Below are 142,995 nucleotides of genomic sequence, written 5' to 3' on the forward strand. Positions count from 1 at the left end.
CACCTACGTGGGTCATTAATATTACTGCAAGCACAACACAGCACCTACTCCCAGTGTACCCATTTGCCCCTCTTAAACCATTGCTGACATTTACAGCAAAAACAGAAAATGCTGGACAATCTCATCAGGTCTGACAGCCTCTGTGGACAGTGAAGGGAGCTGACGTTTCGAGTCTGGATGACTCTTTGTCAAAGCTTTGTCAAAGAGTCATCCAGACTCGAAACGTCAGCTCCCTTCACTGTCCACAGAGGCTGTCAGACCTGACGGGATTATCCAGCATTTTCTTTTCTTTTAATTTAGATTACCCAATTATTTTTTCTAATTAAGGGGCAATTTAGCATGGCCAATCCACCTACCCTGCACATCTTTGGGTTGTGGGGGTGAAACCCACGCAGACACGGGGAGAATGTGCAAACTCCACACGGACTGTGACCCAGGGCCGGGTTTTGAACCCGGGTCCTCAGCGCCGTGAGGCAGCAGTGCTAACCACTGCACCGCTGTGCTGCCCTTGTCCAGCATTTTCTGATTGTGTTTCAGATTCCAGCATCCATGGATAATCTGCTTTAATCCTAACATTTAGATTCAGTTTTCTCTTAGATTGTGACAGGGCTCCGTTAGGTTGTACACAGGGCGGGACGGTGGCTCGGTGGTTAGCACTGCTGCCTCACGGCGCCAAGGACCCGGGTTCGATCCCGGCCCCAGGTCACTGTCCGTGTGGAGTTTGCACATTCTCCCCGTGTCTGCGTGGGTTTCGCCCCCACAACCGAAAGATGTGCAGGGTAGATGGATTGGCCACGTGACTTCCTGCCATGCTCGTGTGGTGGAGTATTTTGAACTCTCCCGCACCCTACCCACCTCCCCCCTCCCCCCGACCCCCCCCCCCCCCCCACCTTCCTGCCATGCAGAACAACAAACGGCTGATGAATGAGGGAGCTCGAGGGATAACAGAATGAGAAAGGGTTTCCACAGGCCGCAGACAGATCAGAAATTCAAAAGGAAAGAGTTGCACGTATGCGCCACCTCACACAACCTCAGATGTCCCAAAGTGCCTCACTGCCCATGAATGCTTTCACGACTGTAGTCAAACCATTGTAGGAAACACAGCAGCCAATTCCCGCACAGAAAGATCAACTATTTTAAGGTGTTGGTTGAGGGGTAACCCTACGCTGTTGTTTGAGATAAAGGTAAACTCGCCATAGTCCCAGAGGACCACAGGTTGCTTCCCCCTTTGAGGGGGGGGGGGGGGGGAGCTGACTGGTGGTGAGATAACCTGACGGTCACCACACAGAGCGAGGGGCGAGGTTGAGCAGGCGGGGCCTTCGTCAATAAGCTCAGACGTGCCGTTGGCCTTGCTTTGCATCACCACCCATCTGTCTAGCCAAGAGAGTGAAACCAGCCCCCGATTTCTATCTTTTTTTTTAAATTTAGAATATCCAATTCATTTTTTCCAATTAAGGGGCAATTTAGCGTGGCCAATCCACCTAACCTGCACATCTTTGGGTTGTGGGGGTGAAACCCACGCAGACACAGGGAGAATGTGCAAACTCCTCACAGATAGTGACCCAGGGCCGGGATTCGAACCCGGGTCCTCAGCGCCGTAGGCAGCAATGCTAACCACTGTGCCACCGTGCCGCCCCCGATTTCTATCTTTGGCGGCGCGGTAGCACAGTGGTTAGCACGGTTGCTTCACAGCGCCAGGGTCTCGGGTTCAATTCTGGCCTTGGGTGTCTGTCTGTGTGGAGTCTGCACGTTCTCCCCGTGTCTGTGTGGGTTTCCTCCGGGTGCTCCGGTTTCCTCCCACAAGTCCCGAAAGACGTGCTGTTGGGTGAATTGGACATTCTGAATTCTCCCTCTGTGTACCCGAACAGGCGCCGGAATGTGGCGACTAGGGGCTTTTCACAGTAGCTTCATCGCAGTGTTAATGTAAGCCTACTTGTGACAATAATAAAGATTATTATTAAAGATAGAGCGCCATGGGGTCTCTTATGTCCATGTGACAAGACTTGGTTTAACGTTTCATTCAAAAGTCGCTGCGGCGCTCCCTCAGGTTTACGCTGGACAGTCAGCCTGGATTATGCATCGAGCCCCTGCTGAGAGTTTAAATTTACTCTTACCCACTTCACAGATGCAGTTAAGGGCGAGGCTGGTTGGGTACACGAGGAATGTACAGAGGGTTATGGCCGCTGGGGTTAGATGCAGAGAGGTGGAGTGGCCGAGAGCTCTTAGGGGAGGGAGATTCCAGAGATTATGGCCTAGACCTCGGAAAACATGATCACCAGCGCTTAAAAGCGGAATCGTGGGGCGGCACGGTGGCGCAGTGGTTAGCACTGGGACTGCCGCGCTGCGGACCCGAGTTCGAATCCTGGCCCTGGGTCACTGTCCGTGTGGAGTTTGCACATTCTCCCCGTGTCTGCGTGGGTCTCACCCCCACAACCCAAAGATGTGCAGGGTTAGGTGGACTGGCCGCGCTAAATTGGCCCTTAATTGGAAAAGGAAAAATAATTGGCGACTCTAAAATCGGAACTGTGCATGGGGCCAGAATTGGAGGAACGCAGAGATCTCAGAGGCTGGCGGAGATGGAGGAGGCTACAGAGGAAAGGGAGGATGAGAAAAGGGAGGTGACATTTAAAAATCGTTGTCCATAAGTCGGTGAGCAGAGGCTCTGGTGGGCCAATGGGATTTGGCGCGAGTCAGGATACAGAGTTTTGGTTACAAGTTCCATAGAATCCCTACAGTGCAGAAGGAGGCCATTCAGCCCATCGAGTCTGCTGACCTGTCACAAAAGGACCCTTCCTAGACCCACTCCACCGCCCTATCCCCGTAACCCCATCAAACCTGCACATCTTTGGACTCTAACGGGCAATTGATCATGGCCAATCTATCTAACCTGCTCATCTTTGGATTGTGGGAGGAAACCGGAGCACCCGGAGGAAACCCACGCAGAACGTGTAAACTCCAGTCATCCCGAGGCCAGAATTGAACCCGCGTCCCTGGCGCTGTGAGGCCGTGCCACCATTATGGAGGGAAAGGTGCTTGTACACTGGGCTAATGCGCTAGTGGCAGTGATGCTGTGTCACACACACCCTCATGTTCTGTTAAGTAAGTTGCGACAGTGATACGGGGATGCTCCGATCTCGCACAGCGAAGACACTCCTGGGAGTCCCATTCGGCGCTGCTGCGTGCTAGGGAATCGCTCTACGCGGCGATGCCCTCGCCAGTCGATCAGCTCGCCCTCCACGGGCGAGGGAATGGAAGGTGCCCCCCCCCCCCCAACCCCGGGATCCAAACGCCAGCGAGAAGGGGAGGAGGGAAAAGAGGAAAACAATTCAGAGCCCTGAAGGAACAGCCTGAGCTGATGCTACAGCTAGTGCATTTCCACAGCACAGCACCAATGTAAAGTTCCAAAACAAGATTTGGGGTTTGCTGGTTGCCAAGCGACACCTCGGCAGAGGGAGTTTCGTAGACCACAGGCTCAATAACAATTGACCGGAGTATTGCCCCATGGAAAGTCCCACGGTGGTGGTGGTGGGGGAGAGATTCCCTACAGCAACCGTTATCGAGGGAATCTTAGCGGTTTAAAAAAAAAACACACAACAGGCAAACCCTGACATCCAACGCACATTAACCCTTTGTGGCCGGCGGTTCCCGTACTCTCACTCAGCACAGTAATAAACCGACAAGAGCTTCGGAAACCTGTCAACAACTTGCATTTGTATAGCGCCTGTACAAACGGCCCGGGGTGCGACACAAGAGTGGCAATGAGCAGAATTCGATACTGAGCCACATCAGGGTGTCTTAGGACGGGTGACCCAAGAGCTTGATCAAAGAAGTAGGGTTTAAGCATTTTTTTAAAATTACTCGGTGGGATGTGAGTGTGTCTAACAAAGCCAACATTTATTGCCCATCCCTAATGTTCCCTAAGAAGCTGGTGGTGAGCTGTGATTGAGGGAAAGACAGCTACTTGACCCAACGATAGCTGAGAGAATGGCGATATCATTTTTAGAACATAGAGCATACAGTGCAGAAGGAGGCCATTCGGCCCATCGAGTCTGCACCGACCCACTTAAGCCCTTACTTCCACCCTATCCCCGTAACCCTCCTAACCTTTTTGGACACGAAGGGCAATTTATCACGGCCAATCCACCTAACCCGCACATCTTTGGGCTGTGGGAGGAAACCGGAGCACCCGGAGGGAACCCACGCAGACACGGGGAGAACGTGCAGACTCCGCACAGGCTGACCCAGCGGGGAATCGAACCTGGGACCCTGCCGCTGTGACGCCATAGTGCTAACCAGTGTGCTACCGTGCTGGAGAGACAGAGAGAGGCACGGGGCGGTAATTCCACAGGACAGCGTTAAGTCTCGAGGGCAGCAGGCGACCCCTCGCTCCAGCCTCTGCGTAACCTCCGTGTTCCTGCTGCCGCAGCAAGGAGACACACCTGAGGGGTGGAGCGGGCTCTCTAACCGAGACGGGGAAAGTCTGACCTCACCGGCGAAGATGAGCGAACCCCCCCCACCACTGTGCTGTGACGAAGAAATGTTTTGCTGGCTTTGTTTTGTTTTCAAACTCTTGATGTTAAAACCACAGCGGGGGAAGGGGGGGGGAGGGAGATTTCCTTTCTCAGTTTTTCCGTTACTTGCGGGCAACCTTGACTGAGGCAGGACGGCTCGGAACACGATCGTCACCTTCTGAACCCTCTCCCCAGCAGTTAACCCTTTCCCAGCATCCCCCCCCCCCCCCCCCACCCCCCCACCCAACAAAAAAGGATTTGTTGATCCAACCCGCCTCTTACAACCCCAGGGTGCCCCAAAGCGCTCTCCCGCCAATTAAGTACTTTAGAACGTACTAAAGTACGGGCGGCCAATTCCAGCACTGCAAGATCCCACAGACAGAAATGTGATCTGGACCCAGATGTCTGCATTTTGTTTTGTGATGTTGATCTTAGGATAAATATTAAGGAGGACACCAGGGACAACTCCACTGTCCTGTCCAATTCGCCCAACAAGCACGTCGTTCGGGAGTTGTGGGAGGAAACCGGAGCACCCGGAGGAAACCCGCGCAGACACGGGGAGAACGTGCAGACTCCAGACAGACAGTGACCCAAGCCGTGAATAGAACCCGGGTCCCTGGCGCTGTGAAGCAACAGTGCTAACCACTGTGCTACCGTGCCGCCCTCCACTCTGTCCAGCCACCCCCTCATGATCTCGAACACCTCGAACGTATCTCCTCTGAGCCCTCTCTTCCCTGAGGAAAACTGTCCCAACATCTTCAATCTGTCCACTTAAGGATGAGGGGTGATCTCCTTAAACATGTTGAGATCTTAAGGGGCTGACAGCGTGATGCACAATCAATGGACACGAAACGTAGATAAAGTCCGAACGATAGGCTTTAATACACAAGAAGTGGACCCGGCAGCAGACGTACAGAAGAATGGCAGACTGCCGGGGAACACGGGCTCTAATACCCCGCCTCGTAGGCGGAGCTATCTACCTCTCAGTTAATCGGCTGAGAGGCACATGACAAACCTGGGCCAATGAGCAGCGAGTCCTCTGCACCAATGGCAGCTCACACTTCCAGGTACCGTAATACCCCCTAGTCATACTACCACACAGGGTCAATGTTGAGAGGATGTTTCCTCTCCTGGGAGGGTCCCGGACCAGAGGGCAGAGTCTCAGAATAAAGGGGCCGCCAATGTAACACTGAGACGAGGAGGAACTTCTCCTCTCAGAGGGGTGCCAGTCTATGGAACTTTTTGCCACAGAGAGCTGTGGGGGCAAAGCCCATGTGGATACTTAAGGCTGGGATTGATTCTCGATCAGTCAGGGTATCAAGGATTACGGGGAAGGGCAGGAAAGTGGACGTGAGGAATGTCGGATCACTTTCGGAATTTCTCCACTTGGAGAAGATTAAATACCCCATCCGAGGGGTGGGAGGAAGGCTTCCTCACTGCAAGGGGGGGCAATTTGGCGGCCTGTTCCGAAACCTGTTCGAGGCCAACGACAGCCAATAGAGGGAGAACTGGAAGGATTAGAAAGGGAAGTGGGGGGGGGGGGAGACAAGGAAGAAGGTCAGGGACACCCAACCCAGGTTGGAGGGTGGGGAGGAGGAGGCAGAGAGCCGGAGAGGGACAAAGAGAGACAACATTGGAGCAACTGCCCCCGCACCCCCCCCCCCCCCCCCATCCACAAAAAGAATACGGCTGAAGCCGACGGAGGGAGAAAAGGAGGGGTGAGGGGAAGAGGGGGGGGTTGGAACAATGGGCGAAATTCTCCCCCACCCGGCGGGGCGAGGGGTCCCGGCGTAGCGGAGTGGCGCCAACCACTCCGGCGTCGGGCCTCCCCAAAGGTGAGGAATTCTCCGCACATTTAGGGCTAGGCCCGCGCCGGAGTGGCTCCCGCTCTGCCGGCCGCTGCAAACGGCCTTTCGATCGGCGTCAAGGCTGGCCGAAAGGCCTTCGCCGGTCGGCGTGAGTCCGCGCATGCGCCGGAGCGTCAGCACCCGCTGACGTCACCACCAGCGCATGTGCAGTGGAGGGGGTCTCTTCCGCCTCCGCCATGGTGGAGGCCGTGGAAGCGGCGGAAGAAAAAGAGTGCCCCCACGCCACAGGCCCGCCGGCCGATCGGTGGGCCCCGATCGCGGGCCAGGCCACCGTGGGGCCACCCCCCCGGGGTCAGATCGCCCCGCACCCCCCCCCCCCCAGGACCCCGGGGCGCCGCGGGGGGGGGGGGGGGGCCCTCCGATCGGCGCGGCGTGATTCCCGCCCCCGCTGATTCCCAGGCGAATTCCGGCCACGGCGTGGGCGGGATTTACCCCAGCCCCGGGCGATTCCACGACTCTGCGGGGGGTCGGAGAATTCCGCCCAATGAGAGGGGGAGGGGGATCGACCAAGGAGGACATCAGGGAGAGTGGGCGGGGGAGAGGGGGAGGGGTTACAGAAAGGGGGGCTGGGGGACAAGCCGAACTAGACAACAACAATTTGTAAATAAAGAAATGGAAGACAAAGCCTTTTTACACTGTGTAATGGTGTAAAATTTGCATAATTTTGAAAATGCCAGTTAAAAGATTTTAAAAAAAAATGTCAGATCAACCATGATCCTATTGAATGGCAGGACAGGCTCGAGGGGCCGAACTGCCTCCTCCTGTTCCTATTTCTTATGGTCTTATGGGAAATATAGTCCCTCATTAAGACCATAGCACAATTAGGCCACTCGGCCCATCGAGTCTGCTCTGCCATTCAATCATGGCTGATATGTTTCTCATCCCCATTCTCCTGCCTTCTCCCCATAACCCCTGATCCCCTTATTAATCAAGAACCTATCTATCTCGGTCTTAAAGACACTCAGTGATTCGGCCTCCGCAGCCTTCTGTGGCAAAGAGTTTCAAAGATTCACCACCCTCTGGCTGAAGAATTTTCTTCTCATCTCAGTTTTGAAAGGATCGTCCCTATAGTCTGAGATTGTGTCCTCTGCTTCTAGTTTTTGCGACAAGTCGAAACATCCTCTCCACTAGGGGCTTTTCACAGTAACTTCATTTGAAGCCTACTTGTGACAATAAGCGATTTACATTTAATTTCATTTCACGTCCACTCTATCCAGGCCTCGCAACATCTTGTGCGTTTCAATAAGATCCCCCCTCATCCTTCTAAACTCCAACGAGTACAGACCCAGAGTCCTCAACCGTTCCTCATATGACAAGACATTGCTGGAAGCATTCTCGTGAATCTCACTGGCTCCCCTGAAATAATTTTTAAAAAAAATCTTTTTATTAGCATTTCCCAACCCGTTGCGCAGTCTTTTGGTACCTCATCTGTCTTGGTGTTTTTAAAAAAATTCTTATTAGGTTACTCCTCGTTGCTGGCCTCGAACAGGTTTTGTAATAGACCGACAAACTGTCCCCAAGTATCCAGGAAGCCTTCCTCTGGCCCTCGGTTGACTTACTTAATCTTCTCCAGCTGGAGAAATTCCGAGAGGTCAGTGAGTCAGTCTGTAGCTTCGGGTGATGCTGTCGATCGCCAGCCGAGCAGGATTCTCCGGCGTGCGATTAGGGAAGCGAAAGCGAGGGCGTTAGCCGCCTTCCCCATGTGTAGCTCTGGCTGCTCCGATACCCCGAAGATTGCCACTATCGGGCATGGCTTCACCCTCACCCCCACAACCTTGGACAAAGCCTCGGAGAAGGCTGCCCAGAACCCAGCCAGCTTGGGGCAAGCACAGAACATGTGGGTGTGGTTGGCCGGGCCCCTCTGGCATCGCTCACATTTGTCCCCCACCTCCGGGAAGAACCTGCTCATTCGGGGAACATAGAACAGTACAGCACAGAACAGGCCCTTCGGCCCTCGATGTTGTGCCGAGCCATGATCACCCTACTCAAACCCACGTATCCACCCTATACCCGTAACCCAACAAACCCCCCCCCCCTTAACCTTACTTTTTAGGACACTACGGGCAATTTATCATGGCCAATCCACCTAACCCGCACATCTTTGGACTGTGGGAGGAAACCGGAGCACCCGGGGGAAACCCACGCACACACGGGGAGGATGTGCAGACTCCACACAGACAGTGACCCAGCCGGGAATCGAACCTGGGACCCTGGAGCTGTGAAGCACTTATGCTAACCACCATGCTACCGTTCTGGTCAGGTGCGCTCTGTGCACCACTTTGAGCTGCATTATGCTGAGCCTTGCGCAGGAGGAGGTGGAGTTAGCCCTGCTCAGTGCTTCGCCCCATCCCATCTCTGTCCCCAGTTCGTCCTCCCATTTTTGTCTGGTCTCGTCCAGTGGAGTCCAGGCTCTGTCTAGTAGCTGTCCGTATATTTTCCCACATAACTCCCCCCCCCCATTCTCATTGCTTGTGCCTATCAGGTCCTCTAGTACTGTGGTTTCTGGGGCCCCGGGGTATCCTACTGTCTCTTTGCGGAGGAAGTGCTTTATTTGGAGGTGTCTCATTTCCTGTCCTTTTGCTAGCCTCCACTTCCTCGTCAGTTCGTCTAGTGTCCCTCCCCTGAAATAATAAACGCAGGAACTGAGTAACAAAGTAGGCCTCAACCCGCATGAGAGTGAAAATCAATGGACCTGCGTCAGCTCGCGGCAGAGCAGAAGCAAACAGGCTTGAGGCTGTTCAAACCCACTGGAAGAGGGCTTCTCCCATTCTTCCACAATCTCAGCGGTCCTCTCGGGCAGAGGTGCACAGACCCATTCAAAGAAGGACAGGGTTAGTTAGTCTCCTTGACGTCCAACTTACCCCTCAATCAACATCGTCGGGTTACCCCAGAGAGAGGGGGATCCGAGGCCAACCGATTCACTGAAGGAACAGTAAGGTGTCGTAACGGGGGAGGAATGGAATCGAGGAGCCCATAAGGCCTTCACGGGGAAGTACAGCAAGAGTGAAGGAAATATGGCTCTGCTGTGTGTCTAAGTTTTGGCTCACGGTTGGATTTGGACTCCTGAGAATCGTGAGGCCTGTGTTCCGCAAAGTGTGGGCGCTGGGCCACGGCTGGTCCATGAGGGTCCTCCGGGTTCTCTGCAGGCTGGTCCAAAACGCAAGTCGCTGACGTGCAACGGGTCACAGGGAATATCCTCACCCCCCAAAACCCACGGGACGTCACATAACCAAACTGGCTCTCGTGTGCATGGCATGAATCGGCGTAACTGCGAGCAACAACCCTGTGGTTTTATCAGCGGGATTACCTTCCTGCCGATTTGCTGTTCGCTTAATATCGATGTAATTTAAGTATTAGATTCTCCCCTTGTTCCGCACTGCAACCAATCACTGTTTGTCGATGTACCATTTGTCAATGTTCTCTGTTCATTATTTTTTTGTCTACGATGTGCGTACTGTGTACGTTCCCTTGGCCGCAGAAAAATACTTTTCACTGTACGTCGGTACAAGTGACAATCAATCAAATCAAATCAGATGAAGAATATTGAGATAATTTTATAATATATTAGAATGTTTCAGATAAACGTGTTCTCTTGCAGTATTGATGTTTAAAAAAAATAAATTTAGAGTATCCAATTCGTTTTTTCCAATTAAGGGGTAATTTAGCGTGGCCAATCCACCTACCCTGCACACCTTTGGGTTGTGGGGGCGAAACCCACGCAGACACGGGGAGAATGTGCAAACTCCACACGGACGGTGACCCAGAGCCGGGATCGAACCCGGGACCTTGGCGCTGTGAGGCAGCAGTGCTAACCACTGTGCCGCCCCTTATCCTAAAACGATGACCTCTCGTTCTAGCTTCGACAAAGGGTCATCGGGACTCGAAGCGTGAGCTCTTTTCTCTCCCTACAGATGCTGCCAGACTTGCTGAGATTTTCCAGCATTTTCACTTTTCGTTTCAGATTCCAGCATCCACAGTAATTTTCTTTTATCTCGTTCTAGCTTGTCCCACAAGAGGAAGCATCCGCTCTACTTCTACTTTGCCAACACCTTTCATCATCTTACTTATCTCAATTAGATACATTCTGAGGGGTTTCTCTGGGGTAGTATTCGAAGCAGGTGGGGTAGGATTGTTAGGTGGTCCGTGTACTCTTTTGCCCTCAGGGTCTATAGACGAAAATATTTGAGGGCAACTGCACTAGAATATACTCCAAGTAATTGGAGACATGAAGTATTTGTTAAGTTACACAAGAAACCTAAAACCATGGAGTGAAATTGTTTTAGAACTATTAACTTAATGAATCACCCCAGTAAAATTATCTTGAAAATCATAACGGGAAAAAATACATTTGAAGCAGAAATTAGTAAAACGCAGTCTGGATTTATTCTGGAGTAGGAATGAGAGGGGGAATATTTAACTAAAGAAAAATTCTTGGTAAATATCTAGAAGTGAAGAAGTACATTTCCATGTGCTTCATAGACGCTGAAAAAGCAACCAATCATTTTTATCACCAAAAGTTCATAGGCATGTTGCCGAAATGTGAAATTGACAGTAAAGATGTGAGAATAATCCAGAGCCTATACTGGGACCAAATAGCGAGCGTCAGGCTGGAAGAGGGACAATCAGACATGTTTCAATCGAAGAGAGGATTGTATCGAGGCTGTGTACTGTCGTTCAAATCCATACACCGAGTAAATATTCAAAGAATTAGATGTACTCCCAAGGGGAAAAATTGGAGGCAGTAACATCAACGTGCGGTTCGCTGACAACACCATTATCCTTGCAGAATCGGAAGTCAGAAAATATTGTACAAAACATTGTAGATCAAGTAAAAACTAGAAGTTTCAAACATGGACTGAATATAAAAGACAAAACCAACGATAGTTAGCAGGAATACCTTAGAATAAAAAGAGTGAAGAGGATGATGCCACATTGGAACAAGTACATTGGTTTGTCTATTTGGGACCAATGGTAACAGGATATTGCAGAAGTTGGGACTGAGATAGCCAGAGGTAATTCTGTGAAGAAGAAGAATGTGTCAACAAGAAACCTCGAGATTGCAACGTGGAAATAAAACTCCCATGATGCTGCATTCTATACACTTTCCTGTCTGCCTCAAAGGTGGACAATAGGTAAAGATTTGTGGAACAGAGGCTGTTGCAATGAGGGCAGGAGAATTAGAGGGGGGGGGGGGTCAACGTAGGCGTAGTTGGATGACGGGCGTCACAGGGCACTTGCAGACGAGTTAGTGGATGTGCAAGGCTGGGGCAAGACAGATGAGCGTGGGCAGCAGGGTGGCGCAGTGGGTTAGCCCTGCTGCCTCACGGCGCCGAGGTCTCAGGTTCGGTCCTGGCTCTGTGTCACTGTCCGTGTGGTGTTTGCACATTCTCCCTGTGTCTGCATGGGATTCGCCCCCACAACCCAAAGATGTGCAGGGTAGGTGGATTGGCCAGGCTAAATTGCCCCTTAATTGGAAAAAATGAATTGGGTACTCTAAATTTATAAAAAGAAAGGAAAACAAAAGACGGACGAGCGTGACACGCCATGCCAGCAGGTCACCCGGGAGGAGTAGCTACAGAATCGAAGGAAAGGTGAATGCAGAGGGGAGGGAACAAGAGATTAGCAGTGCAATACAACGTCAAATATTTTCCTCACATCACTCATGTGCAAATCCAACTGGAATTTCCCTTCAGATGCACATTTGAGAAGTGAGAGACTGCCAAGGAACACTGCCTATTACAGAGGTCTGCGGCATTAAGGAGAGAGAATACAGATGTGCTGATTATTCTGCTCCCTCAGTGCCGCAGGCACTGGTTTCAGTGCGTGAGAGTTTAGCAGAATTGAGAGAGGGGATCATTTTGAGATGCGGACCGTCCGCTCGACAGGGTGAAGGGGGGCTGCTGAGAGGGTGTCTCCTCTGGTGGGGGAAATCTAGAACTCGGGGGCACTGGATAAGGGGGCTCCCATTGAAGACAGAGATGAGGAGGAATTCTTTCTTTCTAAGGCCATGACACTTTGGCATTCTCTACCCAGACTTTAGTGTATTCAAGGGTGAGATAGACAGGCGGCGGAGTCAAAGGGGATGGGGAACAGACAGGAAAGTGGGGTTGAGGCCAAGATCCAATCGGCCATGATTAATTGAATGGCGGAGCGGACTCGAGGGGCTGTTTGGTCCTCTTCAGCTCCTGGTCCCTGTGGTCCTGTCACTCGGTGGCTTAGTCGAACCGGGAGAGCTTTCATAAAATTCACTGAGCGTAGAACCCTCGCAGCCTCTTCACATCCATGAGCCAGTTGCCAGGATATTTTGGAACCATAAATAGCTCATGATCTCACCCACTCCCATTTGTTTCTGCTTGGCCTGCGTCCAGGGAAACTCCGCACAATCGACCTTCTGTCGTTAACATTCCAGCTCCCTTCAAGGCTGTGACACAGTTTCCAGTCAACCGAAGCACAGGCAGACAGTGATTCTGATGTAAGCGTTTCAGGACTTTGCAAAGCAATCTGACAAAGTGGCGTGGCCAGAAAGGAACTTCAAAGTACCGTGGAAGTTTGCAGCCGGCCAGAAGGCCATTCAGCCCATTGGGCCTACGCCAGCCCAACCCCAGCTCTTGGTCTGTAGCCAGGTAGAATGGTGACAGCGCAGAAGGAGGCCATTTGGCCCATTGTGTCCCTGCTAGCAGACTGCAAGCGCAATGCACCGCCTGCCTCTGTGCCTCGCCTTTTTCTCTGTAGCCACTTTTCTTCCTCCCTCTTCTGAAAGCCACGATTGGACCTGCCTCCACCACACTCTCTGGCAGTGCAGTGACTTAGGGGCTGTTTAGCACACTGGGCTACATTGCTGGCTTTGAAAGCAGAACAAGGCAGGCCAGCAGCACGGTTCGATTCCCGTAACAGCCTCCCCGAACAGGCGCCGGAATGTGGTGACTAGGGGCTTTTCACAGTAACTTCATTGAAGCCTACTTGTGACAATAAGCGATTTTCATTTTTTCATTTTATTCCAGATCCCAACCACTTGCTGCGTAGAGAAGTATTTCCTCCTTTTACGAGGGTTTTGGCCTCTACCACCTCTTCAGGCAGTGAATTCCAGACCCCCACCACCCTGGGGTGAAAGGTAATTCCTCCAAATCCCCTCTAAACCTCCAACCTCAACGCTAATCTATGCACCTCAATTACCAACCCTCAATCAAAAGGAATACATCCTTATTCAATGTTGCCAGACCCCATATAATTTCATACACCTCAATTTCATCTCCCTTCGGGCAGCAGGGTGGCGTAGTGAGTTAGCCCTGCTGCCTCACGGCGCTGAGGTCCCAGGTTCGATCCCGGCTCTGGGTCACTGTCCGTGTGGAGTTTGCACATTCTCCCCCGTGTCTGCGTGGGTTTCGTCCCCACAACCCAAAAGATGTGCAGGTTAGGTGGATTGGCCACGCTAAATTGCCCCTTAATTGGAAAAAATGAATTGGGTACTCTAAATTTCTTAAAAAATAAATAAAAATAGGGCAGCACGGTGGCCTAGTGGTTAGCACAACCGCCTCACGGCGCTGAGGTCCCAGGTTCGATCCCGGCTCTGGGTCACTGTCCGAGTGGAGTTTGCACATTCTCCCCGTGTCTGCGTGGGTTTCGCCCCCACAACCCAAAAATGTGCAGAGTAGGTGGATTGGCCACGCTAAATTGCCCCTTAATAGAAAAAATAATTGGGTAATCTAAATTTATAAAAAAGAACAAAACAAAAAAAAATAAATAAATAAATAAAAATGTAATCACCCCTCAGTTTACATTCCAAAGAAAACAATTCGAGCCTATCCAATTTTCCCTCATCGTTCAAATACTCTGATCCAGGCAACAGCCTTGTAAATCTCCCCCATACCCGCTCATGGCTGAGATCTATTGGCTGTGTCTGAATCTTGCGAGATGCTGTGATGTGGATCCCACCCACTGTGACGGGACCACTTTCTGACAATTCTGCATATTATTATATATTTTTTTAATTTAGAGTACCCAATTTTTTCCAATTAAGGGGCCATTATTTATTTTAGCGTGGCCAATCCCCCTACCCTGCACATCTTTGGGCTGTGGGGGCGAAACCCACGCTGACACGGGGAGAATGTGCAAACTCCACACGGACAGTGACCCAGAGCCGGGATTCGAACCCGGCTCCTCGGCGCTGTAGTCCCAGTGCTAACCACTGTGCCGCACGCCACCCTCAAATCGGCACAGTCCCACTCTAATATACACCCCCAAGGTGGAACCAAGGCGTGGGATTTAACCCTGTCACCTTGGCCGAGCGACATTCGGTGCCGTTCTCCTCTAACGGGCAGCAGGCGGAACGGCACTCGTGGGGGTCTCCCAGGGGATCGGTGGCCCCCCCAGGTGCTTTCCCTCTGGGTAGGGTGGCACCCTGGCACTGCCAACTGGGTGCCAAGCCTGGCGCTGCCAAGGTGGCATTTTCCACATGACAGGAATCAGGCCGAGGATGCCCTGCACTGCCGATGGGCAGGCCGAGAACCCCCTTATAGGTGTTTCCCAACCACTACACATGAGTAAACAAAACTGGTCATCGAGGTGCAAATGATGTTCGAGCGGTAAGTATAAACCTGGGTCCATCAGTTAGGTTAAAGTAGAATCTTGAAGGAGGTTTTGCGGGGGTGGAAATTCCAGAGCGGAGAGAGCAGGCGTTGGATCAAGGGTTGCGTGTGGGTGATGACACGGTAGCACAGTGGTTAGCACTGTTGCTTCACAGCGCCAGGGTCCCAGGTTCGATTCCCGGCTTGGGTCACTGTCTGTGCAGAGTCTGCACGTTCTCCCCGTGTCTGCGTGAGTCCGGTTTCCTCCCACAAGTCCTGAAAGGCATAGAACATACAGTTCAGAAGGAGGCCATTCAGCCCATAAAGTCTGCACCGACCCACTTAAGCCCTCACCTCCACCCTATCCCCGTAACCCAATAACCCCATCTAACCTTTTTTGGTCACTAAGTGCAATTTAGCATGGCCAATCCACCTAACCTGCATGTCTTTGGACTGTGGGAGGAAACCGGAGCACCCGGAGGAAACCCACGCAGACACGGGGAGAATGTGCAGACTCCGCACAGACGGTGACCCAGCCGGGAATCGAACCTGGGACCCTGGCGCTGTGAAGCCACAGTGCTGACCACTATGCTACCGTGCTGACGTGCTTGTTGGGTGAACTGGACATTCTGAATTCTCCCTCCGTGTACCCGAACAGGCGCCGGAGTGTGGCGACTAGGGGCTTTTCACAGTAACTTCATTGAAGTGTTAATGTAAGCCAACTTGTGACAATAATAAAGATTATTATTATTAAAAGAAAGAAGGCAGGGAATACGCAAGAGGGCAGAATTGGAGGAACGCTAACATGGAGGTGGACAAAGAACGAGGGGAGACCATGGAGTGGATTTGAACACAAGTTTGAGAATATTTGAAATTCAGGCCCAGCTGAATTGTTAGCCCACTCCGCGAGCACAGGGGTGACGGGAGAACAGGACTCAGTGCAAGTTAGAATACGACAGGAAAACCAGGCCCACCTCGTGTTTACAGGAGCGAGGAGGGGGCACAGTAGAGGAGAAGTGTAACAGCCACAAGGATCCCTTGGGCGACCTTGGAATTTACTGCACAAACCCGTGGGGGCCACAGTGATAGAATCTGGGCCTTTGCCGAGCTTGAACAGCCAAGGTCAAAGAGATTATAATTTTCATGTTGCTTTTCAAAACAACAGACGGTTCGGGATCCGAGGTCAGGAACAATACGACGAGTCGATGCAGAGGAAGGCTAGAATCCAAAATTATTTTTGTTTAAGATTAAAATTAGCCATGGGTTTTCTGGGACACAAACTTGGAACGTTACACTGGTCAACACTCAGCAAGCACTGAGTGGAGGGATTGTTACAGAGGACTCATCTATCAGGGTGTCACAGTGAGGGGTGTGGAGTGTACCAGTGTTACAGTGAGGGGTGTGGGGTATATCAGAGTGTCACAGTGAGGGGTGTGGAGTGTACCAGTGTTACAGTGAGGGGTGTGGAGTGTACCAGTGTTACAGTGAGGGGTGTGGGGTATATCAGAGTGTTACAGTGAGGGGGTGTGGGGTATATCAGAGTGTTACAGTGAGGGGGTGTGGGGTATATCAGTGTTACAGTGTGGGGGTGTGGGGTATATCAGTGTTACAGTGAGGGGTGTGGGGTATATCAGTGTTACAGTGAGGGGTGTGGGGTATATCAGAGTGTTACAGTGAGGGGTGTGGGGTATATCAGAGTGTTACAGTGAGGGGGTGTGGGGTATATCAGTGTGTTACGGTGAGGGGTGTGGGGTATATCAGTGTGTTACAGTGAGGGGTGTGGGGTATATCAGAGTGTTACAGTGAGGGGTGTGGGGTATATCAGTGTTACAGTGAGGGGTGTGGGGTATATCAGTGTTACAGTGAGGGGTGTGGGGTATATCAGAGTGTTACAGTGAGGGGGTGTGGGGTGTATCAGAGTGTTACAGTGAGGAGCGTGGTGTATATCAGAGTGTTACAGTGAGGGGGTGTGGGGTATATCTGAGTGTTACAATGCGGGGTGTGGGATATATCAGTGTTACAGTGAGGAGCGTGGTGTATATCAGAGTGTTACAGTGAGTGGGTGTAGGGTATATCGGAGTGTTACAGTGCGGGGTGTGGGATATATCAGTGTTACAGTGAGGGGGTGTGGGGTATATCATAGTGTTACAGTGAGGGGTGTGGGGTATATCATAGTGTTACGGTGAGGGGTGTGGGGTATATCAGTGTTACAGTGAGGGGTGTGGGGTATATCAGAGTGTTATAGTGAGGGGTGTGGGATATAGAACCATAGAACAGTGCAGCACAGCACAGAACAGGCCCTTCGGCCCTCAATGTTGTGCCGAGCCATGATCACCCTACTCAAACCCACGCATCCACCCTATACCCGTAACCCAACAACCCCCCCCTTAACCTTACTTTTTTTAGGACACTACGGGCAATTTAGCATGGCCAATCCACCTAACCCGCACATCTTTGGACTGTGGGAGGAAACCAGAGCACCCGGAGGAAACCCACGCACACAGGGGGAGGACGTGCAGACTCCACACAGACAGTGACCCAGCCGGGAATCGAACCTGGGACCCTGGAGCTGTGAAGCATGTATGCTAACCACCATGCTACCCTGCTGCCCCCTATATCAGAGTGTTACAGTGAGGGGTGTGGGGTATATCAGTGTTACAGTGAGGAGTGTGGGGTATATCAGTGTTACAGTGAGGGGTGTGGAATGATTAAGAGTGTTACAGTGAGGAGTGTGGTGTATATCAGAGTGTTACAGTGAGTGGGTGTGGGGTATATCAGTGTTACAGTGAGGGGTGTGGATTGTATCAGAGTGCTACAGTGTGGGGGTGTGGGGTATATCAGAGTGTTACAGTGAGGGGTACATAGAACATTTCAGCGCAGAACTGGCCCTTCGGCCCTCGATGTTGCGCCGACCCGTGAAACCATCTGAAGCCTATTTGACCTACACTATTCCATTTTCATCCATATGTCTATCCAGTGACCACTTAAATGCCCTTAAATTTGGCGAGTCTACTACTGTTGCAGGCAGGGTGTTCCACACCCCTACAACTCTCTGAGTAAAGAAACTGCCTCTGACATCTGTCCTATATCTATCACCCCTCAATTTAAAGCTATGTCCCCTCGTGTTGGTCATCACCATCCGAGGAAAAAGACTCTCACTGTCCACCCTATCTAACCGTCTGACTATCTTATATGTCTCTATTAAGTAACCTCTCAGCCTTCTCCTCTCTAACAAAAACAACCTCAAGTCCCTGAGCCTTTCCTCGTAAGACCTTCCCTCCATACCAGGCAACATCCTAGTAAATCTCCTCTGAACCCTTTCCAAAGCTTCCACATCCTTCCTATACATGTGTTGTATATCAGAGTGTTACAGTGAGGAGTGTGGGGTATATCAGAGTGTTACAGTGAGGGGTGTAGGGTATATCAGTGTTACAGTGAGGGGTGTGGGGTATATCAGTGTTACAGTGAGGGGATGGGGGATATATCAGAGTGTTACAGTGAGGGGTGTGAGGAATATCAGAGTGTTACAGTGACGTGTGGGATGTATAAGAGTGTTACAGTGAGGGGTTGTGGGGTATATCAGAGTGTTACAGTGAGGGGTGTGGGGTATATCAGTGTTACAGTGAGGTGTGTGGGATATATCAGTGTTACAGTGAGGGGTGTGGTGAATATCAGAGTGTTACAGTGAGGGGTTGTGGGGTATATCAGAGTGTTACAGTGAGGGGTTGTGGGGTATATCAGAGTGTTACAGTGTGGGGGTGTGGGGTATATCAGTGTTACAGTGAGGGGTGTGGGGTATATCAGAGTGTTACAGTGAGGGGTGTGGGGTATATCAGAGTGTTACAGTGTGGGGGTGTGGGGTATATCAGTGTTACAGTGAGGGGGTGTTGGGTATATCAGTGTTACAGTGAGGGGGTGTGGGGTGTATCAGAGTGTTACAGTGAGGGGTGTGGGGTATATCAGTGTTACAGTGAGGGGTGTGGGGTATATCAGAGTGTTACAGTGAGGGGGTGTGGGGTATAGCAGTGTTACAGTGAGGGGGTGTGGGGTATATCAGTGTTACAGTGAGGGGGTGTGGGGTATATCAGTGTTACAGTGAGGGGTGTGGGGTATATCAGTGTTACAGTGAGGGGGTGTGGGGTATATCAGAGTGTTACAGTGAGGGGGTGTGGGGTATATCAGAGTGTTACAGTGAGGGGGTGTGGGGTATATCAGAGTGTTACAGTGTGGGGGTGTGGGGTATATCAGAGTGTTACAGTGAGGGGGTGTGGGGTATATCAGAGTGTTACAGTGAGGGGGTGTGGGGTATATCAGAGTGTTACAGTGTGGGGGTGTGGGACACACTCCAATGTCCGAGAAAATGTTTTGTTGCCTTTGGCATGAATATGTCAATGTGGACCTAGTTCGCTGTATGTGTATAGCATGTGTAGAAAGTGTCCAGATTTACGAGGCTGTAGCAGCAGGGAATGATGTAACACTGGTTCAGTGAGAGGTTTCGTTATGGGGGAACTCCAGTACTCACATTGGCAAGTCTGAGAGTAACCAGGATTCACAGTAACACTGATATACCCCACACCCCTCACAGTAACACTGATATACCCCACACCCCTCACAGTAACACTGATATACCCAACACCCCTCACAGTAACACTGATATACCCCACACCCCTCACTGTAACACTGATATACCCCACACCCCTCACAGTAACACTGGTATACCCCACACTCCTCACAGTAACACTGATATACCCCACACCCCTCACTGTAACACTGATATACCCCACACCCCCTCACTGTAACACTGATATACTCCACGCCCCTCACTGTAACACTGATATATCCCACACCCCTCACAGTAACACTGATATACCCCACACCCCTCACAGTAACACTGATATACCCCACACCCCTCACAGTAACACTGGTATACCCCACACTCCTCACAGTAACACTGATATACCCCACACCCCTCACTGTAACACTGATATACCCCACACCCCTCACTGTAACACTCTGATATACCCCACACCCCCTCACTGTAACACTGATACCCCACACCCCTCACAGTAACACTGATATACCCCACACCCCTCACTGTAACACTGATATACCCCACACCCCCTCACTGTAACACTGTGATATACCCCACACCCCCTCACTGTAACACTGATATACCCCACACCCCTCACTGTAACACTGATATACCCCACACCCCTCACTGTAACACTAATATACCCCACACCCCTCACTGTAACACTCTGATATACCCCACACCCCTCACAGTAACACTGATATACCCCACACCCCTCACTGTAACACTCTGATATACCCCACACCCCTCACTGTAACACTCTGATATACCCCACACCCCTCACTGTAACACTGATATACCCCACACCCCTCACAGTAACACTGATATACCCCACACCCCTCACAGTAACACTGATATACCCCACACCCCTCACAGTAACACTGGTATACCCCACACTCCTCACAGTAACACTGATATACCCCACACCCCTCACAGTAACACTGGTATACCCCACAATCCTCACAGTAACACTGATATACCCCACACCCCTCACAGTAACACTGATATACCCCACACCCCTCACTGTAACACTCTGATATAACACACACCCCTCACTGTAACACTCTGATATACCCCACACCCCTCACTGTATCACTGATATACCCCACACCCCTCACTGTAACACGCTGATATACCCCACACCCCTCACTGTAACACTGATATACCCCACACCCCTCACAGTAACACTGATATATCCCACACCCCTCACAGTAACACTGATATACCCCACACCCCTCACAGTAACACAGGTATACCCCACACTCCTCACAGTAACACTGATATACCCCACACCCCTCACTGTAACACTGATATACCCCACACCCCTCACTGTAACACTAATATACCCCACACCCCTCACTGTAACACTCTGATATACCCCACACCCCTCACAGTAACACTGATATACCCCACACCCCTCACTGTAACACTGATATACCCCACACCCCTCACTGTAACACTGATATACCCCACACCCCTCACAGTAACACTGATATACCCCACACCCCTCACAGTAACACTGATATACCCCACACCCCTCACAGTAACACTGGTATACCCCACACTCCTCACAGTAACACTGATATACCCCACACCCCTCACAGAAACACTGATATACCCCACACCCCTCACTGTAACACTGATATACTCCACGCCCCTCACTGTAACACTGATATGTCCCACACCCCTCACTGTAACACTCTGATATACCCCACACCCCTCACAGTAACACTGATATACCCCACACCCCTCACAGTAACACTGATATACCCCACACCCCTCACTGTAACACTCTGATATAACACACACCCCTCACTGTAACACTCTGATATACCCCACACCCCTCACTGTATCACTGATATACCCCACACCCCTCACTGTAACACGCTGATATACCCCACACCCCTCACTGTAACACTGATATACCCCACACCCCTCACTGTAACACTGATATACCCCACAGCCCTCACTGTGACACTGATATACCCCTCACTGTAACACTGATATACCCCACACCCCTCACTGTAACACTGATATATCCCACACCCCCGCACTGTAATACTGATATACCCCACACCCCTCACTGTAACACTGATATATCCCACACCCCCACACTGATATACCCCACAACCATCACTGTAACACTCTGATATACCCCACAACCCTCACTGTAACACTGATATATCCCACACCCCTCACTGTAACACTCGGATATACCCCACACCCCTCACTGTAACACTCTGTTATATCCCACACCCCTCACTGTAACACACTGATATACCCCACACCTCTCACTGTAACACTCTGATATATCCCACACCCCTCACTGTAACACACTGATATACCCCACACACCCTCGCTGTAACACTGATATACCCCACACCCCTCACTGTAACACTGATATACCCCACACCCCCTCACTGTAACACTGATATACCCCACACCCCTCACTGTAACACTGATATACCCCACACCACTCACTGTAACACTGATATATCCCACACCCCCTCACAGTAACACTGATATACCCCACACCCCCTCACAGTAACACTGATATAACCCACACCCCTCACAGTAACACTCTGATATACCCCACAACCCTCACAGTAACACTGATATACCTCGCACCCCTCACTGTAACACTGATATACCCCACACCCCCACACTGTAACACTCTGATATACCCCACACCCCTCACTGTAACACTGATATACCCCACACCCCCTCACAGTAACACTGATATACCCCACACTGTATCACTGATATATTCCACACCCCTCACTGTAACACCCTGATATACCCCACACCCCTCACAGTAACACTCTGATATACCCCACACCCCTCACAGTAACACTGATATACCCCACACCCGTCACTGTAACACTGATATACCCCACGCCCCTTGCTGTAACACTGATATACCCCTCACTGTATCACTGATATATTCCACACCCCTCACTGTAACACTCTGATATACCCCACACCCCTCACAGTAACACTCTGATATACCCCACACCCCTCACAGTAACACTGATATACCCCACACCCCTCACTGTAACACTGATATACCCCACACCCCTCGCTGTAACACTCTGATATACCCCTCACTGTATCACTGATATATTGCACACCCCTCACTGTAACACTCTGATATCCCCCTCATTGTAAAACCCTAATATAGCCCACACCCCCTCACTGTAACACTGATATTTCTCACACCCCTCACTATAACACTGATATATCCCACACCCCTCACTGTAACAGTCTGATACACCCCACACTGTAACACTCTGATATACCCCACACCCCTCATTGTAACACTCTGATACACCCCACACTGTAACACTCTGATATACCCCACCCCTCACTGTAACGCTCTCCGATATACCCCACACCCCTCACTGTAACACTATGATATACCCCTTACCCTTCACTGTAACACTCCGATATACCCCACACCCCTCACTGTAAAGCTGTCCAATATACCCTACACCCCTCACTGTAACACTCTGATATACCCCATACCCCTCACTGTAACACTCTGATATACCCCATACCCCTCACTGTAACACTCTGATATACCCCACACCCCTCACTGTAACACTCTGATATACCCCACACCCCTCACTGTAACTCTGATATACCCCACACCCCTCACTGTAACACTCTGATATACCCCATACCCCTCACTGTAACACTCTGATATACCCCACACCCCTCACTGTAACACTCTGATATACCCCACACCCCTCACTGTAACACTGATATACCCCACACCCCTCACAGTAACACTCTGATATATCCCGCACCCCTCACTGTAACACTCTGATATACCCCATACCCCTCACTGTAACACTCTGATATACCCCACACCCCTCACTGTAACACTGATATACCCCACACCCCCACACTGTAACACTCTGATATACCCCACACCCCTCACTGTAACACTGATATACCCCACACCCCCTCACAGTAACACTGATATACCCCACACTGTATCACTGATATATTCCACACCCCTCACTGTAACACCCTGATATACCCCACACCCCTCACAGTAACACTCTGATATACCCCACACCCCTCACAGTAACACTGATATACCCCACACCCGTCACTGTAACACTGATATACCCCACACCCCTTGCTGTACCACTGATATACCCCTCACTGTATCACTGATATATTCCACACCCCTCACTGTAACACTCTGATATACCCCACACCCCTCACAGTAACACTCTGATATACCCCACACCCCTCACAGTAACACTGATATACCCCACACCCCTCACTGTAACACTGATATACCCCACACCCCTCGCTGTAACACTCTGATATACCCCTCACTCTATCACTGATATATTGCACACCCCTCACTGTAACACTCTGATATCCCCCTCATTGTAAAACCCTAATATAGCCCACACCCCCTCACTGTAACACTGATATTTCTCACACCCCTCACTATAACACTGATATATCCCACACCCCTCACTGTAACACTCTGATACACCCCACACTGTAACACTCTGATATACCCCACCCCTCACTGTAACGCTCTCCGATATACCCCACACCCCTCACTGTAACACTATGATATACCCCTTACCCTTCACTGTAACACTCCGATATACCCCACACCCCTCACTGTAAAGCTGTCCAATATACCCTACACCCCTCACTGTAACACTCTGATATACCCCATACCCCTCACTGTAACACTCTGATATACCCCATACCCCTCACTGTAACACTCTGATATACCCCACACCCCTCACTGTAACACTCTGATATACCCCACACCCCTCACTGTAACTCTGATATACCCCACACCCCTCACTGTAACACTCTGATATACCCCATACCCCTCACTGTAACACTCTGATATACCCCACACCCCTCACTGTAACACTCTGATATACCCCACACCCCTCACTGTAATTCTGATATACCCCACACCCCTCACTGTAACACTCTGATATACCCCATACCCCTCACTGTAACACTCTGATATACCCCACACCCCTCACTGTAACACTCTGATATACCCCACACCCCTCACTGTAACACTGATATACCCCACACCCCTCACTGTAACACACTGATATACCCCACACCCTCTCACTGTAACACTGATATACCCCACACCCCTCACTGTAACACTGATATACCCCACACCCCTCACTGTAACACTCTGATATACCCCACACCCCTCACTGTAACACTCTGATATACCCCACACCCCTCACTGTAACACTGATATACCCCACACCCCTCACTGTAACACTCTTATACATCCCACACCCCCTCACAGTAACACTCTGATATATCCCGCACCCCTCACTGTAACACTCTGATATACCCCACACCCCTCACTGTAACTCTGATATACCCCACACCCCTCACTGTAACACTCTTATACATCCCACACCCCCTCACTGTAACACTCTGATATACCCCATACCCCTCACTGTAACACACTGATATACCCCACCCCCTCACTGTAACACTCTGATATACCCCACACCCCTCACTGTAACACTGATATACCCCACACCCCTCACTGTAACACTCTGATATATCCCGCACCCCTCACTGTAACACTTCCCGGAGAAGGAAGAAGGAAGGTGGTGGGGGGAAAGCAGTGGCAGGAGATGCTGCAGCAGTCCCTCCCACCGCTGGCGCAGTGATGTTAGGAGGTCTCCCTCCAGAGGACCTCGAGACGTCTCAACTCCAATCCCTGCAGCAAGGCGAGTGGCTCCTCCCTCGTTCTGAGACAAAAAGGGGAGAGGAGGGGGAATGCAGTGTCGGCTCGCTTTCCTGTCCACCTCCCTCGGCAGCAGGTCACGAGCAGAGCAGCTGATGCTTTAATGGGTGACTGTGTGGGGTGGGAACACAAATATAGGCTTGTCACGGTGAAATGTCACCTGGGAAACCTACCTTCCCGTCAGTGAATGGAAATCAATATCATGTGCAACTCACATGACTGAAAATATGTCTCAAAATCTAAATGTGATACAAATACTAAATTTGAACCCCATTTACATTCTGCCTCGCCCACACACCAGTCACAGCTGCATGGGCTACATATCCTTGTTGATTTACCTGATTTTACATCAACTGCTGTTGACAATCACAAAAATACATTTTCTCGGGCAGCACAGCGGGGCAGTGGTTAGCACTGCTGCCTCACGTCGCCGAGGTCCTGGGTTCGATCCCGACTCGGGTCACTGTCCGTGTGGAGTTTGCACATTCTCCCTGAGTTTGCCTGGGTTTCACCCCCACAACCCAAAGATGTGCAGGGTAGGTGGATTGGCCACGCTAAATTGCCCCTCGGTTGGAAAAAAAAATGAATTGGGTAGTCTAAATTTAAAAGAAAAAAATACATTTTCTGCAGAGATCTTTCCCTCCGCGTCCCTCACACAATCTTTCTAAAGGTTACGGGGCGGTGGGTACAGTCACACGACTGTCACAGTGTTTGACAGGGTCCCCAGACTGTGTCAGTGTTTGACAGGGTCCCCAGACTGTGTCAGTGTTTGGCAGGGTCCCCAGACTGTGTCAGTGTTTGACAGGGTCCCCAGACTGTGTCAGTATTTGACAGGGTCCCCAGACTGTGTCAGTATTTGACAGGGTCCCCAGACTGTGTCAGTATTTGACAGGGTCCCCAGACTGTGTCAGTGTTTGACAGGGTCCCCAGACTGTGTCAGTGTTTGGCAGGGTCCCCAGACTGTGTCAGTGTTTGACAGGGTCCCCAGACTGTGTCAGTATTTGACAGGGTCCCCAGACTGTGTCAGTGTTTGACAGGGTCCCCAGACTGTGTCAGTGTTTGACAGGGTCCCCAGACTGTGTCAGTATTTGACAGGGTCCCCAGACTGTGTCAGTATTTGACAGGGTGGCCAGACTGTGTCAGTGTTTGACAGGGTGGCCAGACTGTGTCAGTGTTTGACAGGGTCCCCAGACTGTGTCAGTGTTTGACAGGGTCCCCAGACTGTGTCAGTATTTGACAGGGTCCCCAGACTGTGTCAGTATTTGACAGGGTCCCCAGACTGTGTCAGTATTTGACAGGGTCCCCAGACTGTGTCAGTATTTGACAGGGTGGCCAGACTGTGTCAGTGTTTGACAGGGTCCCCAGACTGTGTCAGTGTCTGACAGGGTCCCCAGACTGTGTCAGTGTTTGACAGGGTGGCCAGACTGTGTCAGTGTTTGACAGGGTCCCCAGACTGTGTCAGTATTTGACAGGGTCTCCAGACTGTGTCAGTATTTGACAGGGTGGCCAGACTGTGTCAGTGTTTGACAGGGTCCCCAGACTGTGTCAGTGTTTGACAGGGTCCCCAGACTGTGTCAGTATTTGACAGGGTCCCCAGACGGTGTCAGTGTTTGACAGGGTCCCCAGACTGTGTCAGTGTTTGACAGGGTCCCCAGACTGTGTCAGTGTTTGACAGGGTCCCCAGACTGTGTCAGTGTTTGACAGGGTCCCCAGACTGTGTCAGTGTTTGACAGGGTGTCCAGACTGTGTCAGTGTTTGACAGGGTCCCCAGACTGTGTCAGTGTTTGACAGGGTCCCCAGACTGTGTCAGTGTTTGACAGGGTCCCCAGACTGTGTCAGTATTTGACAGGGTCCCCAGACTGTGTCAGTGTTTGACAGGGTCCCCAGACGGTGTCAGTGTTTGACAGGGTCCCCAGACTGTGTCAGTGTTTGACAGGGTCCCCAGACTGTGTCAGTGTTTGACAGGGTCCCCAGACTGTGTCAGTTTTTGACAGGGTCCCCAGACTGTGTCAGTGTTTGACAGGGTGGCCAGACTGTGTCAGTATTTGACAGGGTCCCCAGACTGTGTCAGTGTTTGACAGGGTCCCCAGACTGTGTCAGTATTTGACAGGGTCCCCAGACTGTGTCAGTGTTTGACAGGGTGGCCAGACTGTGTCAGTGTTTGACAGGGTCCCCAGACTGTGTCAGTATTTGACAGGGTGGCCAGACTGTGTCAGTGTTTGACAGGGTCCCCAGACTGTGTCAGTGTTTGACAGGGTCCCCAGACTGTGTCAGTGTTTGACAGGGTCCCCAGACTGTGTCAGTGTTTGACAGGGTCCCCAGACGGTGTCAGTGTTTGGCAGGGTCCCCAGACTGTGTCAGTGTTTGACAGGGTCCCCAGACTGTGTCAGTGTTTGACAGGGTCCCCAGACTGTGTCAGTATTTGACAGGGTCCCCAGACTGTGTCAGTATTTGACAGGGTCCCCAGACTGTGTCAGTGTTTGGCAGGGTCCCCAGACTGTGTCAGTGTTTGACAGGGTCCCCAGACTGTGTCAGTGTTTGGCAGGGTCCCCAGACTGTGTCAGTATTTGACAGGGTCCCCAGACTGTGTCAGTATTTGACAGGGTCCCCAGACTGTGTCAGTGTTTGACAGGGTCCCCAGACTGTGTCAGTGTTTGACAGGGTGGCCAGACTGTGTCAGTATTTGACAGGGTCCCCAGACTGTGTCAGTGTTTGACAAGGTCCCCAGACTGTGTCAGTATTTGACAGGGTCCCCAGACTGTGTCAGTGTTTGACAGGGTCCCCAGACTCTGTCAGTGTTTGACAGGGTCCCCAGACTGTGTCAGTGTTTGACAGGGTGGCCAGACTGTGTCAGTATTTGACAGGGTCCCCAGACTGTGTCAGTATTTGACAGGGTCCCCAGACTGTGTCAGTATTTGACAGGGTCCCCAGACGGTGTCAGTGTTTGACAGGGTCCCCAGACTGTGTCAGTGTTTGACAGGGTGTCCAGACTGTGTCAGTATTTGACAGGGTCCCCAGACTGTGTCAGTGTTTGACAGGGTGTCCAGACTGTGTCAGTGTTTGACAAGGTGGCCAGACTGTGTCAGTGTTTGACAGGGTGTCCAGACTGTGTCAGTATTTGACAGGGTCCCCAGACTGTGTCAGTGTTTGACAGGGTCCCCAGACTGTGTCAGTGTTTGACAGGGTCCCCAGACTGTGTCAGTGTTTGACAGGGTCCCCAGACTGTGTCAGTGTTTGACAGGGTCCCCAGACTGTGTCAGTATTTGACAGGGTGGCCAGACTGTGTCAGTGTTTGACAGGGTGTCCAGACTGTGTCAGTGTTTGACAGGGTCCCCAGACTGTGTCAGTGTTTGACAGGGTCCCCAGACTGTGTCAGTATTTGACAGGGTCCCAGACTGTGTCAATGTTTGACAGGGTGGCCAGACTGTGTCAGTGTTTGACAGGGTGTCCAGACTGTGTCAGTGTTTGACAGGGTCCCCAGACTGTGTCAGTGTTTGACAGGGTCCCCAGACTGTGTCAGTGTTTGACAGGGTCCCAGACTGTGTCAATGTTTGACAGGGTCCCCAGACTGTGTCAGTGTTTGACAGGGTCCCCAGACTGTGTCAGTGTTTGACAGGGTCCCCAGACTGTGTCAGTGTTTGACAGGGTCCCCAGACTGTGTCAGTGTTTGACAGGGTCCCAGACTGTGTCAGTATTTGACAGGGTCCCCAGACTGTGTCAGTGTTTGACAGGGTCCCCAGACTGTGTCAGTGTTTGACAGGATGGCCAGACTGTGTCAGTGTTTGACAGGGTCCCCAGACTGTGTCAGTGTTTGACAGGGTCCCCAGACTGTGTCAGTGTTTGACAGGGTCCCCAGACTGTGTCAGTGTTTGACAGGGTCCCCAGACTGTGTCAGTGTTTGACAGGGTGGCCAGACTGTGTCAGTATTTGACAGGGTGTCCAGACGGTGTCAGTATTTGACAGGGTCCCCAGACTGTGTCAGTGTTTGACAGGGTCCCCAGACTGTGTCAGTATTTGACAGGGTCCCCAGACGGTGTCAGTGTTTGACAGGGTCCCCAGACTGTGTCAGTATTTGACAGGGTCCCCAGACGGTGTCAGTATTTGACAGGGTGTCCAGACGGTGTCAGTATTTGACAGGGTCCCCAGACTGTGTCAGTGTTTGACAGGGTCCCCAGACTGTGTCAGTGTTTGACAGGGTCCCCAGACTGTGTCAGTATTTGACAGGGTCCCCAGACTGTGTCAGTGTTTGACAGGGTGGCCAGACTGTGTCAGTATTTGACAGGGTCCCCAGACTGTGTCAGTGTTTGACAGGGTCCCCAGACTGTGTCAGTGTTTGACAGGGTCCCCAGACTGTGTCAGTGTTTGACAGGGTGGCCAGACTGTGTCAGTGTTTGACAGGGTCCCCAGACTGTGTCAGTGTTTGACAGGGTCCCCAGACTGTGTCAGTGTTTGACAGGGTGGCCAGACTGTGTCAGTGTTTGACAGGGTCCCCAGACTGTGTCAGTGTTTGACAGGGTCCCCAGACTGTGTCAGTGTTTGACAGGGTCCCCAGACTGTGTCAGTGTTTGACAGGGTCCCCAGACTGTGTCAGTGTTTGACAGGGTGTCCAGACTGTGTCAGTGTTTGACAGGGTGGCCAGACTGTGTCAGTATTTGACAGGGTTCCCAGACTGTGTCAGTGTTTGACAGGGTCCCCAGACTGTGTCAGTGTCTGACAGGGTCCCCAGACTGTGTCAGTGTTTGACAGGGTGGCCAGACTGTGTCAGTATTTGACAGGGTGGCCAGACTGTGTCAGTGTTTGACAGGGTGTCCAGACTGTGTCAGTGTTTAACAGGGTGTCCAGACTGTGTCAGTATTTGACAGGGTCCCCAGACTGTGTCAGTATTTGACAGGGTCCCCAGACTGTGTCAGTATTTGACAGGGTCCCCAGACTGTGTCAGTGTCTGACAGGGTCCCCAGACTGCGTCAGTGTTTGACAGGGTGGCCAGACTGTGTCAGTATTTGACAGGGTCCCCAGACTGCGTCAGTGTTTGACAGGGTGGCCAGACTGTGTCAGTGTTTGACAGGGTCCCCAGACTGTGTCAGTATTTGACAGGGTCCCCAGACTGTGTCAGTGTTTGACAGGGTCCCCAGACTGTGTCAGTATTTGACAGGGTCCCCAGACTGTGTCAGTGTTTGACAGGGTCCCCAGACTGTGTCAGTGTTTGACAGGGTCCCCAGACTGTGTCAGTATTTGACAGGGTCCCCAGACGGTGTCAGTGTTTGACAGGGTCCCCAGACTGTGTCAGTATTTGACAGGGTCCCCAGACTGTGTCAGTGTTTGACAGGGTGTCCAGACTGTGTCAGTGTTTGACAGGGTGGCCAGACTGTGTCAGTATTTGACAGGGTGTCCAGACTGTGTCAGTGTTTGACAGGGTCCCCAGACTGTGTCAGTATTTGACAGGGTGGCCAGACTGTGTCAGTGTCTGACAGGGTCCCCAGACTGTGTCAGTATTTGACAGGGTCCCCAGACTGTGTCAGTATTTGACAGGGTGGCCAGACTGTGTCAGTGTTTGACAGGGTGGCCAGACTGTGTCAGTATTTGACAGGGTGGCCAGACTGTGTCAGTGTTTGACAGGGTCCCCAGACTGTGTCAGTATTTGACAGGGTCCCCAGACTGTGTCAGTATTTGACAGGGTCCCCAGACTGTGTCAGTATTTGACAGGGTCTCCAGACTGTGTCAGTGTTTGACAGGGTGTCCAGACTGTGTCAGTGTTTGACAGGGTCCCCAGACTGTGTCAGTATTTGACAGGGTCCCCAGACTGTGTCAGTGTTTGACAGGGTCCGTGAGAGGATGCTACAATCTGAGCTGGTCCACCAGAGTGTACCGGGTTTCGTGGCGTTTCCACAGGTGTGGCAATATTTGAGGGAGGTACCCAGGAGTTCAGAAGGTTGGTGAGGCGATTTGATGGTGGTGCTCAAAATCTCGAGGTGTCTGGACAGAATCGAGGCAGAGAAACTGTTCCAATGGGCAAGGATCGAGGGGGGCACACGTTTAAGGTAATGGGCAGGAGGAGCAATGGAGACTTGAGGAAAATGTTTGCACGCAGCGAGAGGTTAGGATGTGCTGGGCCTTGGAAAGGGTCCAGGGAAGGTTCACAAGAATGATCCCTGGAATGAAGAGCTTGTCCTATGAAGAACGGTTGAGGACTCTGGGTCTGTACTCGTTGGAGTTTAGAAGGATGAGGGGGGGATCTTATTTAAACTCACAGGATACTGCGAGGCCGGGATAGAGTGGATGTGGAGAGGATGTTTCCACTTGTAGGAAAAACTAGAAGCAGAGGGGACAATCTGAGACTAAAGGGGCAGCACGGTAGAGTAGTGGTTAGCACTGTGGTTTCACAGCTCCAGGGTCCCAGGTTCGATTCCCAGCTTGGGTCACTGTCTGTGTGGAGTCTGCACGTTCTCACTGTGTCTGCGTGGGTTTCCTCCGGGTGCTCCGGTTTCCTCCCACAGTCCAAAGACATTCAGGTTAGGTGGACTGGCCATGCTAAATTGCCCTTAGTGTCCCAAAAAGGTTAGGTGGGGTTACTGGGATAAAGGGGTTAGGATGCAGGCATGGGGTGTAAGTAGGGTGCTCTTTCCAAGGGCCGGTGTAGACTCGATGAGCTGAATGGCCTCCTGCTCTGTAAATTCTATGATTCTATGAAATCAGAGATGAGGAGGAATTTCTTCTGCCAGAGGGTGATGAATGTGTGGAAGTCTTTGCCGCAGAAGGCAAATCAGTGAGTGTCTTTAAAGCGAGATAGACTGAATGGGCCGAATGGCCTAATTCTGCTCCTATGTCTTATGGGTCTGGAATGCGAAGACCACGGGAGCGTAGCGAATTAGGCCGCGGGTCAGTCGCTGAGCCTTTTGCAAAATAAAACGGAGGTTTCGCATTCGTGACAAATCGACAGCTGGAGTGTAAGAGACGAGGCGCTAAACACCAGACTTTCTCTCAGCGGTATTTGAAGACATCCCGTGCCACCGCTGGTGGAGATTCGTTGTGTTACAACAATAACACCACAGCAGATCGTTCCACTGTGAGAGTGTGGGCACGTGCCTGCCTCAAATTGGAAGGGGCTGTAGATACCAGTGGCTCTAGCAGTTTCTGTCGCTGGAGATTAAACGTTGCAAATAACTCTTAAGTTTCTTTTCCGCATCGAAACAAACTGTGAGATGTCTGTGCTTCTGGCATTTTTACGGTAAAGGCCATGCATATGATCATCGTGTTTGGAAATATACATTTCAGCTACATCTCACCCACTTTGGATATTTGTCGACTCGGAACGAAACACCACGAGAGGCCATTTGGCCCGTTGGTTTAGCTCACTGGGCTAAATCGCTGGCTTTTAAAGCAGACCAAGCAGGCCAGCAGCACGGTTTGATTCCCGTACCAGCCTCCCCGGACAGGCGCCGGAATGTGGCGACTAGGGGCTTTTCACAGTAACTTCATTGAAGCCTACTCGTGACAATAAGCGATTTTCAATTTCAATTTTTTTTTTCATCTTCCCCGTGTTGTCTCTTTTAAGGAGCAATCTGATTAGTCCCGCTTGCCAACGCATCAGCACCCTTTGGCAATTGCATTGCTATGCCACTTGCATTGTTAAAGATAGGTGATAATCACTGGCTCAACTATAATTGGTGCTACTTGGGTTGGGGGGGGGGGTTAGAAAGTTGCCATTCTGCTAAACCATTCTGAAGATAAACTGGCTTTGGGGGAACCTCAAGCTTCAGAGTTATTCCTTCGCCGTATACGATTACCGGTGTTAACTCCACCCCCTCTGCTCTTCCCCCAAAGTGCAACACCTCTTTTCAAATTCCCTTTTTAAAACTTGTATCTTTCTCCACTGCCTGTTCAGACAGGGCTTTTGGGATTGCAACAGGCTGCATTCAAAAGAAAAAGGACATAAGAAATAAGAACAGGGGTAGGCCATTTGGCCCCTGACCCTGCTCCGCCATTCGATATAATCTTTTATTTTTTTCCAATTAAGGGGCAATTTAGCGCGGCCAATCCACCTAGCCTGCACATCTTTGGGTTGTGGGGGTGAGACCCACGCAGACACGGGGAGAATGTGCAAACTCCACACGGACAGTGACCCAGAGCCGGGATCGAACCTGGGACCTCAGCGCCGTGAGGCAGCAGGGCTAACCACTGTGCCACCGTGCTGCCCTTTTGAGGTAACCGTGGCCAATGTTCTGCCTTCAACTGCCCCTTCCTGCCCCGCTCCCCTTATCCCTCGGATCCGAGCGATTAAAAACCTTTCCGCCTCAGCCTTAACGTATTCAATGATGAAGCATTCACAACCCTCTGGGGTTGCAAAGTGTAATATCCCGCACGAGACTGGTGGGATGGGAATGAATATCTTCCCTGTAGCTCACACAGTGTATGAGCTCCCCAACTCCTGTTTAGTATTGTATAAACGGTCAACCAAGGGGCAGCACGGTGGCCTAGTGGTTAGCACAACCGCCTCACGGCGCTGAGGTCCCAGGTTCGATCCCGGCTCTGGGTCACTGTCCGTGTGGAGTTTGCACATTCTCCCCGTGTCTGCGTGGGTTTCGCCCCCACGACCCAAAAATGTGCAGAGTAGGTGGATTGGCCACACTAAAATTGCCCCTTAATTAGAAAAATAATTGGCTAATCTAAAAAATAAAAAAAAAAATAAAAAAATAAAAAATAAACGGTCAACCAATAAGACACCGACCCAGAGACCCGAGAGGGATTTACCAGGATACACTTTTATTGCAAATAAATCAAAGTTCTTTATTTCACTTGGTTTTGACTCCCCCCCCCTCAATCATTGGAGCTTCATTTCTCTGGCACTTGACACAACCTCGTGCGTCCCCCCGAGATCCTTTGCAACTAATGTAGCGCCTTCAGAAACGCAGGCACTGCTGTAGGGTCGGGAGCCCGGCAGTCAATTTCTGCACAGCCAGCTCCCACAAAAAGGGAATGCGGCAGAGTGAAGACCAGATGCTTGTGGTGGGGGGGGGGGGGGGGGGGAGAAGGAAGGGGGGGGGGGGGGGGGAGGGGAGGGGGGGGGGGAAGGAAGGGGGGGGGGAGGGGAGGGGGGGGGGGTTAACGTTCCCGCGAAACCCGCCGATCGGCGAAATTTGGGACGACTCTGCAGGGAGTCTGTCAGATCGGTTGCAGCCATCCTACAGTGCGACCCGTGAATAGGTTCAGAGGCGACAAAATTAATTAATTTGAAGAGTAATTTTCCAGGGAAATTGAAACAAGGAAAATGTGAAGTTTGTCACAACGTCAAGTGCTTTGGTTGAGAGCGAAGGAGGCCCGCGACGAGGGAATAGAATCGCAGCAACAAGGAAGGCCCAGATGCAAACAACGGGAGACGACGCACGCACCGTGAGCACTTTCCACGACAGAAAATAAATCATGGACACCTTCCTTATTGTTCAACTTTATTTAAGCGGGCTTTCGAAAGAGGGCTTCTATTTCTTGAATAAGTGAATATTTGTGCCTGCGATGGGTGAACTGGTGTTTGAAGATTTTTGCGCGGATAAGCAAATTCACAAAAGAGGAAGTCACAAATGGTGAAACTTTATGCTATTTAATGATGGTGATGGAGATGGTGGCCACCACATTGGGGAGAACCTTCACCTTTTCTTTGAAATACAGCAGAGAGATCTTTTACTTTTAGTCAGAGGGCAGGCTGGGTGTCGGTTATAATAATCTTTATTAGCGTCGCAAGTAGACTTACGTTAGCAATGCACTGAAGTTACTGGTTTAAAATCGCCCACCAAAGGCGGCACCTCTGACAGTGCGGCACTCCCACAGTACTGACCCTCTGACAGTGCAGCACTCCCTCAGTACTGACCCTCTGACAGTGCAGCACTCCCGCAGTACTGACCCTCTGACAGTGCAGCACTCCCGCAGTACTGATCCTCTGACAGTGCAGAGCTCCCTCAGTACTGACCCTCTGACAGTGCAGCACTCCCTCAGTACTGACCCTCTGACAGTGCAGCACTCCCTCAGTACTGACCCTCTGACAGTGCAGCACTCCCTCAGTACTGACCCTCTGACAGTGCGGCGCTCCCTCAGTACTGACCCTCTGACAGTGCAGCACCCCCTCATTACTGACCCTCTGACAGTGCGGCACTCCCTCAGTACTGACCCTCTGACAGTGCGGCGCTCCCTCAGTACTGACCCTCTGACAGTTCAGCACTCCCTCAGTACTGACCCTCTGACAGTGCAGCACCCCCTCATTACTGACCCTCTGACAGTGCAGCGCTCCCTCAGTACTGACCCTCTGACAGTGCAGCGCTCCCTCAGTACCGGACTGGGCGCCTTGGGCTCGATTTTCCTGCCCTAATTCCTAGTGTGGGGCTTGAACCCAGAGCCCCCGGAGTCGGAGACGGTGCAGCGCTACCAGCTAAACTGCAGCTGAAACTTTGGTTAGAGTTCTTCAGTGGCCACTGTTTCCACGATCATCCTCCAACACTTTGCTGCAGCAGCGAAGATAATTAGTGATTGTCAGCAATACCCAATTGCTTAGGTAGCATAGTGGTTAGCACGGTTGCTTCACAGCTCCCAGGTTCGATTCCCGGCTTGGGTCACTGGCTGTGCGGAGTCTGCACGTTCTCCCTGTGTCTGCGTGGGTTTCCTCCGGGTGCTCCGGTTTCCTCCCACAAGTCCTGAAAGACGTGCTGTTAGGTGAATTGGACATTCTGAATTCTCTCTCTGTGTACCCGAACAGGCGCCGGAATGTGGCGACTAGGGGCTTTTCACAGTAACTTCACTGCAGTGTTAATGTAAGCCTACTTGTGACAATCAAAATTATTATAGAAATTATTATTAGAAGAGGATAATGGTCAGAGCAAAGAACACTGGCTGACGGTCTCCGTACATCTGATGTATTGATGGAGCAGTGGCCTGATCTGTTCAATCGCAAGTGACGTCTGCTCATCTCATTCCAAACACCGCACTTCGGTATCAAACAAGCCCATTCTTTCATACTCATTTCTACTGATGCGGAGCCAGAAACCTACAAGGAACCCTCACCGTGCAATCTTTGGTCACCGACCGCGATTAACTCTGATCAGCTTCAAATCTTACAGACGAGGAGGGCGGCTGCACCTTTGCACGGAATATTTACATGCTGCAGTGATACTTTCACGAGGAGCAGAAACATTTGTGCTTATGTAGCACTTTATTTGGGACAAAAGGGAAAATGCTGGAAAATTTCAGCAAGTCTGGCAGCATCTGTAGGGAGAGACAAGAGCTAACGTTTCGAGTCCGATGACTCTTTGTCAAAGCTAACAGACAGAGAAAGTGGGGAATATTTATACTGTGGAGTGAGAATGAAAGATTAGTCTTTGCCACGGAAACCCAGGGAAACCGGGTGCTAATGGCCACAGAAACCAAGGGGAAAGAGTGTTAATGGCAGTCAACAGAGGACAAAAGATGTGAAAGGTCAAACAGCAGGGAAACTAACAGAGGATGAACTGTAGGTGTGGGGGGAGGGGAAGGGGGAAGCAAATAGGAGAAAGGTGAAGGAAAGGTGGATAAGATTGGTGGGGGAAATTAAATGTATATTAAGAAAGAAATGGTAAAAGACAGATAAAATGAAATGAAAACAAATGGGTCGAGGTGGGGCTGATCATCTGAAGTTGTTGAATTCGATGTTCAGGCCGGAAGGCTGTAGCGTGCCTAACCGGAAGATGAGATGTTGTTCCTCCAGTTTGCGTTGAGCTTCACTGCAGCAGGCCAAGGACAGACTTGTGGGCATGGGAGCAGGGTCTTGTGTTAAAATGGCAAGCAACAGGCAGGTCAGGGGCCTGAATGCGCACAGACCGAAGATGCTCAGCAAAGCGATCACCCAGTCTGCGTTTGGTCTCTCCGATATAGAGGAGACCACATTGGAAGCAGCGAATGCAGTAGACCAAATTGGAAGAGAAGCAAGTGAAACGCTGCTTAACCTGGAATGAATGTTTTGGGCCTGGAATGTTAAGCATGGAAGACTTTACCTGGGAATTCTGTTGAAAAGAGACATGCTGCTGAAGTTTTTCGTCCAGCACTCATCAGGACAAACACAAGAATGCTAAATTTCAAACTATCACAACAATTTATACCACAGGAGAAAAGGGTGCGGATTGATTGTTAAGTCGGTTGTGGCTGAAGCTGTTGCCATGGAGAGAGCAATGGAAGGGAAACTATAGGCTCCCTAAGTTGCTAGCTAATTCAAAAAAGGCTCAAGGCCTGAACATATTCCTTTTGTTGGCAGAGAACGGATTCCTCCGCATGAATGCATGTCACTTCGAGCAAGCGTAAATGAGCCACGTAACGAGCTCCACTGATGATCATAAATTGGTTTAAATTGCAACAGATTGTGAAGTGTAATACACATTAAACCTCTAGAAGCAAGTTCAACAGCTATTTATTGCACAGTAAGCTCCAATAAACCACCACGCTGGGAAAAAAAAATGGCATGTTGTCGAAGCTTTGCGTCCTGTACTCATCAGGGCAAATGCCAAATTTCAAACGGTCACCGCAATTTATACTACAGAAGAAAAAGGGGGCTGATTGGTTGGCAAGTCGACTAAATACCCCATTGCTTTCTCCATGGCAACGCTTCAGCCAATCAGACTCAACGTGCCGACGGAGCAGCACTCTTTCCTCCTGCAGCATATATCGTTGTGCTCATTTGAAATTTGATATTCTTGCATTTGTCCTGATGGGTGGAAGATTAAAAACTTTGACAACATGTCTAATATTTCAGCAATATTCACGTCAGGTAACATCCAGTGATTTGTACCCATTGGGTGTTTAAAAAGGATCCCAGTCGCGTTTTCCTGGTCGAAAGAGATTCACCCACACATTAAAACATTCTTCATTGTATTATTCTTTAGGGAGGAATGTTAAATAGCAATCACATTTCACAAGGTGGATGGGCCGCCGCCTTAACCACTCCAAAAAAAAACCTCAGCATTTTAATTTGGGAGTTCGGGTCAAGAGTCACTTTAACCTCTGCCCCTTGACCTCTGAGGCAGTTCTGTCGGCTCCGCATGCTCAAACAGGTAGGCAAACTTCAGGAAGCAAATGTTGCCAAAACAAATCTAACATTGGTTATATAACCTGCAGCTCTGAAGATCTTAAAGGGCCCCGAGCTCGGTTACGATTTCTGTTCTATAATCACTGGCTCCGACAGTTTCTCCATGCTCAGCTTGTGAACTAGTTCCTCGGTGTAAACCTTAAACAGCGGCGCTGGATCCTGAAATACAATTTTCAGAAAGGTTGTTAAGCTCGTCCCGGCAGGATAGTTGCTTGACAGTCGCTACCCGAAATTCCGGTCACTTAAGAGTCGAGTAGAATTCCTACGGTGCGGAAGGCCATTCGGCCCATCGAGTCTGCAACGATCTTCTGAAAGAGCACCCTACCCAGGCCCACTGCCCCGCTCTATCCCCGTAACCCCACCTAACCCTGCACATCTTTGGACTGTGGAAGCACCCGGAGGAAACCCACGCAGACACGGGGAGAGCGTGCAGACTCCTCACAGTCACCCGAGGGCGGAATTGAACCCGGATCCCGTGAGGCAGCAGTGCTAACCACTGTGCCGCTCTGTTCAGTGGTGGCAAGAAGGCAAATGTGCAAAGTGGGGAGGGAGGGATCGGATATACACACATGGCACTCAGCGACATCTTTAAAAAATGGGGATGCTTGGAGCACTGTTAAATATTGTCTTTAATACTTTAAATGAACTGCCTTTCCCAGCGACACTTCTGCAAAACCTGAACTCACTTTTCATAATTCTTTCTACAGATGATCAAGTTTTCTTTTCGGAGAATGACAGAGCACAGGGTACCATTCTTTTTTAAATAAATTTAAAGTACTCAATTATTTTTTTCCAATTAAGGGGCAATTTAGCATGGCCCATCCCCCTACCCTGCACATCTTTGGGTTGTGGGGGCGAAACCCACGCAGACACGGGGAGAATGTGCAAACTCCACACGGACAGTGACCCAGAGCCGGGATCGAACCTGGGACCTCAGCGCTGTGAGTGAGCAGCGCCTCCATGCCGCCCTTGAAGGCTGTTCTAATCATTATACCACTGCCAGCTCTTTGACCAATTAGAGCTGCTCAATGGGTCTTTCTCCATAGCCCATTTAAAGTCCACTGAATAATAATCTTTATTAGTGTTACAAGTAGGCTGACATTAACACCGCAGTGAAATTACTGTGAAAAGCCCCTAGTTCCCCACACTCCGGCGCCTGTTCGGGTACACCAAGGGAGAATTCAGAATGTCCAATTCACCTAACAAGCACGTCTTTCGGGACTTGTGGGAGGAAACCGGAGCACCCGGAGGAAACCCACGCAGACACGGGGAGAACGTGCAGACAGTGACCCAATCCGGGAATCAAACCCGGGTCCCTGGCGCCGTGAAGCAACAGTGCTAACCACTGTGCTACCCTGCCGCCATTCCAATATAAGTGGAACCTACAGCCTAGAATTTTTAAACGAGAAGGCAGTAGTCCACACAGGTTTAAAGATTGAATCGGGGGGGGGGGGGGGGGGGGGGGGGGGGGGGGGGGGGGGGGGCACGGTGGCGCAGTGGTTAGCACTGCTGCCTCAAGGTGCCATGTACCCGGGTTCGAACACTGTCCGTGTGGAGTTTGCACATTCTCCCCGTGTTTGCGTGGGTCTCACCCCCACAACCCAAAGATGTGCAGGTTAGCTGGATTGGCCACGCTAAATTGCCCCTTAATTGGGAAAAAAAAAGGAATGGAGTACTCTAAATGTTTTCAAAGAAAGATGGGTTTGGAATTTTAATCCTTACCTTCTTCTCGAGCAGCCTCTGTTTCTCCACAGCTTCCTCGAGGCTCAGACCAACCCACTCTGTCTCCTCCTCGGGAATCACAAACGCCTGCAACACAAAGCAACCCCACATCGGTCTAACCTCGTAGAATCATACAAGGCAGAAGAGGCCATTCAGCCCACAGTGCCCGTGATGGCTCTTTGACAAACCTATCCAAAAAGACCCGCTCCCCCCTCCTTTCCGCGCTGCCCTGTGTTTTTTTTCCCCCATCTGGGAGGAGTCAATGTTGTTCTCCTGTCCCCCCCCCCCCCTCCCCTGCATTCATGTATGTTGAACCCTATTCTCTTTGCTTACAGCGATGTATCATTTTTGCAATTTTGAGGGCAGCACGGTGGCGCAGTGGGTTAGCCCTGCAGGCTCACGGCGCCGAGGTCCCAGGTTCAATCCCGGTTCTGGGTCACCGTCCATGTGGAGTTTGCACATTCTCCCCGTGTTTGCGTGGGTTTCGCCCCCTCAACCCAAAGATGTGCGGGATAGGTGGATTGGCCACGCTAGAATTGCCCCTTACTTAGAAAAAAGGAATTGGGTACTCTAAATTTATTTCAAAATGTTTTTTTTGCAATTTTGTTGCATTGTTTGCAAAAATGCTAAATCTGAATAGACAATTTAAAAAAAAGATTCCCATCTCTATTCCCAATCGCCTTAAATGTGTGTGTCACCCCGCCAGTGGAAACGGTTTCCCTTTACTTGCGCCATCAGAGATCAGAGCCCCTCACGATTTTGAACACCTCGCTGAAATCTCCCTTGAATCCTCAGAGCGCAAAGGGGAACGACCCCAGAGTCTCGTGGAGTTGGATTGCAAATAGGCCTTGATTCAAATCGAACGGTGGGAGAGGGGGCCGGAGGGGATGCAGAATGGCACCTCCTGCTCCGAGGTTCAAATGTCCCACAGATCTCTAAACCGTCCTCCCCCCGCCAAGCTTTAAGAACATAGAACTGGGCAGCATGGTGGCCTAGTGGTTAGCACAACCGCCTCACGGCGCTGAGGTCCCAGGTTCGATCCCGGCTCTGGGTCACTGTCCGTGTGGAGTTTGCACATTCTCCCCATGTCTGCGTGGGTTTCGCCCCCGCAACCCAAAGATGTGCAGGGTAGGTGGATTGGCCACGCTGAATTGCCCCTTAATTGGAAAAAATAATTGGGTAATCTAAATTTAAAAAAAAAAAGAACATAGAACATTGCAGCGCAGTACAGGCCCTTCGGCCCTCGATGTTGCGCCGTCCTGTGAAACCCCTCTAAGGTCCCTCTACACTATTCCCTTATTGTCCATATGCCTATCCAATGCCCATTTGAATGCGTTTAGTGTTGGCGAGTCCACTACTGTTGCAGGCAGGGCATTCCACGTCCTTACTACTCTCTGAGTAAAGAACCTACCTCTGACATCTGTCCTATATCTATCTCCCCTCAATTTAAAGCTATGTCCCCTCGTGCTGGACATCACCATCTGAGGAAAAAGGCTCTCACTGTCCACCCTATCTAATTTTTGAGAAGAAAAATCTCAGCGACCGACCCTGCAAGGAATCTTCAGCCATCCCCTCATTTCACAGCTGGCCGCAGCATGACCCCGAGTCTAGAACCGTACCTTATATTTCTCATAGATGATCTCCCGCTTGGCAGTGTCGTCGGGGTAAAGCTCGGTGTCCTTGCGAGCCAGCCTCAGCAGCATGGCGCGCTTCAGATCCATCCCCAGCTTCGAATTCAGGTCGACCTTGGGGGTCTAGAGAACAATTGGCGGCAGAGAAAACAAGTTAAAATAAGCTCCGACTCCTCTGTGGGAAGCGAAGTGCCGACAATAATCCCAGGACATTCCCATTCCCCGGCAGACACGCTCAGGGCTGTACTGAGGGAGCGTCGCACTGCGACATGACAGGTTAAACCGTCTGCCCACTCAGCTGGGTGTAAAATATTACATGGTCACTATCTGGAAAAGAAAGCCAAGATGTGGAGATGCTGGCGTTGGACTGGAGCACAGTAAGAAGTCTTACAGCACCAGGTTAAAGTCCAACAGGTTTGTTTCAAATCACTAGCTTTCGGAGCACAGCTCCTTCCTCAGGTGAATGATGAGGTAGGTTGCAGAAACATATATATATATAGACAGACAAAGTCAAAGATGCAAGACGATACTTTAAATGTGAGTCTTTGCAGGTAATTAAGTCTTTACAGATCCCGAGATGGGGGTAACCCCAGGTTAAAGAGATATGAATTGTCTCAAACCAGGACAGTCGGTAGGATTTCGCAAGCCCAGGCCAGGTGTTGGGGGGGGTGGGGGGGGGGGGGGGGTGTGAATGTAATGCGACATGAATTATGTTCTGCACACATGAGTACGGCCTCAACCGGGACCTTGGATTCATGTCGCATTACATTCACCCCCGCCGCATCTGGCCTGGGATTGCGAACTCCTACCAGATACAAGAACAACGATACTTTGAATGCGAGCATTTGCAAGTAATTAAGTCTTTACAGATCCAGATATAGGGGTAACCCCAGGTTAAAGAGGTGTGAATTGTCTCAAACCAATTCACACCTCTTTAATCTAGGGTTACCCCTATCTCTGGATCTGTAAAGACTTAATTACCTGCAAATGCTCGCATTCAAAGTATCGTCTTCCATCTTTGCCTTTGTCTATATATATGTTTCTGGAACATACCTCTTTGTTCACCTGAGGAAGGAACAGTGCTCCGAAAGCTAGTGTTTGAAACAAACCTGTTGGACTTTAACCTGGTGTTGTAAGATTTCTTACTGTGGAAACGAAAGAGCAAAGCAGGTGCCCTCTGTGCCCTGCGGCCAATATTTATTCCTCAACCACAACCATTGAAATGTCTGCTTGTCCAAGGTCAAGACAGAGATTTAATTCCCTCCTTAAATCTTGGCACCTCTCTTTTCTCCCTTGAGACACTCCTTAAACGTTACCCCTGCGACCACTCTTTTAGTCAGTGGTCCTGATATCTCTCGAACCCCACCTCCGATTGCCGCTATCTCTCCTGTGAACCCCCCCCCCCAACCCGTCACCTCGCCGTTGCTGGTTTCAGACCGCCAGGGACTGAAGGAGCGAACAGGCAGCCACCCGATCAAGCAAAGCATTCCCCAGCTCCGGCCGACCCCGGGGAACCCCCACCTTCAAGATGTAGAAATCAAAGCCGAAGCAGGCGTCCACCAGGTCGAGGGTGCGCATGGTCACCTGCACGGTGAAGGTTTTGTCCAGGATTTCGCTGTAAAGCTCTCGCACAAACAGCTGCGGCTTCCAGGTTTTCCTCAGGCGGGTGGAGAGCTGCGGAGGAAGAGGAGACGGACGCAGTTCAGGCCGTGAGACAGATCGAAGGTCCACCGGGCTGGGCCTCAAACAGAAACGCACCTCAAACGATTCACCCTCCCGTCTCAGGCGCACCACCACCCGCTTTCCGTCGCTTCAACAGCCACCACCTCGGCCCCCGAAACTCTGAAACCCCCCCCTCCCCCCCCAATCTTCTCCACCTTGTAGTGTTCCACCTGAGAATTATTGACACTAAATTTTGACGCTAAGTCACACAGGAGGAGTTAATCCAAGACAGACTTGAGGAAGAATTTCTACTCTCAAAGAGCGGTGAATCTTTGGAATTCTTTACCCCAGGAGGTTCTGCAGACCGCCCTTGAACATCTTCCAGCACAGTGGTTGGCACTGCTGCCTCACAACGCCAGTTTCGATTCCGGCCTCCGGTCACTGCCTGTGCGGAGTTTGCACTTTCTCCCCCGTGTCTGCGTGGGTTTCCTCCGGGTGCTCCGGTTTCCTCCCGCAGTCCAAAGATGTGCAGGGACTAAGGGGTAATTTAGCACGGCCAACCCACCTAACCTGCACATCTTGAGAACCCGGAGGAAACCCACGCAGACACGGGGAGAACGAGACCGGAATTGAACCCGGGTCACTGGCGCTGTGAGGCAACAGTGCTGACCACTGCGCCATGGGGAGGCACCAAGGATGAGAATTCTAAATTTAAGGTGGGCATTGCCCAAGTCCTGGACTTCTGTCTGACTCCAATGCAGAGCTGTGGAGGCGGTGGTTTTGCAGTATTGTCATTGGGCTAGTAGTTCAGAGCCCCAGCCCAATGCTCTGGGGGGGGATGCAGGTTCAAAACCCACCACAAGGGCAGCTGGTGGAATTGAAATTCAATTGATAAAATCTGGGATTGAAAGCTGGTCTCAGTAACGGCGACCGTGACAACGATCATCAATTCTCGCAAAAACCCATCTGGAACATTTACCTCCCCCCCCCCCCCCCGCCTTTAGAGAAGGAAATCTGCTGTCCTTACCCGGTCAGGCCGACATGTGACTCCAGACCCACTCTTAACTGTTCCCTATGAAACGGCCGAGCGAGACGCTCAGTTTAATTAGGGGTGGGCAACAAATGTTGGCTGAAGTGAAGCCAAATCTTTTTTCTTTTTAAATTTAGCTTTTATTCTTCCATTTGATAAGGGCGTCTCTGGCAAGGCCAATCCAGTATTTAAAATCAACGATTACTGAAACTAGCTTTGTAATTCCAGATTTTATTAATCGAATTTAAACTCTAGCCCACTGCGGGGGGTGGGATTTGTAACCCCCGTGTCACCAGAGCATTCGGATGGGGCCTCAGTCCAGAGACAGCATCACTGTGTCACCTTCTCCCCATTCTATAGCTTCCGAATAGAAGGCGGGGAAGTAAATGCAAAAAAAATGAGTTGACCCTACAGATCACACTTCAACTCCGTACCTTGTCATTATTGGCATATCTGAATCCTTGTACGTAACCCTCTCCTCCCCATAACCCTCTCTGCGACTCTGGTGGGTAGTAGATAGGAATGGGAATGTCTTGCACACGTTCTGGCTGCCCGGTGTGCGGGTTCCTTTTGTATTTCACCCCGTGGGGTTTAAAGTGAACAGGCGTGGGTTCCTGGGCATCTTCGTGGGCGCGGAGATAATGAGCCGGCAACCGAGAGTAGATTCCCTCCTTCAGTCGCAGTGCCTGCCAGATCCGGGGCGGGTACTTGTGGAGAGGCATCATTCAGCGTGAGCTGCGGAGGAGTCGGAATGAGGTCAGTTCGGAGGAACATCGCAGTACACAGTGAGATTCAAACCCCTGCCTACCCCGGCGCTAATGCCGCCGCCATAGAGCCAGAAGATACTGGGTTCAAGCCCTGCTCCGGGAGCTTGACTCCCAGGCTTTCACTCCCAGTGCAGTCCTGACGGAGTGCTGCACCGTCAAGAGATGCCCCAGGTAGTTTATTCCCAGATGGGGTGTTAAAACAGAGAAGCTATCTGCCCTCTTGCGTGGGTGTAAAAGATCCCACGGTCACTATTTTGAAGAGGAGCAACGACGTCCTCCCCGGTATGCCAGCCAACATCTATCTCAAAGCCAATAACTGAATCAAATTATCTAACCACCGCTTTGATGGCTGATTGTGGGATCTTGCTGTGCGAAATCTGCCTGCCCTGTTTCCTACATTACAGCAGCGATTACACTTTGTAAAAGTGCTTTTAGCGGCTCTTAAGCGGCGCCATGGGACATCACGGAAGTAGTGAAAGGCTCTGTATAAATGAAAGCTCTTTCTTTCTACATCTGAGAAAGTACATCTTTTATCTGAGAAAGTAAATATTGCTGCCAGCTAGGTGAGAAAGGGCAGGGGGCAAACTCCCCACGGACAGTGACCCAGAGGCGGGATCGAACCTGGGACCTCGGCGCCGTGAGGCAGCAGTGCTAACCCACTGACTGCATCACCGTGCTGCCCCGGATAACTCTTTCAAAGAGCCAGCAACGGGCAAGAATGGCCTCTTTCCGCGTGGGGTTCCATGGAACACCCCACCCACCCACCCTCCAATTCTCTTCCCTCTTCAGCCTTGATCTAACAGAATGGCAGATCCCAGGGTCGAGGGGCTGAATGGCCGCCTCCTGTTCCTGCAGGCAACAAACTTGGGATGTTCAGGCTCCCATTTTTTTTTAACCCCACCACGATGCTGCCTCCTATAATCCCCTCTAACTTTTGGGTTCGGTCCCACCGGCACTTCAAAATGGGGAGGCATCAGTGGGCTATTTAACTGCAGTAGGCATCACAAACCATTGTTTTTTTTTCCCCCTCCCCACTCAAAAAAATAACTTTGAATGACAGGGCCAGCATGAGGGTCACTCCTCCACCCCAGGGCTGGGTTATTGGCTATTGGCCCCACTCCCACCCCCAAGGGTACTGAGGACCACAACCCCCACCCCTCCCCTCTGGGGGCAGCCAGTTCAGGCGAGGCCGGGGATACCGCGGGCTGCTAGGCCCAGAAGCCTCCCCCTGCGGCAGAAGAGCCTCCCTCGGGCCCTGTTCCCCATGCCTCCTCCCCATTCCTCCCTCACTCACTCGAGCCTCAGGCTTCACAGGGACCGCCAGGCCGCGCCGGCCAGCCACCGGAAGTCCCGCCTCCGCCGTCTCCGATTGGCCGGTTCTCCCAGGATTGGGGGGGGGGGGAGCCACGATCGGATTGGGCGGCCCCACCCGTCCATCACAGCCGGGGACCCGCCCCCCATCCTTGACCTCCAGGGACCGTCTCAGAATGGCCGACGCAACGGGAACGTCTCCAAATTGCACCCGCTGCCAGAAAACGCAAAAGACCCATTTCGCAGCCTGTGGATTAATGCTCAAAATTCAGTGCAGCCTACAATTGACACTCAATGAGGTGGTTATCGATAATTTGTTTGTTAGTACAGAGTTGGAATATTCCGAAAGAAAGTGATGCGGGCCAGAATTTTCCAGTTGTTCGTTGGCGCTAGATTTAAGGGGCTGGTTTAGCACACTGGGCTAAATCGTTGGTTTTGAAATCAGACCAAGGCAGGCCAGCAGCACGGTTCGATTCCCGTACCAGCCTCCCCGAACAGGCTCCGGAATGTGGCGACTAGGGGCTTTTCACAGTAACTTCATTTGAAGCCTACTCGTGACAATAAGCGATTTTCATTTTTTTCATTTCATTTCTCTGTTCCCGCCGGCAGCACATCCTCCTTCACCTGCGTGTTTCCCGCCCGCGTGGGGTGGCATCAATGAGAAATCCCATTGACAAGCGGACGCCGGAGCGCCCCGCCCACGCTGTTGAAGCCTTTTGCCTTCAGGACAGATACAAGAATACCAAATTTCAAATTTGTTTTATAAAATATAGAGTACCCAATTATTCTTTTTTCCAATTAAGGGGCAATTTAGCGTGGCCAATCCACCTGCCCTGCCCATCTTTGGGTTGTGGGGGGTGAAACCCACGCAGACGTGGGGAGAATGTGCATACTCCACACGGACAGTGACCCAGAGCCGGGATCGAACCCGGGTCCTCAGCGGCGTAGTCCGTTAACCACTGCGCCACCTGCCCCCCCCAAAATTTCGCCAACTTGAATGAAAATGAAAATCACTTATTGTCACGAGTAGGCTTGAATGAAGTTACTGTGAAAAGTTCCTAGTCGCCACATTCCAGCGCCTGTCCGGGGAGGCTGGTACGGGAATCGAACCGTGCTGCTGGGCTGCTTTAAAAGCCAGCGATTTAGCCAAGTGAGCTAAACCAGCCCTGAATTTCTGTCAGGTACTCAGAAGTGCCCATTGCTGCAGGTACGAGTGATCTTACCAGCACTCGATTTCCGCCTTGAGATTTTTCCAGCATTTTCTGGGTTTTTTTAAAATTTATGCTGTACGATTGGTTGGCAAGCTGACTCTGGTTGGTCGGGGCAATGCCACGCGGAAATGCGGCATGGAACGCATTGTCCCCAGGTTTTTCGTTTAGTTCAAATAAAAAGGCGCCATGCCTGGACGTGTTCTTCCTAGTTGCAGAAGGCTTGTCCTTATGCACGCAGCTCACGTGCCCAAACTATAGCCGTTAGTGTGATTCTCAGCGCGCTCAAAGTTGTTCAGTCAGTGCTGTCCAATTGTGGAATCGAATCTAACAGTGAAACATAATGTTCTGCATTTTTCACCCACATTCAGATTGGTTTAGTACGTTTACTACACTACCCCGTGCTGAGAGCCAGGGCGGGATGGGGGGGGGGGGGGGTGAGGGGGGAATTGTTTCGTACGAACCCCCAGTCGCTTGGACATCAAGGAACCATCAATGAGCAGTTATTGTACCGTGCAATTGGCACTTCACAAAGTGTTTCCTGTCACTTGGAGAGGTAGGGGAGATCAATAACATGCTTTGGGGGAATGGTTGACAGGATCTGATGATCTAATGATCGATGAGGGGGTCTAGAGTAGGTCGGGTGGGAAGGGCAGAAGGGCTGAGAGTGAGAAGCCCACCGGTTTAAACCGGTTGGTGAAGAAACTAACGGCGACCTTGCGGGGGGAGGGGGCATGTTGTTAACGCAGCGAGTGGTTAGGTTTGGAATGCGCTGCCTGAGAGAGCGTGGGGTGGCTGCTTCAGTTCAGACTCTCCAACAGGGGATTATCCGAAGAGAATATCAACCATGTAATATCCCGCACGAGAGTGGGCACGATTGTCTTTCCCGTGGCTCCTTGCGGAGAGCCTGCTCCCCCTCTGCATAAAAGGTCGGCCATTCAGCCCCTCGACCAGAATAGGGACCCGGCAACGGATCTACCGGGTAGCGTAGATATCGATTGTGTTTCTTATTTTACATGGCGTGGTCGCCCCTTGTCCTTATTAAAGTTATGAGGAGGGCAGCACGGTGGCACAGTGGGTTAGCACTGCTGCCTCACAGTGCCAGGGTCCCAGGTTCGATCCCGGCCCCGGGTCACTGTCCGTGTGGAGTTTGCACATTCTCCCCGTGTCTGCGTGGGTTTCGCCCCCACAACCCAAAGATGTGCAGGGTAGGTGGATTGGCCAGGCTAAATTGCCCCTTAATTGGAAGAATTGAATTGGTACGCTAAATTTATATTTTTTTAAAAATTAAAGTTATGAGGTAAAGGCAAGGGGGGGGGGGGGGGGTGGAGCTGGGGGGGTGGAGCTAGCCAATTTGCACCGGCGGAGAGCCAGTAGGGACTTGATGGGCCAAACGGCCTCCTTCCGTGAGGCAAGCGTTCGATAGTTCGAGGCCACCCTGCTCCTCTGGAGCCCAACATCACTGTGGGGCCCTGAGCTGGCAGCTGTACAGGGCTGGGAGGAGCATCTGGTCAGAGCACTGGACCAACATAATCTCTGATATAGAAAACAAACACACACCCCCACACCCACACACACACACCCACACACACTCACACACACACCCCCACACCCACACACACACACCCACACACACTCACACACACACCCCCACACACACACACCCCCACACACACACACACACACACTCACACACACACTCACTCACGCACACACACTCACGCACACACACTCACGCACGCACACACACTCATGCACAGACACTCACACACTCACTCACACACCCCCACACTCACGCACACACACTCACGCACACACACTCACACACACACACCCCCACACACACACTCACACACACAAGACAGGGAGGTCAGCCACTGGGGTTACATCTGACAATTTTATTGCAAAGAAAGACTGTATAGTCGGAGCATTTTAAATACAGAGGCGATGACGGCCAGTCTGAGTTTGTCTGCGTCTCTGTGGACAGTCTAGCCCAGCGCGCAGGCCCAGCTGAAGAGAGGCAGGGTTTGCATTCACGTAGCGCCTCTCCCAGCCTCGGGACGACGCCAAGCGCTTCGCCGCCACTGAAGCTCCCTGTCGTGGCCTCGAAACCACGGCAGCCGATCAGCACACGGCAAGGTCCCACCAGGCCACGGTGTGATGGCGAGCACATGAATAATCAGGTTTCATTTCGCGACGTCAATTGAAGGGGTTGAGTTTCGGCCGGGACGTTCGACAATTACCCCCCCCCCCCCCCCCCCCCCCCACCCCCACCCCCGCCACCCCCAAAATGGGCCACGGGATCTTTTACAACCAATCTGAGCAGGCGGGTGGGGAGGTGCCCGTGCAAAAAGACAGCAGGGTCAGCCTGGCTTCCTCTTCCACAGGCCCTGAACGCGGGACTTGAACCGGGAACCTCGATGATTCAGAAGCCAGAGTGTGACCTACCCAACCAGCACCGAGCACAGCCATCCCTGGGGTATCACTGCTGTCACAGGGACTTTGCAGAAGGTTCCGCCGATTTGATTGAGGGACGGCAGCCTCAAGGATCTATCAAGGGGGAGGTCATCTATCATGGTATCATGGTGACATAGTGTTTAGCACTGCTACCTCAAGCTCCAGGGACCCGGGTTCGATTCCGGGCTTGTGTCACTGTCTGTGTGGAGTCTGCACGTTCTCCCCGTGTCTGTGTGGGTTTCCTCCGGGTGCTCCGGTTTCCACTCACAGTCCAAAGATGTGCAGGTCAGGTGGATTGGCCGTGATCTATTGCCCTTTATTTGGTGGGGTTCCAGGGATAAGGTAGGGGAGTGGGCCTAGCTTGGCCCACACACACACACACCCACACACACACACCCACACACACCCACAGACACACACACACACTCACAGACACACACACCCAGACACAGACACACACACCCACACACATACACACACACAGACACACACACTCACACACACAGACACACACACTCACACACACTGACACAAACACTCACACACACACACTCACACACACACACACACACACACACACTCACCCACACACACATGCAGACACACACACACACCCACAGTGCTCGGACCACTGTTGTTTGTGATATACATAAATGATCTGGATGAAGGTATAAGTGGCCTGATGAGCAAGTTTGCAGATGATACTAAGATTGGTGGAGTTGCAGATAGCGAGGGGGACTGTCAGAGAATACAGCAAAATATAGATAGATTGGGGAGTTGGGCAGAGAAATGGCAGATGGAGTTCAATCCAGGCAAATGCGAGGTGATGCATTTTGGAAGATCTAACTCAAGAGGAGACTATATGGTCAATGGAAGAGTCCTGGGGAAAATTGATGTACAGAGAAATTTGGGAGTTCAGGTCCATTGTACCCTGAAGGTGGAAACGCAGGTCGATAGAGTGGTCAAGAAGACATACAGCATGTTTGCCTTCATCGGACGGGGTATTGAGTACAAGAGTCGGCAGGTCATGTTACAGTTGTATAGGACTTTGGTTAGGCCACATTTGGAATACTGCGTGCAGTTCTGGTCGCCACATTACCAGAAGGATGTGGATGCTTTAGAGAGGGTGCAGAGGAGGTTCACCAGGATGTTGCCTGGTATGGAGGGTGCTAGCTATGAATAAAGTTTGAGTAGATTAGGATTGTTTTCATTGGAAAGACGGAGGTTGAGGGGAGACCTGATTGAGGTCTACAAAATTATGAGAGTAATGGACAGGGTAGATAGCAACAAGCTTTTTCCAAGAGTGGGGGTGTCAATTACAAGGGGTCACGATTTCAAGGTGAGAGGGGGAAAGTTTAAGGGAGATGTGCGTGGAAAGTTTTTTACGCAGAGGGTGGTGGGTGCCTGGAACGCTTTACCAGTGGAGGTGGTAGAGGCGGGCACGATAGCATCATTTAAGATGCATCTGGACAGGTATATGAACGGACGGGAACAGAGGGAAGTAGATCCTTGGAAAATAGGAGACAGGTTTAGATAAAGGATCTGGATCGGCGCAGGCTGGGAGGGCAGAAGGGCCTGTTCCTGTGCTGTAATTTTCTTTGTTCTTTTGTACACACACACAGACACCCACACACACACACCCACACACACCCACACACACACCCACACCCACCCACACACACACCCACACACACACCCACACAACACCGAGGCACACTTCTGCGCACATGGACACACAAACCCGAACAAAGACACACACACAACCACCTAACAAACACATACACACCCCTGACAAACACACACAGACATACACAAACCCCTAACAAATACACACACCCACCCCTAACAAACTTTGGGGGCAGCACGGTAGCATGGTGGTTAGCATAAATGCTTCACAGCTCCAGGGTCCAAGGTTCGATTCCCGGCTGGGTCACTGTCTGTGCGGAGTCTGCACGTCCTCCCCGTGTGTGCGTGGGTTTCCTCCGGGTGCTCCGGTTTCCTCCCACAGTCCAAAGATGTGCAGGTTAGGTGGATTGGCCATGGTAAATTGCCCGTAGTGTCCTAATAGTAAGGTAAGGGGGGGGGGTTGTTGGGTTATGGGTATAGGGTGGATACGTGGGTTTGAGTAGGGTGATCATTGCTCGGCACAACATCGAGGGCCGAAGGGCCTGTTCTGTGCTGTACTGTTCTATGTTCTATAAACATACAGATGCACACACCCCTCACAAACCCGAACAAACACAAACAAACACACACAACCTTCAACAAACAAGCCCTTACCAAACATACCCAAACAGCTAACAAACACACACAAACTGTTTAAAAAAATATGCAAATCTCTAACAAACCCACACAAACCCCTATCAAACACACACATAGGGCAGTACGGTGGCGCAGTGGTTAGCACTGCTGCCTCACGGCGCCGAGGTCCCAGGTTAGATCCCGGCTCTGGGTCACTGTCCGTGTGGAGTTTGCACATTCTCCCCGTGTTTGTGTGGGTTTCGCCCCCACAACCCAAAGATGTGCAGCGTAGGGGGATTGGCCATGCTAAATTGCCCCTTAATTGGAAAAAATGAATTGGGTACTCTAAATTTAGATTAAAAAAACAAACACACACATACACAAACCCCGAACAAACACACAAACCCCGAACAAACACACACACAAAATAATAATTGGGTACTCTAAATTAATTTTTTGAAATGAAATGAAATGAAAATCGCTTATTGTCACGAGTAGGCTTCAATGAAGTTACTGTGAAAAGCCCCTAGTCGCCACATTCCGGCGCCTAACCCTAATTTTTTAAAACACACACTGTGGTAGTAACCACTGCTGTATATGTTAGGGTGTGTATGGTAGGACCTGTACTACCGGTACGCGGGTAGTCCCTGCCTGCTGGCTCCGCCCAGTAGGCGGAGTATAAATATGTGTGCTCCCCGTACAGCAGCCATTTTGCCAGCTGCTGGAGGAGGCCACACATCTTAGTGTAATAAAGCCTCAGTTGTATTCAATTCTTGTCTTTATGCAATTGATCGTGCATAACACAAACCCTAACAAACAGCCCCCCTAACAAACACACTAACTTAACACATACACACACACACACACATACAAGAACATGCTGTCACAAACATACGTACAAATGAACACACAAACACAGACACGCACACTCGTACGTTACACAGTTAGACACAGACACACCAGGGGTTTGCCGCATCCTACGCTCCCTTTGGCCAATCGCAGCAGAGCTTCTTAGCGCACTGTGGGCCGCAGGCTAGTTGGCAGACCTTCACGCTCCCCCCCGCAGGGCTGATGTACTCGGGCTGTATGGTGGCAGAGTGAATCCCCTCACTGTCGAACACCCGCCTCAGATCCCCGGACACGCGGGCAAAGCCGGCGAGGCTGCGGCACTGCACGTGGGCGCTGGCGAGAACCCGGCGGGACGAGAGGCGCCAGACGTGGAGCTCGTGGACGGCGACGACCCCGCTCACGGCCGCCAGCCGCTCGGTCAGCCCGCGCAGGTCCACCTGCTCCGGCACGCATTCCAGGAGGAGGAGGACAGACACCTTCAGCCGGGGGGCCACGCTGGTCACCAGCGCCAGCGCCGTCAGCAGCGAGAGCCCGGGGTCCAGGTAGGGTAAGCAGTCCGCGTGCCAGCTGCCGGCCGGCGCTGCCGGCAAGCTGTGAAGGAACCCGACCACGAGAGCCAGCACCGAGTTCAAAACCGACTGGGCGATGCCAACGAGGCAGCTGAGGATCCGCCACCAGCCGGTCACCGGGACCCTCTTGCCCTGGGCGTCGCGGTCCGCTGTGTCTCTGGCCGCTGCCGGATCGTCCTCCCATCGGGTGGAGTCAGTGCCTGGAAGGGGACAGAGAGAGAGATTTGGTGAAGTGACACAGTTTGTGTGGAATTTGCAGGCAGCTCTGCCATCTAGTGTTCACGGGCAGTAGCGCAATTGAAAACAAAACCTGGCTGTCGGGCAGCACGGTGGCGCAGTGGGTTAGCACTGCTGCCTTGCGGCACCGAGGACCGAGGTCCCAGGTTCGACCCCGGCTCAGGGTCACTGTCCGTGTGGAGTTTGCACATTCTCCCCGTGTTTGCGTGGGTTTCACCTTCACAACCCAAAAGATGTGCAGGGTAAGGGGGATTGGCCAGGCTGAATTACCCCTTAATTGGAAAAAAATGAATTGGGTGGGCACTCTAAATTTATTTTTAAAAAAAGAAAAAAAAAGAAACTTGGCTGTCAATCCATGTCGCAGAAAATGAGCAAGCACAATAGGAGGCCATTCAGCCCATCCGCCCTGTGCCGCCTCTTTGCCAGAGCTACCCAAATAGCCCCATTGTCCCAACTCTTTCCCCGCAGCCCGGCAAACATCCTCCTACAAGTATTAACCATCCTATCGGGCTGCATCACAGCCTGGGTATGGCAACTGCTCAGCCCAGGACCATAAGACAAACTACAGAGAGTCGTGAACACCGCCCAGTCCATCACACGAACCTGCCTCCCATCCATTGACTGCATCTACACCTCCCGCTGCCTGGGGAAAGCGGGCAGCATAATCAAAGACCCCCCCCCCCCCCCACCCCCCCACCCGGCTTACTCACTCTTCCAACTTCTTCCATCGGGCAGGAGATACAGAAGTCTGAGAACACGCACGGACAGACTCAAATACAGCTTCTTCCCCACTACCCTCTAATGGACTGAACTGATCTCTTCACACATCTTCTCTACTGAGAAGTACTACACTCCGTATGCTTCGCCCGATGCCTGTGTCTATGTTTGTATTTTATTTTATTTATTGTATTTTATTGTGTATTTTATGTTTGCCCTATTATGTATTTTCTTTTCATGCACGGAATCATCTGTTTGAGCTGCACGCAGAACAATGGGCGCCATTCTCCGCTGCCCACGACGGGTCGGAGAATAGCGGGAGGGCCTTCCCGACAATTTTCACGGCCTCCCGCTATCCCCCCCCCCCCCCCCCCCCCCCCTCCGGCCGCCCCCCGACACGAATCGCTGCTCGCCGTTTTTTACGGCAAACAGCGATTCTCCGCAGGCCGATGGGCCGACTACCGCGGAGTTTACGGCCGTTTTCACGGCTGCGATCACACCTGCTTTCAGCATTCGTGAAAACGGCCGCAAAGTGCCCGTCCCGGACAACCATGGCACCGATTGGCACGGCCACACCACGGCCGTGCCAAGGGTGGCATGGGCCTGCGATCGGTGGGCACCGATCGCGGGCAGCGGATCCGATACCCGCGCACTATTTGTTCTTCCGCCGCCCCGCAGGATCAGTCCGCGGGGCGGCTGAGGGGCATGACGGCCCGCGCATGCGCGGGTTTGACGCGTCTGCGTGATGACGTCATCCGTGCATGAGCGGGTTGGAGCCGTCCAACCCGCGCATGTGCGGCTGACGTCATCGTGCGCGTCAGCTGTCGTGACGCTTGGCGCGCGGACTTAGCGACGGTCGCTAAGGCCGCGATGCCGTGCTTCACGGGGCCGTGCTGCTAGCCCCGCCCTGGGGGGAGAATCGGGTCCCGGGAGGGGGCACGGAGGCTGCCGTGAAACACGGCCAGTTTCACGGCAGCCTTTACGACTCGCCGCATTTGCTCCGCAAATGACAATAAACAAATCCAATCCAATTTGTCCAATCCTCTTTTGAACGAAATTATTGAATTTACTTCGATTGCCCTAACAGGCAGTACCTTCCAGGTCTCAACTCACTGCACATTTGTGTTTTTTAATTTAAAATACCCAATTTTTTTTTTCCAATTAAAGGGGCAATTTAACGTGGCCAATCCACCTGACCTGCACATCTTTGGGTTGCGCAGACACGGGGAGAATGTGCAAACTCCACACGGACCGTGGCCCGGGGCCGGGATCGAACCCGGGTCCGCGGCGCCGTGAAGCAGCAGTGCCAACCACTGTGACGCCGTGTTCTCCTCATCTCCCTCTCTTCTCTGCTGTAGGAAGGATGATCTCAGCTCCTCCAGTCTCTCCGCATTAGCTGAAACCCCCCCCCCCCCCCGCCCCCCCGCCCCGCCAATCACTGCCGCCATTCAAGTTTTTTAATTTGTGGGCTACAGGCCCAACGTCCATTGCCCATCCCTAATTGCCATTTGAGAAGGTGGTGGGTGAGCCGCCTTCCTGAACCGCTGCAGTCCGTGTGGTGTAGGTACATCCACAGTGCTGTTAGGGAGGGAGTTTCGGATTTTGACCCAGCGACAGTGAAGGAACGGCCGATATATTTCCAAGTCAGGGGGGTGAGTGACTCGGAGGGGAATCTCCAGGTGGTGGGGTTCCCAGGTATCTGCTACCTTTGTCCTTCTAGATGGTCACGGGTTTGGAAGGTACGGTCAAAGGAGCCTTGGTGAGTTGCTGCAGTGCATCTTGTAGATGGTACACACGGCTTTCACCTGTGTTGTGTTATGTACTCTGGGATAACACAGGCTGCAACTCGATGCAGCTTTGACCAAAAGATACTCCAGGCTTTGAAGTAAGTTCAATGTGATTTATTGAACCATTAGCACAGTTCTCTATGAGTTTGATTCTCCTGCTAATCTTGCTATAGTAACTCAGTCTAACTAACCAGTCTGCTCTAAGCCACGTGGTGGGTGTGATGCTTCTGATCTGCCCCTGTCCTACTCTCTAAGTGTTGCCTGTGGAAAGAGACAGAGCATGTGTGCCCTGTCCTTATATATGGGTTGTACTGCCCCCTTGTATTAGTGTCACTTCTGGGTGTTCTGACTGCCCATTGGGCATGTCCTATTCTATGTGTTCATTAGCTGTATGTCTGCATGTCATGATGTCTCTGGTGCTCCCTCTAGTGGTTACTTAGTCGTAGTGTATTCACATTAACCCCTTGTGTATTTACAGTGATGCATATCACCACAACCTGCACCCTGTGCAATCAGTCCAAAGATGTGCAGCTGGATTGGCCGTGCTAAGTTGCCCCTTAGTGTCCAAAGATGCTCAGGTTAGGTGGGGTTACGGGGATAGGGTGGGGGCCTGGGTCCGGCATTGTGGGGATTCTGTTGGATTCTATGATTTTGCAGGCGGGTCTGCCATCTAGTGTTGTCAGGGAGTAGTGCACCTTAAAATAAAATCCAGAAATTTAGGAAAATTCTCCGCAGTAAAATCGCAGCCGGCGCAGGGGCAGCAAATCTATGTTCCTGCGAGAAATCGGGAACCGGCAATCGGTTCATCAGATTCTGCGGGCCCCGAAAAACGGCCTACTCGGGGAGTACGCTGCGTTGGCTGAGGCCATTGGAAGAGGCCCCCGCTCGGCCATCCTCCGTCTCCGACCGGCCGAAGCGGCGACAGCGTGGAACTAACGTGCTCCAGCCGGTTGGGATACTCACGCGGCGGCTGCGGATTCAGTCTGTGGCCGCCCTGGTCGGGGGCAGGCCGGTCGGGGGGGCGGGGGGGGGGGGGGGGGGGGGCGGCCTGGGAAAGGTCGTGCGGGGGTTGAGGGTCAAGCACACAGCTGAACACTGTCCGTGCGGAGTTTGCACATTCTCCCCGTGTCCGCGTGGGTCTCGCCCCCACAACCCAAAGATGTGCAGGGTAGGTGGATTGGCCACGCTAAATTGCCCCTTCATGGGAAAAAATAATTGGATATTCTAAATTTTAAAAAGAAGCACACAGCTGATTGGGGGGGGGGGGGTCGCTTTTTTTGGGTTTTGGGTCTCGCAGCCTCTGGCCCGGAAGTGGGGGGGGGGGGGGGGGGGGGGGGGGGGGGGGGGGGCCGTAACTGCAGCAAAAGCTGCGAAATGCACTCCGGGTCCCTGCTCGGCCCCTGCAGGGCTGAGAATTAGTGACCCTTTCTCGCCAGTTTGTCTGGCGTGAAACTCCACCGATCTGACAGCGGCTTGGGGGGACATGATCCCAATCATGGAGAATCCAGCCCTTCGTTCTGTAAAATGTTCCCGATCAAGCACTTGACAAATCCCGCTTTGAAAGATGTTTTTGGACTTCTGAGTTCGGCATTCGAATAGCGACAGACACGTCTGCCAGTCACCCTCTGCTGGCTCTCCACGCTCGGAGCATCAATCGACCCCTCATTCTTCCCCCTATCAGCTCGCCCCTCTCATTCCATTCAAAGCAAACCTTTGCATCTTTTATTATCGGAGAAGGGCCGGCGGGGATTTGCTGCTCGAGCGGAGCTGGAAAATCCGCGGCCCCATCTGGGTCCTGCGTGCGGCCCCCAGGACACGTTTTGTTGGCCGTTGCCCACGCGCGGGGTCGCCTCATTGCGCTGATTCCCGTCCGTGTAGTTTTTTTGCCCACCGGCATGGCTGAAGTGATTCGGCCGTAAAACGAGGGCGAGTGAAGTGAGGGGCGAGTGAAGTGAGGGAGTGAAGTGAGGGGCGAGTGAGGTGAGGGGCGAGTGAGGCGAGGGGCGAGTGAAGCGAGGGGTGAGTGAAGTGAGGGGCGAGTGGTGAGGGAGTGAAGTGAGGGGCGAGTGAAGTGAGGGGCGAGTGAGGCGAGGGGCGAGTGAGGCGAGGGGCGAGTGGTGAGGGAGTGAAGTGAGGGGCGAGTGAGGTGAGGGGCGAGTGAAGTGAGGGGCGAGTGAGGAGAGGGGCGAGTGAGGCGAGGGGCGAGTGAAGTGAGGGGCGAGTGAAGCGAGGGGCGAGTGAAGTGAGGGGCAAGTGGTGAGGGAGTGAAGTGAGGGGCGAGTGAGGTGAGGGGCGAGTGAGGCGAGGGGCGAGTGAAGTGAGGGGCGAGTGAAGCGAGGGGCGAGTGAAGCGAGGGGCAAGTGGTGAGGGAGTGAAGTGAGGGCGAGTGAAGTGAGGGGCGAGTGAAGTGAGGGGCGAGTGGTGAGGGAGTGAAGTGAGGGGCGAGTGAAGTGAGGGGTGAGTCAATTGAGGGGCGAGTGAAGTGAGTTAAGTGAAGTGAGTGAGGTGAGGGGCGAGTGAAGTGAGGGTCGAGTGAAGTGAGCGGCGAGTGAAGTGAGCGGCGAGCTGATTGCTCACAACATTGAGGGTGAGAGTCGAGCGCTCTCTCTCTGCCCAAACTGTAAATATTTCTTTTGTTTTTACCATTTGAAGTTGATGACAGTTCTTTTAATAAATAAATGATTGAGCATCTTCTGTAACTCGCTATGAAATATTCTGTGTGTATTCAAGGCATTTAATCTCAGTCACAGGGTCAAGGTTAGTGAACAAACCTGATTACAATCTTGTGGCCCACTCACAGGACGAGGTTGCATATCACTGATTCATAGAATCATAAAATCATTTTCTTAATTCTTTCGTGGGATGTGGGCATCGCTGTGTTGGGCCAGTATTTGTTTGCCATCCCTAACTGCTCCTGGAACTAAATTCCACCAGCTGCTGAGGTGGGATTCGAACTCATGTCCACAGAGTAGTTGCCTGGGGCCTCTAGATCGTACTTGAGTGCTCCAGGATATGGACAGAGAATCTACACTAACGTTCCCAATGTAGTACTGAGGGAGTGCCGCACTGTCAGAGGGTCAGTACTGAGGGAGCGCTGCACTGTCAGAGGGTCAGTGCTGAGGGAGTGCTGCACTGTCAGAGGGTCAGTGCTGAGGGAGTGCTGCACTGTCAGAGGGTCAGTACTGAGGGAGTGCCGCACTGTCAGAGGGTCAGTACTGAGGGAGCCCCGCACTGTCAGAGGGTCAGTACTGAGGGAGTGCCGCACTGTCAGAGGGTCAGTACTGAGGGAGTGCCGCACTGTCAGAGGGTCAGTACTGAGGGAGTGCTGCACTGTCAGAGGCTCAGTACTGAGGGAGTGCCGCACTGTCAGAGGGTCAGTACTGAGGGAGTGCCGCACTGTCAGAGGGTCAGTACTGAGGGAGTGCTGCACTGTCAGAGGGTCAGTACTGAGGGAGCGCCGCACTGTCAGAGGGTCAGTACTGAGGGAGTGCCGCACTGTCAGAGGGTCAGTACTGAGGGAGTGCTGCACTGTCAGAGGGTCAGCACTGAGGGAGTGCTGCACTGTCAGAGGGTCAGTACTGAGGGAGTGCCGCACTGTCGGAGGGTCAGTACTGAGGGAGTGCCGCACTGTCAGAGGGTCAGTACTGAGGGAGTGCTGCACTGTCAGAGGGTCAGTACTGAGGGAGTGCTGCACTGTCAGAGGGTCAGTACTGAGGGAGCGCCGCACTGTCAGAGGGTCAGTACTGAGGGAGTGCCGCACTGTCAGAGGGTCAGCACTGAGGGAGTGCTGCACTGTCAGAGGGTCAGTACTGAGGGAGTGCCGCACTGTCGGAGGGTCAGTACTGAGGGAGTGCTGCACTGTCAGAGGGTCAGTGCTGAGGCAGTGCCGCACTGTCAGAGGGTCAGTACTGAGGGAGTGCTGCACTGTCAGAGGGTCAGTACTGAGTGAGTGCTGCACTGTCAGAGGGTCAGTACTGAGTGAGTGCCGCACTGTCAGAGGGTCAGTACTGAGGGAGTGCTGCGCTGTCAGAGGTTCAGTACTGACGGAGTACTGCACTGTCAGTCAGTACTGAGGGAGTGCTGCACTGTCAGAGGGTCAGTACTGAGGGAGTGCCGCACTGTCAGAGGGTCAGTACTGAGGGAGTGCCGCACTGTCGGAGGGTCAGTACTGAGGGAGTGCTGCACTGTCAGAGGGTCAGTGCTGAGGCAGTGCCGCACTGTCAGAGGGTCAGTACTGAGGGAGTGCTGCACTGTCAGAGGGTCAGTACTGAGTGAGTGCTGCACTGTCAGAGGGTCAGTACTGAGTGAGTGCCGCACTGTCAGAGGGTCAGTACTGAGGGAGTGCTGCACTGTCAGAGGGTCAGTACTGAGTGAGTGCTGCACTGTCAGAGGGTCAGTACTGAGTGCCGCACTGTCAGAGGGTCAGTACTGAGGGAGTGCTGCGCTGTCAGAGGTTCAGTACTGACGGAGTACTGCACTGTCAGTCAGTACTGAGGGAGTGCTGCACTGTCAGAGGGTCAGTACTGAGGGAGTGCTGCGCTGTCAGTCAGTACTGAGGGAGTGCTGCACTGTGAAATGAAATGAAATGAAAATCGCTTATTGTCACGAGTAGGCTTCAATGAAGTTACTGTGAAAAGCCCCTAGTCGCCACATTCCGGCGCCTGTCCGGGGAGGCTGGTACGGGAATCGAACCGTGCTGCTGGCCTGCTTGGTCTGCTTTAAAAGCCAGCGATTTAGCCTGGTGAGCTAAACCAGCCCCTGTCAGAGGGTCAGTACTGAGGGATGCTGCACTGTCAGAGGTTCAGTACTGAGGGAGAGCTGCACTGTCAGTCAGTACTGAGGGAGTGCTGCACTGTCAGAGGGTCAGTACTGAGAGAGTGCTGCACTGTCAGAGGGTCAGTACTGAGGGATGCTGCACTGTCAGAGGTTCAGTACTGAGGGAGAGCTGCACTGTCAGTCAGTACTGAGGGAGTGCTGCACTGTCAGAGGGTCAGTACTGAGAGAGTGCTGCACTGTCAGAGGGTCAGTACTGAGGGATGCTGCACTGTCAGAGGTTCAGTACTGAGGGAGAGCTGCACTGTCAGTCAGTACTGAGGGAGTGCTGCACTGTCAGAGGGTCAGTACTGAGGGAGTGCTGCACTGTCAGAGGGTCAGTGCTGAGGGAGTGCCGCACTGTCAGAGGATCAGTACTGAGGGATGCTGCACTGTCAGAGGGTCAGTACTGAGGGAGTGCTGCACTGTCAGAGGGTCAGTACTGAGGGAGTGCTGCACTGTCAGAGGGCCAGTACTGAGGGAGTGCCGCACTGTCAGAGGGTCAGTACTGAGGGAGTGCTGCACTGTCAGAGGGCCAGTACTGAGAGAGTGCTGCACTGTCAGAGGGTCAGTACTGAGGGATGCTGCACTGTCAGAGGTTCAGTACTGAGGGAGAGCTGCACTGTCAGTCAGTACTGAGGGAGTGCTGCACTGTCAGAGGGTCAGTACTGAGAGAGTGCTGCACTGTCAGAGGGTCAGTACTGAGGGATGCTGCACTGTCAGAGGTTCAGTACTGAGGGAGAGCTGCACTGTCAGTCAGTACTGAGGGAGTGCTGCACTGTCAGAGGGTCAGTACTGAGGGAGTGCTGCACTGTCAGAGGGTCAGTGCTGAGGGAGTGCCGCACTGTCAGAGGATCAGTACTGAGGGATGCTGCACTGTCAGAGGGTCAGTACTGAGGGAGTGCTGCACTGTCAGAGGGTCAGTACTGAGGGAGTGCTGCACTGTCAGAGGGCCAGTACTGAGGGAGTGCCGCACTGTCAGAGGGTCAGTACTGAGGGAGTGCTGCACTGTCAGAGGGCCAGTACTGAGGGAGTGCCGCACTGTCAGAGGGTCAGTACTGAGGGAGTGCTGCACTGTCAGAGGGTCAGTACTGAGGGAGTGCTGCACTGTCAGAGGGTCAGTACTGAGGGAGTGCCGCAGTGTCAGTCAGTACTGAGGGAGTGCTGCACTGTGAAATGAAATGAAATGAAAATCGCTTATTGTCACGAGTAGGCTTCAATGAAGTTACTGTGAAAAGCCCCTAGTCGCCACATTCCGGCGCCTCTCCGGGGAGGCTGGTACGGGAATCGAACCGTGCTGCTGGCCTGCTTGGTCTGCTTTAAAAGCCAGCGATTTAGCCTGGTGAGCTAAACCAGCCCCTGTCAGAGGGTCAGTACTGAGGGATGCTGCACTGTCAGAGGTTCAGTACTGAGGGAGAGCTGCACTGTCAGTCAGTACTGAGGGAGTGCTGCACTGTCAGAGGGTCAGTACTGAGAGAGTGCTGCACTGTCAGAGGGTCAGTACTGAGGGAGTGCTGCACTGTCAGAGGGTCAGTACTGAGGGAGTGCTGCTCTGTCAGAGGGTCAGTACTGAGGGAGTGCCGCACTGTCAGAGGATCAGTACTGAGGGATGCTGCACTGTCAGAGGGTCAGTACTGAGGGAGTGCCGCACTGTCAGAGGGTCAGTACTGAGGGAGTGCTGCACTGTCAGAGGGCCAGTACTGAGGGAGTGCCGCACTGTCAGAGGGTCAGTACTGAGGGAGTGCTGCACTGTCAGAGGGTCAGTACTGAGGGAGTGCTGCACTGTCAGAGGGTCAGTACTGAGGGAGTGCCGCACTGTCAGAGGGTCAGTACTGAGGGAGTGCTGCACTGTCAGAGGGTCAGTACTGAGGGAGTGCCGCACTGTCAGAGGGTCAGTACTGAGGGAGTGCTGCACTGTCAGAGGGTCAGTACTGAGGGTGTGCCGCACTGTCAGAGGGTCAGTACTGAGGGAGTGCCGCACTGTCAGAGGGTCAGTACTGAGGGAGTGCTGCACTGTGAGAGGGTCAATACTGAGGGAGCGCCGCACTGTCAGAGGGTCAGTACTGAGGGAGTGCTGCACTGTCAGAGGGTCAGTACTGAGGGAGTGCCGCACTGTCAGAGGGTCAGTACTGAGGGAGTGCCGCACTGTCAGAGGGTCAGTACTGAGGGAATGCTGCACTGTCAGAGGGTCAGTACTGAGGGAGTGCTGCACTGTCAGAGGGTCAGTACTGAGGGAGTGCTGCACTGTCAGAGGGTCAGTACTGAGGGAGTGCCGCACTGTCAGAGGGTCAGTACTGAGGGAGTGCCGCACTGTCAGAGGGTCAGTACTGAGGGAGTGCTGCACTGTCAGAGGGTCAGTACTGAGGGAGTGCCGCACTGTCAGAGGGTCAGAACTGAGGGAGTGCCGCACTGTCAGAGGGTCAGGACTGAGGGAGTGCTGCACTGTCAGAGGGTCAGTACTGAGGGAGTGCCGCACTGTCAGAGGGTCAGTACTGAGGGAGTGCCGCACTGTCAGGGGGTCAGTACTGAGGGAGTGCCGCACTGTCAGAGGGTCAGTACTGGGGGAGTGCTGCACTGTCAGAGGGTCAGTACTGAGGGAGTGCCGCACTGTCAGAGGGTCAGTACTGAGGGAGTGCTGCACTGTCAGAGGGTCAGTACTGAGGGAGTGCTGCACCGTCAGAGGGTCAGTACTGAGGGAGTGCTGCACTGTCAGAGGGTCAGTACTGAGGGAGTGCTGCACTGTCAGAGGGTCAGTACTGAGGGAGTGCCGCACTGTCAGAGGGTCAGAACTGAGGGAGTGCCGCACTGTCAGATGGTCAATTGAGGGAGTGCTGCACTGTCAGAGGGTCAGTACTGAGGGAGTGCTGCACTGTCAGAGGGTCAGTCCCCTCGCCTGCGGACCGGGAGCCAACCTCCCCCTCCAGCAGCTCGCTCACGCTCCGCCCGTCAGCAGCAGCTGTGAGGAGGGAGGGGGAGGGTGAAGACTAGACGCAGGGAGCTTCTTGTGCAGCCACCATCAGTCCGGATAGCGTCTTACACCCCACCGCAGGGCGCCCTGCTTCCCCACCTCACAGAATTGTTACAGGACAACAAGGAGGCCATTCGGTCCGTCATATCTGCAATGGTTCCGTCAATTTTGTGTCTGACAATCATTTCTCCAACACACCCCAGTGCCACCTGCATCCCCTTTATATACAAGTGCAGTCTATTAAACAATAAGTGTGGCCTATTAAACAATAAAAACTCCAGTTATAACTGGAGAACAGTAACTCTTCCCCAAAACGTGTCACTGGAATCCTTCTCGTGGATCTTTTTTGCACCCTCTCCAATACCTTAACATCGTAAAATTCTGATCCAGACACATTACTCCAGCCGAGGTCTAACTAAATTATAGAGGGTGATTGCAGACCTGATGGGCCAAATGGCCTCCTTGTGCACTGTAGGGGAAGTGAAGGTAACTTACCCTTGTCTTTGGGAGATGGGTGTTCTGCAGGGCTGTCCTGCAGGTCCTGTCCGCGTCCCAGACTTGGGCTGGATCTCCAGCCGCCCCCAGTGGATCGAAGCCACAAGTGAAGGCCCAGGTTGATGACGATGCCGCCGGCCCCCGCGGCGATGGGCAAGGCGGGCCTGTGCAAAGGGTGGGGGTCCAGGAGGCGGGACATGGCGGCCACGCTGACCGAGCAGCAGAGGGAGAGCAACAGCAGGTCGGCCACCAGCTCGCCCACCGCCACCAGCCTCTCCCAGGCGAAGGTGTGCGAGCAGGGGACGGGCCGGCGGGCCAGATATTCGGCCAGGACGGGCATCGCCAGGTCCAGCAGCACCGAGAGGCTGTGGAAGGAGTCGAGGAGCAGGGTGAGGGAGTCGGTCAGCTGGCTGAAGACCAGTTCCAGTAGTCCGAAAAGAAACAGCAGGCCCATCCAAACCCTACGGTTGGTACCGACCCCGCAGACGGCCATCGAAGCAACCTCGAGCGTTCCTGCCCGGATTCGCAAGAGATTAAAACAAAGTTAAACTACTATTGCCCTCCCTCCCCCTCCTGACAAATCCAAACCAGAGTCATCAAACACCCAGCCAATCAGTAGCACCTTACAAAGTCCCTGAGCTTTGTTTCAATGTGGTCTTTTCGCAAAACTAGAATAAAAAAACCTTTCTTTCCCAGACAAAGATATTTTCTCTGACTGAACTTTGTTAAAGTCAGACACAATCTTATCACTTAGCAGATAACATTTACCAATGGCTGAGTTTACTGCTCTCGTTTCTCTTTGTCTTAATTCCAAGATTTGGTTTGTTCCTTGTGTCTCTCTCTTTCTCTCTCTCTCTCTCTCTGTCTGTCTCCCTCTTTTTCTGTCTCTCTCTCTCTATATCTCCCCCTTTTTCCATCTCTCTGTCTCTCTCTCTCTCTCTCTGTCTTCCCCTTTCTCTCTCTATCTCCCTCTTTCTCCACCTCTTTCTCTCTGTCTCCCTCTTTCTTTGTCTCTCTCTGTGTCTCTCTTTCCCTCTTACTCTATCTCTCTCTGTCTCCCTTTCTCTCTCTCTCTCTCTCTCTCTGTCTCCCTCTTTCTCTCTCCGTCGCTCCTCATTGTCTCCCTCTTTCTATGTCTCCCTGACCTCCATCGGGTCTGCGTGGGTTTCCAAAGATGTGCAGGTTAGGTGGATTGGCCGTGCTAAATTGCCCAAAATGTTTAGGAGGAGTTACTGGGTTCTGAGGAGAGGCTGGAGGTGTGGGCTCAAGTAGGGTGCTCTTTCCAAGGGCCGGTGCAGACTCGATGGGACGAATGGCCTCCTTCTGCACTGTAAATTCTGATTCTACGATCTCCTTCTCTCTCTGTCTCCCTGTTTCTATCTATCGCCTTTCTCTGTCTCTCCTTCTCTTCTTGCATCTCTCTCTCCCTCTGAGTTTCTCTGTTCCCTCTCTCCAACTCTCTCTCTCTCCCGTTCTCTTTTCCCTCCCTCTCTTTCCTTTTTTTCTCTCTCACACACACTGGGCTGGATTGTCCCAAAATGGAACCGGGACCCCCACGCCGGGGTAAAAACGCTGGCGTTTCACTCTCGAGTTTCCAACAACAAGGATTAGTTGATTCACTCACCTGTAGGGGGCGAGCAGGGACCCGGAGTGATTCGCACAGCTTTAGTGCGGATACGGGCCCCCCCCCCCACCCGTACTTCCGGTCTGGAGTCCGCGCATGCGCAGAACGGCGGCAGCCTCCAGCGGCCACGCTGAGCGCCATGGCGGACTCGGACCACGGAGGCAGCTTCAAATTATAGGCCCCCCCCACTGAGTCCGCAGCCGCCATGCGAGATTCCCGACCGGCAATGGGTGGTTAGAACCACGCCGTCGGGAACTCGGCCGGCCGGGAGCGGAGAATCGCTGGGCGGGCCTCTGTCAATGCCCCCCCCCCCCCCAGCCGCGTGGCGTACTCCGCGAACCCGCCGATTCTCGGCTCCTGGAGAATCGGCAGCCCGGCGGCGGGCCTGATCTCGGCGTGAAATTAGATTCTCCGCCCCAGCGCAAACGCGATTTCGCCGCAGGGGTGCAGAGAATCCCCCCTCCCCCCCTCCCTCCCCTCCCCACTGTTTCCCCTACAATCCCCTCGTTTAGCTACAATCGAGAGATCACCAGGACCAGTTCTTCTGGCTGGAGTCGAGGGTTGGAACCCTTGATGGAATGTGACAGGGTGGAATAACCAAGAAGACAGTGAATCGTGGCTGTGTGTCTTCCGCTGACGGAGGAGGAGAGTGCGGTTCGCCAAATAGGCCCTAAGTAGCCTCAGGGAGGGGACTTAGCGATGGCGAATTAAACATTTTTCTCACACCCAGGACCCAAACAATCACCCCCCCCCCCCCCCCCCCCCCCCGCCTCCCCCTGGGCAGAGGGAGGGCTCGCAATCGCCCGTACCGCTGCAGAAAGAGAGACGTGCATTTAAGTAGCGCCTTCCGCAACTGCAGAACATCCCACTTGCACCTCGCAGCCTATTTTCTTGGTCCCGCAAACAGCGACAGATTTCGGTGGCGAGGTCAGTATCGGCCGGGACACTGGGCAGAAACCCCCTCCCCCCCCCCCCCCCCCCCCCCCTCAGCTCTTCTTGGGGATAGTGGCCGTGGGGTCTTCAGCACCCACACTGGAGGACCGTCGGGGCCTCGGGTTTAATGTCTCCTGGGGCAAATAACCAGCTGGAGTAGCCTTGCCACGGCGAATGGGGCCCGATGGCTGAGGAGACGATCGGGTTCGACTGTGATGCCTCCCACTGCCGAATAGCTGATAGACTTTTTCTCTCCCCCTCTCTCTCACTCACACACACCCCAGGGTACCACTGGCCGGGCAAATAACCAGCTGGAGTAGCCTTGCCACGGCGAATGGGGCCCGATGGCTGAGGAGACGATCGGGTTCGTGTGATGCCTCCCACTGCCGAATAGCTAATAGACTTTTTTTTCCCCTCTCTCTCTCTCTCTCACACACACACACACACACACGCCAGGGTGAGGTGTAGGGAACCAGCACCCAGTCAGAGTCACTGTGGCAACATTCCCTCCCTAAACCTCTCCCCCGTCCTTCAGGACACATCGTCAACAACCTCTTTGACTCAGGTTATGGTGGCTTGGCTCAGTTTTCCCTCTCTCTCAGGCGAGGCCAGCCTGTGCTGCCCATCCCTAATTGAATTGATTTCAGAGGGGAGTTAAGAGTCACGTGTAGGCCAGACCGGGTAAGGGCGGCAGATTTCCTTCCCCTAAAGGGTGGCATTAGTGAACCAGATGGGTTTTTACGACAATCGATGATCGTTGTCACAGTCGCCGTTACTGAGGCCAGCTTTCAATCCCAGATTTTATTCACTGAATTTAAATTCCACCAGCTGCCGGGGTGGGATTCGAACCCGCGTCCCCCAAGACGTTAACCTGGGATCTCTGGGTCACGAACCCAGTGACAGTACCGCCACACCACCATCTCCCAAATCTGGATCAGTGTTGAATTGTGTTTGATAATCCCTCCTCTGGGGTATCTGGGGCCATGTTACACCAGAGAAAGGCGCTGTGTCAGTGCGAGTTGTTGTTGCAGGGGCTGGAAGGTCTGCTGATCGACCGTGAGTTACTTCACGCCCGCGTTTCACTGGCTCTTTGTAAAGGATGCCTGCAGAGCTGAGCAGGAATCAGTCCTGCCCCGAGCCTGGAACATGATTCCCAACCGACCTGACGGAATTTCACAGCTCTGGTGATTGGAAATCTTCGCTGACCTCTTTCTGTCACATTGTAACGTTCACCAGCGCATCTTGTTTCCTTCCGCCCGCCGAATCCCTCGTCCGTCCCTGGCTCCGGACCCAACTGTCCCCATTCTTTATCCGTCTGGCATTCCTCCCGCTCTCCGCGAAGCTGAGCTCATCCCGAACCCTGTGTCCTAACTCGCAGCGACACCTCGTTCACCCATAACCCCGTGGTGATCTCCGACCCCTGCTAGCTCCCAGCTCAACCAGGCCTTAATTTCATAATCCTCCTCCTTGTCTTCAAACCCCTCCACGGCCTCACCTCCTCCGCATTCACCTCCAGCGAAGATGCTTTGGGAAAAGCAAATAGTCACTGACCCTCACCTCAGTCACCCTGATTGCAACACCAGCGGAAACCTGTGATTGAATTAGCCCAAGATCATTAACTAACTCCCTGCCTACGTTATCCAGTGTTTAACCTCTTCAAGGTAGCATTGCTAAAATCTGCCAACGCAATCCTTCTCTGGATACATTCAGAACTGCTCCATAATCAAACGCTTTCAGTAGTCGATCGATGGGGCTGCCTCCATACTCTCCCTCTTTGTTCCTGACCTCGTGGCTTGCCTCGCCCCTGAGCCAGAAGGTTCTGGGGGGTTTGAGCCCCACTTTCGAGTTGCTGATCCAACCTGACCCGCCCAGCGCAGCGCTGAGGGAGGGCTGCTCGGCTGCAGGAGCCGTCGTTCGATGAGACCTTACACCGAAGGTTACCTTCCCGAGTGGGCCCTAAAGATTAATGTCCTGGCCAATGTGTGGGCCCTAAAGATTAATGTCCTGGCCAATGTGTGGGCCCTAAAGATTAATGTCCTGGCCAATATGTGGGCCCTAAAGATTAATGTCCTGGCCAATGTGTGGGCCCTAAAGATTAATGTCCTGGCCAATGTGTGGGCCCTAAAGATTAATGTCCTGGCCAATGTGTGGGCCCTAAAGATTAATGTCCTGGCCAATATGTGGGCCCTAAAGATTAATGTCCTGGCCAATGTGTGGGCCCTAAAGATTAATGTCCTGGCCAATGTTTATCTCTCGCTCAACGTCGCATGACGATTAGCATTGCTGCAAGTGGGATCTTGCTGTGCACAAATTGGCTTCTGAGTTTCCAACATTGGCCAACGTATTTCAAAAAAGTGCTTCCTGGGCGGGGACATCAAAGTGCGGGTGAAAAGAGCTGAGGAAATCGCTTGCTGCCCGTTTCAGAAACTCGAGGCATGCCATTGGCCCTTTGAGATGACCTATGGTCAGGAAAGGCGCCGTGTAAATGCAAGGCTCTCGTTACTCTGGATAGAATCTCATCCTTCCTATCAATGTCACATCTCAGCACCAAACTTTGGTGATCAGCACAATCACTTTTTCATCGTTGATCAAGCATGTGCAACCATTCTGGAAAAAAAAATCAAAAACACGACGGATGCTGGAAATGTGAAATAAAACGAGAACCTTCTGGAAAAGCTCAGCGGGTCTGGCAACGTCAGTGGAGGGAGAAATCGGGGTTACGTTTCCACGTCCTCTCTTCAGCTCTGAAGAGGACTCGAAACGTTAACTCTTGTTTCTCTCCCCAGATGCTATAGGACATAGAACATAGAACATAGTACAGCACAGAACAGGCCCTTCGGCCCTCGATGTTGTGCCGAGCAATGATCACCCTACTTAAACCCACGTAACCCGTATACCCAGTAACCCAACAATCCCCCCATTAACCTTACACTACGGGCAATTTATCATGGCCAATCCACCTAACCCGCACATCTTTGGACTGTGGGAGGAAACCGGAGCACCCGGAGGAAACCCACGCACAAACGGGGAGGACGTGCAGACTCCACACAGACAGTGACCCAGCCGGGAATCGAACCTGGGACCACTGGAGCTGTGAAGCATTGATGCTAACCACCATGCTACCGTGAGGACCTGCTGAGTTTATCCAATAATGTTCTTGTTCACGTCTGAATATTTATTGGACATTGTTCTGTTGTTAATATTCCCTCTCCTGTTCCAACGCCGACCTGAATCCAGGCTGCGTTTGACCAATTTTTACAAAAAATATTTTATTTGGTTTTTAACATTTTATGCATTACACAAAACAATGCAAAAACGTCAAGAACAGAACTCTCAACTCCATCAACCAATACTCTAATCACTCAAATAACCCCCTCCCCCATCACTAAATCCCCCTGAGCATCTGATGAGAACCAACTCTTTAAGGTGAAGAATAAACAGACCCCCCTCTTTTGTGGAACCCCTCTATTGAGATTTTCATATTTCATAGAATTTACAGTGCAGAAGGAGGCCATTCGGCCCATCGAGTCTGCACCAGCCCTTGGAAAGAGCGCCCTACCCAAGCCCAGACCCCCACCCTATCCCCATAACTCAGTAACCCCACCCAACACTAAGGGCAATTTTGGACACTAAGGGCAATCCATCTAACCTGCACATCTTTGGGCTGTGGGAGGAAACCGGAGCACCCAGAGGGAACCCAGCACAGACAGCGACCCAAGCCGGGAATCGAACCTGGGACCTTGGAGCTGTGAAGCAATTGTGCTAACCACCATGCGACCATGCAGCCGTATTGCCCCTCTTAAAGCAAACGTTTTTACAATTTTTTTAGAGTCCCCAATTATTTTATTTCCAATTCAGGGGCAATTTAGCGTGGCCAATCCACCTACCCGGCAGATCTTTGGGTTGTGGGGGTGAGACCCACGCAGACACGGGGAGAACGTGCAAACTCCACACCGACGGTGACCTGGAGCTGGGAGCGAACCTGGGACCTCGGCGCCGTGAGGCAGCAGTGCTAACCACTGCGCCATCGTGCCACCCCCTATTTTGTAGCTAACGTAACGAATAATGAATGTCACCTGTCACATGGGATACCTCCTGAGAAAAGGAGCGTGCTGTAGAATCTTTTCATTTTGCACTCATCAGATCAGATTTGCCAGAGTACCAAATTGCCACGGGAGCAACAATTTATTAACTGCGTGAGAAAAGGGTGCTAATTGGTTGGAAAGTCTAACCTGATTGGTCAAGACGTTGCCATGGAGAATGTGTCAGGACGCTATTGCTCCCCCATGCTTGTGTTTAATTTTAAAAGACGCAACTCCTGCACGCGCTCTTTCTACCCGCAGAGGACTGGCCCTGTATATTCGGCGTGGCAATGCTTCGACCAATCAGATATGATGGGCGACCAACTAATCAGCACCCTTTTCTCGTGCAGTATAAATTGTTGCTTCCTTTGAAATTTGGCATTCTTGTGTTTGTCCTCATGAGTGCAAGACTGAAAGCTTCAACAGCATGTCTCCTTTCTCATCAGTTTTCAAGCTCTGTACTTGCTGAGTACCCTTTGGTATATATTTGATCACGATTTTCTGCCTCCCTTCTATTTTGTTTTCCCCAAGGGCTTTCAGATGATTTGATGTTCCTTGATCGATGCCTGGAGCTTTTCAACGTCAATTCCAAAGCATTCGTTGCCTCTGATATCATAGTGTTTTTTTTTTTGGAAATGTTTTTTATTGAGTTTTCATATTTTATATCCAACAAATTACAAATTATTAGAAAAAAAAACACGCAAAAATTAACATGTATATTTACAGGCAAGCATCTTCATAATAACAACTGTGGCCGCCCCCTTTAACCGGCATACATATTTTACATTCCCCAATATGGCCGAGGCACATGTTTATAGGCATTTATTTACAATTTGGTTTTGGGCCTTAGCTTGCCATCAGACTGTCGCTTGCGCTTTGTCCTTCCTTTTTTTATGGAATAATTTTTATTCAAGTTTTCAACAACAAATTTTATCACAACAGAGAAAAACAGTAACCCCTCCCCTCCAATACAAAAACAATAAATTAACAAGAAAAAGAAATAAGCATAAAACCATGAGAACAAACCCCCATAATGAACCCGTAGCCCCCCCCCCCCCCCCCCCCCCCCCCCCCCCCCCCGGCTACCTTCCCCCGATTCCCTATCCATTTTCCCCTGATTCTTGGCCACCCGACTATTCTTCCTCTTGTTCGTTGGCCACAAACAGGTCCCGGAACAATTGCATGAATGGCTCCCACGTTCTGTGGAAGCCGTCGTCTGACCCTCGGATGGGGAATTTGATTTTCTCCATTTGGAGAGATCCCGAGAGGTCGGACAGCCAGTCTGCAGCTCTGGGCGGTGCTGCTGACTGCCAGCCAATCAGGATTCTGTGGTGGGCGATCAGGGAGGCAAAGGCAAGGGCGTCCACCCTCCTCCCCAGGAATAGATCTGGCTGGTGATATCATAGTGTTGACCACTATCAGACAATGTTGTTATTTTGGCGATTTGATCAGGGCTGAACAGCTACAGAGATCTCTCCTGGAGGACAAGGTGAAAGGTGGCAGAAAGGGAGGGGGGGTCGCCCTAGTTGTGGTTAGATGATGGACGTCACAGGGTGTTTGTGCACGAGCTTCAGTGGATGTGTGAGGATAGGGAGCAACAGACGAGTATGACACACCATGACAGCTGGTAGAAGGGGCTACAAACATGAGGAAGAACTTTCTTCACTGGGAGTGTTGGCGTATGATAGGAGTATACGCCTTAAGAGCAGGACGAGGCCACTCGGCCCTTATAAGTCTGACCCTCCATTCAACAAAATCACGGCTGATTTGATGGCGGCTCAGCTCCACTTTCTTGTCTGCCCCTTCGACTCCCTCGTCGATCCAAAATTGGTCTAACTCAGCCCCTCCTTCCCCTCCCACTCCTCTCTGGGGAAGAGAATTCCAAACACTGGAAATCAGAATTTGAATTGTAAAACATTATAATCAAATTGAAAAGGTTTGGTTGGTGTTTGAATTTCATTGTTGGTGCTCCTTTTAAAGGAGGAAATTAGTCCGCTTCATAGATGGAAATGAAGGGAGGGTGGGGCTGGCCCTTTAAGAAGGTGAAGGTGGCCCATTAGGAAGGTGGGGGTGGTTCTTTAAGAGAATGGCGATGGCCCTTTAAGAGAAGAGAGAAGGCCCGTTGAGAGGATGGGATACCCCTTTAAGAGGATGAGATGCCCCTTTACGAGAACAATCTACTAAGAGGGTGGGAGTGGCCCTTTAAGAAGATGGGGATGGCACTTTAAGAGGGTGGAAAATGGTCCATTAAGTTGGGGCTGGCCCTTTAAAAGGGTGGAAGATGGTTCTTTAAGAGGATAAAGGATGGTCCTTTAAGGGGTGAAATGGCCCTTTAAGAGAGTGGTGATTATCCTTTAAGAAGGTGAGCTATTAATTGGATTCGGTGGTCTTTTAAGTGGATGAAGGATGGCCCTTAAGAGAAGGTGGGTTGGCCGTTTAAGAGGGTGGGCTCTTTAAGAGAGTGGGAGAGATGGTTCTTTAAGACGATGGAAGATGGTCCATTAAAAAAGATGAAGGATGGTCATTTATGAGGGTGGGATGGCCCTTTAAGAGGTGCAATTTGTCTTTTTAAAATAAATTTAGTGTACCCAATTCATTTTTTTTCCAATTAAGGGGCAATTTAGCCTGGCCAATCCACCTACCCTGCACATCTTTTTTGGGTTGTGGTGGCGAAACCCATGCAAACATGGGGAGAATGTGCAAACTCCACACGGACAGTGACCCAGAGCCGGGATCGAACCTTTGGTCCTCGGTGCCGTGAGGCAGCAGGCACTAACCACTGCGCCACCGTGCTGCCCTGCAATTTGTCTTTCAAGAGGGTAGGATAGCCCTTTAAGAGAGTGGGGCTGGTTGTTTCAGAGAATGGAAGATGATCCATTAAAGGATATGGTTGGTCCTTTAAGAAGATGGAATATGTCCTTTAAGAGGGCGGGATGGCTCTTTGAGAAGGTGGGATGTCCCTTTTTAAAACATTTTTAAAATTCTTGTCCTTTTTCACATTTTCTCCCCAAATTTACACTGAACAATAAACAATAATCAGTAACGAATGTTATGTCAATTCCCATATCAATAACAACCATCTCATCCTCCCAGCAAACCCCAGACATTGGCCCGCATGTTAACATAAACAAATGGCAAAAAGGAATCAGGAATCACCCATAGTCACCATTAACACATACAGTCCCTCTCCCCCAAACCTCCCAGCCCCTAACCTCCCTAATGTTTTGAAGTGATCCAATTCTCGAAAGTGCATAATGATTAACGCACATGAATTGTAGAACCACTCCATCCTTCCCCTCAGTTCAAACTTTTTTTTTTTTTTTTTTTTAAATTTAGATTACCCAATTATTTTTTCTATTAAGGGGCAATTTAGCGTGGCCAATCCACCTACTCTGCACATTTTTGGGTTGTGGGGGCGAAACCCACGCAGACACGGGGAGAATGTGCAAACTCCACACGGACAGTGACCCAGAGCCGGGATCGAACCTGGGACCTCAGCGCCGTGAGGCGGTTATGCTAACCACTAGGCCACCGTGCTGCCCCCCTCAGTTCAAACTTGACCTTTTGAAGCGTGAAGAATTCCAGCATATCCCCTCTCCACGCCAGGGCACAGGGTGGAGAGGCTGGTCTCCACCCAAACAGGATCCGCCTTCGGGCGATCAAGTGGCGAAGGCTACAACATCTGCCTCCGCGCCCGTTTCCAACCCCAGCTGGTCCGACACCCCGAATATGGCCTCCCGAGGGCCCAGGTCCAGTTTCACGTGCACCACTTTAGAGATTACCCGAAACACCTCCTTCCAGTAATCCTCCAGCTTTGGACAGGACCAAAACATATGAAGCTGGTTTGTGCCCCCCCCCCCCCCCCCCACAACATTCACACACATCTTCTACCCCCTCAAAGAGCCGGCTCATCCTCGCCCTTGTAAGGTGCGCTCTATACACCACTTTCAGCTGTATCAGCCCCAACCTCGCACACGAGGTGGAGGTGTTCACCCTCTGGAGCACCTCACACCAGAACCCCTCCTCCATATCCTCTCCCAACTCTTCCTCCCACTTTGCTTTGATCCCTTCTAGCGGCGCCTTCTCCTCCTCCAAAATAGCCCCGTAAACTGCCGATACTGTCCCCTTCTCCAGTCCCCCTGTCGTCTGCACCTCCTCCAGCAATGTGGAAGCCGGTTCTACTGGGAAGCTCTGTATCTCCTTTCTGGCAAAGTCTCGAATCTGCATGTCTAGATATTACCCCCTGCTCCAGCCCATGCTTCGCTCCCAGCTCCTTCAATTCCGCAAAACGACCCCCAAGAAACAAATCTTTTAGTGTCCTAATTCCTTTCTCCTTCCCATCTCCGAAAATTTCCATTCCACTTCCCTGGCTCAAATCTATGGTTGGGATGTCCCTTTAAGGGAGTGGGGAATGGCCCTTTGAGAGGGTGGAAGATGGTCTATTAAGAGGATGGGGTTGGTCCTTTAAGAGGTTGTGATGTCCCTTTAAGAGGGTGGGATGTCCCTTTGAGAGGATGGAATGTCCCTTTAAGAGGGTGAATGTCCCTTTAAGAGGGTGGTTTTCCCCTGTGACGTCCCCATGGTGGGTGGGGCCGGTGGGTGCCGGATGTGACGTTGGGCGGTGCCATGGTGGTCGGCGCCTACCCCATCGCCAAGCTGCTGCTGTTGGGAGTGCGGCAGGTCAGCCGGCCCCTCGCCAACTCCATCAAGGCCAACGCCCGGCGGAGCCAGTTCTTCAAGCGCTACATCTGCCTGCCGCCCGCGCAGAGTGAGTGCGGGAGAGGCCGGGGCGGCGGAACCTGAAGCGGCTAGGCCGCAGGGGGGTGGGGCTTGCGGGTGATTGGCAGCAGCGCCGGCCAATGGGGGAGGGACCCGATCGGGTCCGGGCCAATCCGGGGGCGGTCCCGGGTGATGGGCAGCTGCGGGGGCGGAGCCTGGCTGTAAAGTCACTTTGAGGATGTGGGGCTGGGGAAGGGCAAGTGTGTGTGGGGGAAGGGCAAGGGGGGGTGTGTGTGTGTGGGGGAAGGGCAAGGGGGAGTGTGTGTGGGGAAGGGCAAGGGGGAGTGTGTGTGGGGGAAGGGCAAGGGGAGTGTGTGTGTGGGGGAAGGGCAAGGGGGGGTGTGTGTGTGTGTGGGGGAAGGGCAAGGGGGAGTGTGTGTGTGGGGGAAGGGCAAGGGGGAGTGTGTGTGTGGGGGAAGGGCAAGGGGGAGTGTGTGTGTGGGGGAAGGGCAAGGAGGAGTGTGTGTGGGGAAGGGCAAGGGGGTGTGTGGGGGAAGGGCAAGGGGGAGTGTGGGGGAAGGGCAAGGGGGTGTGTGGGGGAAGGGTAAGGGGGTGTGGGGGGGAAGGGTAAGGGGGTGTGGGGGGGAAGGGTAAGGGTGTGTGGGGGAAGGGTAAGGGGGTGTGTGGGGGAAGGGTAAGGGGGTGTGTGGGGGAAGGGTAAGGGGGTGTGTGGGGGAAGGGTAAGGGGGGTGTGTGGGGGGAAGGGTAAGGGGGTGTGTGGGGGAAGGGTAAGGGGGTGTGTGTGGGGGAAGGGTGTGTGTGTGTGTGGGGGAAGGGCAAGGGGGGGTGTGTGTGGGGGAAGGGCAAGGGGGGTGTGTGTGGGGGAAGGGCAAGGGGGTGTGTGGGGGAAGGGCAAGGGGGGTGTGTGTGGGGAAGGGCAAGGGGGTGTGTGTGGGGGAAGGGCAAGGGGGGTGTGTGTGGGGGAAGGGCAAGGGGGGTGTGTGTGGGGGAAGGGCAAGGGGGGTGTGTGTGGGGGAAGGGCAAGGGGGGTGTGTGTGGGGGAAGGGCAAGGGGGGTGTGTGTGGGGGAAGGGCAAGGGGGGTGTGTGTGTGGGGGAAGGGCAAGGGGGTTGTGTGGGGGAAGGGCAAGGGGGGGTGTGGGGGAAGGGCAAGGGAGGTTGTGTTTGTGTGTGGGGGGGAATGGCAGGGGGGAAGGGCACGGTTGGGGAAGGGGTGGCGAGTGGGCACAATTGGGGAGGGGCAGTAGAATGGGGCAATGGGTGGAATGAAACGGGTGATAATGGTGTTGGGCATTTTGAATCTAATTAAGTGGGAATGGGTGCCAGGGCAGTAATTGTTTAATATTAATATAATTGACATGGAACGTTTATATACAGTCACCTGCTGACAGATTTCCAAAGCATGAAATGTCAGTGAAGGAATCTCGCACACTATTCACCCGAAAGAGCCGATATCTTCGTTACCACCTCAACACTCAGATTCATACTGATTCTCTGTTTCAGCCATAGACTCTGGTAGTCCACCAGTTGCCATGTCAGACCAGACTTTGCTAGCTGGTTACCTGATAAACCACCAAGGAGGATCTGTATTATTTCACGGGATGAGGGCATCACTGGGCTGGGCCAGCATTTATTGCCTATCCCTAATTGCCCTTGTGGGGGCAGTCAGCCACGTAGCTGTGGGGTCTGGAGTCACATGTAGGCCAGACCGGGTAAGGACGGCAGATTTCCTTCCCTAAAGGGGACATTAGTGACCCAGATGGTATTTTACAACAATCGATGATAGTTTGGTCACCGTTACTGAGGCTCGCTTTCAATTCCCGATTTTATGAATTGAGATTAAACTCCTCCAGCTGCTGTGGTGGGATTTGAACCCGAGACTTGGCTTGGGCCTCTTGATTTCACGTCCAGCGACATTGCCTCTACACCACCACCTTTCCCCAGCGCATGTTGGGTCGGGGACAAGACACCCTGCTTGGTTTTTGATTAAATACTGGATTTGCCCGTGGAATCTAACTTGAGAGAAACTAACTCAAGTTGGATGAGGGGGGATCTTATTGAAAGTTACAAGATATTGCGAGGCCTGGATAGAGTGGACGTGGAGAGGATGTTTCCACTTGGAGGAAAAACTAGAACCCGAGGGCACAATCTCAGACTAAAGGGACGATCCTTTAAAACAAGAGATGAGGAGGAATTTCTTCAGCCAGAGGGTGGTGAATCAGTGGAACTCTTTGCCGCAGAAGGTGCTGTGGAGGCCAAATCACTGAGTCCCAATTGTAGCTTGTTTTGACCTTGCCTCGTGTTTTATTTCCTGTTGCAGTCTACCACTGGGTCGAAATGAAGACCAAGATGAGGATGATGGGATTCAAAAGTGGTCAGGTGCAACCCTTGAGCGGGGAGGTGGCGGCGGACCTGGGCGGAGAGCTCCTGGGAGAGGCCTTTGTGTTCATCAATTGATTAATAAGGGGATCAGGGTTATGGGGAGGAGGCAGGGGAAGAGAAAATATCAGCCATGATTGAATGGCGGAGCAGACTCGATGGGCCAAGTGGCCTATGTCTTATGGTCTAACTGGGTCCTGAAGATTGATCGTTCAAATTTGGCAATGCCTGGAATAAACAGCTGGACAGAACATTAATAATTTGGAGCCTGGAGTAGGCAGTTTGAGCCTGCTCTGCCATTCAATACAGCCGTGGCTGATCTCGTCCCCACTTTCCTGCCACTGCCCACAACCCTTCCTACCCCTCTTAATTGAAAACCTATCTATCTCCACAAAGTAGCTTAGTGTTCCAGCGTCCACTGCACACTGTGGCAGCACAGATTCACGACACTTTGAGTAAAGTAATTCCTCCTCATTTCTATTTCAAAATCCGCCACCTCGACCTAAAACTGTGGCCTCTCGTTCCAGAATGTCCAGCAAGGACTGTGGTCCCATTGTAGCTTGTTTTGACCTTGCCTCGTGTTTTTTTATTTCCTGTTGCAGTCTACCACTGGGTCGAAATGAAGACCAAGATGAGGATGATGGGATTCAAAAGTGGTCAGGTGCAACCCTTGAGCGAGGAGGTGGCGGCGGACCTGGGCGCGGAGCTCCTGGGAGAGGCCTTTGTGTTCATCATCGGAGGCGCCTGTATCATGGCCGAGTACATCCGGCAGTCGTCCAACAGCGCGAGGAAAGAGGAGGAGCTGAGCAGCACGCTGCAGAGCTTGCAGGAACAGATTGCCCATCTCTCCTTGACTGTTGAGGAACTCGATGCCCGTGTGCGGGAGAACAATCGCCTCGCTCACTCGCGCCCTCAGACCTCGAAATAGCAACTCGGAGCCGAGCTGGGGTAAAATCTGCCTGCGGGGCTGGAATGTGTCCCAATTCGTACTGCCTTCCCAAGGAATCCTGTTGAATTGGGGGGGGTGGTTTGAGGAGGGGTTACAGAGAGCAGAGGGGTTGGGGCACTGTTGAATAACTTAACTGCCTGTTGTAAATACATCCGTTTGCGACGTTTGTTCTACCTTGCCCATTCTGTAAAATACTTGATCCTAACTGTACGCACCTCTGCATACATGGCTGCGCAATCTTTGTGCTGTTGTCACGTGTGTTTGCGTGCCTTGGGCCCCACTAAGTTTGTCAATCATGCAAGTCTAAATTTTGCTGCATTGTGTGTGTGTGTTACTCTTTTTTTTCCCACCCCCAGCTGTTGAGACTCTCTCACCTGTGACGAGGCACGTGCTGGGCCAATGTCGGGGGAGCCACGCTGGATGTAGAAGAGTGAAAATCACAGCATCGCAGAAGCCACGTTCGGGGAAACCGCGTGCGTGGCTGGCCTGTGTCGCCTGAAATTGCCCATTTCCAAGCAAATCCTCACGGTGGGGGGGGGGGGGTTTGGTCACCGTGTAGTTTCCACAACGCCCGCTTTCTGTTCCCTCGCTCCTCTCTTTTGAGATTTTCGTACACTCGAAACATGAGAGCATTTCAATTTGAGGAAGGGCAGACCCAGAAAGGCAACCCATCTCACTCCCGTTTCCGATACACTGCGATTTGTCTCTCGTCCAGCCTTTCACTGAAGAACTCCAAACATGTCCTGTCACAGCAGGCACATTAGTGAAGGGCACCAAACTCCAGTTTTTATATAAAAGAATGTTGGTACATGCTGACGACAATCTGCTACCCCACAAACGGCACAGGGGAAGATCACAGTTGCCCACCTTCTGATCTGACATTGAAGTTCAGGGGTGTGGGGAGGGGGATGAGATTTGACCCCACATATAGTTTTACACATCTGGGTGCTCTTTATACCAAGCCAGTATTTAGTTTAAAAAAAAAAATACGTGAATCATGTTTCTTCATTTCTACTGGAATTACAAACTCCAGCAGCAAATGCCTGGATTTGATTCCCTTTATTGGCTGTTGCGAATGGAGTGAGGCTGTCTTCCCCCAATCACACTTTCGCAGTGGTAAGATTTTAGTGAAGTGCCAATTCTGGCCATACTGCTCCATTAACTTGGAACTGTGAAAGTCACTCCGCAGCCTTTCCCAATCTGCGGATGATCCCAAAGAGTTTTTTTTTATTGAGTTGGGCGACGCCGGAGTTCCTGGCTGGGGGTGTCCCGGGATAACGAGTTAAGACTGCATTTAAACCACAATTTTTGCTTGGTACTAATCAAAGATTGGCAATACGATGGAGAGGGGTAATCTCCATTTTGCAGTATGTCTGGCTGAAGTTAGGCTGCACTTACTTGATAACCGCACTTTCCCCACAGCACCGCCGCTTGTATTCGAATGCACTTTGGAGCATGAAATCAGAATTGCATCGGCTTAATTTGAGTGTTTTCCCACCCTGATTAAATTTGAGGCCAGATTGTCCGTAATGAGTTGGTTTGAATGAGCCTGCCGACTACGTAAAAGTGCTACAGTTTGATTCCGATTATGGTGGCTGGGAGCAGTGTGGTAGTCGCTCCGTAAAATGGTCCGACTACTCCAGCAAAATGTAGGCTCCCTGGATAGAACTCTCACCTCCTTGAGTCAGAAAGTTTGTAGGTATGAGTTCCACTCCAGAGACTTGAGCACAAAATGTTATACCAATACTCCCTGGTGCAGAACTTAAATCGTCACCAGTCAGCCCTTTCTCTATCTCTCCCCCCCCCCTCCCCCCTCTCAAAAGGAGAAAGCAGCCTATGGTCATCTGCAACTATCGTGAGAAGTCTTACAACACCAGGTTAAAGTCCAACCGGTTTGTTTGGAATCACTAGCTCTTGGAGCTAGTGATGAAGGAGCTACGCTCCGAAAGCTAGTGATTCCAAACAAACCCTGTTGGACTTTAACCTGGTGTTGTAAGACTTGTTACTGTGCTCACCCCAGTCCAACGCCGGCACCTCCACATCCACCTGCGACAATGGCAACTTTACTTTTACTTACTTTACTGAGGCACCTCCATCTTTTTGGATGAGACCTTAGTGAACGTGTAAGAGCCCATGGCAACCAGTTCAAAGAAATGCCAGGGTGTTCTCCCCGATGTCTAGGCCAACATTCATCCCTCAAACAACATCACAAAGAAACAGATTATCTGGTCATTCTCACATCGCTGTTTGTGGAAACTTGTGTGCCATTATTTTTTTTACATCTATGTTGATGAAAGGTGCTATATAGATGCAGGTTATTTTACACTCAGCTGCAGCTTGGGGGCATGTGTCTAACTTACTATCCAGAGGTCTCAATACGTTTTCACAGCCATGTAGCTATTAAGAGGAGTCTCTATCAGTCGTAAAGAATGTGGTGTTATGGTAGCAGGAGCTTAACCATGCTGGAACATCTGGAAAGGACGCCCAGCCCCTTCTAAAGGCTGGCACAGGATTACGGGCAAACATACACCTTTGTTCAATGGCAAGTTCTGTTCCCGTCGGAACGTCAGCCCTGGAGGTGACTGCACCAATCTCGGCTACAGCAGGATCTGTTTCTTTTCCATGGATCCACTCATCAAGTCCAGACTGCTCCTGGAAGCCAATCCCAAAGGCCCCGTAATCTGTCGTGGGAAGGCGGAGGCAGGAATATTTTCCCTTTAACCCAAGTGCAATCCAGATTATCAACTAAACCTCTGTTAATAAATCTGGTCACCCTGCCTGTGCCTTGAAGAGCATTGAGTGGTCAAATGAATCTGTGCCACCCAGCCACCAACCTGGAACATGACATAGAGCAGCTAGAATTATACAACACAGGAAGCCATTGAGCCCACTGTGGCTTCACAGCGCCAGGGGCCCAGGTTCGATTCCCCGCTGGCTCACTGTGCAGAGTCTGCACATTCTCCCCGTGTCTGCGTGGGTTTCCTCCGGGTGCTCCGATTTCCTCCCAGTCCAAAGACGTGCAGGTTAGGTGGATTGGCTTTGATTAATTGCCCTTAGTGACCAAAAAGGTTAGGAGGGGTTATTGGGTTACGGGGATAGGGTGGAAGTGAGGGCTTAAGTGGGTTGGTGCAGACTCGATGGGCCAAATAGCCTCCTCCTGCACTGTATGCTCTATGTTGTCCCCACAACTGATTATCAAAGCTCCATGTGCCTGGCTGTGCTTTTAATTGTCAGCCCGAATGCAAATGCAGAATTAAAAAGTTTTGCACTTGCACCTAGACTGGATGGGGGAAGTGGTACAAATGTTTATTCTTTACTCATTGTAGGCCTGCTCATGGTTTGGGGGTAGTGTCTGTTCTAGTTCTGGAGCAGCTGGAGCACTTTTTCTGTTGGAGCTTGAGGCAGAAGCTGATCATATTTGGGGAAATGAATGATTTTGATACAGCCAAAACTGTCAGTGACAGAAAGGGGCAAGAATGGATCAAGTAAAACTCCCATCGCAGGTTCCTTTGGAAAATTACACTGTAATGGGTCCTTCAGTTCAACTAGTGGTCCGGCTGGCATTCCATACAAGCTTCCTCTATCTCACCTCAACAGTAACCCTATTCATGTGGAATCTCACCCTGCACTAATTGACTGCTGGGTCTCCGACATTACAAAAGTGCCTCAACTTCAGAGGCATTTCGGTGGCTGTAAGGGTGTGACGTGAAAGATGATATACAGAGCTCAAAGAATCCAGACAGTGCAGAAGGCCATTCGGCCCATCGAGTCTGCACCAACCCTCTGAAAGAGCACTCAACCTAGACTCACCCCCCCGCCCTATCCCGGCGCATAAGAGCCTCTTCCGCTTCTCCATCCGTCTCTTCCTGACAATCTCTGCTCTCTCTCCAAGGTGGCAAAGTATATGTGCAAAATGCCAGCGTGGTTGAAGTCAGTGTGTGTGGGTAATGTGTGTACTCAGCACAGCAATGTGATTTTTTTTTTTGTTGCTTTAATGACAGACAAGCTTATTTTGTTGTACTAAAAGATTTATTTACAAAATTATTGTAAAATTGATACAAATAAAATCTATTGACATGTCACCTGTGGTTAAAACTTCAGATGATACAAAGCCAGGGCTGTCACAGTAGGGACACCAGGCAGAGCCGGCATGCAAGGCAACAGTAGATTGCAGCGAAAACAGAATGCTGGACAATCTCAGCAGGTCTGTGGGGAGAGAAGGGAGCTAACGTGGAGTCTGGATGGCTCCGTCGCACAGTCGTCCAGACTCGAAACGTTAGCTCTCCCCACAGACGCTGTCCGAACCCGCTGAGACTCTGCAGCGTTTCCCGTTTCAGATTCCAGGGTCCGTAGCAATTTGCTTTTATCTCAGTAGAGTGCAGCCGTCTGCACAATCGGGCGGAGGGTTAAGGTTTAGGAGCGGAATCAAAGGCTGCCTTGGTGTTCATCACACATAAAATAAACACAGCCCGCCTCTCACTTTCGTACACTAGTTATCCAGCGTGTTACGCCGTTCATTCCAGTTAAATCCAAAGGTTACCTTGGTGAAAACCGGAAGCGGGTTTTTGCTTTCAACAAAAGGAATGTGAACACTCCCAAGTTTGATAGTAAAGGCATCTGAAAATGAATTATCACGCCCCAGGTACAATGTTAACCTCCGATGCTGACTCAGTTGTTGAGCATTTTCACTTTCTGATACCAAATCGACAGTATCGTTTCCTGCTTCAAGATTAGGAGAACTACAACCATAAGGTTACAGAGTTGTCCACACACGAAGAGATAAAGTTGCACCTCACTGTCCAAATCAGACCAGTGAGGAACAGGTCAAACCGAGTGATTAGCATTAAAAGGCCTCCGTTGCTGCGTTAGTGAGCGGTGACTCTGTGAATGGTGGACAGACTGACTGGTACTGAGCTCACCTGAACCCACACACAAAAGTTAAAATAAAAGAGGATCTTAAAATGGAAAATTCATTGGGTGGGTCCCTTAAGCTAATCAGATACAAGGTTTGAAGAACTGGACCCAGTGCTGGGGATTTAAACACTTGGACTTATGAATCGCTAAAGCTGCCTGAGAGCATGGACACAGAGTCGTATGAACTATTAGCACCACAATGGAAGCATGGTAGCGCAGTGGTTAGCACTGCTGCCTCACAGCACCGAGATCCCAGGTTCGATTTCGGCTCTGGGTCACTGTCCGTGTGGAATTTGCACATTCTCCCCGTGTTTGTGTGGGTTTCGCCCCCACAACCCCAAAGATGTGCAGGGTAGGTGGATTGGCCACGCTAAATTGCCCTTAATTGAAAAAAAAAAAATTGGGTACTCTAAATTTATTTATTCTTAAAAATCCAGGCTTCTTGTCCTCGTCACATCTCCTCCCAAACTCCCACCCCAAAACATCTTTCAGAACGAGATTTTCACAGGACGAGCTCAGTCTTCCCACGCGTATGTTTTGCTCCTGAATAGGGCCCAGCTTTAATTCATTTTTAAAAAATATATAAATTTAGAGTACCCAATTCATTTTTTCCAATTAAGGAGCAATTTAGTGTGCCCAATCCACCGACCCTGCACATCTTTGGGTTGTGGGGGCGAAACCCACGCAGACACGGGGAGAATGTGCAAACTCCACACGGGCAGTGACCCAGAGTCGGGATCAAACCTGGGACCTCGGCGCCGTGAGGCAGCAGGGCTAACCCACTGCACCACCGTGCTGCCCTACCTCTCAATTAATTAACGCTCATCTCAAAAGTTATTTTAAGTGAATAAAACACAAGTTTGAAATATGACGCGAATCAAGGCGGTCAGAGTGTGCAGTAACTGGCCAGACAGCACCTGGAATACACAGTTCTGGTCACTGCTCCACAAGGGAAATAATGCTTCACTCAAAAGGGTTGGAATTCGCAATCCCGGAGGGTTGCGGTCGCTCCCTCGTTGAAAACATTCAAGGCTGTGGGATAGACATCTTTGGTGCCTCAGGGAATTAAGGGTTGTGGGGAGCGGGCGGTAACGTAGAGGTGAAGACCAGATCAGCCATGATAGTACCGTGAGTGGCACGATAGCACAGTGGTTAGCACAGTTGTTTCACAGCTCCAGGGTCCCAGTTTCGATTCCAGGCTGGGGTCACTGCCTGTGCGGAATCTGTACGTTCTCCCGTGTCTGCGTGGGTTTCCTCCCACAGTCCTGAAAGATGTGAGGCGAGGTGGATTGGCCATGCTAAATTGCCCTCAGTATCCAAAAAGGTTGGGTGGGGTTACGGGGATAGGTTGGAAGTGTGGGCTTAAGTGAGGTGCTCTTTCCAAGGGCTGGTGCAGACCTGATGGGCCCAATGGCCTCCTTCTGCACTGTAAATTCCATGATCTATGACTGCGGGAGCTGCCTTGATGGGACAAACGGCCTAATCTGGACCCTTCCCCCCCCCCCCCCCCCCCCGTTCTTGTATTTAAGGGCTAGAGGCAGCTCAGAGGATAGACGTGTACCTGATCCTTATAGAGTTAAAGTCCTGGGTTGACTGGAAGGATCTGAATGGTAATCTTACAAAGAAAGTTGAAGGGAATAGAAAAAGATAAATGTCAGGGTACAAAGATATTGGTGCAGCAGTATTTCAGAGACACTGGCTGATGTTGCTCGAATGTAAATTTTGCTCTATTAGGGAATTCTTCAGAATGACGCGCACATGGAATGAACTTCTAGATATCGGGGGAGACGGGGGAACAATCTGGGAACATTCTAAAACTAATTGGCTGCCAAAATAAGGGCATCGCAATTATATGGGCCAAATGGCCTTCACTCATAATAACCTTGCAAAGCAAATTAATTGGCAATGCCAGGTCTATTATCGTCGTACTATCCGGCCTTTGTTTTGCATTGTGGCTTCGGATCGCTCAGCGGTACAGTTAGGAAATACTTCTGCAGACAAATTGTGACACGGATAGAAACAAAGGTTCTGGTAAAATGCAACAGGTCCGGCAACATCTGCGCAGAGAGTAACAAGCGTTGACGTCACAGGTCGCATGACTCTTCTGTGGAGCTGCAGGGAGGTAGCAACGTGAAGGGTGTTGATAGGAGCAGGTTGACGGTCTGGGATGGGGGGGTACGGTTAAATAACAAAGATGCAAAGGAACAAACGGCGACGGGGGCGGTCATGGTTGGCAGAGGTTTAGAACTCTTAGGCAAAAGGCAACCGGTGTGAGCTAGATCAATTGTTTAATCTGATACCGTAGAGACTTATTTTTGCTAAGCTGAGGTATTAATGGATATGGGGCAAAATACAGAGTTTGGTTAGAAATCAGCCAAGATCTCAATGAGGGGCTGAATGGCCGACTCTCTTTTGTTCTGTGACATTTCAGTGAGTGGACAGTCATGGGTGCCTTTTCACTGAAAGGCTTGAAGGCCTGTGCTCATTTGGTGTGGGGGCTCATACCCAGGGAATTGACCCCTCGATAATTCCACACCCGGGATATTGTACAGAACACAGCACACGGGGAAGAATCACAGCCCGTATTAACGCGAGCAGCACTGGGAGGCGGTTTTCACCAGCCGCAGGTCCTGATCTCAACTCTCTAGATATTGGTCACACTCTGCCCACGCTCTCTCCCGACACACGGTAGATAATCCGTGTTGATCGTTCTCTCTGCGTTTAGGCAGAGTCATGGTCAGTAACTGTGCACACCCTTGGTTCGCCTAATAGTGTAACAGCCGCACAAAGGCGACACAGGACACAAAATGTTCGGCAATTTTAACCCAATCTTCCCATTTACAGTAAACAAATAAAGACGCGCCGTCCTTGAAGAGAAGGAAGCCTCGTTTAGTCCGCACGGGCTGTGATGATTTTGATCTGGGCCACGCAGATCGCTGAGGGCTGGTTGTCTGCACCCGTGCGGCCGTGGCAGCTTCCTCCCCTCCCCGGCTGGAGGATTTGCCGCCTCACTCACTCAGTCCGTGCGCCCAGCTTCTCCATGTACACCTGCAACGCATTAAGCCTGGCGTCGATTTCGGAAAGATCGCACGAATCCAAGTAATTTTCTGGAAGGGGAATAAATATCCAATTTTCATGCATTTTGAGAGAAACCCAACTTGCTGTCAGGTCACACAAAAGCTGTTCAGCTCCTCCTCTTGCTGAGCTGTACAGCTTCTGCCCCAAACAGATAAAAAAGCTGATTTAGCTCAGTGGGCTAGACAGCTGCTATGTAATGCAGAACAAGGCCAGCACCGCGGGTTCAATTCCCGTACCAACCACTCCGAACAGGCGCCGGAATGTGGCAACGAGGGGCTTTGCACAGTAACTTCATACTTGAGACAATAAAAGATTATTAGAGGGCAGCACGGTGGCGCAGTGGGTTAGCACTGCTGCCTCACGGCGCTGAGGTCCCAGGTTCGATCCCGGCTCTGGGTCACTCTCCGTGTGGAGTTTGCACATTCTCCCCGTGTCTGCGTGGGTTTCACCCCCACAACCCAAAAGATGTGCAGGGTAGGTGGATTGGCCAGGCTGAATTACCCCTTAATTGGAAAACAGTGAATTGGGTACTCTAAAATTTCATTAAAAAATAAAATAAATAAAAAGTTATTATTATTTCACCTCCTCTCCGACCCTCGCTCCCTCTAGCCCAGGGGTGGGCAAACTTTTCCGTGCAAGGGCCGCATTCAGAAATTCACAATTTTAAAGGGCCGCATAGTATATTAATTAATAGTCCCGGTTGTAACCAATTAGTGTGCGGCATATACCTCAGCGCTTCCCCCGCCGGCATCCTGCCTTTAGCCCTCTTTTTCTCTGCTTTTCAAAAATGGCGCTTCACCCGGTTATGATTCTGGGCGCCTCATATAGAACAGTACAGCACAGAACAGGCCCTTCGGCCCTCGATGTTGTGCCGAGCAATGATCACCCTACTCAAGTCAACGTATCCACCCTATACCAGTAACCCAATAGCCCCCTCCATTAACAAAAATTATTTTTTTTTTTTTTTGATGACTTGATCTTGGTGGGCCGCATAAAGACCTTTGGCGGGCCGCATGCAGCCCGCGGGTCGTAGTTTGCCCACCCCTGCTCTAGCCAGTATCTCAGCCAGCAGTTAGGTCAAGATCAGGGGTTCAGGATACACAAAGCCAGTATCTCACAGCTACATGGCGCAGCATGACCCAGCTCGAACGAGCTAGGTACCACCACCCAGGCAGGCAGTCACATCCTTAGTCATGATTTGGGGGCTCCCCACATGCTTCCCCCCCCCCCCCCCCCTTCTGTTCTGGTGTCTCCCAAGCATCTTACATATGCCGCCCTCCCTCCCCCACCCTATCTCTGACCTACTCGGTGTCCCTTGGCAGCATCTCCCAATAGCACAACCTTTGTTTTCACACGTAGACCGATGCCACCTCACCATCTCGACTCGTCCACTTGGTAAACTATTAGGCGGTTTAATCAAAATCCGGAACTGGAGGGGTCAGAAATTTCCACTAATTAACTATTGGCAAAACATCTGAAGAATTTGTCGCTGCTCCGACTTCCGTTCCCTCACAACCCACTGCGTCCATCTCGTTGGCAACTGTCTGAGATTGCAACCTTGCTGTCAGTCATGTTTGAGCCAGATACAAGCATCTGATCACAGATCTGCCCCATCAACACAGCCTCCTTTTTCTTCTCTTCCGTAACATCCACTGTCTTTTCTCCTGTCTCCACTCACCTGCTACTGAAACCTTCCTCCACACCTGCCGTGATTGTAAAATTCTTATCCTTGTTTTTTTTCCCTCCAAGGCCTCGTCCCCTCCCGAGCTCTGAAATCTCCTCCAGCCCCTCAACCCTCTGAAATATCTGCACTCCTCTAATTCGGGCCTCATGAGCATTCTCAATTTTAACCGTTCCCTCATTGGGGGCCGTGCCTTCAGCTGCCTGGGGCCCCCAACATTAGTTAGTGGAAGGAACTATTTAATTGGACAGAACCACACGCTTACCTTTGTTTTGCTTAGTCGGTGTGCTGGCTAAATGTTTCCTTGGTTTTGGCTTCCTCTGTGGCTGGGAGAAACAGAACAAGGAGGTTGAGATTTCATAGGCTCACAAAGATGGGTGGCACGGTGGTTATAATCATAATCTTTATTATTGTCACACGTACATTTACATTAACACTGCAATTAAGTTACTGTGAAAATCCCCTAGTCGCCACACTTCGGTGCCTGTTCGGGTGCACGGAGGGGGAATTCAGAATGTCCAATTCACCTAACAGCACATCTTTCGGGACTTGTGGGAGGAAACCGGAGCTCCCGGAGGAAGCCCACGCAGACACTGGGAGAACGTGCAGACTCCGCAGACTGTGACCCAAGCCGGGAATCGAACCTGGGACCCTGGCGCTGCGAAGCAACAGTGCTAACCACGGTGCTACCGTGCCGCCCCATAGCGCCAGGGACCCGGGTTCAATTCCGGCCTTGGGTCACTGTCTGTGTGGAGTCTGCAGTTTCTCCCCGTGTCTGCATGGGTTTCCTCCGGGTGCTTCGGTTTCCTCCCTCAGTCGAAAGATGTGCAGGTTGGGTGGATTGGCTGTGATAAACTACTCTTGTGTTCAGTCAAACAAGGTCTCTATTACAATAATCATATGGGATTTCAAGAGTAAACACTTCTTAAAGGGGGAAAAAAGTCCAGCGGGAGCCACCTCGTGTGCTGCTTCCTGCCATATTACGCCACCGGAATACCCACCATCCCAGTTCTTTGAAAGAACTATCCAATCAATCCCATTTGGCCAGCAAACTCATCCCTTTCGAGTATTTCAGCAGTTCCCCCTTTGTCCGCAACTACTGAATCTGCTCCCAAAACCTTTCCGAGACATGCATTCCCAAATCTTTTAGGTTTAGCGGTGGGAAATGGATGACAAGAGAGATGGGGATGGAACTTACAACTGCGCCTCCCGCAGCAAATCATCACCAGGGATCATTTTAAAACAAATGACCTGGTCATCACCCGCGTTGCTGTTCATGGGATCTTGCTGTGTGCAAAGCGGTCACCCCCGTTTCTGACATTAAGACCACGATCGCATCAGAAAGCTACTTGATTAGTTGTGAAGTGCTTTGGCATGTCCCGAGGGATCGGAAAACGCGCGGTGTGGTTAGAGGGCAATGCTTGAACTAAAATCAGAGGAAGCAGCAAAGGGGGAATCCAGATTTCAGTGGATCAGGGACTCACCAAGTTCGGACTGCTCCATGCAGCCAATCCCAATGGCCGTTTAGGTTTCCTGCTCCTCTGCAATCTGTTGTGCCAAGGCGAAAAGAAGGGGTTGATGGTGGGGTGGTTAAAAATAAGAATATTTTTCTTTTAAACTCATTACAATATTGCACTCATTATCAGCAAAACGTCAAGAAGACTGGGCGATTAAATCCATCACCTTCTGGTCTGTACTGTGTGTGCCTTGCACTGCGCTGAGCGGTGAAATTAATCTGGACCAGCCAGCTAACTACACAAACCTAGAACTTAACACAAGGCACCTAGAATCATGGAGGCACAAGGAGGCCATTCAGCCCATCATTTTTCAATGAGCTATCCAATTATTCCCTTTCCCCTTCACTCATCATGATCCTATAGGTTTAAAAAATATATACATATCCAATTTCCATTTGCAAGCTATCCGTAATGGGTCTAATTTTTTTTTAAAATTTAGGTTCGCAGTAAGTTTTCTAAAGGTGGAAGACATATTGTGAGGCAGGGTGTGTACGAGACTTACTCAATGTGGTCCTGCCAACCATTGGGGTACTGGCATCTCATTACAGACTTCCGATTGAGATCGTAGATATATATTTTTTAAAAATTCCAATTAAGGGGCAATTTAGCGTGGCCAATCCACCTACCCTGCACATCTTTGGGTTGTGGGGGTGAGACCCACGTAGACACAGGGAGAATGTGCAAACTCCACATGGACAGTGACCCGTGGCTGGGATCGAACACGAATCCTCAGTGGCGTGAGGCACCAGTGCTAAACGCTGTGCCGCCCGTGATCGTAGATATGGTTAGAATATCCATAGGAACAGAGAATTGGCCAATGTGGAACACAGGATGGCATAACCTCGCATGTGTGTCTCAGGAACGAGTGTGCTACAAGAATCTGGGTTCTGGGGGCAGCACGGTGACGCAGTGGTCAGCACATATATTAATGGTTCGACCCCAGCCCCAGGTCACTCTCCGTGTGGAATTTGCACATTCTCCCCGTGTCTGTGTGGGTCTGACCCCCACAACCCAAAAGATGTGCAGTGTTGGCGAATTGGCCACGCTAAATTGCCCCTTAATTGGGGAAAAAAAAAAAGAACTGGGTACTCTAAATTTATTTTTAAAAAGGATCTGGGTTCAAGCCTCACTCAAAACAAGCTGCGTTTGGCACCGAGGGAGTGAAACACAGTTAGGGGTTGCTGGCTTGCAGAAGGAAGGTTAAAACGGGGCTCCATTTGCCCTCTTGGGTAGACGTGCGAGATCCAGTGGCTACTAAATGAAGAGCAGAGAGTTCTCGGCAACATAAACATATCCAGATCTTGTACCGCTGTCACTAGGGTTTCAGGATGAAACTGGCGAACTATACCCAGTTAAATTGGGGTAGGTGACAGGATGGCACGGCGGCGCAGTGGTTAGCCCTGCTGCCTCATGGCGCCGAGGTCCCAGGTTCAATCCCGGCTCTGGGTCACTGTCCGTGTGGAGTTTGCACATTCTCCTCGTGTCTGCGTGGGTTTTGCCCCCACAACCCAAAGATGTGCAGGGTAGGTGGATTGGCCATGCTAAATTGCCTCTTAATTGGAAACAATGAATTGGGTATTCTAACATTTATAAAACAAAAACAAAAATTGGGGTAGGGGAAAAAACGTGCAGTTCAATTCTCAAAACCGGTGCTGTGTTTGAAGAGTAAGAAGTTTGGAGAGGGGGTGATGTTGTTGAAGCGTACAGGACCCGAGGGGGTTTGACAGGGTTGATGCTGAAAGGATGTTTCCTCTCTTGGGGGCGATCTAGAACTAGGAGGTACAGTTTAAAGAGGTTTCCCATTTACGATGGGGAGGAGGTTTTTCTCTCTCAGCGATCGGATAGTCTGTGAAATTCTCTACCCCAGAGAGCAGCAGAGGGCTGGGTCACTGAATATCTTCAAGGCTGAGGCAGGAAGATATTTGATCGACAAGGGAGTCGAGGGTTACGGGGCACAGACAGGAAAAGGCCACATCAGATCAGCCATGATCTTTTAAAAAAAAAAAAAATTTAGATTACCCAATTATTTTTTCCAATTAAGGGGCAATTTAGCGTGTCCAATCCACCTACTCTGCACATTTTTCGGTTTTGGGGGGGCGAAACCCGCGCAGACACTGGGAGAATGTGCAAACTCCACACGGACAGTGACCCAGAGCCGGGATCGAACCTGGGACCTCGGCGCCATGAGGCAGCTGTGCTAACAACTAGGCCACCGTGCTGCCCAGGTCAGCCATGATCTTAATGAGTGTCTGGGAAAACTCGAGGGGACGGAATGGCCTCCCCCTGCTCCGACATCTCAGGTCCTCGCGGTGGAAACAATTTCGGAAGAATATAGAAATTAGAAGCAGCACATCGGACAGTGTGTTAAAACCAATTCACGAAACACAGGCTCTGGCAACACTGCCCACTTTGCGTCAAATGTCTACCTGGATCTGGCGTGTCCTCTGCTGTCTTCAAAGTCACTGGCCGAGCTTGCGGAGGAGAATCTGCTCTGGCGAAATTCCGCTGCGGAAGAGATGTAACCAGGTGAGTAGCATCCCAGCGGACAGGTGAGAACCCACCCCTTAACTTGGCAGAGGCCGCAGGGGCAACCTCCTTACAAACAAAGGGCAGGAGGAAGCCATTCGGCCCCTCGGGCCTGCTCCGCCATTTAATAAGATCACGATTGATCACACAGTAACCTCAAACCTGCCCCCACCTAACCCCAATAACCCATCACCCCTCTCAGAATCCAAGACCGTCTACCTTTCCATGGAGACCCAGAGACCAGATAAACAGCCCTCTGCCCGCCCAAAATCCAGGACCTGGCTGATTGCCGCTCCCTCCTTTGTGTTTTTAAGTAATATTCAGGGCTGATTTCACTCTGCGCCCGTTTCGTATTTTACCTGCATCATCAGATGTCTCTCTTTCAGTTTTGTCCAAAGTTCGAGGAACTTGATCCTCTAATCCAAGGGTGGGCAAATTTTTTTTTTTTAAATTTAAGGTTAATGGGGGGGGGGGGCTGTTGGGTTACTGGTATAGGGTGGATACGTTGACTTGAGTAGGGTGATCATTGCTCGGCACAACATGTGTTTCATGTGAAGTTTCTACTTTAAAATATTAATTAATAAAAATTAATTGCTTTTTTTTTTCTTTAAAAACCTTTTATTTTGGCTATTTTAAATATTAATTATTTTACTTAATATACTATGCGGCCCTTTAAAATTGTGAATTTCTGAATGTGGCCCTTGCACGGAAAAGTTTGCCCACCCCTGCTCTAATCTTTCCTCAGAGACACTTTCTGCAGCCTGTTCTGGCATGTTTTAAAGTCATCGGCAACTTTGACAGGTTGTTAATCAGTTTGTTATGTCAATAATCAGCAGATCGGCTCGTTGGCCTAGGGGTATGATTCTCGCTTAGGGACTTTCATTTTACAGGGGCTGTTTAGCACACTGGGCTAAATCGCTGGCTTTGAAAGCAGACCAAGCAGGCCAGCAGCATGGTTCGATTCCCGTAACAGCCTCCCCGAACAGGCGCCGGAATGTGGTGACTAGGGGCTTTTCACAGTAACTTCATTGAAGTCTACTCGTGACAATAAGCGATTTTCATTTTCAATTTGTGCGTACTGTAGAGATAGGGTAGACTGCACCACACGCTTCGTCAGGAAAGGGATCCTTGTGTAATGTTTTACGTCTATTTGTATCTCTCAATTATTCAGCAGATCACTACGACTCCCGACCAGAATTCTCCATTCTCCATTGTTGATCGCATAATGGGGTTCTTTTACTGTATTGTCATTGCTTTATTGATGAATTTGAGGTGGCCCGTTGATTATATATTTTTTTTAAAAGAAAGAGACACAAGATGAGAGTTAGGAATGGCGAGAGATTTCTCAACCGTCCCTGTTGACCTTAAGAATTACTTTAGCTGCTGAAGTATGAAATTAGTCACTAATAATAGCATTAGCTATGAGGAGCGGTTGAATAAACTCGGTTTGTTCTCACTGGAAAGACGGAGGTTGAGGGGCGACCTGATAGAGGTCTACAAAATTATGAGGGGCATAGACAGAGTGGATAGTCAGAGGCTTTTCCCCAGGGTAGAGGGGTCAATTACTAGGGGGCATAGGTTTAAGGTGCGTGGGGCAAGGTTTAGAGGAGATGTAAGAGGCAGGATTTTTACGCAGAGGGTAGTGGGTGTCTGGAATTCACTGCCGGAGGTGGTGGTGGAAGCAGGGACGATAGTGACGTTTAAGGGCCATCCTGACAAATACATGAATAGGATGGGAATAGAGGAATACGGACCCAGGAAGTGTAGAAGATTTTAGTTTAGACGGGCAGCATGGTCGGCGCAGGCTTGGAGGGCTGAAGGGCCTGTTCCTGTGCTGTACTTGTCTTTGTTCTTTGTTCTAATACTTTTCTTGATAATAGATTTTGTCACAGAATCTGATACATATGTCTGTTTCCTACCAGTCTCCCAGCAGTCTCTCTTTATAGGTGCTCCACGTACTTAAGAAAATGCCCTTCATCCACATATCTAAATAAAGTTATCATACCATTGACATTTCCCACTCTTCATGAAAGCTCAAACGTTAACAGAATTTCTAACAAATTCTGATCAATTCAGTCCCCCTGAATTTGGTTAAGTTGGAAAATTGTCTGACATTCTTCCCAGTGCATGGATGTCAGGCTCATCCCCCCCCCCCCCCCCCCCCCCCCCAACGTGGTTCTCTCTCTCCCCCCCCCTTACCTGATGAGCTCCGACCGCGGCTTCGGTTACTCGCTTCTATCTTCCCAGCACTGCCTTCGCGGGAGCAGTGTCTGGATTTTGACCGGCCTCGTTCCTCGTTGGTCAGGGAGTTCATGGTCCGATAGATCTTCTTCAAACTGCATGTGAGAGATAGCGAGAGGCAGAGAGGGCGAGAGGCAGAGCAAGAGAGAGAGAGACACAGCGAGAGAGAGAGAGAGACAGCGAGAGAGAGAGAGACACAACGAGAGCGAGAGAGAGACAGCGAGAGCGAGAGAGACAGCGAGAGAGAGACAGACAGCGAGAGAGAGAGAGACAGCGAGAGAGAGAGACACACAACGAGAGCGAGAGAGAGAGACACAGCGAGAGAGAGAGAGACAGCGAGAGAGAGAGAGAGAGAGACAGCGAGAGAGAGAGAGAGAGACAGCGAGAGAGACAGCGAGAGAGAGAGAGAGACAGCGAGAGAGACAGCGAGAGAGAGAGAGAGACAGAGAGAGAGACAGCGAGAGTGAGAGAGAGACAGGGAGAGAGAGAGAGAGACAGGGAGAGAGAGAGACAGCGAGAGAGAGAGAGACAGCGAGAGAGAGAGAGACAGCGAGAGAGACAGGGAGAGAGAGAGAGAGACAGGGAGAGAGAGAGAGACAGCGAGAGAGAGAGAGAGAGAGACAGCGAGAGAGAGAGAGAGAGACAGCGAGAGAGAGAGACAGGGAGAGAGAGAGACAGCGAGAGAGAGAGAGACAGGGAGAGAGAGAGAGAGACAGGGAGACAGAGAGAGAGACAGGGAGACAGAGAGAGAGACAGAGAGAGAGAAAGGCAGAGAGAGAGAGAGACACAGCGAGAGAGAAAGGGAGAGAGAAAGGGAGAGAGACGGGGAGAGAGAGAGACAGGGAGAGAGAGAGACAGGGAGAGAGACAGAGAGAGAGAGACACAGCAAGAGAGAGAGAGGGAGAGAGACAGGGAGAGAGAGAGAAAGACACAGAGTCAGAGATGGCAAACATGAACATCATCTTAAAAGTACTGCACAGGCCTCAGCCCTGGCTCAGCAATCTCGCTTCTCAGTCCGTGGGTTCAAGTCCCACCTTGGAGATTGGAGCACAAAATCCCAGACAGTCCCAGTGCAGTATTGAGGGAATGCTGCACCGTCGGAGGTCCCCGAGGATCACTGGCATCTCTCCCTTCTTTGAGAGAGAGAGAGCTGACTGGCGACGATTTAACCTGAGGGTCACCACACCTCAGACGACGGACAAGGTCAAGAAGGCGGGGAGCCCTAATGGATAACCTCAGCCGGTGCGGGGATTGAACCCGCGCTGTTGGCGTCACGTCGCATCACGAACCAGCCGTCCAACGGACTGAGCTAACCGGCCACTCCGCATTTCACCAAGCACAGTGACGCAGAAAGATAGAACTAACAGATTGCTACATCACTATGTAAAGACGAGGTCCCCGTCATTAAATGAACCAGTGTTTTCACTTAACGATTTCCACTTTCAATAACTTACTTCCTCTGCTCCATCTCTTTCTGCTTCTGCTCCTTGTTGTGGACATATGCAGTTGGGTTAAAGCGGGACTGTCGGGTTCCTGAAGAGAGGAATGCCAGTGAGAACGAGAATGATTTGGCAACACCCTAAAACTCTGTTCCGTAATAACACTGAGCATCCTAACGTCGCCTTTCTCAAACTCTCTGGTGCTGTCATTCTTTCGTTGATCAGTAATCGCAGAAGCACACTTCAGAAAATTGGACTGAAACACATTGACAGGGCCAGAGAGAAGGGAGTTTCCACTACATCTAAACCTGGCCTGGGGGAAATGGACAACAGAGACTCAGGCGGCTCACAATGATTGTGTTCCGATCTTTGAGCACAGTGGTCAGCATGGTTGCTTCACATCTCCAGGGTCCCAGGTTCGATTCCCGGCTTGGGTCACTGCCTGTGCGGAGTCTGCACGTTTTCCCCGTGTCTGCGTGGGTTTCTTCCGGGTGCTCCGGTTTCCTCCCACAAGTCCCGAAAGACGTGCTTGTTAGGTGAATTGGACATTCTGAATTCTCCCTCTGTGTACCCGAACAGGCGCCGGACTGTGGTGACTAGGGGCTTTTCACAGTAACTTCATTGCAGTGTTAATGTAAGCCGACTTGTGACAATAATAAAGATTATTATTAAATGCTCACTCCCAGCATCATAAACTCAGATTTCGCTGAGGGGAGGCGGAGTATGGGGGCTGTTAACACAATCCTCAACTAAAAAGAACCACAAATAGTTCCAGGCATCACCGTTATGTTTTTTAAAAATAAATTTAGAGTACCCAATTCATTTTTTTCCAATTAAGGGGCAATTTAGCGTGGCCAATCCACCTAGCCTGCACATCTTTGGGTTGTGGGGGTGAAACCCACGCAGACACGGGGAGAACGTGCAAACTCCACACGGACAGTGACCCAGAGCCGGGATCGAACCTGGGACCTCAGTGCCGTGAGGCAGCAGTGCTAACCACTGCGCCACCCTGTCATTACCGTTACGTTAACAGTCTGTGGAAGCTAGGTTTTCCCCCTTACGGCAGATTTGACAAGAGGCATTTGAATTTGGATCAAGTAAATAAAGGAATAAAGGGAGGCAGTTTCCAACGGCTGAACGGTCAATAACTAGAGGACACAGGGCAATACAACCAGAGCAACTTGAGAAAGTCATTTTTTTTAAAGAAGTGGTTAGGATTAGGAATGCACAGCCCGAGTGGTGGTGCAGACAGACTCATTGTTTCTCTTCATATTTGAAGGATAAAAAATGACAGCGGCATGGGGATGGAGCAGGAGAGCATGAAGAACATGCTCTCCTGCTCCATCCCCACAGGAAAGCATGAAGAACATGCTCTCCTGCTCCATCCCCACAGGAGAGCATGAAGAACATGCTCTCCTGCTCCATCCCCACAGGAGAGCATGAAGAACATGCTCCCCTGCTCCATCCCCACAGGAGAGCATGAAGTGCTTGTCGCAGGGGCCTGCACAGACAATGGGCAGAATGGCCTCCGGTGCCCCATCATTCCATGATTCCCGCCCGACGGGCGAGTGTTTTTCTCTTTTGGGATAAACCGTACCTGTTGGAGAGGGAGAGAGTCGGAGGGCACGGCAGCGATTCCCCTGCTGGCTCTCCCTGGAAGAGGACCGCTCCCTCTCCCGGAACGAAGCCCACCGGCCGCTTCTCTCCCTGGACGTGGACCGCTCCCTCTCTCGGGGCCCTGACCACTGCTTGTTCCTTTCCCGCGAGGCCGGGTGGCTGTCCGAGTCTGCCCTGGTCTGGGAATGCCGGCCTCCGGAGCCGAGGTTTAAACCCGATCGGTTTTGTGGCGAGGGCCCCATCGGAGTCAGGCGGCTGAAAGTAAAAAGCAGAACATCAGGTGGGCAAGATGTGGGGAGCAGGAGGGGGGGGTCCAGAGAGGGGAGGATATCTTTAAAATGTGTAGCTGCAAATAGTGGGAACACTGGGATCCAATAAAACATCCCACGGTGCTTTAAAGGAACATTCACATGCAGAACAGCGCAGTGGAGGTCACAGATACGAGGCAAAGTGGAATTTATAATCTTTATTAGTGTCACAAGTAGGCTTAACATTATCACAATGAAGTTACTGTGAAAAGCCCCTAGTCGCCACATTCTGGCACCTGTTCGGGTACACAGAGGGAGAATTCAGAATATCCAATTCACCTAACAGCACGTCTTTCGGGACTTGTGGGAGGAAACCGGAGCACCCGGAGGAAACCCACGCAGACACGGGGAGAATGTGCAGACTCTGCACAGACAGTGACCCAAGCCGGGAATCGAACCCGGGTCCCTGGCGCCGTGAAGTAACAGTGCTAACCACTGTGCTACCGTGCTACCCTTGCCTTACAAAACACAATTTGGCTGAGTGAGTCCTTTTTGGCTGCATTGACTCAATGACCTGAATGGTCACCTTCTGATGTTGTAAATGCACTATATAGTTCACATTTAGCCACTCGCTGAGCATCCTTCGACAGAGCCTTCCAAACCTGTGACCTCTAACACCTGGAAGGATGAACATAGGCGAACACCACCACCTGCAAGTTCCTGCACCATCCTGACTTGGAAATATATCAGCCATTCCTTCACTGTCGCCAGGTTTAAATCCTGGAACCTCCCTAACTGCGCTGTGGGTGGACCTACACCACAGGGACTGTCTCGGTTCAAGGAGGCGGCTCACCACCACCACCTTCTGAAGGGGCAATTGGGGATGGCGACAAATGCTGGCCCAGCCAGCGAATCCCACATCCTATGAACAAATACAATTTAAATACAGTGAATAGGGTCAGGCAGTGACAGCGAGAAGCTAGCCGCTCTTCTCCGCATTTCAGTCAGGCACAGTCTAACCCTTGCCCAATGATCGACAAGAGTCCATCGAGGTGCTTTTCCCCTCCCTAGTCCAGGGGTTTTGGGGGGGTGGGGATCATTTCTTCGACAAGGGATCAGCTAACCCAGCGGGAATGTGGGAATCAGCCGGCAGCGGTAACCTGGATATACGCTCGTGTATTCTGTCACCAACTCACCCCCGTTTGTACAAGCTCAGCTCGGTGTTCAGGCTGTTCATTCGCACCTTGAGTTTCCGCTCCGACGTCTTCAGCTCTTCCAGCTGAGAAGTAAAATAAAGCGGGGGGAGGGGGGATAAAAAAATAAATCAGCGATATGGAAAAAAACCGAGCAGACAAGGTTAAGAGATTTGATCGTGATGCTCTAAATCATGAAGGGTTTTGATGGCGAGGATAAGGAGAACCTTTCCTGTGGCGGACAGGTCAGTAACTGGGGGGGGACGACAGATTTAAAGGTGATCAGCAAAGGAACCGGAGGGGTGATGACGGGGGGGGGGGGGGGGGGGGGGGGGGGGGGAGAAATAGAAAATTCCACCCAGTCGCCTGAAAGGGCGGCGGAAACCGATTCAATAGTAAGTTTAGAAAGGGGACAGGATAAATACTTTGAAGGGAAAAGATTTCCAGGGTTACAGGGAAGAGAGTTCGGGTGCGGGACTATAGTTTAGCCAAATAGCTGGTGGAAAGCAATGGGCTGAATGGCGTCCTTCATTAACACCGCAAAACCCAATACACTCGAGAGACAAGATCCAGTACTGAACGGCAATGGAAGCAATGGGAGCAAAGTCCTTTGATAGCGATAGGTGGGGATTTCGGTACAATACAAGCCCAGTTTGCTTTTTTATTCATTGAAGGGATGCGAGCATCGCTGGCTAGGTCAGCATTTACTGTCCATTCCCAATTGCTCTCGAGGTTTGTGGTGGTGACCACCCTTCTGAAATTTCTGCAGTCCGTGTGGTGTAGGTAGACCCACAGCGCAGTTCGGGAGGGAGCTCCAGCGACAGTAAAGGAACGGCCGATATATTTTCAAGTCAGGATGGCGAGTGGCTTGGAGGGGAACCTCCAGGTAGCGATGTTCCCATGTGCCTGCTGCCCTTGACCTTCTAGATGGGAGTGGCCCTGGGTTTGGATGCTGCTATCTAAGGAGCCTTGGCGAGTTGCTGCAGTGCATCTTGCAGATGGTACACACGGCTGCCACTGTGTGTCGGTGGGGGAAATAGAGAATGTTTGAAGATGGGGTGCCAATCAAGTGGTTTGCTTTGTCCTGGACGGCATTGAGCTAAGAGTGTTGTTGGAGCTGCGCTCACCCAGGCTAATGGAGGTTCCATCACACTCCTGACTTGTGCCTTGTAGATGGTGGACAGGCTTTGGGGAGTCAGGAGGTGAGTTACTTGCCACAGGATCCTGAGCACCTGTCCTACAGATCCTGAGCCACAGTATTTATGGCCGGGTCCAATTAAGTTACTGGTTAATGGTAACCCCCCCCCCCGCATTATATTGATAGCGGAAGTTTCAGCAATGGTAATGCCATTGAATGGCAAGGCTTACCCAGCACTCGTAATATCGTGGCATGGATCAGTTGGGTCAAGTTTGTGCTGTTCGGTACAGCAAATATAAAGAAGGTAATTCACTCTGTGTGTTTGAACCTTCCCGCTGTGTGCTTGACAGGTTAGAGTAAAGGGAGTTTCACTCTGCCTCCAACCTAAGCTTTGGCTGACCAGGAGGTGAAGCGATTCAGACTAATTCAGAATAGTGACGAGCATTAGCAGGCCCCTCAGCCCATTCTGTCTGTTCCAGCTCTCCCAAAGGAACAATTCACCCAGTGTCACTGCCCTGCCTTGTCCCTGTCGCCCTGACACGAGTTCCTCTTCAGATAATGACCCAATTACGTTTTGAAAGCCACAGTGAGTCTAACCTCTACACCCCCAGGCAGTGCATTCCGGATCCTAACCACCCACTGCGTGTAAACAAACTATTTCATGTCGCTGTTGCTACATTTGTGTTTGGGAACACTCCTCATGCAAGCCTTTGAAATATATCGCCGTTCCTTCACTGCGACTGGGTTTGGGGGAAGGTGGTGACATAGTGGCATTCTCATTGACAACTAGTCCAGAGACCTGGGTTCAAATCCCACCATGGCAGATGATGAAATTTGAATTCAATAAAAACCTGGACTTAAAATGATGAACAGCAAACTATTGCCGATTGCTGAAACAATCCATCTGGTCCACTAATATCCTTGAGGGAAGGGAATCTGCCAGGGTGGCGCAGTGGTTAGCACTGCTGCCTCGCGGCGTCGAGGACCCGGGTTCGATCCCGCGTCACTGTCCGTGTGGAGTTTGCACGTTCTCCCCGTGTCTGCATCCCCCACAATCCAAAGATGTGCGGGTTAGGTGGATTGGCCACGCTAAATTGCCCCTTAATTGGGAAAAAAAAACATAATTGGGTACTCTAAATTTATTTTTATAAAAGGGAAGGAAATCTGCCATCCTTATCTGATCTGGGTTAAATCTGACTCCAGATCTAGTGGTTGACTCTCAAATGCCCTCTGAGGTGAAGGGCAGTTAGGGGTGGGCAATAAATGCTGGCCCAGCATCCCGTAAATGATTTTTTTTTTTTTTTTTTTAACTGGAACTCCCTCCCTAACAGCACTGTGGATGTACCTACATCGCCTGAACTGCAGCAACTCAAGGTGGTGACTCACCAATACCTTCTCCAGGGCAATTAGGGATGGTCAATAAATGTGCTGCCAAGTCAGTGATTCATTGCCTCCCATGAACAAATAAAAAATAAATCAATGTCCTCTGATTCTCCATCTTTCCATCAATGGGACGTTTCGCCCATCGACTCTGTGCAGACCCCTCATGATTTTGAACATCCCTATCAAATCTCCTCTCAACCTTCTCCGAGGAAAAATAGCAAACTTCTCAATCTATCTACTTTTTAAAACAAAATTTTAGAGTACCCAATTCTTTTTTCTTCGTATTAAGGGGCAATTTAGCGTGGCCAATCCACGTACCCTGCACATCTTTGGGTTGTGGGGGTGAAACCCACGCAGACACGGGGAGAATGTGCAAACTCCACACGGACAGTGACCCAGAGCCGGGATCGAACCCGGGTCCTCGGCGGCGTGAGGCAGCAGCGCTAACCCACTGTGTCCGTGCTGCCCTCAATCTATCTACTTAATGGACGTTCCTCATCCCTGGAATCATTTTCTGAAGGTCTACATATCCTACCTAAAATGTGATGCCAGAACTGGTGTAACAATCCAACTGAGGCTCAACTAATGTTTTCTTCATGTGACTTTGGGTGACGTTTAGGGGGGGAAACGCGGTAGTATTTTGGTCGCCACACTACCAGAAGGATGTGGAGGCACTGGAGAGGGTGCAGAGGAGGTTTACCAGGATACTGCCTGGTCTGGAAGGTGTTAGCTATGTGGAGAGGCTGAACATATTCAGACTGTTTTCATTAGAAAGACGGAGGTTGAGGGGCGAGCTGATTGAGCTCTACAAGATTATGAGGGGCCATGGATAGAGTGGATGGGCAGGCACTCTTTCCCAGGGTGGAGGGGTCAGTCACCAGGGGGCATAGGTTTAAGGTCCGTGGGGCAAAGTTTAGAGGAGATGTGCGAGGCAGGTTTTTTTTACACAGAGGGTGGTGAGTGCCTGGGACGCGTTGCCAGGGGAGGTTGTGGAATCAGATACATTAACGGCGTTCAAAAGGTATCTTGACAAATACATGGATAGGATGGGTATAGAGGGATACGGCGCAAGGAAATGCTGAGGGTTTTGGCCAAGGGTGGTATCATGACCAGTACAGGCTTGGAGGGCCGAAGGGCCTGTTCCTGTGCTGTATTGTTCTCCGATTCGCTTCCAGTCCAATTCCTCACTTCCAATGAATAAAATTTAATAGGTGAAAAAGCTCAATCCCTAGGTGAAAATTTAACAGACAAGGCTCTGCAATATCCATTTTCAACATAAATGCTGCTGTCCTTACTCCATGAGCTGATATCTCACCTCATCCAACACCTGCCGGTAATCTTGGTTCCGTTTATTTGTTGCTCTCTGATTTTTCGTTTTCTCCTTCATTAGCTCCTCCTCCAAGCTTTGAATGATCTTCTTCAGGATTTTCACCTCCTTGGATGTGGATGCCGTGCTGGAGAGTTTCATCTGCTCCTGGAGCTGCAAGATCATAACCTCCAGCTCCTGTTTCTCCTGCAGCAACTTCTCGAACCTGAGGGGCACACCGAGGAACGATTGCACAGTGCTGAAAAGACGGCCGTGCCGCCGAAGCTTTCCGTCTCGCGCTCATCGGGACAAATGCAAGAATGCCAAATTTCAAACAGCGAGGGGGGGGGGCTTTTCCTCCGGTGTGTAGGCTGCCGGGCTGGGTGGAGGAGGGTGGGCGATGAATGAACTAGCTGCTTGCTGGCTTTCTGGCAAGTGGCTTAGGACAGTTGTTTCGGTTTGACCATTACAAAGTTCCATTCAAACCACTACAAGGGGACATAAATTTAAGGTGAACAGTGGAGGATATAGGGGGAGGTCAGAGGTAGGTTCTTTACCCAGAGAGTAGTGGGGGCATGGAATGCACTGCCTGTGGAAGTAGTAGAGTCGGAAACATTAGGGACCTTCAAGCGGCTATTGGATAGGTACATGGATTATGGTAGAATAATGGATTGTAGATTATTTTTTTCTTAAGGGCAGCAGGGTAGCATTGTGGATAGCACAATTGCTTCACAGCTCCAGGGTCCCAGGTTCGATTCCGGCTTGGGTCACTGCGTGGAGTCTGCACATCCTCCCAGTGTGTGCGTGGGTTTCCTCCGGGTGCTCCGGTTTCCACCCACGGTCCAAAGATGCGCAGGTTGGGTGGATTGGCCATGATAAATTGGCCCTTAGTGTCCAAAATTCTGTGATAATCTATGATTAACCTAGGACAAAAGTTCGGCACAACATCGTGGGCCGAAGGGCCTGTTGTGCTGTATTTCTCTATGTTCTAATTTGGACTGCAGGATAGAAGGGAGCTCATTGGTTGGCAAGCCGACTCTGATTGGCCGAGGCATTGTCATGGGAAAGCAACAGGAAACAATAGGCTCCCCAATCTCAAGGATAATACAGAAAGGCAGGAGGTTTGAACATAGTCCTTTTGTCTGCAGAGAACAAGACTCTTTTTATGAATGTATGTCACTTCTAGCAAGCCTAAAAGAGCCACATTACAAGCTTTATTGATCACCTTGAATTGGTTTAAGTACAGCTATTAGTGCACTCAGGATTGTTCAGTAGGTGCTGCCCAATTGCAGGAATCACATCTTAGGATAGATGTTTTGATTTGGGTTACGTTCACATATGCTGGGCAGCACGGTGGCGCAGTGGTTAGCACTGCTGCCTCACGTGCCAAGGTCCCAAGTTGGATCCCGGCCATGGATGGAGTTTCCTCAGGGTGCTCCGGTTTCCTCCCACAAGTCCAAAGATGTAGTTAGGGGGATTGGCCGTGCTAAACTGCCTCTTAGTGTCACAAAGATGTGCAGGTTGGGTTACGGGGGTAGGGTGGACGAGTGAGTCGAGGCAGAGTGCTCTTTCGGAGGGTCGGTGGAGACCCGATGGGCCAAATGGCTTCCTTCTTAGGGCAGCACGGTAGCATAGTGGTTAGCACAATTGTTTCAGAGCTCCAGGGTCAAGTGTTCGATTCCCGGCTTGGGTCACTGTCTGTGCGGAGTCTGTACGTTCTCCCCGTGTCTGCGTGGGTTTCCTCCGGGTGCTCCGGTTTCCTCCCACAGTCCAAAGATGTGCAGATTAGGTGGATTGGCCGTGCTAAATTGCCCTTAGTGTCCAAAATTGCCTTTAGTGTTGGGTGTGGGTACTGGGATAGGGTGGAGGAGTGGGGTTGGGTGGGGTGCTCTTTCCAAGAGCCGGTGCAGACTCGGTGGGCCAAACGGCCTCCTTCTGCACGGTAGGGATTCCATCGATTCTAGGCAGAGTTAATTCTTTCAAAGACCAATATGAGCCACAGATGAATATTGATAATGGAGGGAAGAATGGGCTAAAAAAAAAAAGGAGTCAACAGGGGGGTGGTCCATTTTGGTTGTAAAAAAAACAGTAATTATCCTCGGAATAGAGGCTGGCTCGTTATGGTGGGAGAACAGGAGGGCAATTAGGAATGGCAATAAATGCTAGATCTGTCCTTGTCCCAGGAATAAATACAATACATAAATGAGAAAAAAAGTACTATTTGTTACAATAGTGCAGATTAAAATGATGAAAGGATTGGAAATGGTAGATAAAAGCAGCCTGTTCTCAGTAGTTGAGTGGTCAAGAGATTAAGTATAGGAGGTTTAGGGCAGCACGGTGGAGCAGTGGTTAGCACTGCTGCTTCACGCCGCTGTGGCCCTGGGTCCGATCCCGGCTCTGGGTCACTGTCTGTGTGAAGTCTGCACAATCTCCCCGTGTCTGCATGGGTCTCGCCCCCACAACCTAAATATGTGCAGGGTAGGTGGATTGGCCAGGCTAAATTGCCCCGTAATTGGAAAAAGTAAATTGGGCACTCTCAATTTATTAAAACAAATAAAAATTTTATGAGGTTTAGAAGAAGGTGCGAGATAACATTTTTTTTAGGGTTGGGCAATGAGGCAGAATTTAGGTCAACATCCAGTATTGCGTAGGGTAAAGCGAAAGTGTTAAAGGGGTATGGATTCAGCAGCGGAGCTCCAACAGGGGCTGGTTGCTGTGCCGTGTTTGGCATATTGTAATTTCTAAGTACGGTCGAGGGTCGAATGCCTCCGCTTGAGGGCCCCAGACACGAGCCAAATCCTGGCTGCATGCCGTCGTAATACTACCTCGAGGAGAGTGGAGACTCTGCTCGTAGTGGGGAAATGCAAGGTATATAGTGTCAATGCCAAATTAAATTTGGGGAGATGGTTGGAGTGGAGCAGAGAGGAGGGGAAAAAAAGAGACTCACTCTGATCTCAGCCGCCTGAGCTCGGAGTCGCGGTAATCCTTGCCCTGCTTCGATCTCGCCGAGGCGAGTTCTTCCTTCAGTCCTCGGATTATTTTCTGGAGGGCGACCGGATCTGGCTTCCCTGCGTACGGTAACGGCAGCGGGTAGTGTATTCTGCAGACATCGGAAAGAAGGATCAGAGAGAGAGAGAGAGAGAGAGAGAAGCAGCTTCGATCATTTCAATCTTTGAAATTCTCTCCTCCAGTGGGTGGAGGGGTGGGGGAGAGGGGGGGCTGGGTCCGACTAACGTTTGACTGACAAGGGAGTCAATGGTGATGGGGGATCAGAAAGGAGAGTGGATGCGAGTCCACAATCAGATCAACCATAATATGGGCGGCACGCTGGCACAGCGGTTAGCACAGCTCCAGGGTTCAATTCCGGCCTCGGGCGACTGTCTGTGGGGAGTCTGCACGTTCTCCCCGTGTCTGCGTGGGTTTCCTCCGGGTGCTCCGGTTTCCTCCCACAGTCCAAAGATGCTCAGGTTAGGTGGATTGGGCAAGCTAAACCTTCCCCTCAGTGTCCAATGATGTGGTGAGGTGGGGTTGCGGGATTCGGGTGGAGGGCTGGGCCTAGTAGGGGGCTCTTTCAGAGGGTCGGCGCAGATTCGATGGGCCGAATAGCCTTCAGCTGCACTGCAGAGACTCTACGATGAACTGAATGAAGGCCAGGCTCGAGGAACTGAATGGCCTCGTCCTATCTCTCGTGATTTTAGGTTCACTGTTTGAGTCAGACAGTGAAAGGACGGCAGGTTTCCTTTGCTGAAAGGAATCAGTTGGGTTCAGGTGATCCATCAGTTTTGTGGCCATATTGAAATTGTCGCTGCTTTCTGTTTCCAGATTCCACCATGATGGAAGTTTGAATTTACATTCCCCAAGTTATTAATACAAGGCACTGGGCTATCAATGGTTAAGATGATAGATGGGTGAATTCTCCGCCGGCCGGATTCTCCGTTCCGCCGCTAACCCATCCCCGCCCACGGGTTTCCCGGGGATGTGGCGTAGCTACAATGGAAATCCTGTTGGCCAGCAGCGGGAATACAGAATCCCGATGCAGACGCCGCCCCGCCGAGGACCATGCGGCTGGGGAGGGGGAGAAATCACCCCAGTGAAATCACAATGACTCAAACTCAGAGGACATGAAGTTTCAACGATGCCTGTGGTAAGCCGGAATTCCGCAACGGCAACTCTGGATTAGCCGGACTTGCCTACGCTGGCCACGTGACCCTCCTGACCAATCAGAGCAGAGTTAGGCCACACAAGAGCGCAAAATCACAGAGTGCTGGGCAAGCCATCATGTGACATCAAGATCTCCTTGTAAAAAGAAGTGCTGAAACCTGCGAGGACGGCCAAACGTGTGAGAAAGTCAAAAGAAGCTGATGTGGCGAGTGGAAAACCACGTACGAGGTGGCAAGCACTCAACGCAAAGGGGCGGGATCATGTTTGTCGGCATAAGTACAGTGGTTAGCACTGCTGCCTCACGCCGCCAGGGACCCTGGTTCGATTCCAACCTCGGGTGACTGTGCGGAGTCTGCACGTTCTCCCTGTGTGTGTGGGTTTCCTCTGGGTGCTCCAGTCCCCACCTCCCCCACAGGCCAAAGGTGTGCAGGTTAAGTGGATTGGGCGTGCCAAATTGCCCCTTAGTGTCCAAACGGTTAGGTGGGGTTACAGGGAAATGGGCGGGGGTGGAAGCCTAGGTTAGGGTGTTCTTTCGCAGGGTCGATGCAGTCCTGATGGGCCGAATGGCCGCCTTCTGCACTGCAGGGATTCTATGATATCGAGCGGCACAGGGAAACATTCCTATGGGAATGGAGCCTCCTTCGAATTTGGAATCCGGAGACCCCGGGGTTTGACGCATCGAGATTTTGCTGTACAACTTTTCCGAATATTTTCCCAGCTCAACGGGAGTTGAACAAAAGAAGTTTATTCTCTTGAGGTTCTGCTGCTGATTGTGCCATAAATCTCGGAAATGAAATAAAATAATCATTACGCTGTTACATTAACCTGATAACAGTAGCGTCATTCTTTTGTCAGCGTTTGCAAAACCATGGATAGCAATAGATTGACTTGCAACATTTGTCGTCCGTCCCCCGTTCCCCCCCCCGCAGGCTGTAGCGGTGTTGAAGTTGAAGGTTGGATACTGCGCATCTAAATAGAAAACTTTTCGGAGAGCCCGCTTGTGAGATTTGTGCAAAGAGTTAGGAGTATAAGAACAGGAAATAACGCAAGACGATTTGACACGGCCTGAATCAGTGGATCATCAAATGCAGCTCAACATCGAGACATCAGATCAGACGGCTGCTGCGTGGATACGTTCACGGCACTTTTCACTATAAAAGCAGCGTTAGACAATTAACTGAAATGTCAGTGCTGCTCTGCGAAACAAACATATGCTGTAACCTTGAAAACAAACCCTTAATATTCATGCTGTGTCAAACCCAATTAATGCTGTGATACTGGGTCCGTGAACTATGTTTAAGTAAGCACGCTAGCACGGTGGCGTAGTGGGTTAGCCCTGCTGCCTCACGGCGCCGAGGTCCCAGGTTTGATCCCGGCTCTGGGTCACTGTCCGTGTGGAGTTTGCACATTCTCCCCGTGTCTGCGTGGATTTCGCCCCCACAACCCAAAGATGTGCAGGCGAGGTGGATTGGCCACGCTAAATTGCCCCATAATTGGAAAAAAAGTACAGCTGGGTACTCTAAATTTATTTTCTTTTTAAAAGATAAAGCTATTTTGTATTTAATGAAAATGAAAAATGAAATGAAAATCGCTTATTGTCACAAGTTGGCTTCAAAATTAAGTTACTGTGAAAAGCCCCTAGTCGCCATATTCCGGCGCCTGTTCAGGGAGGCTGGTACGGGAATTGAACCCGCGCTGCTGGCTTGCCTGGGTTTGATTTTAAAGCCAGCTCTTTAGCCCTGTGCTAAACCAGTCCCAATCTCCCTTCCGAATGGGTTCAGTCTGAGCTATCCTGATGCTGACCACCAGCTGGATATATCTCCTGGTCGGTTGGTTTTTGTGGGTGTTGAGCTCCACGAGGCCGCATGGAAAATTCTAGAACTTGGCTGACAAATCCTGACGAGGCAGTGACCCCGCTCACCTGTCAAACTCCACCGAGTAAATGAGGATGAGGTAGCGTTTGGCGTTGAGCGCTCCCGACTTTGGGGGCGGCGCGTGCCTCGTTGCAACGCCGGCTTTCCGGTTTCTCAGCAACTCCAGGTCGGAGTAGGTCAGCAGGTCGAGGGTCACCGATTCGCTGCTCTGAAACAAGATAAACAAACTCAATGGCGTGCTGCGGTCAGCCTTCCTGCGCCCTGACCTGCAGAGCATCGGGAATAACCGTGGGTTTCCTCCGGGGTCTCCGGTTTCCTCTCGCAGTCTAAAGACGGGCAGGTTGGGCGGGGTTACGGAGATAGGGCGGGGGGTGTGGGCCCGGGTGGCGTGCTCTCTTAGAGGGTCAGTGCAGCTACGGTGGGCTTCATGCAATCTATTCTAGAATGATATAATTTACAGTGCGGAAGGAGGCCATTTGGCCCATCAGTTCTGCACCGGCCCTTGGAAAGAGCAAATTACGTCTCCACCCTATCCCTGTAACCCCACCTAACCTTTCTTTGGAAACGAAGGGAACATTTAGCATGGCCAATCCACCTAACCTGCACATCTTTTGGACTGTGATTAGGAAACCGGAGCAAATCCACGGAGACACGGTGATAAAGTGCAGACTCCACACAGACAGTGACCAGAGGCCGGAATTGAACCTGGGACCTGAGAACGCAGAGATCTGATTATTTCTTACGTCTCCTCTCTGTACCCCCCCTCCCCCCCCCCCCCCCCCCCCCCCCATTTATTCCGAGGGGCGGTTTTGACCAGGGGAACTTGGAATGAAGACTGTACCAATTAGGCAGCATTCCTAACCTCCAAACATAAAACCGATTCACTAGAAATGCAATTCCGCCTCTTCTAGAAATTGAAGAACAGAAAACAATGACAGGAGGCTCAAGTAAAACCTGAAAATCAATTGCGTCTTTGAAACCAACCCCACTGCCGAAAAATCCAGACAATCTGCTGTTAAACGCCAACTCATAATTCACATTCAGTTGCAGTTATTTAATGATTCAAACTTTCAGATAGGAAGTTCCATTTTGCTGTATTATTTTCATTGCTTCATTTAGCTAATTGGATCATTCATTTTTTAAGTACAGAGATTGAATCAGGGCAGCACGGTGGGGGCAGTGGGTTACCCCTGTTGCCTCAAGGCGCCGAGGTCCCAGGTTCGATCCCGGCTCTGGGTCACTGTCCGTGTGGAGTTTGCACATTCTCCCTGTGTCTGTGTGGGTTTCACCCCCACAATCCAAAGATGTGCAGGGTAGGTGGATTGGTCACGCTAAATTGCCCGTTAATTGGAAAAAATTAATTGGGTACTCTAAAATTTAGAAAAAGAAAAGTACAAAGATTGAACTGTAAGTATATTGCACATGAAGTTAAAAACTTAAGGCAGCACGGTGGCACAGTGGTTAGCACTGCTGCCTCACACAGCGAGGACCCGCGTTCGATCCTGGCCCCAATTGACTGTCAGTGTGGAGTTTGCACACTCTCCCCATGTCTGCGTGGGTTTCACCGCCACAACCCAAAGATGTGCAGGGTGGGTGGATTGGCCGCGCTAAATTGCCCCTTAATTGGAAAAAAATAATTGGGCACTCTAAATTTATTTTTACAAAGTTAGCTCTTTCCATGACCGGGTGCCTCAGTGCCTAACAGCCCATGAAGTGCTCTTTGAAGCGTAGTCACTATTGCAATGTAAGAAACACTGCAGCAAACTTCCACACAGGAAGATCCCACAAACAGCACTATGATAAGCTCATAAGACATAGGAGCAGAATTAGGCCACTCGGCCCATCCAGTCTGCTCCGCCATTCAATCATGGCTGATATTTAATGATGTTGATAATGATGTTGATTGAGGGACAAATATCAGCCCCAGGATACCGGGGAGAACCTTCTTCAATATTGTGCCATTTGATCTCTTACATTCACCCGAGCAGGCAGTTGGGGCCTGGGATTAACTCTTATCTGAAAGATGACACCTCTCCCACAGCGCAAGCCTTCATCTGGATAGTCAGTAGCTTTCCCCAGGATGGAAAAGAAAATTACTAGGGAACATATGTTTAAAGTGCAAGGGGCAAAGTTTAGAGGAGATGTGCGAGGCATGTTTTTTTTTACATAAAAGGGTGGGGCATGCCTGGAACTCACTGCTGGGGCAGGTGATGTAAGCAGGTATGATAGCGGAGTCTAAGAGACATCTTGACAAATACATGAATAGGATGGGAATAGCGGGATTTAATAATTTTATAATCTTTATTGTGTGCAGCATGATGGCGCAGTGGGTTAGACCTGCAGCCTCATTCCGCCGAGGTCCCAGGTTCGATCCCAGCCCTGGGTCACTGTCCGTGTGCAGTTTGAAACATTCTCCTCATGTCTGTGTGAGTTTCACCCCCACAACCCAAAGATGTGCAGGGTAGATGGATTGGCCACGCTAAATTGCCCCTTAATTGGAAAAAATTAATTGGGTACTCTAAATTTATAAAAAAACAACATAATCTTTGTCACAAGTAGGCTTACATTAACACTGCAATGCCCCTTGTGAAGAGGACCACAAATATGAGGACGGTATGGTAGCACAGTGGTTAGCACAGTTGCTTCACAGCGCCAGGGACCCTGGTTCGATTCCCAGCTTGGGTCACTGTCTGTGCGGAGTCTGCACGTTCTCCCCATGTCTGCGTGGGTTTCCTCCGGGTGCTCCAGTTTCCTCCCACAAGTCCTGAAAGACGTGCTTGTGAGGTGAATTGGACATTCTGAATTCTCCCTCTGTGTACCCGAACAGGCGCCGGAGTGTGGCGACTAGGGGATTTTCACAGTAACTTCACCGCGGTGTTAATGTAAGCCTACTTGTGACACTAATAAAGATTAATAAAAAGACGAACACGTGGTCCAATTAAACTGAAAAATGCTTAAAACAAAACCGAATCAGAATTTTGCCAAAACCTATGCCATATATATCTATTTTTTTATTTTTTTTTTTGTTTAAAAATTTAGTGTACCCAATCATTTTTCCAATTAAGGGGCAATTTAGCGTGGCCAATCCACCCACCCTGCACATCTTTGGGTTGTGGGGGCGAAACCCACGCAAACACGGGGAGAATGTGCAAACTCCACACGGACAGTGACCCAGAGCCGGGATCGAACCTGGGACCTCGGCGCCGTGAGGCAGCAGTGCTACTCACTGCGCCACCGTGCTGCCCTTTATATATCTAATTTTAAAAGAATTGATCCATAAAAATCGCTCATCGACCGTGGAATACACTTACGCAAACCCGGATGTTACGTTGGCCAAGCTGATAGAGGAATGGAAACAAACTCTGATTCCAACCGATTCAAAATCAAGCTTATAAAACGTTATTGTAATGCAGACGCCACCGATTGCTGAAACAGGGGAGGGTGAAGTATCAGCCATGGCTTAGTGGGCAGCACTTTTGTCAAGTTGGAGTGTTTGTGGGTTCGAGTTCCACCTCAGGGGACTGAATGGCAGCAAGAGACGATTAAGGCCAACACTCCTTGTTCAGACGTGACGTTAAACCGGGCGCCCCCCCCCCCCCCCGCCCGCCCTCTGAGGAGGATGTAAAAGGTCCCGCTGCACTATTTTGAAGAAGAGCAGGACAGTTCTCCCCAGCCCTGGCCAATATTCATCCCGTCAACGTCACTGAAACGACATTATCTATGGGAGCTTGCTGTGCATGAATTTGCTGATATTTTTCCTACAATGCAGCAGGGACCACACTTCAAGAGTGCTCCGTTGCGGAGAGAGGAAGGAAAAAATGAGAACCGGAGGCTCGAGGTGAGGGCGGGATTTCTCATCGTACTTTCTGATCAGCAACACGGAGGAGGTAGAAGGGGAGCATTCGGAGGGATGGCTTGAGTCATGCCTGGAGTCGGGCTAAAAGTGGTGCAGAACAGATACCAGCGACAGACGTTTCCCCATCAAATCAGACTGTACCTTTGTGATGGCCGACTCCAACATGTTGCAGAAGATCGAGAACTGCTTGAAGTTTCCAGTTTTGTGAGTGACATCCTCAATGTCTGCAGAGCAGAGAGAGAAGAGGGACAGAGTCGGTTAGGGGTCTCCCACACCCCCACCCACCCACCCACCTCCACTTTCCTGTCTTATCCCCATATCCCTCGATTTCCTCACTGATTAAAAATCTGTCTCAGCCTTAAACATACTTCACGCCCCGGCCTCTACAGCTCTCTGCGGTAAAGAATTTCACAGATTCACTCCCCTCAGAGAAGAAATTCCTCCTCATCTCTGTCTGAAATGGGTGACCCCTCACTCGGAGATTCTGCCCTCTGGCCCCAGACCCTCCCACAAGGGGAAACAACCTCTCAGCATCGACCTCTCAGCATCGACCCTGTCCAACCCCCTGAGAATCCGATATGTCTCAATAAGGTCGCCTCTCATTCTTCTAAACTCCAATGAGCACGGGCCCAACCTACTCAACCTCGCCTTATAAGAAAATACCTCTATATCCAGGATCGACCAAGTGAACCGTCTCTGGATTGTCTCCAATGCTGGTGTATCATCCCTTAGATGAGGGGACCAAAACTGTTCCAGGTGTAGTCTAACCACCTTCTTTGAACGGTTGTAGGCCATGTCTGGACAGTGACTACAAGCAAAAAATCTTTCTCTTAATCATGTGACAGGCCCTCTTGCAGCAATCCTACTACCCACTGCACTGAGAGATCAACACTCTCAGCAGAGATAAGGCCTTGCTCAGTACAATGCTGGGACTGAGCATTCAGCCACTAGACTGTCAAAAGAGCTTGAAAAGCACAGCCTAGCGTCAAAAACGCCCAAGCTAGGCATGGCTAAAGGTAGGAGAAGCAGGCAGAAGATGACATTGATCACACGGGAAAGAGCAGCTTTGAACTTACACGCAGCCTCAAATTCTCCTCGCCACTGCTCAGAGGTCAGCCGGTCCTCAACTTCCACCTCCAACACGTCCCCGGTCACCATCATCGTGACGATGTACTCAATCCCCCGGAAAACATAATCTGCTTGCACTGAGGAACCTCCTTCCATGGCACAGGTAGAGAAGCGCGACTGTACTTCAGGGCAAGGTGACAAGATCCAGGAAGCCTCAACAGAGGCAACGAGCAGTTAAATCTTTTAAGCTGCAGATAACAAATTAAGTTACTTGAAATGGGATAAAACAACATTAAATATCACCAACATGCTGCCCCAGGTTGCTTTTTCTGTTTGTTGCGTATACTGGGAGGGGCCAGATGGAACAGCCTCCTATATAGTACCTGTGCAACACTAACATCTACTTGGCAATGTGGAAAATTGCCCGAGTATGTCATGTACACAAGAAATAGGACAAATGCAACCCAGTCAATTACCACCCCATCAGTCTACTCTCAGGATATCACTGCGGGAGTTCTTCAGGGAAGTAAAATAATTGCAGGGCTGCAGTTAAGGGCAGAAGAGTGGGGCTAGCTAAATTGTTTTTGTAGAGGGCTCGACAGGCCAAATGGCCTTCTCAATCATCGCCAAAGTGATGGAAAGAGTCATCAGTGCTATCAAACAGCACTTACTCAGCAATAACCTGCTCACGGACGCTCAGTTTGGGTTCCGCCAGGGTCACACAGCTCCTGACCCCATTACAGCCTTGGTTCAAATGTGGACAAATAGTTCTGAATGCCAGAGGTGAGGTGAGAGTGACTGCCCTTGACATCAAGGCAGCATTTGACAGAGTATGGCACCAAGGAGCCATCGCTAAACTGGAGTCGACGGGAATCGGGGGGGGGAACTCGCCGCTGGTTGGTGTCATAACTGGCGCAAAGGAAGATGGCTGCGGTGGTTGGAAGTCAATCATCTGAGCTCTGGGATATCACTGCAGGAGTTCCTCAGGGTAGCGCCCTGGGCCCAACCACCTTCAGCCGCTTCATCCACGACCATCGCAAGGTTAGAAGTGGGGATGCCCGCGGATGAACGCACAATGTTCAGCGCCATTGGCGACTCTTCGGGCACTGAAGCGGTCCCCGGCCCGTAAGCTGCAAGAGCTGGACAATAAATATCCAGGTTTGCGAGCAAGTGCCAGGCCGTGACCATCTCTTGCAAAGATCGCAGGGGGGGGGGGGGGGGGGCACAGCAAGTTAGCACTTCTGCCTCACAGCGCCAGGGGCCCAGGTTCGATTCCGGGCTTGGGTCACTGTCTGTGCGGAGTCTGCACGTTCTCCCCGTGTCTGCGTGGGTTTCCTCCGGGCGCTCCCCAGGAAACTGAATACCGAATTCAGTTTTTCCAATGAAGGGGCAATTTAACGTGGCCAGTCCACCTACCCTGGACATCTTTTGGGTTATGGGGGGCGAAACTTACAGTCCAAAGATGTGCAGGTGGGGTGGCCATGATCAACTGCCCCTTGGGGATAGAGCGGTGGGTGCTCTATCAGGGGGCTAGGTGCAGACTCGATGGGCTGCATGGCCTCTCCCTGCACTGTGTGGGGTGCTCTAACCTGGACATTCATCACCATGGCTGAATCCTCCCCTGACCCACCATCATCTCATCCCTCCCCAACAACCCCATTTTACCCGGAGCCGAACCGAGCCGCAATCTTCCTCCCTCCTCAGCCGTCCGCCCGCCTCTGTCTCTAGGCGCCCAGAAGCCCGGGCTCCGGCCCAAGCTCAACCTAACCCGCCCATCGCCGGCGCGCGCACCCGCCGGCCCTGATTTGCCCGGCCGCCGACGTCCGCGCCCGCCATTGGTCGAGCTCCACGTCAATCACGTTCGGGGAGTTGACAGCGTTTGGTTGACGCGTAGTTAGCAACCGGACGCACCACTGAGCGAATCAGAGAGGGGTGAGAGCGGAGAGACAACATGATAAATCAAATTTCCTCAACTTGTATTAAAAATGTAAATGGTAATGTGGTCAGTACCTCATTTTAATTCCTCTTTACGTTGTGTTGGTTCGCCTGTTTGTGCTTATTTGCGAAATAGTAGCACTCATTGCATGGTCCACCCCCTGTTGTGAGTGGAAATGGCCTGGTCGCGGAACGGGCGCTGGTGTGATGACGCCATCCCCCTGCGCCCCCAGGCCAGCTGTCAATCAAAGACCTGGGGCAGTTGGTTGTCCCTAGCAACCAGCAGATGCTGACATGTTCTCTCTCAGTTGCAAAGCTCCACCAAGGGTTTCCGGTCACCCCCCCCCCCCCCCCCCCCCCCTCCCCCCTCCCCCCTTCCTCTGATTTTTGTTTAATTTGTAGTTCTTTAGTTTCATTAATAATCTTTATTATTGTCACAAGTAGGCTTGCATTAACACTGCAATGAGGTTACTGTGAAAATCCCCTCGTCGCCACATTCCGGCGCCTGTTCGGGTACACAGAGGGAGAATTCAGAATGTACAAATTGCTGAACAGCACGTCTTTGGACTGTGGAAGGAAACCGGAGCACCCGGAGGAAACCCACGCAGACACGGGGAGAACGTGCAGACTCCGCACAGACGGTGACCCAAGTTGGGAATCGAACCTGGGACCCTGGCGTTGTGAAGCAACAGTGCTAACCACTGTGCTACCCGTGCCGTCCACAGGTAGAGATCAGCCTTGATCTGATTGAATGGCGGAGCAGGATCGAAGGTCTGAATTGCCTCCTTCTGCTCCTAAGTCCTATGAGCCCCACGGGGAGATCAATCAGGACATCCCGCAGGGTCCCGTGGGGATGAATGAACTTGCCTGGATGAGCGCAGCTCCAACAACGTTCCAGAAGCTCGACACTATCCAGGATGAAGCAGCCCCCCCCCCCCCCCCCCCCGATCGCCACTCATCCACCACCTTCAACAGTCTTTCCCTCCACCATCGATGCACAGTGGCAGCAAGTGTGTGCAATCTGGGAGATACACTGCACAAACTCACTTATGTAATAATTCCAGGAAGCGCGGAGTGAAAGATCAAAACTGAAAATGCAGGAGCGTCTCAGCGGGTCTGACAACGTCTGTGGAGAGAGAACGGAGCTAATGTTTTGAGTCTGGATGTCTCTTTATCAAAGCTGAAAGACCAAATTGGTTTATTTAAAACTGAAAACAAAGCCGCTCCTGCAGCACACAAAACAAACAGCCCAGCCCAGGATTATCGGAAACTGCCGGTCCAGGTCTGAGAGCCACATTTAAAGGTCCCGCTAACAAACCACAGCTGAGTGGGCCTCCAAGTCCCCTTGCCGGAGGATGTTGCAACAGGCGTAAAGGACGTCATCTCTGCTGAGATAGTCTCTGCTGGAGTGGATTCCCTGATCCAGCTGTTTTTTCACAGCCTTTGCATGGACGTTGACAAAACCATGCCAGCTTTTCCCCCCACAATCTTGGGATCCATTGGGAGCCATTCCAACATTCCACACATAGAAGGCACCTCCTGTTCCGAAGGTCCTATCGAGTCTTCTGGTGCCATAGTTCTTTTATTTGGTCTCCTGCTTTAACTCTCACTTCCTCCACCACCCTACCCCACATTGGGAAACAGCAGGCAGTCATTGTCCCATTAACAATCCTGCTGGTGCGACATTCACCATCATGTGCGGTGTGGTTCAACAATGAAAGTGGAACCGGGCCAATTTCATATCCAGGGACCCGGCAGGTTGTTTCTTCATTCTGATTTTGGATGTTTGAAATGCCCATTCAGCCAGGCCATTAGACGATGGATGGTATGTCACTGTTCTGATGCGTTTAACACCGTTTGACTTCATGAATGCCTGAAATTCTCCACTGGTAAAGTGGGGGAGTACCATTATCGGATACAAGGATCTCTGGTAGGCTGTGGGTACAGAAACTTTGACGGGGTTTTTCCATTGTTGTCTGAGAAGCCATGGAGGACAATACAATTAACTTCTAACCATTTCTAGTGGGCGATGACCATAATAAAGAACATTGATCCCAAGAACGGCCCAGTGGAGCTATTCCCATTCCCATGGGCCATTCCCATGGGTGCAGTGATGCCGAAGGTGGAAGTCTCTGGTTATCCTGGCATAATAATAATAATAATAATAATAATAACCTTTTATTGTCACGAGTGTGAAGTACTGTGAAAAGCCCCTAGTTGCCACATTCCGTCGCCTGTTCAGGGAAGCTGGTACGGGAATTGAACCCGCGCTGCTGGCCTTGTTCTGCTTTACAAACCAGGGGCAGGATTCACTCAGCCCAGGCCGGGTTGGAGAATCGCCGGGCCGGGCGCGAATCGCGCAACGCCACCTCGACCCTGGTCCGCCGATTCTCCGGTGTGCGGCGATTCGGCTCCATTGGCGCCGGTGCAGTCAGCGTGGGGGCCAGTTGGGGGCCACTCTAACCCCCCCCCCCCCCCCCCCCCACCGATTCTCTGCCCGGAATGGGCCGAGTGGCCGCACAAGAAAGCCCGATTCCCACCGGCGTCGTTCGCACCTGGTCTTACCTGGCGGGACCTCGGCATCCATCCTGCGGGGGCAGCCTGGTGGGGGGGGGTCCGACTCCGAGGGGGGGGGGGCCTCCACCGTGGCCTGTCCCACGATCGGGGCCTACCGATTGGTGGGCCGGCCTCTCGTGGTGGGGGCCTCTTTTGCTCCGCGCCGGCCCCTGTAGCCCTACGCCATCTAGGGCAGCACGGTGGCACGAGTAGATAGCACTGTGTCTTCACAGCGCCAGAGTCCCAGGTTCGATTCCCCGCTTAGTCACAGTCTGTGTGGAGTCTGCACGTTCTCCCCGTGTCTGCGTGGGTTTCGTTCGGGGGCTCCGGTTTCCTCCCACAGTCCAAAGATGTGCAGGTTAGGTGGATTGGCCGTGATAAATTGTCCCTTAGTGTCCAAAAAAAGGTTAGGTGGGGTTAATGGGTTACGGGAACAGGGTGGAAGTGAGGGCTTAAGTGGGTCGGTGCAGACTCGATGGGCCGAATGGCCTCCTTCTGCACTGTATGTTCTATGTTCTACACTGTGTTGGGGCCGGCGTGGAGAAGGGAGGTACCGCACATGCACGCATTTGTGCCGGTCACAGCGCGCATGTGCAGACCCGCGGCACCCATTTGACGCTGGTATCAGCAGCTGGAGCAGCGTGGGTCGCTCCAGTGCCGTGCTGGCCTCCTATAGGGCAGAGGATCGCTACACTTAGCTGTCCAATGACGCCGTTGTTCAACTCTCCAGTTTTTACGACAGTGTCAACACTCTGCCTTTAGATGGGAGAATCCCGCCCCAGCTGTCTGGCCCACTGATCTAAACCAGCCCAGACGCACTGCTTCAACAGATTCTCAATGTCTACATCGAGCCCGGGTCACCAGACATAGCTCCTTGCAAACATTTTCATCTTGGATACCCGGGGGGTGTGTATTGTGTAATTTGGTCAGGTGCTGACCTGGGTGGTGGATGACTGCTGGGGTTCCCAGGGTGATGCCACCTTCCACATTCAACCCGTGTCGTTTAGAGACGGCTTCAAGTTATCCGTGTAACGTCCTCGATTCCGCCACTGAGGATCACATGGCGCAATTTTGCCGGTGTGGAGTCCTCCCGGATCCAAGCATGAATGCGCTTAGCAGATGCTGTCAAGGTATCCAGTAGGTTCCAATGTGGGCGGAGGGGCCAAGCTTGGGGGCAATGGGAGGTGACTCAGGGCATCTGCGTTGGCAGTGTGCATTTTAGAACAGTACAGCACAGAACAGGCCCTTCGGCCCTCGATGTTGTGCCGAGCAATGATCACCCTACTCAAGCCCACGAATCCACCCTATAACTGTACCAGTAACCCAACAACCCCCATTAACCTTTTTTGTTTAGGACACTAAGGGCAATTTAGCCTGGCCAATCCACCTAACCCGCACATCTTTGGACTGTTGGAGGAAACCGGAGCACCCGGAGGAAACCCACGCACACACTGGGAGGACGTGCAGACTCCGCACAGACAGTGACCCAGCCGGGAATCGAACCTGGGACCCTGGAGCTGTGAAGCATTGATGCTAACCACCATGCTACCGTGCCGCCCATTTCCTGGGCGATGCTCGACAGAGTATTCGTAGCCCGCTAACAATAATACCCAACGTCGGATTCAAGCCGAGGTGATGGGGGAATCGCTTTATCCTCTTTGAAACAGGGGTTTATGATCTGTTACGATTGTGTAATGTTGGCCGTAGACATGTGGGTGGAATTTCTTCACCCCAAAAATAACAGCCAATTCTTCCTTTCAAATCTGAGAATAGAAGACGTGCTTGTTAGGTGAATTGGACATTCTGAATTCTCCCTCGGTGTACCCGAACAGGCGCCAGAGTGTGGCGACTAGGGGCTTTCCACAGTAACTTAATTGCAGTGTTAATGTAAGCCTACTTGTGACCTAATAAAGATTATTATTATTATTCCATTAGTCCTGATCATGGACATTTAATCTTTAAGCACCATTTCGACAGGGGTGAGTGGGCCTAGGTGGAGTGCTCTTTCGGAGGGTTGGTGCAGACCTGGTGGGCTGAATGGCCTTCTGCACTGTAGGGATTTTGGGATTCAGAGCGGTAATAATGACGTGATCCAATGTTCAACGATTTTTTTTTTGGTCTGCCGTTTGTGAGGTGATTTATTCTTAAATGAGAATTGTCTCTTTTTAAAATTTTCAATGTTTGCCTCTCGAAGATCAGTCAGGTCTGTTGCCAGATTCTTTACAACACTGATCTCAGAGGCGCCCCCCCCCCCCCCCCCATCTGTCATTTACAGGTACCACAACATGCTGCACAGTAACCGCACAAACTAATGCTGACCTCAGATTGCTGGAATCTCTCTAACTGAATCCCAATATGCAGCATATTCATTGTTTGCAATTCCGCCGTTTGCGAGGTTTCACGGAATTGTAACCCCTGCACCATGACAGGTCCCGCCAAAGTCGACCAACACCTTCCCCTCCACCTCGCGCAGTCGCAGGGCGGGTGAGCCACACAAAATAGACATTGGAGAGATTGCCACGACACCCTGGGATAGTGGACGATCAGGTCCAGCCCCACTTGACCCAGAGTCGCAGCACAGTTGAAATGAGATCTTTTTTTAAACCCAAAGGTCCTTGGTTGAACCCAATAAACTGCAATCATCAGGTCCGCAAGTTTAAAACACAAATAACCTTTTATTATGTACAGTATTATAATTAAGACAGAAATGTAGCTGACTATCTACTACCCCTTTCCCTAACCCCCCTTCTCTAAACACACACATAAACACACACACACACACACACACAGACAAACAACACAGAGGGAAATGTTGATGGAAAGGGAAAGAAAATATTAATAATAGGGTCAGGATCTTTGATGGACTGGGATGACTTCCAGTCAATGTCTTTCTGAAGTTCAGGCTTTCGTTTTGGTGCTTCTTCCTTCTAGGCTGGCGATGGTTTTCTCTGGCAAGATTGTCTACTTTCTCTGCAGACTCAGATTCGCAGCAACAGATGTGCCAGACACTCGCTGCTTTCAGAACGATAGAGCAGTTTTTTTCGCTTCAGTAGGCAAGAGAGGGAGAGAGCGTTCCTTTCACTTCCAAGGTCTAAACACTTCTGCTCAGCTCTCTCAGAGAGCATCACGCAGGAACCAATCACTGACTGTTGTCAGGCAGAACACTATCCCTGGCCAACCCACCGGTTGCCAGTTAACCAATCGAACAGACTCCCTCCAAACCTGGTTCCTAAGATCCACTCGGTGCCAAAGAGTCTGGTTTCTCCTTTCCAAAATACAAAACCTAGGAACACAGTGTCCTAACAAACAGGCTGCTTGTATCGTCTGCTGAAAGGCATATCCCGATTAAAATCCCACCCTATCTCATGTCGTGTCCCCTAAGGCCGGTCCTTGGCTTAGTGTCCACTGATGCTGAATTCTAAGTCATCTCCTTGACAGTTTTTATCAGTGATGGCTTGCCACTGCCTTCCACTCTCAGGGACAAGACGGTGAGGCAGATTCGAGGTGTACCTCAGTCGGAGGCGCTATTGGTGTTATTGCCATGTACCAGCTGAGCTAACATAGGCTGGTGCATAATAGCTGTGAGGAAAGATTGGGGGGGGGGGGGGGGGGGGGGGGGTGGCTGGGGTTGTTTTCCCGGAGACTGAGGGAGATTTAATTGAGGCCTATAAAAATACAAAGTGTCAGGATAGAGTGGATAGGAAGGACCTTTTTCCTTCACCAGAGAGGTCATTAACCAGGGAAAGCCAAACCAAAGATACTAGGGAGACCCCTTTGGTAGGAGGATGTAATTGCAGCGTGACATGTTTACATAGGTTGTTTCATTGTTGCAGTGAATTTAGGAATTTATAAGGAAAAAAGTCGACACAGAGTTCACGCAATCCTAAGATTTTTAACTATGTTATAGATATATTGTTATTATGTGAAATAAGCATCGTGCAAACTACTTTATTTGATACATAGAACACGAATGCTCAGTTAAACTGTGGCCTTAATGTACTTTCAGTGAGCTCTGAGCATTTAAAGCTATTAAATGGGTGTTAATCCATCTCCAAATCGAGGGCAGCGTGTAACAGGAACTGGCATCGAGCTGTCCCTGGCAGCAACCCTTCCTCCAGGCACCTGTCCAAACATTCAGTTTGAATCTCGCTTAACCACTCATCTAAAATCACCGAAAGGCTCACAGGATTTGAAATGCAACTGCAAATCTTATATTCACATCGAGAAAAGTGCTCGGCAGCAACAATGTGCCTTCCTCTGCTCATCTTTTTTTTAAAATAAATTTAGATTACCCAATTATTTTTTCCAATTAAGGGGCAATTTAGCGTGGCCAATCCACCTACTCTGCACATTTTTGGGTTGTGGGGGCGAAACCCACGCAGACACGGGGAGAATGTGCAAACTCCACACAGACAGTGACCCAGAGCCGGGATCGAACCTGGGACCTCAGCGCCGTGAGGCGGTTGTGCTAACCACTTGGCCACCGTGCTGCCCTCCTCTGCTCATCTTAAACTGTCTCCGTCTGTCTCTACCTGTCTGTCCCTTTCGCAAGGTCTCTCGTCCTCTCTGCCCACCTACTGCTACATCTTTGCCCCTCTTCCATTTTCTCTGACTTTCTCTGCCCCTTTCGCCTTCTCTCACTCAGTCTCTTTCTGCTCCTTTATTCTACTGGTCTGGAGGACTGTAGAATTGCAAAAGTTACACCCCTGTGCCCTACAGCGACTACAGGGCAGGTAGTTTAACTTTGGCAGTGGGGAAAAGTCTAAAAGGGAAAATCAGGTGGCATGCGGCGCAGTGGTTAGCACTGGGACTGCGGCGCTGAGGAACCGGGTTCAAACCCCGGGCCTGGGTCACTGTCCATGTGGAGTTTGCTCATTGTCCCCGTGTCTGCGTGGGTTTCACCCCCATAACCCAAAGGTGTGCAGGGTAGGTGGATTGGCCTTGCTAAATTGCCCCTTAATTGGAGAAAAAATAATTGGGTACTCTAAAATAAAATAAAAAATAAAAGGGAAAATCATGTTTAGCTAACATTCTGGAGTTTTTTTTGAGGCGGTAACAGAGGGTCGATGAAGGCAAAGCTGTTGATGTGGTGTACATGGGATTCCAAAAGACATTCCATACAGTGCCGCAGACTTGTGAACAATGTTATAGCTCATGGAATGGGGAGGCACGGTACCACAGTGGTTAGCATTGTTGCTTCACAGCGCCAGGGACTCGGGTTCGATTCCCGGCTTGGGTCACTGTGCGGGGTCCGCATGTTCTCCCCCGTGTCTGCTTGGGTTTCCTCCGGGTGCTCCGGTTTCCTCCCACAGTCCAAAGATGTGCAGGTTAAGTGGATTGGTCACGCTAAATTGCCCCGTAGTATCCAAATGTTAGGTGGGGTTGCTGGGATACAGGGATAGGGTGGAGGTGTGGGCTTAGGTAGGGTGGTCTTTCAGGGGCCGGTGTAGACGCGATGGGCTGAATGGCCTCCTTCTGCACTGTAAATTCTATGATGATTCTAAGAGGAGCAATATGGATGCGGAATTGGTCGAGTCACAGGAAACAGGAAGCAGTGATTAATGGATGTTTTTTTGGGCTGGTTTGTAACGGAGTTCCCCAGCAGTCAGTGATGTATATCAATGACCCAGACCTTAGGGTACAGAGCACAATTTCAAAATTTGAGGATGATACAAAAGTTGGAAGCATTGTGAACTCTGAGGAGGCAGCACGGTAGCATTGTGGATAGTACAATTGCTTCACAGCTCCAGGGTCCCAGGTTCAATTCCGGCTTGGGTCACTGTCTGTGCGGAGTCTGCATATCCTCCCTGTGTGTGCGTGGGTTTCCTCCGGGTGCTCCGGTTTCCTCCCACAGTCCAAAGATGTGCAGGTTAGGTGGATTGGCCGTGATAAATTGCTCTTAGTGTCCAAAACTGCCCTTAGTGTTGGGTGGGGTTCCTGGGTTATAGGGATAGGGTGGAGGTGTTGATCTCGGGTAGGGTGCTCTTTCCAGGAGCCGGTGCAGACTCGATGGGCCGACTGGCCTCCTTCTGCACTGTAAATTCTATGATTATCTATGATAAACAGGACATAGGTTTGTGGATGACATTCAATATGAAGTGGAGATGCTGGCGTTGAACTGGGGTGGGCACAGTGAGAAGTGCTAACCAACACCAGGTTAAAGTCCAACAGGTTTATTTGGAATCACTAGCTTTCGGGAGCACAACTCCTCACCTGATGAAGGAGCTACGCACTGAAAGCTCGCGATTCCAAATAAACCTGTTGGACTTTAACCTGATTCAACATCAAGTATAAATTAAAGGGGTACAACTCTAAATGGGATGCAGGAACAGTGGGACATGGGTGTAATTGTGCATAAATCAATGAATGTGGCAGGACAGGTTGAGAGACTGGTTAATAACCCACAAATAATATCCTGGGCTTTATTAAAAGATGCAAGTGCAAGGAGGTTATAAAGGTAAGCACACTGGTTACCCCTGTTCTACCATTAACACCTTCTGATCTCTTCATATGTCATTGTCAGCACCCTTCTTAGCCTCAATCACCACCTTTTACATACACTTTGTCTTTTTGTCCATGATACGTTTGCCAAAACCCACTTATCGCTGCCCTCTATTCAGCCCCACTGTTCCACGCCGCACCCCCCTAACAACAGTGTAAATGCGATCCTATTTCCAGTTCTCTCTAACTTTGACACAGAGTCAGCCAGACTCGAAACGCTGGCTCCCGTCGCTCTCCACAGACGCTGCCAGACCTGCCGAGGTTGTCCAGTATTTTCTGTTTTTGTTTCAGATTCCAGCGTCCGCAGTCATTTGTACGAATCACCAGTTTGACCTCATCCAGTTCTGGACTCTGCACTTTAGCAAGGATTAGAGAGGGTGCATGAAAGAGTTCCAGGGATGACAAACTTTAGCTTGCAGTTATACAGGGCCTTGGTGAGACCACACCTGGAGTATTGCGTACAATTTTGGTCTCCCTATCTAAGAAAGGTCATGATGTGGAGATGCCGGCGTTGGACTGGGGTGAGCACAGTAAGACGTCTGACAACACCAGGTCAAAGTCCAACAGGTTTGTTTCGAATCACCAGTTTTTGGAGCGTAGCTCCTTCATCAGGTGAATCCACGCCAAATTGCCCCTTAATTGGGAAAAAATTAATTGGGCACTTTAAATGTATTGAAAAGGTTTTTGAAAATGAATGTGTACTGGAGAGAAGTATCCTTTCCTCAGTGTTATGGGCCAGGGTTTAGAGAACCCCAAAGTGTATCATGGAGTGCACCTGACTCACAACTTTTACTAGGTTGTGGTATGGGGAGCACACGGCCCACTCTACAGGTGTGGTACAGCAGAAATGGAAAAGTATTTTTTTTAAAGCAAAACAATGTTTATTCTATGAACTCAAGTTAACCTTTTTAAAACATACAGTGAACATCTTAGCAACCATTAAATCAAATACAACCCCCAAAGAATACAACACTAAGTAATCCTTTAAGCTTTCCTCTTTAACATCCATACAACTTAAAAACAAAACCTTTATCAGAAGCACATCAGGTTAAAGTCACTACTGCTATTAGTTTTAAATCACCAGGATTGATTTACAGTCTTTAGATTACAGAGAGAGATTCATACACCTTCTGGCTGTGACTGCAGCTATCCAGCTCTGAAAACAAAACTAAAACACACCCTGCAGCAAACAGCCTAAAACGAAAGTAAAACGTTGACAGGCAGCCCAGCTCCACCCACACTCTGACATCATTGAAGTAATATGAGCAGTCAAACATTTCTTAAAGCGACATTCTCATGACATCACAGTTTACAAATTGAAACATTTTTGGGGGTCTGGTCCGGTCTCCTAATATAAATTGGGGTCTGGTCCGGGTACCACAACAGGTGTCATCTTTCTAAGAGCAGTCTCGGCTGGATATGAAAGGCGCCGTGGTCACTATTTCAAAGACGAACAGGGGATGTCCTGGCCAACATTCATCCCTCAATTCTCAGAGAGACAGATTACCTGGGTCGTTACCACATTGCTGTTTGAGGGAGAAAGGTACGGAAAGATAGGCTGAAAAGGGGCAAGAGGTATCTCACGCCTAGCGTAAATATCAGGAATGGGACTAATTGCGAAGCAGCATCAGGAACAATGGGGCGGAAGGAGGCCATTTAAGTTCCGGAACCCTTAACTCACTTAACAGAATTCTCAGTTTGGAAATTTCGGGTTAACCCACAGCAGTTACAGCTGTTTTGGAGGGTAGAGTTCCAGATTTCCCCTGCCCTTTGTGAGGAGATGTGCTTCCTGATGATACCGCTGAACAGCCTGGCTCTTATTTTTAAGACAGAGATAGATGGGTTCTTGATTAATAAGGGGATCAGGGGTTATGGATAGAAGGCAGGTGAATGGGGATGAGAAAAATATCAGCCATGATTGAATGGCATGAATAGAATTTACAGTGCAGAAAGAGGTCATTCGGCCCATCGGGTCTGCACCGGCTCTTGGAAAGAGCACCCTACCTAAGGTCAACATCTCCACCCTATCCCCATAACCCAGTAATCCCACCCAACACTAAGGGCAATTTTGGTCACTAAGGGTAATTCATCATGGCCAATTCACCTAACCTGCACATCTTTGGATTGTAGGAGGAAACCGGAGCACCCGGAGGAAACCCACACACACACGGGGAGGATGTGCAGACTCCGCACAGACAGTGACCCAAGCCGGGAATCGAACCTGGGACCCTGGAACTGTGAAGCGATTGTGCTATCCACAATGCTACCGTGCTGCCCATGCGGAGCAGACTCAATGGGCCGAGTGCCCTAATTCTGCTCCTGTGTCTTATGGTCTTATTTTAAGGTTATGTCCTCTTGTTCTGGACCCCCCACCTCCACCAAGAGGAAACAATCACTCTCATTACTCAACCGACTACCTTGATCATCTTAAAATACCTCAGCCCTCCGGACTCGAGGGGCTATACAAACCTAGTCTGTGTAAAACTGTCCTTCAAACCTTCTTCAAAAATAAATTTAGATTACCCAATTCATTTTTTCCAATTACAGGGCAATTTAGCGTGGCCAATCCACCTACCCTGCACATCTTTGGGTTGTGGGGGGGCGAAACCCACGCAGACACGGGGAGAATGTGCAAACTCCACACGGACAGTGACCCAGAGCCGGGATCGAAGCTGGGACCTCGGCGCCCTGAGGCAGCAGTGCTAACCCACTGCGCAACCGTGCTGCCCCTACTGTCCTTAAAACTTAACCCTTTAAGCCCAGGTGTCATTCTCTGTCTCCTCAGTGGCGGAGGCAAGTTAACCTTTAGGGACAGGTCAGGAATATAATCCGCAGACCTCCCCGGTCTATGCATCGTGTCTGGGAATGACTTTAATTAAATGACTGACTGGAGCCAAAGGGGTACTAAATTTGAACACAATGCCCCAGCGACGAAAGACTGTTATCGAACCTACTTTGTCACTCAGTCCCGAGGGGGGGCAACACTTCTATGGTTTTATTGCTTGATTCCCAAGTACAAATGGGTGGAAAATAACGGGAATGTTGTCTCAAATGACCTGTTCTCCCTGGTGTCCTGGCCAACACTCTACCCTCAAGTCAATATCACACACAATAAAAAAACAGATGTGCCGATCATTATCACGTTGCTGTTTCTGGGAGCTTGCCATGCATCAATTGGCCGCCAGGTTTCCTACATGACAACGGTAACTGCGCTTCAGAACTCTTGAGTGGGTGGAAAGTACTTTGGTTCGTGAAAGGCGCTATATAAATGCAAATTTGCCTTCCTCTTCACTTACATCAGATATGGGGCCCCCTTTGCACTACTTGGTCCTCAGATTTCCTTGACTTCATCAGCAGGGCACACTTTACAAAGACATCGCAGCAATCGGCCAACCTCAGGTTTTTTTCTGTTTTCTTTGGGTTTAAAGGGACCTCAGACGTATGCAGACTCGCTGGGTTGGGTCCTCCCCCGGGTGCTGAAATGTGACGGGACCTTCTTCCTGACTGCGAAGACGGACTTCCTCTTGTCTCGAACTCCCCTCACCGCCGTCTTGATCTTCCTCCAGCCCAGGTGGTTGAGCTCAGCGAGATTCAGAGCCACGCAGATGCCACTGACAGCGAACATGAAAACCAGGAAGATCGTCTTTTCCGTCGGTCTGGACACGTAGCACTCCACCTCCTTGACGCAGGGGTACCTGTCGCACTCAAAGATGGCGGGGACGTTGAACCCGTAGAGAAAGTACTGTCCCATCAAGAAGCCAATCTCCAAGGCGTTCCTGAAGACCACTTGGATGATGTAAAATCTCGATATGCCCTCCTGCTGTTTCACCGTCCTGCTTTTGCCACTGATCCACCCCGAAAGGTTGGGCCTCCTCTTGTTCTCTATGAAGTCTGGTTCCCGTGGCTTTATGGTTCCCTCTGGGCTCTGGCCCAGAGTCCCATTGACGAGGCTGCATCTGGGCCTCCTGTCCTCCCTCTGCTCCACGGGCGACCTAGCGAAGTCCCCGTCCAGGGGTGGATAGAGAGCGGGGGCGGGCTTTTCCTTCTGCTTGGACGACTGGTGCACGGAGTACGTGATGAAGCAGAGGCTCGGGGTGCACACCAGGATGATCTGGAAGACCCAGTATCTGATGTGAGAGATGGGGAAAGCTCGATCGTAACAGGCCTGGTTGCAGCCGGGCTGAAGGGTGTTGCACATGAACATGGCCTGCTCGTCTTCGTAGACCGTCTCCCCGACGATGGCCACGATTAAAATCCGGAAGATCACCACCACTGTGAGGAGTATTCTATATTAAAAAAAAATAAGACAGCAATTTACCTTGACAGACCTTCCTAGTATTGCTGGAAAAGGAGACGGCTGTCGAAGCTTCTCGTCTCATACTCATCAGGACAAACACAATAATACTAAGTTTTGAAGGGAGTAAGAATTTATACTGCATGAGGAAAAGGTGCTGATTGGAAGGCAAATCAATCCTGATTGGGGGAGGTGTCATGGAGAATGTACCAGGGAACTATTGCCCCCCGCACTTTTGTTTAATTCAAAAAAGGCACAAACCTACGTGATAATCTTAAATTGATTGTTAGCACACTTGCGATTGTTCAGCAAGTGGTGTCCAATCTTGTAAATGCTTGCTGAGGGAAGTTACAATTCAACCACATTGCTGAGGTTCTGCCGTTATGTGTAGGCCAGACCGGGTAAGGGCGGCAGATTTCCTTCCCTAAAGGGGCATTAGTGACCCAGATGGGTTTTTAACGACAATCGATGATAGGGGCGCGATCTACCGGCCACGCCGAGCCCCAATGGGAGTGCGATGTGGCTGGTAGACCCTGGGTGAAGCCTCCCGTGGGCTTCCCGACAGCCACGGCGCCTCACGGGATCTACCCATGTCCCTCAGGGATCAGGAACCCGCCTACAACAGGCAGGACCAAGCCACGCAAGTAGGCCTTGAAACTACTTCAGGTCTATTTACCCTGCATCCACCGGCCTCCTGGGATCTCCCAGCCTCCCCAGGGCGGCCGCAGCCGGGTGCCATTTGGTACTGGTCCACATAAACGTGGATCAGGCGGAACGCCAACCGGGGGGTCCCCCAGGTTATCAGAGACCTCGGGTGGCCAAGGATAGGGCAGGGTGGCTCCTTAGCCTTCCCCCTGGAATACGGGCACCTTGGCACTGCCATCCTGGCATTGCGTAGCTGACAGGAGCACTGCGAGGGTGATAGTGCAAGGGTGATAGATCGCCAGGGTGGCACTGCCAAGGATCAAGGCTCATGGGGGGGGCCATGTCCATGAAAGGAGGATGGAGGGGGGGATGTGAAGGGTGGAGGGGGTGCAGGGTGTGGACGAAGGGGCCTCTGTGAGGTTGGGGGGGGGAGTGATGGGTGGGTGTCCTGGAATAGGGGGCCTGTAAGGGGGTGTGGGAGAGGCCTGAAGATGGGAGAACTCCATAGTGGGGTGTCCTCACTTGGGGGTGGGGAGTGGGGTAGTGCCCATGTGCGTGTGTGGGGGTGACATTGCCCATGGGTAGAGGGTGTGGGGGACCCACAATCTAACTGAGAGATAGGGGCATCTTTTTTAAATGGTGGTCCGATCTCTGAGTTCACCACAGCGGATTCAAGAGGGCGGCTCACCACCACCTTCTCAAGGAGCAATTAGGGATGGGCAATGAAAGCTATGCCCTGGCCAGCGACAAACACATCCCACGAATTAATAAATAAATAGAGAGTCAGGAAAGGGTCAAATTCAGCTGAGGGAACGTGCATCATGATTAAATAACACTGCCAATCGCACAAAAATGAGGACATTGTAGAGAATGCCTGGTGGCCAAGGCATCGATGCCTTCCGGTTGGCAACACAGGAAGAGGCTGGTAGGGAAAATGAACACAGTGAATAACAATTAAGCCAGTCTTGGAAATCAGCCATCCAGAAAACTGACTCCTGCACTGTGATTTTAAACCACGAGTCTTTCCTCAGTTCATCTCCCACGCCTCGCAGGATGTACAGCTCCGAGTCTTTGTTTCCACACGCTCGCAATACCGCTCTTTGGTTTATTTCTGTCCGTACATCCTGCCTTAACCTCTAACTCTGACAAAGACATGTCCTCATATGAGCCATTATAATAATTACATGGTAAGAAGTCTTACAACACCAGGTTAAAGTCCAACAGGTTTGTTTCAAACAGGGCAGCACGGTGGCCTAGTGGTTAGCACAACCGCCTCACGGCGCTGAGGTCCCAGGTTCGATCCCGGCTCTGGGTCACTGTCCGTGTGGAGTTTGCATATTCTCTCCGTGTCTGCGTGGGTTTCGCCCCCACAACCCAAAAATGTGCAGAGTAGGTGGATTGGCCACGCTAAATTGCCCCTTAATTGGAAAAAATAATTGGGTAATCTAAATTTATAAAAAAAAAAAAAAAAAAGGTTTGTTTCAAACACGAGCGTTTTCGGAGCACTGCTCCTTCCTCAGGTGAATGGCGAGGTATACCTCGCCATTCACCTGAGGAAGGAGCTGCGCTCCGAAAGCTCGTGTTTGAAACAAACCTGTTGGACTTTAACCTGGTGTTGTAAGACTTCTTACTGTGCTCACCCCAGTCCAACGCCGGCATCTCCACATAATAATTACATGGGTATTAGACCTGACTCAGTGGGTGTCACCTGAGTCAGGATATTGAGGGTTCAAGTCCCCCTACAGAGATTTGAGTGTTATGAAAATCCAAACCGGTTGGCGCAGTCAGAACTAAGACACAGAGTTTTTCTTTACTGAGAGAGTTTAGCGACTTTGTTCAGTGTCATAGTCCTCCCCACACCCAGTGTCCCAGCTGTCACCAATTTATATTATTTAAAATTAGACAAAAATGACAGGTGTGACAGCCCCTAGTGGACACTGTAACTAAAATAAAACCGTAACTAACTAAATTAGATTGTCATTCCCGGGAGTGGGGTGGGGGGAGGGGTGGTGTATGCAACCCAGCCCCTGCGGTGCCCTCTGGAAGGCCTGAAGCATGGCGGTGGACACCGTGCGTTCCCTCTCCCAGGCCACCCAACCCCGAACATAGCCACGGTGGAGGGGCGGACAGTCAGGTCAGGCAATACCCTGCCCACGGCCGGAGCCTGTCAATGGCCAACGTGGCCCGGCTGAAGATTAGGAGCGTGGGACTGTTGTGCAAGCAAAGGTAGAGGAGCAGCCCCTTCAAGTAGCCCCCCATCTACAATGTGCTCAAAATTATATAATTAAACAATGCACTCCGCTCATGTATCCTAGCAACGCCATTAACATTGAGCACCTTGGGACGCCTCAAGGCCGTGAAAGGCGCTGGATAAATGTAAGTTCATTTCCCTGTACTGATGGTGACATTAATCGAGCTTGACGTCTCCCAGTACAGTACTGAAGGATTGCTACAGTGTCTGAAGTGTAAGCTGCTAAGTGACCACTAGGGGTATATAATAACATAATAATAATTGCTTTTTTGTCACGAGTAGGCTTCAATGAAGTTACTGTGAAAAGCCCCTAGTCGCCACATTCCGGCACCTGTTCGGGGAGGCCGGTACGGGAATTGAACCCGCGCTGCTGGCCTTGTTCTGCATTACAAGCCAGCTGTTTAGACCACTGTGCTAAACCAACCCCACTCGGCCTCAGGTATCCCAGCTTCTGCCATATATAATCCTTCCAGGTCTTTCGCAACCTGGCCCATAAGGAGGTATCAGATTTACATTAAAACATGATGGGGAAGGGCAGCACGGTGGCCTAGTGGTTAGCATAACCGCCTCACGGCGCTGAGGTCCCAGGTTCGATCCCGGCTCTGGGTCACTGTCCGTGTGGAGTTTGCACGTTCTCCCCGTGTCTGCGTGGGTTTCGCCCCCACAACCCAAAAATGTGCAGAGTAGGTGGATTGGCCACGTTAAATTGCCCCTTAATTAGAAAAAATAATTGGGTAATCTAAATTAAAAAAAAAAAAATAAAAAAAAACATGATGGGGAGGGGCGGCATGATGGCACAGCGGGTGAGCCCTGCTGCCTCACGGCGCCGAGGTCCCAGGTTCGATCCCGGCTCTGGGTCACTGTCCGTGTGGAGTTTGCATATTCTCCCCGTGTCTGCGTGGGTTTCCTCCGGGTGCTCCGGTTTCCTCCCACAAGTCCCGAAAGACGTGCTTGTTGGGTGAATTGGACATTCTGAATTCTCCCTCCGTGTACCCGAACAGGTGCCGGAATGTGGCGACTAGGGGCTTTTCACAGTAACTTCATTGAAGTGTTAATGTAAGCCTACTTGTGACAATAATTTTTTAAAATAAATTTAGAGTACCAATTCATTTTTTTTTCAATTAAAGGGCAATTTAGCGTGGCCAATCGACCTACCATGCACATCTTTGAGTTGTGGGGGCGAAACCCACGCAGACACGGGGAGAATGTGCAAACTCCACATGGACAGTGACCCGGGGCCGGGATCGAACCTGGGACCTCGGCGCCGTGAGGCATCTGTGCTAACCCACTGCGCCACCGTGCTGCCCCCAACCTGTGACACTAATAAAGATTATTATTATTCTCCCTCTCTCGTTCTCTCTCTGACACAAACAATACTTGTAAAATTCTCCATATAATGAATAAACTCACACATTTCAATAGGTGCACAGGGTTAATTGAAGACTGTATTTCCTTAATGCATGGATGAATCTCACATACATTGGAAATGGCAGCCAGGTTGTTCCTGAACATACTCGCTGCGGTTTTCACCTAACAGGCGAATATTTATTCACCCCGGTCTGAGGAAATCTCACCTTCCGATCATGGTGGAGTGCTGCTGAACTGCTGCCTCTAGAAGCCTCTCCAAGATTGACCACTCTCCCATGACTGGAAGAAGTATCGAGAAAGGATTGATGTAAAACAAAAAGTTCTGGGACTCTTCCCTCCTGCTTCTTATCTCGGCCTCCAGAGACCCTGTTCCACCGTTTCGATGGAAGAGGGATTCACAAAGCCACCATTCCTTCTGCAGAGCTGTGTGTCCATTCACTCGCGTTGCAAGCCATTGTTCCCCCACACCATTAAAAGATTATAATCAAAGTCGACTTCCTTTAATCGGATTCGGAATCATTCCATCAGGGAAAGGTACTTTGGTTGCCTGCTTGCTTAATCTGTGCCTAAAATGAATTCCAATCTCCAGCCTCCTGTAGCCCAGGCAGGTCCTGTCACAATCAATCATCTCAATCACCTCGTTTTTATATTGTGATGGGTTTTTTTATTCACAAAGGAATCTCAGCAGCTAGTCTGGCTAAATAAACCTACCCTGTGTAAAAGGGCCGTCCTCTTTCCCGTCATTGCAAAGCCCCAAAGGCTTGATTTTCTAATCTTAATTAACTGTGATGGCTTCTCTCTCCCTTGATTTTTCAGAGGCATGTCACCATCTGTACATAGACTTACATTTATCTAGCTCCTTACACCGCTGTGTGAGGGGGCATTCCAGAGTGCGTAACATCCAAGGACACTGGTGCCATCTGACAGCCCCAACTGCAGCACAGCAAGATCCCACAAGTAGAAATGCGACGATGGCACGTGGCACGGTGCTGCCACATGGCGCCGAGGACCCGGGTTCGATCTTGTGTGGAATTTGCACGTTCTCCCCGTGCCTGCGTGGGTTTCACCCCCACAACTCAAAGATGTGCAGGCTAGGTGGATTGGCCGCGCTAAATTGCCCCTAAATTGGAAAAAAGAAAGAAATGCCATGATGACCGGCTCTCTGGCTTTTAAGCGACATTTGTTTGGGGGTGATTCACGGAATCTGTTTACATCGCGGGAGAAGGCCACTGGGCCCATCGTGCCCCCTGCTGGCTCCCCTCTAAGGAACAATTTGCGTACCGCCCCCCCCACCAACCCTCCCTTCACATCCGTTTTGGGATATTTACAAAATTTGAGAAAATCTAGGAAGGTTTACAGCACTGAAGGAGGCCACTCTGCCCATCGTGTCTGTGCTGGCTGAGAAACGAGACACCCCCGATCCTCCCCCCCCCCCCGCCCGCCCCAAGCCCAATCCCAATTTTCAGCAGTCGTTCCACAGCTCGGAAAGTTACAGCACTTCAGAAGCTCATCCAGGAACCTTCTTTCTAAGGAGTTTTTTTTAAAATTTAGAGTACCCAATTATTTTTCCCCAATTAAGGGGCAATTTAGCGTGGCCAATCCACCTACTCTGCACATTTTTGGGTTGTGGGGGCGAAACCCACGCAGACATGGGGAGAATGTGCAAACTCCACACGGACAGTGACCCAGAGCCGGGATCGAACCTGGGACCTCAGCGCCGTGAGGCGGTTGTGCTAACCACTAGGCCACCGTGCTGCCCTCTTTTTAAGGAGTTGAGTGTTTCTGCCTCTTCCACGCTTTCAGGCAGTGAGTTCCAGACCCCCACAGTCCTTTGGGTGACAATTTATTTCCTCAATTTCCCCTCTCATCCCTCTACCAGTCACTTTACATCTTTGCCCCCCCCCTAGTTACTGCCCTCTCTACTAAAGTAAATTGGCCCTTCACATTCATTCTACCCAAGGACCTTCACAATCTTTTACACCTCAAACAAATCTCCCCTCCCCCTCCTCTGCTCCTAGAGGAACACCCCCGACCTACCCGATCTTTCCTCACGGCTGCAATGTTCCAGTTCTGGGTGGCAAAGCCTTCGTAAATCTGCTCTGTACCCTCTCAAATGCAGCTGCATCCTCCCCGTCATCGGGCGATCAGAGCGGCAGACGGTACTCGAGTTGTTGCCTAACTAGGGTTTCACACAGTTCCGGCGTAACCTCCTCGATTCCACGCCTCGGCGAATAAAGCAAGGGTTCCAAATGCCTTCTCAACCGATCCTGCTCGCGAAAAACGTCACTACAACGATGCCAATTGGTTTCACACGGCACATGGACAAATGACCATTAGCCGGCAGAATTGGGGCCGAAGATGTTTGGAGCGCGATCCCCGGTGGCGGCAGGGCGGGTAGGGTTACGCAAACCGCTGTAGACATCAGCAGCCTCGTAAGATCTCATCAGCGGCCAATGACAAGCTCCCCCCCAGCTGCCCAGAACATTTTTGTAAAAAGCGTATCCGTTGAGGTTTTACCTTTTAACAAACAACACAACAAAACCACGGGACTGTTGCAGATGAGAAAGAAAAGGTAAAGGCTCCACATGCATGAATACAGCGAGGGATGGGAACAGAAATATAACAAGCTCGATACAATTATTTGGATTTGGATTTGTTTATTGTCACGTGTACCGAGGGACAGTGAAAAGTATTTTTCTGCGAGCAGCTCAACAGATCATTAAGTACATGGGAAGAAAAGGGAATAAAAGAAAATACATAATAGGGCAACACAAGGTACACAATGTAACTAAAGGGGATAGGATGGCGGCATGGGGCTCAAGTCGGGTGCTCTTTCCAAGGGCCGGTGCAGACTCGATGGGCTGAATAGCCTCCTTCTGCACTGCAAATTCTATGATTCTATGATAAAACCGGCATCGGGTGAAGCGTTAATCAGTTCAGTTCATAAGAGGGTCGTTTAGGAGTCTGGTAGAAAAGATAAAAGGGAGAGGTTAGTAATAATGTTAGTCAGGAAGCACAGTGGCGCAGTGGTTAGCACTGGAACAACGGCGCTGAGGATCCGGGTTTGATCTCGGCTCCGGGACACTTACCGTGTGGAGTTTAAAAAAATTTTTAGTGTACACAATTAATTTTTCCCAATTAAGGGGCAATTACGCCCGCCCCAGCCAGGGGGACCAAAGAGAAGAAGAATCGTCAAGGCAACCAACAATTGGACGCCCTGGACGGGAGGGCCGGGATCGAACCTGGGACCTCGGCGCCGTGAAGCAACAGGGCTAACCCACTGCGCCACCGTGCAATCTGCCGGCCCACTCTGACCGCCACGGTCAAACGAGGATTCTGTACAAATAAACTCGGATCCTCATTGCAAAACCCCATTTAGGATCATCGAGGAAGACATATATCCCCCCCAAAAAAAAACAATTAGGGAATGTGCGCCAGGATAAAATTAAGAAATAAACGACGAGCACAGCAAGAGCTCGCAAAAACGCAGCCGCTCCCGCGCTCACATCACCGCACACCCCGCCTCACGCCGCACCTTTTTAAACCGGACATTGTGATTGGTGTTATGGGCCAGGGTTGAGAGAACCCCAAAGTGTATCATGGAGTTCAGCTGACCCACAACCTTTAATAGATTATCGCTTCTCGGCCTTTTGGCTAAGATCGAGCATAGATTGAGCCTTTTGGCTCAGATCTGGTATGTCTCCTTTATGGGGACCATGAATTGGATTCAATTTGAATTGGTTTTTTGAGCAGGCAAGGTGCTGGATTAGGGGTTTGCCCCTGTCCACACTCTGAGCCCTGGCTTTGTAACTCAGATAAAGTAATTAAAAAAAACAAAAAAAAAAACTTTTAATAGATTGTGGTATGGGGAGCACACGGCCCACTCTACAGGTGTGTTACAGCAGAAATGGAAAAGTATTTTTTAAAGCAAAACAATGTTTATTCTATGAACGCAAGTTAACCTTTTTAAAATATACAGTGAACATCTTAGCAACCATCAATTCAAATACAACCCCCAAAGAATACAACACTAAGTAATCCTTTAAGCTTTCCTTTTAACATCCATAAGACTTAAAGCACCTTTTTACCAGAAGCACATCAGGTTAAAGTCATTACTGTTATTAGTTTTAAATCACCAGGATCGATTTACAGTCTTTAGATTACAGAGAGAGATTCATACACCTTCTGGCTGTGACTGCATCTATCCAGCTCTGAAAACGAAACTAAAAGACACCCTGCAGCAAACAGCCTAAAACGAAAGTAAAAATCTGACAGACAGCCCAGCTCCACCCACTCTCTGACATCACTGCAGTAATAAACACCCATTTCTTAAAGGTACTCTCACTACAGATACTTATATACACACCCCATTTTTAAACACTCATTTCTTAAAGGTACTCTCACGTGACATTGGCTACAGCGAGGATGTGACTATCGTCGGTGCGACAGGTCAGTTTGAAGACGACACAGGATCCCTGCCCGACACCCGGGATGGGAAGGTGAAAAAATCCGACATTTAACAAAGGAAGATCACGGAGAGAGCTCCCAGCCGCAAATACTTCGGATTCACAGCTGGTGCCAGAGGGAAATGGTGTGAACGAAAGTGATTTAACAGGTGATTGATTTCGCCAATATTTGTCATGTTAACTTTACTCATTTTAATTTCATGTTTTAAGTTTGGATTTTTAAAAATATATTTAGCGTGCCCAATTCTTTTTTTTCCCAATTAAGGGGCAATTTAGCGTAGCCAATCCACCTACCCAGCACATCTTTGGGTTGTGGGGGCGAAACCCACGCAGACACGGGGAGAATGTGCAAACTCCACACGGACAGTGACCCAGAGCTCCAGGACATCACTGCAGGAGTCCCTCAGGGCCGTGTCCTCGGCCCCAACCATCTTCAGCTGCTTCATCAATGATCTGCCTTCCATCATAAGGTCAGAAGTGGGGATGTTCGCTGATGACTGCACAATGTTCGGCATCATTCACGACTCCTCAGATAATGAAGCAGTCCATGTCCAAATGCAGCCAAGACCGGGACAATATCCAGGCTCGGGGCTAACAAGTGGCAAGTTACATTCGTGCCACACAAGTGCCAGGCAATGACCATCTCCTACAAGAGAGGATCTAACCATTGCCCCTTGACATTCAATGGCATTACTGTGGTGGTATGATTTGCATAGCTGTCTGCCATTGGTGCAGAACACCGGCTTACCATTGGCCCTGGTCGGTCATGTGCCTCTCGACCGGTTGGTTGAGACCAGTCATGTGACAGCTCTCTGATTGGTCGAGAGGCTGAGTTAACCACGCCTCCATACCGAGGTATAAATAGTCGGAACGCCCGGCGGTCGTCCATTTTATTGTAGTCAACCGCAGGGCTAAGTTCTAGCTTATTAAAGCCTAACTTTTGTATAGCAACTCGTCTCTCGTGCAATTGATGGCTCATCAATTACCATCGCCAAATCCCCCACAATCAACATCCAGGAGGTTACATTGATCAGAAACTGAACTGGACTAGCCACATTAATACTGTGGCTACCAGGGAAGGTCAGGGGCTGGGAATCCTGCGGAGAGTAACTCACCTCCTGACTCCCCATCTACAAGGCACAGGTCAAGAGTATAATGGAATATTCTCCACCTGCTTGGATGAGTACAGCTCCAGCAACACTCAAAAAAACTCAACACCACCACCTTCTGAAGGGCAACTAGGAATGGACAAATAATGCTGGCCTATCCAGCTATGCCTACATCCTGTAAATGAAGTTTTTCAAAAAATGCCCTTCAGATATTGCTCCATCAGCCTAGCTCAGTTGGCTGGACAGCTGGTTTGTGATGTGGAGCGAAGCCAATAGTGTGGGTTCAATTCCCCGTACCGGCTGAGATTGTTCATGAAGGCCCCGCCTTCTCAACCTTTCCTCTTGCCTTAGGCGTGGTGACCCTCAGGTTAAATCAGCGCCTCAAAGGGGAAAACAGACTGTGGTCATCTGGGACTATGACATCCAATTATTTTTTTCCAATTAAGCGGCAATTTAGCGTGGCCAATCCACCTACCCTGCACATCTTTTGGGTTGTGGGGGGTGAAACCCACACAGACACGGGGAGAATGTGCAAACTCCACACGGACAGTGACCCGGGGCCGGGATCGAACCTGGGACCTCAGCGCCGTGAGACAACAGTGCTAACCACTGTGCCACCGTGCCGCCCTCTCTGGGACTATGATGACTTAACTCCCTCAATTCCGCACTGCTTAGGGGTCTATGACCTGGAGTGTGAGTTTGAATCCACAATTTTCTGACTTCGAGACAAGCCAGCCTTTGTTAACCCCACAACACCGGCAATGGAATTCGTACAGAAATTCAGGTGTGGGGAATGAGTTGCTGCAACACCTTTAAATGCCAACAGATGGCGCTACTGTGCTGGGTTTCCCTGCCTCCTTCCAATCGTCTCTTCAAGGGACAGATGCTGAGAGTTGCTGAGGGTCCCTGAAAGTCTGACCTTGAAGCCTTCTTGTTGGAACCTGAGCCCTGCAAGAAGGAAAACAGAGGTTGAATACCCTTTCTTCTGTCCACAGGGAGACAAAGGTGACCAGAAACCCTGGGCGGGATTCTCCGAGGCCCGCGCCGGGCTGGCGAATCGCCGCGACCTCGCCACGGCGTCCCGACGCCGGCAGGCGATTCTCCGAGGAGCGGAGAATCGGCACCATTTGCGCCGGCGCGTTTGGCACGGCGCTGGTCTTGGGCCGCTGTCCGTGGCCGGTCCGCCGATTCTCCGGCCTTGATGGGCCACACGGAAACAGCAGAGTCCCGCCGGCGCGTCCACACCTGCTCGCAGCCGGTGGGAACTCCAGGGTCGGGGGGTGGCGGCCGTTGGTGGGAGGGGGTGCTCCTTCACCGGGGGGGGGGGCCTCCGATGGGGTTTGGCCCGCGATCAGGGCCCACCGATCGGCGGACCGGCCTCTCCAGCCCCGGCCCTATTTTGTTACGCAGCCGGCCCCTGAACCCCCTCACCATGTTGCGTCAGGGCCGGCGTTTTGAGGAAGTCCCCCGCACATGTGCGGGTTGGCGCTGCGCCCAGTTGGCGGCGGGAAGGGAGGCTGGAGCGGCGTGAACCTCTCCAGCGCCGTGCTGGCCTCCTGTGGCTGCCAGAATCAGTAGTGTCCGTGCCCGTTTTGCGGCGTCGTTAAAAGTGATGGCGATCATGACGGCGCGGACACTCTGCCTCCATTTCGGAGAATCCCGCCCCATAGCTGCCGGTATACATAGGCACTGGGTGTAACCAGAACTGGGGTTCATTGTGGTGCACCACACAATCAAATTGCCGGCTAACTCTTACTGCTTCGCTTCAGATTTTTTTTTAATTTAATTTTTTTCCATAATTTTAAGGGGCAATTTAGCGTGGCCAACCCACCTACCCTGCACATCGTTTTGGGTTTGTGGGGGTGAGACCCACGCAGACACGGGAAGAATGTATAAACTCCACACGGACAGTGACTCGGGGCCGGGATCGAACCGGGGCCCTCGGCACCGTGAGGCAGTGAGGCACCAGAGAGCATCATTCTAGAGCCTGTTAAATTGAGATTAGGGGAAGGTTGGAGCGGACGTATCAATGCAGATCCTCAATGAAGAAGCTTCTTTCTGCCTGCACTTGGCCAAGGTTTATTCATTTCCAGGATGTGGGCGGCGCTGGCTAGGCCCAGCATTTGTTGGCCGTCCCTAATTGCCCTGGAGAAGGTGGTGGGTGAGCCGCCTTCTTGAACCGCTGCAGTCCGTGTGGGGTAGGTACACCCACTGTGCTGTTAGGGAGGGAGTTCCAGGATTTTGCCCCAGCGACAGTGAAGGAACGGCCGATATATCTCCAAGTCAGGGTGGTGAGTGACACGGCGGAGAGCTTGCAGGTCGTCGGCTCTGCTGCCTTTGTTCTTCTCCGTAGCAGAGGTCAAGGGTTTGGAAATTGCTGTCAAAGGAGCCCTTGGTGCGTTGCTGCGTGGCATCTTGTAGATGGTACACACGGCTGCCACTGTGCATCAGTGATGGAGGGAGTGAATGTTTATGGAAGGGGGAGCAATCAAGCGGGGCTGCTTTGTCCTGGATGGTGTCGAGCTTCTTGAGTGTTGTTGGAGCTGCACTCATCCAAGCAAGTGTAGAGTATTCCATCACACTCCTGACTTGTGCCTCGTAGATGGTGGACAGGCTTTGGGAGGAGGTTATTCCCTCTGCAGGCAGGAGTCCCCACAGGGTGACCGCATTTACATCATTCCTCTGCAATCGTCAGTCTCAACTCAGCATATACGCAATTGCAATGCTCCACCAGCAGGGGGAACACATGGCTCACTTTGAGCAGCCAAGCCAACCTAGAATACTTCTAATATTTTTTAAAAATAGAGTATCCAAGTCATTTTTCCCATTAAGCGTGGCCAATCCACCTACCCTGCACATCTTAGAGTTGTGGGGGTGAGACCCACGCAGACAACATGCAAACTCCACATGGACAGTGACCTGGGGCTGGGATTGAACTTGGGACCTCGGCGCCGTGAGGCAGCAGTGCTAACCCACTGCGCCACCGTGCTGCCTAAATACTTCTAATTTTTCTGCTCCCTCACGTAAAGCGAGACTTGCATTTATATAGCGCCTTTCAGGAC

At 51.1% G+C, this 142,995-nt stretch overlaps 5 protein-coding genes across 6 annotated transcripts; 1 reads left to right on the plus strand and 4 right to left on the minus strand.

The window, feature by feature from the left end:
• Nucleotides 1-37,708: 37,708 nt before the first annotated feature.
• Nucleotides 37,709-46,610, minus strand: mrpl28 (mitochondrial ribosomal protein L28). The gene is made up of 6 exons (XM_038786076.1): nucleotides 46,507-46,610; nucleotides 44,880-45,180; nucleotides 43,275-43,427; nucleotides 41,742-41,876; nucleotides 40,123-40,209; nucleotides 37,709-38,559 (listed from the first exon to the last, which is right to left on the minus strand). The coding sequence occupies exons 2-6, from the start codon at nucleotides 45,168-45,170 to the stop codon at nucleotides 38,461-38,463; spliced, it is 765 nt and encodes a 254-aa protein (XP_038642004.1). The 5' UTR covers nucleotides 45,171-45,180; nucleotides 46,507-46,610; the 3' UTR covers nucleotides 37,709-38,460.
• Nucleotides 46,611-53,268: 6,658 nt separating this feature from the next.
• On the minus strand, nucleotides 53,269-68,768 carry LOC119957892 (zinc transporter 1-like; the record flags this gene model as incomplete). Its single annotated transcript, XM_038786077.1, has 2 exons — nucleotides 53,269-54,047; nucleotides 68,627-68,768. Coding segments are annotated over 2 exons (783 nt in total), but the record flags the coding sequence as incomplete, so codon positions are not given.
• A 7,326-nt stretch (nucleotides 68,769-76,094) lies between these two features.
• On the plus strand, nucleotides 76,095-80,544 carry opa3 (outer mitochondrial membrane lipid metabolism regulator OPA3). Its single transcript, XM_038785954.1, has 2 exons — nucleotides 76,095-76,270; nucleotides 79,222-80,544. The coding sequence occupies exons 1-2, from the start codon at nucleotides 76,129-76,131 to the stop codon at nucleotides 79,545-79,547; spliced, it is 468 nt and encodes a 155-aa protein (XP_038641882.1). The 5' UTR covers nucleotides 76,095-76,128; the 3' UTR covers nucleotides 79,548-80,544.
• A 5,256-nt stretch (nucleotides 80,545-85,800) lies between these two features.
• ccdc61 (coiled-coil domain containing 61) lies at nucleotides 85,801-116,570 on the minus strand. 2 transcript variants are annotated; one of them, XM_038786097.1, is made up of 14 exons: nucleotides 116,474-116,570; nucleotides 114,817-115,056; nucleotides 113,882-113,964; nucleotides 109,932-110,092; nucleotides 106,797-106,949; nucleotides 103,859-104,075; nucleotides 100,026-100,108; nucleotides 98,562-98,836; nucleotides 96,980-97,058; nucleotides 95,484-95,620; nucleotides 93,185-93,263; nucleotides 90,726-90,789; nucleotides 89,507-89,567; nucleotides 85,801-87,589 (listed from the first exon to the last, which is right to left on the minus strand). In XM_038786097.1, exons 2-14 carry the CDS (start codon nucleotides 114,962-114,964, stop codon nucleotides 87,495-87,497), a joined length of 1,635 nt encoding a protein of 544 aa, XP_038642025.1. In that variant the 5' UTR covers nucleotides 114,965-115,056; nucleotides 116,474-116,570; the 3' UTR covers nucleotides 85,801-87,494. The 2 variants fall into 2 exon arrangements, with proteins under 2 accessions (XP_038642025.1, XP_038642024.1); XM_038786096.1 differs by having other exon boundaries at nucleotides 90,726-90,792.
• An 11,848-nt stretch (nucleotides 116,571-128,418) lies between these two features.
• LOC119958002 (gap junction delta-2 protein-like) lies at nucleotides 128,419-135,059 on the minus strand. Its single transcript, XM_038786257.1, has 2 exons — nucleotides 134,565-135,059; nucleotides 128,419-130,086 (listed from the first exon to the last, which is right to left on the minus strand). Exons 1-2 carry the CDS (start codon nucleotides 134,633-134,635, stop codon nucleotides 129,234-129,236), a joined length of 924 nt encoding a protein of 307 aa, XP_038642185.1. The 5' UTR covers nucleotides 134,636-135,059; the 3' UTR covers nucleotides 128,419-129,233.
• Nucleotides 135,060-142,995: the final 7,936 nt, after the last annotated feature.

This window comes from Scyliorhinus canicula, chromosome 27 (assembly GCF_902713615.1).
Source record: "Scyliorhinus canicula chromosome 27, sScyCan1.1, whole genome shotgun sequence".
NCBI classification, from domain to species: Eukaryota; Metazoa; Chordata; class Chondrichthyes; order Carcharhiniformes; family Scyliorhinidae; genus Scyliorhinus; species Scyliorhinus canicula.

Coding starts and splice junctions, on each gene's coding strand:
- opa3 (XM_038785954.1), top strand. CDS start 76,129: ATGGTGGTCGGCGCCTACCCCATCGCCAAGCTGCTGCTGTTGGGAGTG. Junction 76,271..79,221: donor CTGCCTGCCGCCCGCGCAGA/GTGAGTGCGGGA, acceptor TTCCTGTTGCAG/TCTACCACTGGGTCGAAATG.
- ccdc61 (XM_038786096.1), bottom strand. CDS start 114,964: ATGGAAGGAGGTTCCTCAGTGCAAGCAGATTATGTTTTCCGGGGGATT. Junction 95,621..96,979: donor AAAGAGATGGAGCAGAGGAA/GTAAGTTATTGA, acceptor TCTCACATGCAG/TTTGAAGAAGATCTATCGGA. Junction 90,793..93,184: donor AGAGGACACGCCAGATCCAG/GTAGACATTTGA, acceptor GCCTTGGCACAA/CAGATTGCAGAGGAGCAGGA.
- mrpl28 (XM_038786076.1), bottom strand. CDS start 45,170: ATGATGCCTCTCCACAAGTACCCGCCCCGGATCTGGCAGGCACTGCGA. Junction 43,428..44,879: donor GATATGCCAATAATGACAAG/GTACGGAGTTGA, acceptor CTTCCTCCGCAG/CTCTCCACCCGCCTGAGGAA. Junction 38,560..40,122: donor AGAGGCTGCTCGAGAAGAAG/GTAAGGATTAAA, acceptor ATTGTATTTCAG/GATCCAGCGCCGCTGTTTAA.
- LOC119958002 (XM_038786257.1), bottom strand. CDS start 134,635: ATGGGAGAGTGGTCAATCTTGGAGAGGCTTCTAGAGGCAGCAGTTCAG. Junction 130,087..134,564: donor CACTCCACCATGATCGGAAG/GTGAGATTTCCT, acceptor TTTTTAATATAG/AATACTCCTCACAGTGGTGG.